A 105,965-nucleotide genomic window follows, 5' to 3' on the forward strand; every position below is an offset into this window, starting at 1 on the left:
TTCATATCACATGCTGTTCACCCACGACATGAAATCTGAGCTCCAAGACTGCACCCCACTTCCTCTGCATAGGAGCTTTCATGGAGTTCCCCAAATTTCTCCCCAGCCTCTGAGAATATGCCTAGTGATTACAGAGGGGAAAAGTGGGGAAAAGGTTTCACTGGTATTTTTTTTTCATCTTTCTCAGTCTCTTGGTGGTCTTAGGTGGAAGAACAGATTTTAATTGTGGGCAAATATATATATTTTTTGAAAATTATTCTTGGGTCAGAGAAGGCCTTGCATACAGCTAATGGTTGATAGGTTTGATCCTCATCACCATTTATGGTCTCTTGAGCCAGGAGTGATCCCTTAGCATAGAGCTAAGAGTAAGTACCACCAGGTGTGGTCCAAAAACAAACCAAAAAATCATTCTTGTTGGGGTAGAGAGATGGTACATGCAGAAGAGGTGCTTGCCTTGCAGTCACTGCTAGGTGTAGCCCCCAAATGACAATAACTCATTCTGGTCTATCACAAAATTCTTAAGTCAGCAATGTGCCCTTTTCTAAATTTGTTCTGGAGAGTTAGAAAATATTATTCATACAGCTCATGTCAAGAAAAATGTAGGGCAAGTTGATTGATGGTGGCAGGCTGGCATCTGAGAGATAATGAAGTAACACTGGATATCCATCTCACCAGCTTATAAAATGGCACAAAACCATATGCTACCAATGATGATAGGGTGGCACAGATCAGTTAGATCAAATTAATTTTTTGCACTTGAAGTGTGGCTGGTCACCACCAAACTGGTTCTTCAGCTCTGTCCAGCAGCTGGTTGTAGATAATGAGATACAAGGACTATCCAAGCAATAGGATCACCTGCACAGCCCCAAGAAGGGGCTGCCCAGCTTTCTATTTTCAGTATCCACTTCCCTCTGGCTCCCAACATGTGGACCACTACTTACACGTGGCTGCACTTAGGCATCTCCCATTGTTTTTTTTTTAATTTTTTAAAATTTTATTGAATCACCATGAGATAGTTACAAGCTTTCATGTTTGGGTTACAATCTCACAGTGATCAAACACCCATCCCTCCACCAGTGCACATTCTCCACCACCAATATCCCGGAGATATTCCCCCTTTCCCACCCTCCCGCTGCCTCCAAGGCAGACAATATTCCCCATACTCTCTCTCTACTTTTGATCTCCCATTGTTGAAACCAGGTTGAGCTTGCTTTATCCAGGAGACCATCCCAACCTTGAGGTTTCTTTTAATGGTACAATTTCCCACACTGAAGCAAAAAATACAAAATCAAATTCTACAGACACATAAAGACACTGGCTCGAAAAGTCCCTGAAATTGGTGATGCTTCTACAGGAGTTAGTTGTTTATTGTTTCTTCTTTGCTAAAGAAAGCAGCCCTGAGCAAGCTGATGACTAAACTGGACCAGCTGGAGAAAACCTGCAGCCCTAGGGATGTTTGCACTACCTTCCTTGCCCTTGTGCTAGGGAGCTAGAAAGTTACTCTTTTAGATGGAAGGTAATATCTAAACATGTGTTAATATGAAACACTGCTATTCTGGAGTAAATAGGATACCACCAGCTTACAGAATTTTGTAAACTCTTGAGCACCCAATCACTGCCGCACCCTTCGGACTGTCTTTACCATCACCACCACCTGCAATGTACCCTAGGGCTGACGGCTGTGTCTGGATTCACATTATAATCTAAATTGCACGATGGATTTTTGGGGTTACTATGAGATGGAGGGAATTTTAATTTCATATTGGTGTAATTTTCTTATCTAATAGTGCTTCTTTTCATTTTAGTGATACTGGATTTTTGTCACTGTACTTTATTATTATTTTTTTTTTGTTTTGGCAGGGGTGGAGGGATTGGGAAGGGGCCTCACAAGAAATATTCAGGGCTCCCAAAGTTGGCGATACTCAGCCAACAGGGCCAGTGGGTCACTGGGAAAGCCCAAGGACACAGAGCAGCTCAGGCACTGTGATGATGGGGACCACCAGAGCTTCAGCTAAAGGGTCAGAAGTGGTACCAGGGAGTGAACCCACACTGATCATCTGCCTTGCATGTGCCCTATGCACTATACTATCCCGTGTACATGTTTGTTTTGTTTTGTGGCCACACCCAGCTGTGCTTAGGGCTTACTCCTGGCTCTGTGCTCAGGAATCACTCTTGGAAGTACTTAGGGGACCAGATGCTGTGCCAGGGATTGACTCAGGGTAAGCTGCATGCAAAGCAAGTGCTTTAACTCTTGTACTATCTCTCCAACCTATATATGTTTCATTTTGGCTTTTCAGTTTTTGGGCCATACCCAGCTATATCCAGGATTACTCCTGGCTTCATACTCAGGGATCACTCCTGGCAGGGCGAAGGGGACAATATGGGATGCTGGGGATTAAGCCCGGGCTGGTTGCATGCAGGGCAAGTTTTATTTTCCAGTGCCAGGGATTGAATTCAAGGCCTTCCACATGCAATGCACTTGCACTTCTGAGATTCATCTCTGGCTTTATATGTTTTAAAAACATAACTTTTAAGCAACCATAATATATCTATATCTACTACCTAGAGCATAATATGTTCACCAGAATCCCCACTGATGGGAGTCCAAAAGTTATATTATTTTACTTATTTTTGAGTCATACTTTTAGGCCACACCCAGAGGTGCTTGGGGGCTATTCCCAACTCAGGGTTACTCCCAACAGTTCTCAAGGAACCATGTGATGCCAGGTATTAAACATGTAAAGTATAAACTCTAGCCTGTTGAACTATCTATCTGGCTCCAAGATTTATCTTCTTTTAAAAGAGGAAACTATTTTTTTTTATTATTTTATTTTATTTTATTTTTTTATTTATTTTTATTTTATTCTTTTTTTTTTTAATTTATTTATTTTTAATTAGAGAATCACCGTGAGGGTACAGTTACAGATTTATACACTTTTGTGCTTATACTTCCCTCATACAAAGTTTGGGAACCCATCCCTTCACCAGTGCCCATTCTCCACCACCCGTAAACCCAGTGTCCCTCCCACCCTCCCCAATCCCATCTCCCCCCCACCCCACCCTGCCACTGTGGCAAGGCATTCCCTTCTGTTTTCTCTCTCTAATTAGCTGTTGTGGTTTGCAATAAAGGTGTTGAGTGGCCGCTGTGCTCAGTCTCTAGCCCTCATTCAGCCCGCAACTCCCTTCCCCCACATGGCCTTCGACTACAATGTAGTTGGTGATCGCTTCTCTGAGTTGACCTTTCCCCGGAACGTGAGGCCAGCCTCGAAGCCATGGGGTCAACCTCCTGGTACTTATTTCTACAGTTCTTGGGTGTTAGTCTCCCACTCTGTTATTCTATATACCATAGATGAGTGCAATCTTTCTATGTCTGTCTCTCTAAAAGAGGAAACTATTTTCCCAACAAATTTTACTCAAACTTTCATGAATTAAGTCTTTTATTGAAAGTTTAATTTCTTAAAAAAATATAAATTAAAAGAAAAGTTTTTTTCTGATTAATAATATATTCTCTTTCAGAAAATTTAGGAAGTACAGAAAAGTACAAAGATGAAAATAAGGATCATCAATAATCCTATCAACTAGAGCTTTACCTTGAAACACTGAACCCTAGCTCACTAAAAACACTAAACTTAGCTCTAGAGCATTTTCTTTTGATGAATTTATGTCATTTTCCACAAAATATAAGAAACATTTGACAAGGGAATAAAGTGAAGTTTCTTACAAAGAAGTTTCCAACTAAACCTCCACTTTCCAAATCCCTAAGTCATAACCATTAGTACATATTACTGAGCATTTATTAAGATAACAATGATGGTAGTGGTGGTGGTGGTGGTGGTAATAATAAAACGAAGAGGGGCAGGGTAACAGGCTTATCTCCAGATTCCCCCCCGACTCCTGATGCTACTAGGGGCAGGATGAGCACTTTTCTTCCGGGCTGAAGGTTTTTCCATTTTAGGAGCTGTAGCAAGGCGGCGAGGGAGAACTTGGGAGGGAATCTGAGGCATGAGGAGAAAAAAAAGAAAAATTCATATATTAATATGAATCCTTCGAGTGGGAGGGTACCAGAGTAGAAGCCAGTTGAAGGGGGAGTGTACAGAAGTGATAAGAGTCACTCCATCCTTCACCCCCGCCCTTCTACTTTTCCTCACCTCCTTCCGGGAGATTTCACCCATGCGAGCATCTGTGTTCCTTCTGGGCAAATTTTCCCCACGAGTCTCATTCCTGTCACACAAATCACAAAATAGGGAAAGGAAAGCTGTTCCTCCCACGGTCTCCCCAATTCTGGACTAAAGAACTATTCTGCAAGTGTCTACCTTTAGGATAAGAACAAACCAGACAGACCTGAGACCAAAGAAGAGGTAACACTAGTGGAATCAGGTATTCTAGATGGCTAAAGCCTAAAATTTTGAATTTGGAGCTGCAAGATGAAGACAGGGGAAACCTGGGGCCAGGAAGTGAACTCAAACTGATGGAGCACAGGCCTAAAACATGCAAGGGAGCTCTGAGTGTGACACCAAATATGGCACATCGCCCCAGCACCTCCCAGTGTAGCCCTGGTAGCCCCTGAGTACACTAAACAAGCAGGCCCACGCCACAAAGCTCAGCATCGCCCGGAGCGGCTTCCTGGACCCCTATAGCACTGCTTGGAAAGGCCCCTACAGAGAGGAGCTAGGAGAAAGAACAGTGGTTAGGGCACCCAACCCAGTTCCATTTTCAGCTCCATATGGTCCCCTACACATGCCAGGTGAAGCCTTGGAGATCCCCCAGTATTGCTAGGTGTGGCCCGGGTAACCCTGGTCCTGCAGGGCCTGAGCAGGAACACATCCTCTGGTCCCTGCAAAGGAGGGAGGGGAGGGATGGAAGGGAGGGGAGGAGAAGAGGAAGGAAGGGAAGGGGGGGCAAACTCCTAAGATAGGAAGACATGAGCTTTTTATTTATTTATTTATTTATTTATTTATTTATTTGCCTTTTGGGTCATACCCAGCAATGCACAGGGGTTACTCCTGGCAGTGCTGGGAATCGAACCCAGGTTGGCCATGTGCAAGGCAAACGCCCTACCCGCTGTGCTATTGCTCCAGCCCCGAGCTTTTTATTTTTAAAGATGAAATAGGTAGCAGAGATAAAAGGAAGGTGGAAAATAGAGATCTCATCATGACTGCATCTACACTCACCCTCCATTTATTCCACAGAAAAAGACAAAAGGTAAGACTCAACATACACAACCACTATCCCCTACTGAGACATTTCCTGGCTCGCAATGTACACTTCACTAGTTAAGTGTCTTACCCACTGTGCTCCAGCCTCTTCAGGTGAAGCAACAGATCCTCAGCAGGCAGTGCCCCCCAACCCCGAGCCTGGTACAATCGGAGCAGTTGAGACACCTCCATCAGCTGCCTTGGGAACGGGAGTTCATCTCCACCTAAGAAGACATATCATGAAGGGTCACCATCCTGTGGCCCCACTGGCATCCCTCACCCCACATTTCCATAGGCATCTAGAAGGGCCTTCAATTCAAGGTACTGGCTCTACACCTTCCCTTTATAGCTCTCCAAAAAAATGTGACCAGCTTACCTTTTTCTGGGGAAACATTGCTGGGACCACTGCCTTGTGAACGGGTTGACTCGTTGGACTCATGGGCTCGGAAAATACTAGATGCCATGGCTAAGGGCACTTTAGTTTTATGAACAGGGGGTGGAAGACGTGGCACTTGAGGGGCTTCCTCCCAAGTTGGGGCGGGCAGAGGACCTAGCAAAAGGAAAAATCAAAGGGACTGGGATACAGCTCATCCAGAGAGGAGTTGCCTTGTATGTATGAGGCATAGGTTCAATCCACAGCACAGTGCCCAAAAGAAGAGAGAGACAACACTAAGAAAATGGGACAGGGAGCCAAGGACACAGCATGGCCTTCATTACACTCCATCACCGCTATCAGAAATGAAAAGTTCCCTGTTAACCACCTTCCATCTTTACCAGGCACAATCCAACCTCCTTGAGAGTTGGTACTCACCAGACTTAGGAGGCAACTGGTCAACAGAAGGGTTCTCACTGTTCTGTGGGACTGTCTCCAGCAGCTGGTGGGAACAAGATAGAAAGGTTCCCTGATGACCAAAAAAATTACTGAGGCATCTGAAGGAAGCAGGGGTGGTAGTGAATTAAGAACCAAGGCCAGCTAATTCAGTTGCAAAATAATTTATAAGATAGGACTTTGACTGAGAAAGAAGCTGAGAATTAGTTCTAAAAGGACAAAGTGTCTAGAGTTCTAGAGTAGAAAGAAGAAAAGAGAAAGAGAAAAGGAAAATAATGAGAACAAGTGGACCCTCTCTTACCTGGTGCAAAAAATGCTTGAGGCCCTCCAGCTGAGGAGGGGGCAGCCCTTGCTTCAGGAAGCCATCCCCATCAGACCCAGGCTCTTCCTCAGGGAATGGCCGCTCTGCTCTATGATCAGGATGGAAGGCCCCAACTGCAGAGGAGAAGGCCCTAGATGTAATATGAGACCGTGCACGCATTGTGTGCATGTGTGTGCATGTGGTGTGTGTGTGTGTGTGTGTGTGAGGCCCCAGGTGTACAGTGCATATCATGCGTGTATTATAGGGAAAGGGAGCTTTTCCACAAATTAACTCACCAAATGCCCAGAATAAAACAAATCTATTAACTATGTAAGGAGGGCATCGTAGCTAGAAGACGATAATCAAAATCTAAAATACCTGGAGAACGCTTGAGCTGTTCCTAACTTAAGAGCTATTGTGACTTAAATGAGGGAGAAATAAGGGCCAAAGACATATCTTAACAAACGGCAGTACAAGTTTGGCAAACAAAAGATGTGGGTTTGGTCCCCAATACCATATGGTCCCACAAGCATCACCAGGAGGGATCCCTGAGCACTGAGCCAGGAGTAGGCCCAGCACTGTCAAGTGTGGCCCTGAAACCAAAAAATGAAAAGAAAACAGGGGCCAGAGAGAGTAGAGCTGGGAATGTGGTATGCCCCGTACCCCATATGCCCCTGCCCGAAGCTCACCAGGAGAGATCCCTAATCACAGAGCCAGGAGTAAGTCCTGAGTACTGCCAGGTATGCCAACCCCCCCCACACCTGCCCCACAAAAGAAACAAAAGAGCTAAAGAGGAGATGGTTGAAAGCAATAGCCCATAACTCCTAAGTGTATGCAGAAGTATATACAAGACCCCTCCCCACCCCTAGGGACCCAGCCCCAGCAGCTGAAAACCTCCAGAATTTAATGGCCACCATGCTCATGGCTGCTCTCCACATGCTCGGGCAGAGCCTCACCCACAAGCAAACATATTCCTGAGGCTGTGCAACAACTCATACCTCATACACCTATACTCCAAGAGTCCCGCACCACATTTGATGGGGTTTAAAGTAGGAGGCAACTAATCTTTTTTTTTTTTTTTCTTTTTGGGTCACACCTGGCAATGCTCAGGGATTGCTCCTGGCTCTGCACTCAGGAATTACTCCTGGCAGTGCTCGGGGGACCATATAGGATGCTGGGAATAGAACCCGGGTTGGCTGCATGCAAGGCAAACGCCCTACCCACTGTGCTATCACTCCAGCCCCCGGAGGCAACCAATTTTAAAGGAAATATTTTTTTTTTCACAGATACATACACACACACACACACATACACACACACACAAGACATATACACAAGACTCAACCTTTAACAACATGTTAGTGATCTCTTTTAGAAGGGTTTAATGACCCCTGGGTGAAATACAACAATCTTCACACTCTTTACTCTAAGGAAACTTTTTTGGAGTATTTTCAGTGGCTTTTCACAACAAACAATGCAAAATAAATTATTTCAGTTCTGCTTTGGGGTAGGGATTGGGGTTCAGGATGTAAAAACCCAAATATGGTGGTGGGAAGGTATAATGGTGGTGGGATTGGTATTCAAATATCAAATGTAATCAAATATTGTGAACTATTTTATAAAATATTTTTTAAAAAGTATATACAGAGGAGAAAGCTAAATAAATATATAAGTACTATTCTAAACCCCTTAAAGAACAAAATCAATACTCTTAATGATGTAGGATTAACAGACATGGCCTGATCTCTTCACCAGAACATACTCTTATTTTTTAACTCATTATTACATAATTTAGAAATATTTAAATGTAATATCTTATTCTTTTTTATTTATTTATTTATTTTTTTTGCTTTTTGGGTCACACCTGGCAATGCACCGGGGTTACTCCTGGCTCTGCACTCAGGAATTACTCCTGCGGTGTTCAGGGGACCATATGGGATGCTGGGGATCGAACCTGGGTCGGCCGCGTGCAAGGCAAATGCCCTACCTGCTGTGCTATCGATCCAGCACCTTATTCTTTAAGTTTTGTAGTGCTAGGGGATCTATTTCAGGGACTCATGAATGCAAGAAATGCGCTCTACCACCCACTCACACCCCCAGTATGCACCCCTTACTCTGAATTCAGCCTGCATACCCCCAGCACACACCCCTTATTCCGAATTTAGCCCGGGTCATCTGTTTGCATCATTCACAGCATTCACCCAAGTCACAGCCTACTAAACTCAGGTAGATACCTCCCCCGAAAATCAGTCAATACAGGGAATGTTTATCAACCCATCATATTGCTTTTCTATAAGCTGGACCTAGAAAACAGACATTATGCTTCAATAAGGTTTTCTGGAATCTTGGCTGGAGTCAATGCTATAACTTGATGTTGGCTTGGCTGGTTAATTCATTCAGATCAAAGTTATAAAAGCAAAAAAAAAAAAAAAAGCCAAAATTCTAGAAATTCTTATGGCAGAATTCAAAGCCCACAGAAACTCACAGTGAGAAGGAAGAGCTACGTCAGCTCCTGAGAGTGACACTGGTCTCAACTGCAGCCCTAGGAAGGTCCAGCTCCATCGCATTTCCATGAGCTCCTATTCCCTTTATTTCTGGTTTCAGGCCTCACCCAACGATGTTCAGGAGCTACTCCTGACTGTGCTGGGGGTCACTGACAGGAGCCTTGGGGATCCTGCAGTACCAGGATGGAATCCAGACCTCCTCTAGGGAAAGCAGGCTCTCCAGCACTCTGAGCTATCTTGCTAGCCCTGTATACCCTGTATTTGTACAACTTAATTAGATTTCTGTTGCTCTCAACTTATGGTCATTGACATCTGGGGAACAAAATGCTCAAGTCACAGAGAGTAAGAAAAAGCCAACTGGAACACCGGAACCACCATGAGTTGTCCCCATTGACCTGAGGATGAGGTGAGATCCGGCTTTGGCTCCAGGGGCTGGAAGGAATGCTGGCCCTGGAAAGGGGGGCCGAGCAGAAGGCTGAGATCTGGGGAAGAGCTGCCGAGAACAGGCTGTGCTCCAGGCTGCTCATCTCTTGCTTCCCGACTCTGCTGCATTACAGGTTTCAGGGCCACTGCCATCTGAGGCACGTTCCAGATCCTCTTCTCGCCCTTCTCTGGTTCCTGAGGCCCAGGGCTGGAAGGCTTGGCAACAGGAACCTAGGCACAAGACAGAAGTGGAAAGAGTCAAATCTCGGTACATTTAAAGAGATAAGAGTACATAAATTTAATAACAAATTAGTACAATTTCTTTAAAAAGGAAATTTGGGGGGCCAGAGCCATAGTACAGTGGGTAGCACATCTGCCTTGCATGTGCCCAATCCAGGTTCGATCCCCAGCATCCCATATGGTCTCCTGAGAACTGCCAGGAGTAATTCCTGAGTGCAGAGCCAGGAGTAACCCCTGAGCACCACCAAATATGGTCCAAACACACACACACATGAAATTTGGTGATCCATATAGTTTTTCCATAAATCAAACTTGTCATTCATAGTTTATCTTTATGCTTTCCACAGGTATATTTTTTGGTACATAAAACCAAATTCTGGGGTGGGAGAAATAGTCTAGAGGGTAAGGTGCTTCCCTTGCATGTAGCAAACTAGGGTTCAATCCCTGGCACCCCATATGGTCCCCCCAAGCCCTGCCAGGAATGAGCCCTGAGCACTGGGTATGGCCCCAAAACAAATAAAACCAAATTCTGATAAGTGCCTATCTAATGAGAGTATAGTATATGTACATTTATCTTTCTTTAGAGGGATTCTGCTCAATATAAAGCATATATTTAATAAATAGTATCTAATGATTTAATAACATACAAATAAAAGCTAATAAGAATATGTTATTTACTGTTATGATACCCAGTGATGCTCAGGGTCCATGCAATGCCAAAGGATCAAACCTAAAGCTTTACCACTTGAACCAGACTCTCTTTTCTTTTTTTCTTTTGTCTCAGGAGACTATCTGGGATGTCAGGGATCAAACCTGGGTTGACCATGTGCAGGGCAAGTGCCCTACTCCTGTACTATCTTTCTGGCCCTCTATAAGAAAAAACTTTTTTTTTGTTTTTGTTTTTGTACCACAGCAGGGAGTGTTCAGGATTTACTCCTGGCTCTGCCTTAAAGAATTACTCCTTCCAGGGCTAAGGGAACCATTTGGGATGTCAGGGATTGAACCTGGGTCAGCTGTGTTCAAAGCAAGCACCCTACCTGCTGTACTGTATCTCCAATCCCCTCTATTAAACTTTAAAATGCATTTTTTAATTTTATAACTTTGTTTCAAGAAATTTTAGATACACTGCACAAAGACATGTATTAATGATGTTAATTATAGCACTCTTAACAGGATCAAAATATATGAAACAATTTTAATGTCCACCAAAAAGCATTTGGTTAAATAAAAAAAAATTATAAAATAGGGCCAGAGTGATATAGTACAGCTGGTAGGGCATTTGCCTTGCATGCAGCTAACCAGGTTTCAATCCCCAGCATCCCATACATTCCCCTGAGCAGTGCCAGGAGTAATTCCTGAGTGTAAAGCCAGGAGTAACCACTGAGCCTCACAGGTGTGGTGTAAAACCACCAACCACCCCAAATTTATACAATGAATACAGAAGACTACTAAGGGTGGGACATTCAAGACATTAGTAATAGTGGTTACATTAATTTAATTTACGGATGAAATTTTTATAATTAAAAGAAGTAGGAGACGCGGGGGCTGGAGTGATAGCACAGCAGGTAGGGCGTTTGCCTTGCACACGGCCAACCCAGGTTCAATTCCCAGCATCCTGTATGGTCCCTCGAGCACCGCCAGGAGTAACTCCTGAGTGCACAAGCCAGGAGTAACCCCTGTGCATTGCCGGGTGTGACCCAAAAAAGCAAACAAAACAAAACAAAACAAAACAAAAAAGTAGGAAATGGGGCTGAAGAGACAGCACAGAGGATAAGACTCATGTCTTGCATGTGGCCAACCCTGGTTTGATCTAAACCACATGGTCCCCAGAGCATCACTGATGGAGGCCTAGAGACTCCCAAGCACTGCTGGGATGGCCTAGATAATCACTGACTGCGGGGCCTAAGCAGTGCCACATCCTTGGGCCCTGACACTGAACCGAACCACTGGCCAACCTGACCAAGAATTACTGGGAAGGACCCCAGGTTCCCTAAGCAAATCTTGGGAGGGCTCCCTGCACCCCACTAGAAAAGAAGTGGGAGAGGTGCACAAGAAGGGTGACGATGAGACACTACCCCATTCCAGGGCAGAACTTAGCAACAGGATTTTTTGCTTATAACATCATAATTCAGTGGTCTATTCAGCAAAATACTCACTACCCCATGGCTCCGGAGAAGAGGAGCCCTAGGTAATGGGACCCATCTGGGTGAGCTATGGGCCCGCAACATATTTATTTTGGTGATGAGACAGTTATTCTTTGATAATGTTTACAGATTTATCTTTTTTCCCCAGTAATGTGGGTCTGAAGAACTGAATTCAGGAGGTCCCTTGGAAGGGAGCTACGTGTCTAAGCCCTATCCGGAGCCCACTGAGCTCCCAGGGCAACACGGACCAGGGGGTGGGGAGGCAGAGTGACCGTGCTCAGCAGCTGGCTGACTTCCTCCCAGTGGGTCTGTAGCATGGCCTGAAGTCGCTCCACCAAATCCACCCGCTGCTCCTCCAGCTGCTGCTGCCCGCTCTGCAGCTCCCGCACTCTCGCATGCTCCCGGGCCAGTCTGAAGAAAAGATACCAGAGGTGAGACATGGCTGGGTGAAAGCAGCCTCTCAGAATGAAATAAGCTGAATATGAAAGAAGCTGGGATCACCTTAAAGGCAGATCTATGTAAGTCCCAGCTTGGAACCTAGGCAAAGGGGAGGACCTGGGGACTGAGAAACCCCCGGTACCTGAGCTCATAGTCCTGTGCCACCTGCTGCTGCCGCTCCTCTCTTTCTGCCATTTCCACCTTGAACTGAGCCAGCTGTGCAGCTAGTTCCTGCTGGTGCTGCCCGTTGAGGTCCTGCAATTGCTTCCTGAGAGGACATAGTAAGAAAAAAGAATTGAACTGAAAAAAGGGACAAAAGTACGTAAGTGAGGAAAGTCAAGTTTGTGTTCACGGGGAAGTGGCCAGGTGGGATCAGAATGAGGCTGATGCGTTAGGATGGGTAATTCAGAGTGGAAACTCTATGTTAAGACAAATGGGGCAGTGACTAATTTTACAAGTGTTTCCAGGAGCCAGAAAGATGGCTCAATGTGCTGAGTGCATGCTTTGCATGCTAGAGGCCAGGTCAGACCTCTGGTTCCCTGAGCACCACCAAAAGTAACCCCTTCCCCTCACCCCACAGCACTGAGCCAAGAGCACCACCTGGTGTGGCCAACAAAACACTACTTCCAGGTCTGGGGCAATAGCACAGGGGTCAGGTCAAAAGCTTTGTGAGCGGAGGACGCCAGTTCCATCCTCAGCAACACAGAGCCCAAGTACTGCCTAGTAACTCCTGGCACGCCAGGGCCCAAGCAGGGCCGCATTCTTAGGCCCTGGCATTGAATCATACTAGCATCGCCATTAGCAGCTCTGAGGGCCCTGAGCACTGCTCAGGAGCAGCCCCCCAGCCCCACCCAACAAAAAGTGTTTCCAGGGCCAGGGAGCTAGATCAAAGGGATCTCATGCCTTACATGCATGAGGCTCTGAAATTCATCCCAACACCTCATGACTCCAAGGACAGCTGGTTATAGCCCTGGTGGCCCCCAGAACTGCCAATGCGTGCCACCCCAAATAAGAAAATTAGACACGTTTAAATAAAGTGTTTTCAGGAAAAAAATAAGTTGGGCAAATGGGTTTGCAAAATGAGACTGGGCTAGAAGGGAGCCTCACCCCACAAGGAGGTAGGGAGAGGGTGTGAGCCACAGATCAGCTATGTGTGTGCACGTCCATAGATCCCAGCCTGCCAGGGAACTGGGGAAGGATATGCCTGTGTCTGGAAGATACTGGCTAAGGACTATTCCCCACAGGGTGGGAATTACCAGTACGCTGGGCCTCTAAGTGTATCTGGAGGCAGCTCTTCTACCTTTGGTCCTGGCTGACAGGATCAAATGTGTCAGAAAATAGTAAAGGAATCTAAGAGACTACAGGCGGGGCATATCCTCTGCAGCCAGGCAGAAGCAGAGTAGCGAGTCCCAGTACCTGTGATGCTCCCTTAGGGAGGCCGCCTGCCGCAGGCTGCTCTCCTGAGCCTGCGCCAGTCGCTCTGTCACCTGCTGCTCCAGCTGCACAGCCAGCTCCGACTCCAGCTGGAGCCTCTGGCTTTCATACCGGGCCTGGGTGTGAAGGAATCAGAAAACAGCTCGACTCATGATTGGGTTCAGAAAATGATGGCGGATATAAAATCAACCAAAATATTCATTTACCCACCCTCCCCCATATATACCTAAAAAATGAAGAAACAAGAATTTTTCTACAAGGAGTAGAAAGAAGTTTCCCTTCTTTAAACCATGAGCTATGTGTGCATAAAATCAAACATCCTTTGGACAAAACAAATAGATTTGTCTTACGCAGCAGGCAGACAAAATAAGTTCTGTGCATCTGAGATAACACACAGCTCTTCCTAAAAACCTGAAACTCAGTACACATTTAATATCAGTGTCCCTTCTGCCCTGAGTAGTCACTCTAGACTTCCTGTCTTCTTTTTCTTGCCTATTTCTTCTTCAGTGAAATATGACTTCCACTTTTAAGGTACGAAAACTAAAATTTTAAATACAATAATGGTGATTTCTTTGTCATTGTCTTACATGATCTCACTGCCAATTCCACCTCCCAAAACCATTTTCCTATATGGCTGCTCCTTATTTCCAGCTACTTACTCTTTTTTCACCCACCCCTAAAGGTAAAAGATTACCCTGAGTCTGTCAGTGCATACACTAACATTCTGGTCACTGATGCATTTACATGTGTTTAATAAACACTGCAATTATTATACAATCCTTAAAAAGTACATGTACTGACATGGAAAATTATCTAATATGTGGTTTTAAAAGGAGGGGGCTGTATGAATGACTTCTAGGCCTAGAATATATACTTAACATGAGGAAGACCCATATTCTATCCAAAGCACCACATGGTCCTCTAGCACTGCAGGGAGTCATCCCTGAGCACCAATCCAGCAGTAACCCACAAGCAGTGCCAGGCAGGGCCCCCTACCCAAAACACAAGACACAACATGAGGGTAGATCAGGGATGTAGTTCAGGGATAGAGCACTTGCCTTGCTTTTGTGAGACCTTGAATTTGACCCACACACTGAAAAAAAAAATCCCCCAAACTAACAAAAGCCCAGGGATGGTTGATGATTCAGTAGCTAAGAACAACTGCTTACTGGTCAATGGCTGGAGGCTTGCTACAAGTACATGGGGAGGGCAAAAGGCAGTTAGTTTAGAGAAGGGACCAGTATGGCAATAGTTAGAAATGATCACTCTGGACAAGAACTGAGTGTTGAAAGTAGGTAAAGGGATATACATGATAGCCTTTCATTATCTGTACTGCAAACCATATTGCAAGAAGAGAGAGAGAGAGAGAGAGTGAGAGAGAGAGCCTGCAATAGAGGTGAAGGGTGGGGGGGTGCGGGGAAGGAGGCATGAAACTGGGGACATTGGTCACAGGAAATGTACACTGGTGTTGGAACATTATATGACTGAAACCCAATCATGAACAACTTTGTAACTGTATCTCACTGTGATTCAATTTAAAAAATTTTTAAATTATAAATAAAAAATAAGAACAACTACTTTGCAAGCATGAGGAGCAGAAATAGTGCATGTGATCAAGTACACACCTACTATGTTTAAGCACTAAATGTGTAACACCGACCCCCCTCCCCTCCACACACACACACATACACACATACACACAAAAGCTAAAAATGTGCAAGCACTGTGCCCAGAAGTGTGACCCTGCCATGCATGCGTGTGAGTTCACAGTGATCCCCAGCAAGCACCACAACTAGAATGAGCAAACCCTGACTAGCACAAAAGAGAGGTGTGCAAATGCCTCAACTAGATATGAGACCCTCAGAGAGCATCACGGTAACTACACGTATGAGCCCTCAACATCACAGCAATAACAGCAGAAAAGGGGAAGGAAATGGCGGTGGGGGACAAACAAAACCTGAGAAGGTGCAGTAAATGCATAGTGTTTGCTTTTTTTAAGTACCAACCCATATTGGAAAAGGTTATCAAAAGATACATGTCAAGTGGCGTGATGAAAAAGCAACCAATGGACTGGAGCGACAGCATAGTGGGTAGGGCGTTTGCCTTGCATACGGCCGACCCGGGTTCGATCCCTCCGTCTCTGTCAGAGAGCCCAGAGAGCTACTTGAGAGTATCCCACCTGACAAACTACCCGTGGCATATTCGATATGCCAAAAACAGTAACAACAAGTCTCACAATGGAGACATTACTGGTGCCACTCAAGCAAATCGATGAACAATGGGACGACAGTGCTACAGTGCTGAGAAATCTACCTTGAGCCATACACAAAGAATTGGTGTCTCCTTTCTTTATCTTTGATATACACCTCAATAGGCAAACTTTGATCACCTAAGTATATATTTTATAGGACTGGAGATATGGCACAGTCGGTTGTCTTGCATCCAACCAATCTGTGTTCAATCCCTGGTATCCCTTATGGTCCCCTGTGCACTGCCAGGAATAATTCCTGAATGCAGAGCTAAGAGTAAGCCCTTAGCACTGCTGGGTGTGCACCCCCCACCCACCCACCAAAAGAAAATGTTCAAAGAATTTAAAAACAACATCCTCTAGGCATTGCCTTGCACAAAAATCCAGGTTTGATCCCAGGCACCCTATATGGTCCCTGAGCCCCGCCAGGAGTTGTCATGAGTTATAGAATCAAAAAAGCCCTGAGCACTAACAGGTAGCACCCCTGCTTCCCCAAGCCCCCCCACCGTCCGCCTCCCCCCCCCACAAAATAGTCTCCCAAAAAACCTTCTCTCAAGTAGAAATCCTCAATGATAAGAGGAGGTGAAGGAAGAAAAAGGATTAGAAACTGTAGAAACTGTAGCAAAATATGAATTATTGACTTATTTGTTGGTTTTTGTGGGGGGGGAGAACGGAGGGAGGTAACTGGGAATTGAACCCAGTTCCCACACACAAAAGACAAGTGCTACTCTACTACTGGGCTACATTACTAGGCCTAAATTGGTGAATATGTATTTTTTGTTCATTTGTTTATTTTTTTTGGGCCACACTGGCAATGCTCAGGGGTTACTCCTGACTCTTCATTCAAGAAATAATTCCTGGATGTGCTTGAAGGACCATATTGGATGCTCAGGATCAAATTTAGATTTGCCAGGTGCAAGGCAAGTGCCCTGCCTATTGTACTATCTCTTTGGCCCCATGGTGGTATTTTTTTATTGTTGTGATTTTAATTTTGTTTTGTCTGGGAGCTACACCCAGTGGTGCTCAGGGCTTACTCCTGGGCTCTGCACTCAGGGATCACTCCTGGAGATGCTCGAAGAATCATGGGTGCCAGGGATCAAACCTAGGCCAGTCACGTGCAAGGCAAGTGCCTTACCCCTCTGTATTATCTTTCCAACCCCAGAACTGGTGAATTCAAACATATTCATATTACTTTATGCAACATTAAAATTAAGATATTTCAAACTAAAATGCTGAGTGGAATGCCCAGCGTCTTATCCGTGTATACCAGTGCTCTACAACAAATTACATTACCAGTTCTTGGTGAGACAATATTTTAAAAGATCATAATCTCAATCTCATGGGGCCAGAGAGACAGTACAGCAGGCACTGCATTTGCCTTGAATTCAGTTGACCTGGATTCGATTTCCAGTACCATATATGTCCCCAGAGACCTGTCACAGTGATCTCTGAGTGCAGAGTAGGAGTAAGCCCCAACCACAGCTGGGTTTGGTCCCTCAAACCAAAAACAATAATAGTAATAAAACAAAAGGCCATGCTCTCTAACTACAAGGCAGTAATTAAATATAAAGCAACAGTAAAACATCATAACAACCCTGTAAGATTGAAAATCTCTTTAGTTTTAAAAGAATTAAACAGGGGGTGAAGAGATAGTACAGCAGGTAGGACGCTTGCCTTGCTTGCAACTGACCCAGGTTCAATCCCCAAAATCCAATATGGCCCATGATCCTCTCCAAGAATGACGCCTGTGTTCAGAGACAGGAATAGCCCTGACCTCTGCTGCTGTGGCCCAAACAAACAAACAAAACAGTAATCCTACAGAGGTCAGGGATGTGTCTTGGTGGTAGACCACCATGTGAAACCATGGGTTTGATCACTAGCACTAAAGGAAAGATAGGAAAAAAATGTTTTTGTTTTATAAAGTTTTTGGGTCACACTTGGCAATGCTCAGGGGATACTCCTGGTTCTGCACTGAGGAATTACTCCTGATGGTGTTTAGAGGGCCTTATGAGATGCTGGGGATCAAACCTGGATCGGGCATGTACAAGTCAAGCACCTTAACAACTATACTCTCTCCAGCCCCCTTATATTTTTAAAACTGAGTATATGGGCCAGGGAGACTGCTCAAAGGGCAGGAGCACATGACTTGCATGCCACAGACCCTGAAATTGACTCTACCTGGTCCCCTGAGCATCACTGGGTTTATCCAGAATGCCTTGCAAATGCAGCATTTCTGAGCCCAAAGCAGCATTGCATTGCCAGGCCCACGCATTGAATCGGTGGTCAGTTCACCAAGTCTTGTCAAAAGTGCCTCCTGAGGATCCTAAACTTTGCTTAGAAGTTCTCCGCCCCCCGAAAAAAAAAAAAAACCACAAATATTTAGAATCAAATAATAAGGAAAATATAACATAGTAAGTTATAGGATGCACTTAAAGTAGTACTTACAGAGAAGTTTAGAAAAGACAATTGAAAATAAGCAAGCATCCACCTAAAGAAATTAAAAAACATATCTAAAAGCACAGAATTGGGGCTGGAGCGATAGCACAGCGGGTAGGGCGTTTGCCTTGCACGCGGCCGACCCGGGTTCGAATCCCAGCATCCCATATGGTCCCCTGAGCACGGCCAGGGGTGATTCCTGAGTGCACAGTAACCCCTGTGCCCCTGTGCATCGCCAGGTGTGACCCAAAAAGCAAAAAAAATATATAATAAAAAAATAAAAGCACAGAATTGTACACAACCAAAAATTATGTACCTGTGGAAAAACTCCTTCAGAAATAAAGAATAAATTAAGACAGTCCCAAGATAAAAAGCTAAGAACATTCATGCTTAGAATTGCCCTAAAAGAAATGCTAAAAGGATGAAATGAAACTAGACAGTAACTCAAAGCCAACAGAAGCAGAAAGAACATTTGGTGTGACCCCCCAAAAACAAAACAACAACAACAACAACAAAAACAAACAACTTTAGAGCCAAGAATGTGGCTCAGTGGTAGAACCCAACCCATCAAATGAGTAAGACTCAAAGTTCCATTTGGGACCTCAAGCCCCATAAATAAAAAAAATTTTAAAAGCCAAATATAACAGACCCACATCCCACAGCTGCCGCCATGTCAGCAACAGCCCAGATCCACAGCTTCACTACTAATCTCGAAGATGCCAGCCAAGCTGCAAAAATTCATGGGTATATAGGTCTTCTGCCTGAAAACTTGGCTGCCCCTGCCCTGCTGCACCCACACCCTACAGCCACCACCTCCACATGCAAACAGCCCAAGTTCACTGTTTCACATCTAATCTCAGCAGCCCCCCACGGCCCCTATACAGCCAGAAGCCCAGGCAGCCACACCCACACCCATGGCCACAGCCATGTAAACTCATCCACCCAGTTCTACAGATACTAGAGTTGACACCTCCAAATCCCACAAATTAGATGGGAAAGCAGCACAGAAGCCAACTAAGCTCAATAAATGAAAACAATAGTGTTGAAGGAGCAACTAGCAACAGCTCAGTAAACCTTCAGATAATGAGTATTTAATGACCCCCATGGAAAGACCGGACAATTTTCACAAATTTTCTTCTACTTAAGTTTTTTTTCAATAATTCTATTAGCCATTCTGTCACAACAAGCAATATAAAATAAATTATTTTGTGCCTGCTAAGGGGGCAGACTTGGAGGATGGTGGAAAACTGGGGACAACTGTGGAGGAAAGGTCACACTGGTAATGGGATTGGTGTTGGAACACTGAATACCTGAAACAACTGTAAACGACTTTGTAAACCACAGTGTTGGGGGGGGGGAGCCAAAGATAATAGAAACAAAATCTCCTTCCAGATGAGTCTCAAAAAAAGAAAAAAAGAAAACTTTAAAAATACACAGGAGGGGGGCTGGAGTGATAGCACAGCGGGTAGGGCGTTTGCCTTGCACGCGGCCGACCCGGGTTCGATTCCCAGCATCCCATATGGTCCCCTGAGCACCGCCAGGGCTAATTCCTGAGTGCAGAGCCAGGAGTGACCCTTGTGCATCGCCAGGTGTGACCCAAAAAGCAAAAAAAAAAAAAAAAAAAAAAAAGAAAGATAAAAATACACAGGAGGATTGCTCCAGGCTTGGAAGCCAGCCTCACATGCTGGGGTTGAAAAGGCAGCTGGGATAGAGAAGGGACCACCGAGTAAATGATGCTGGGAAGGCTTGCTTGGGATGGGGGATGTGTGCTGACAGTAGACTATGGACCAAACATGATGGCCACTTAGTAACAGTATTGCAAACCGTAACACCCAAAAGGAGAGAGAAAGAGGGAATGTGCCTGCAACAGAGGCAGAGGGAGGGAGGGGCTGGGGGTGGCAGGAAGGCAACTGGTGGAGGGATGGGTACTCAATCATTGTATGACTGAAATGCAATCACAAAAGTTTAAGTTGGAAAAAAAATTTTTTTAATTAAAAAAAAAAACACAATGGAGGGACCAGAATGATAATACAGCCTGTAGGCCATTTGCCTTGCTCATAGCTGACCCAGATTCAATTCCTGGGACCCCATATGGTCCCCTGAGCACTGCCAGAGCCAGGAGTGATCCCTGAGCATGGTTGGGAGTGGCAAAAGAAATAAATAAAGTTAAGAAAATACAACGGCCAGGAATATAGTACAGGCAGTAAGGAACTTGCTTTGTATGTGGCTGCTTTAGCCAACACTGGTTTGCTACCCAGCACTATGTACAGTTCCCCTGACCACTGCCTGGAATGATTCTTGAGCACAGAGCCAGGAATAGTGCTTGGACACCACCAAGAATAGGCTATAAGTCCCCCTAAATAATAATAAAACCACACAGAAACGCCGCTCTCCGCACAGACGTGACCCTGAGCAGCTGCACACAAATTGCTCCTCCGTTCCTAAACGCCCATGATCCCAGAGGCCTACTAACTACTTTCAGCACCCCTTGGCTTCTTGCAGAAATGCCTCTAGACTGTGAACTAAGCTACAGCCCCATGCCGCCCCAGGAGGGGAAAGGTTTTTTCTTACTTGGCCTTTCCTTTTGGCGGCGGTGTGGCAACCGCCACCTTATAAGGTCCACTAAACAGAGGTACAAGCTTGCAGTGATGAGACTTCTGGCAGAAATTTCTCTGGACTTAATTACTAAAACACCAGAAATCCAAACAGCAGCCGCGCGACCTCATATGCTCTTCATTCTCAACAATGGAAAACATATTAAGGTCTGATTGTTGGGGGAAAATTCCAAATAATAATAGCAAGTTTTCTGTTGAAATATTGAATGTAATCAAAGTAAAGAGAAAGTAAAGTAAAAATCATCAGCCACACACAGGCAGGGGTGGGAGGGTGGGGGGAAGGGGGATGGAATGGGAGGTATACTAGAGTTTTGGTGGTGGAACATGTGCACTGGTGAAGGGTGTTTGATCATTGTATGACTGAGACTTAAACCTGAAAGCTTTGTAACTTTTCTCATGGTGATTCAATAAAAAAAAAAATTAAAATAAATTTAAAAAGGGGTTGGAGCGATAGTACAGCGGGTAGGGCGTTTGCCTTGCATGCGGCCGACACAGGTTCGATTCCCAGCGTCCCATATGGTCCCCCAAGCACCGCCAGGGGTAATTCCTGAGTGCAGAGCCAGGAGTAACCCCTGAGTATCGCCGGGTGTGACCCAAAAAGCAAAAATAAATAAATAAATAAATAAATAAATTTTAAAAATAAATTAAAAATTAAGAACTACACAGAAAGGGGCCAGAGTTACAATACAGTGAATAGGGCATTTGCCTTGCCTACAGTTGACCCAGGCTTAATCCCTGACATCTCACATGGTCCTCAAACCCCAATGAGTACAGTGCCAGGAGTAACCCCTCAGTACTACCAGGTATGGCCCCAAAACTAAAACCCAAACAACAATAACAACAAACTACACAGAAAGGGGCTGGAGAAATAGTAAAGAGGTTAGGGCACTTGCCTTGTATGCAGTCAATGCTGGTTCAATCCCTGGCACTGCATGGTCCCTCAAATACTGCTAGAATAACTCTCAAGCCAGGAGTAGCCCTGAGCACTACCAGATATGGCCTAACCTTGACAGCCCCCCGCAGCCCCAAACTGGGGGCTAGAAAAACAGTACAGGGATAAAATGCTTGCCTTGCATGTGGCAAATTTGGTTCAATCCATGGTACCAACCATAACCAAGAATGATTCCCTAAACACAAAGCTGTGAGTAGCCCTGAGCATTGCTAGGCATGGCACAAAATCAAAATCCAAAAAACCAAAACCCTAAAATTTAAATAAAGTAAAAAGAAGGGGCTGGAATGATGACAGCACAGCAGGTAGGTCATTTGCCTTGCATGCTACTAACCTGGGTTTGAACCCCAGCATCCCATATGGTTCCCGAACACTGCCAGGAGTAATTCCTGAGTGCAGAGCCAGGAGTAACCCCTGCACATCGCCGGATGTGACCCCCCCTTTCCAAAAAGAAGGAAAAGAAAAGGAATAGAAAAGTGGGGCTGGTGTCATAGTACAGTAGATAGGGTATTTGCCTTGCATGAGGCCAGCCCAAGTTTGACCCCTGGCATCCCATATGGTCCCCCAAGTAGGCAAGACTAATTTTTGAATGCAGAGCCAGGACTAACCCCTAAGCACCACTTGAATGTGGCCCCTGTCCTACTCCAAAACAAGAATAGCGATGAACCAAATTTGTACCACAAAAATATCAACGAAACACTTTTCTATATATTCCATGAGAAATTAAGGAACAAAAACATATTAAAACGTGCAGAAAAATCCATGTTATTTTGGCTTTCATTAGCAAGTTTTTTTGAGGGGTCACACCCAGAAGTGCCCAGGGTCTATTCCTGATTCTGTGCCTGGGGACCATGAAGCACCAGGGATCAAAGTCAGGTTTCCTGCATGTAGAGTGCGCTCAGCCTGCCCAGCTAAGCAATCTGGCTCCATTGGTAATTATTTTAAGCAGAAATGTTACTCCAAACCTACTTCTCAGGAAAGAAACCTCAAGAACCACTTCCTGACCTGTAACAAGCTCATTTCCAGCTGCAGGGAATCTCTCTCGCTCCGGGCTGCGTCCAACTCCCCTTCCAATTGCCGCACCTCAGACTGAACCAATACCAGCTGCTGCTGTGCCTCTCGGGCTGTCTGGGCCTCCCTTTGGATGGTTCCCTAAGAAAGGAAAATCAAATAATCACAAACGTTATTTCCTGCCTCTGGCTGCCTTTATTTCCCAATTCATCCTCCCAAACCCTAAAACCCAAGTTTCCTCTTCTTCACATTTTTTTCATTTTTTTTTTTCTTTTTGGGTCACACCCAGCAATGCTCAGGGGTTACTCCTGGCTCTGCACTCAAGAATTACTCCTGGCAGCATATGGGATGCTGGGAATCAAACCCAGGTCAGCCGCATGCAAGGCAAATGCCCTACCCACTGTACTATCACTCCAGCCCCTCCTCTTCTTCACATTTGTCCTATTTCCTCATATCTGTTTCATCTCACTCGTTAGTATGTATTTGGTGCCACCAGCCCTTCCCTCTATACCTTCAGTTCTTTCTCTCACACATAGTTCTTCACTCTCTACCCCAGATTCTGATATCCCATCCATCCCATCCTTGAATTATTTTGTCCTTTTGTTCCCTATTCCCTGTCACTTTTACCTTCTCCCTTTCCAACTGATTCTGATATTCTTCCTGTAGTGCTTGGTAGCGCTCCTTAAGCTGTTGCTCTTGCTGGGCCCAGGCCTGCCGTTCTTGTTCTAGGGCAACCTGAAGTGTCTCCAATTGTCGCTTTTCACTGAGTTGCCCTGCCCGGGCCTCATCAAGTTCTTCTTGCAAGGTCCGGCACCGCTGTTGTTCTAGCTCCAAGTTCAGAGTCAGAGCTTGCCTTTCTTCTTCCTACAGACCCAAGAGAAAATTAAGGTCCTCAGCATCCCCAAAGAGAACAAGAATTTGTCTCCTCACCCCTATGTCAACAAAAAATTATGTTTGTTAAAAAATACAATAGTTGGAGCCAAAGTGATAGTACAGCAGGTAAAGTGTTTGCCTTGCATGTGGCTAACCTAGATACGATCCCTGGCACCACATATGGTCCCATCAGCCTGCCAGGAGTGACCCCTTGATCACAGAGCTAGGAGTAAGCCCTGAACGCCACTGGGCGTGACCCAAAAACAAACAAACAAAAATATAATAGCTCAAGTCCAGAGAGATAGTACAAAGGTGAAGGTGCCTGTTTAGCACGCAACTGTGGCTAGCACCGAGGCTGAAAATCTCAGTACCACATATGGTCCCCTGAACACAGAACTATGTGTGCAGCCCCTGTGCACAGAGCTAGGAGTGTCCCCATACCGCTAGGTATGGAACCAAAAACAAATCTGTGAGATTATAAATAGTAGGTAAGATAGGTTCAAATCTTGGTCTTAATCCAGCTCTGTTAACTACTCTGTGTTCTTGAGAAGTCATCCTTATCTACAAAGTATTAGAGACAATAGGGCTTATGAAAAATAAGTAAAAATCAGGGGTCAGGGATGCAGTAAAGTGGTGTGGTCAATATGCCCAGCTGTGTGAGGCCCTGGGTTTGATCTCTAACACCACACTGACTCCAAGTTCAGTCCTCGTGATCCCTACAGCACCACCAGATACAGCCCTGGTAGCCCTCCTAGCACTATAGTACCATGACTGGAACACCACAGATCCCATAACAGTTAAAAATATCTCCAAGGGTGGGCTGGAGCGATAGCACAGTGGGTAGGGCATTTGCCTTGCACTCGACCGACCCGAGTTCAATTCCCAGCATCCCTTATGGTCACCCGAGCACCGCCAGGGGTAGTTCCTGAGTACAAAACCAGGAGCAACTCCTGAACTCCTGAGCATCACTGGGTGTGACCAAAAAGCAAAATATATATATATATATATACATATATCTATCTATCTATCTATATCTATATCTATATCTATATCTATATATATATATATATCTCCAAGGGAAAGAGGAGTGCCTGCCACAGAGGTAGGATGAATAGGATGAAGAGAGGGAGGCAGGAGGGAAACTGGAGACATTGGTGGTGGGAAAATATACACTGTGAAAGGATGAGTGACAGAACACTGTATGACTGAAACCCAATCAGGAACAACTTTGTAACTGTGTATCTCACGGTGATTCAATAATAAATAAATAAATAAATAAATAAGGAGACAGTGCTTGCTCCAGTCAACAGTAATCAATAAAAACTCTCTTTTTACTGATTACAAAAAAAAAAAGAAGAGAAGGGGCTGGAGCAATAGCAATAGCACAGCGGGTAGGGCATTTGTCTTACATGCGGCCGACCCAGGTTCAATTCCCAGCATCCCATATGGTCCCCTGAGCACCGCCAGAGGTAATTCCGGAGTGCAGACCCAGGAGTGACCCAAAAAGCAAAAAAAAAAAAAAAAAAGAAGAAGAAGAAGAGAAAAAGCACAGCACATTCCTTCAAACATGTTTTACATGTTCTCTAAAAGAGAAGATGAAAAAAAAAAATCTCCCTCAGAAGTATATATAAAGCATCTGGCACAGTGTCTGGCGCTTAGTAAGTACAACACACTATGATAACTATCACCATCATCAAGAGAAATTTGAGAGACTAGAAAATTCAGCCTATAATAATGTATTAGCCAGTGAGCAACCACGGTCACTATTAGAAGTAGACGACTAAGAGAATACCTGCCTATGCACATGTAGAAAGCATGTCTCATGCATGCAACCTGGCTACTTGTCATCATCTTGTCATTTCTGCAATAAGAAACCTCAGTGAGTCTCATCCCAAACCATTTATTTATTTATTCATTTTTGGGTTTAGGGTCATACCTGGTCGTGCTCATGGCTCACTCCTGGTTCTGTACTCAGGATTCACCCTGACGGAGCTTGGGGGACCATATGGGATGTCAGGGATCAAACTCAGGTTGGCCACTTACAAGGAAGGAAAATACCTTCCTGTTGCATTCCCATCCCACACACACCCCCATTTTATTTATTTATTTATTTATGTTTGGTTTTTGGGGTTTTTTAAGCTATGCTCTAGAACAGACTTCCAAACTTAACTCCCAATGTTATCCAGAAAAATTCTCAAAATATTTAGGCTTCACAATCCCGCGATATCTTTACTCAATCCAGTCCTCTGGGTATGGTTCCCAGTAATCTATATTTTAAAATAATTTCCCAGGTGATTCTAATGAGGGATATAACTGGCAGTCTTTTGAATGTACTTGGCGGTGGAGTCCCACATGGCCCCTCTTCCCCTTTTTAAAGTATCTAGTAAGGAACACACAGGGAAACACTGCCCTGGTATAAGTTATGTATAAGCTCTCACAATTCACAAGAGCCCATGGCCCTCTAGCAGGAATCAACAGCCTCCAGGGAAATTAGCTCAGCCAACATTCTCACCAGTGTCTCCTTCTCCCTTCGCTGCAGTCTCGCACCTTCCTGCTCACGATTCAGGGCCTCCATGGCCTCAGAAAGACTTTGTTCTAGGCGGGTTATTGTCTTTGAGAGAGAGGAAAACATAGAACACAGGACATGAAGGGAATTTCTCTATACTACATTTCAAAAGCATTAATAATATCATCTTTAAAAGTAACAGTTGGGGCTGGAGTGATGGTACATTTGCCTTGCATGCGGCCAACCTGGATTCAATCCCCAGTGTCCCATATCGTCCCCCAAGTACCACCAGGAATAATTCCTGAGTGCAGAGCCAGGAGTAACTCCTGAGGATTGCTGGGTGTGGCCCAAATAGAAAAAAAAAGTAATAGTTAACTAAATGACCGGGATGTCCAAGAGAGGACTATATGATGTGAGGATGGCTGGAAAGATAAATTGGACAGCAGAAATAAACCAGTGAAAGAAGAAATAGAAGAGAAGACTTGTCAGAACAGCTACTGCAAGACTGAGGTCAATCTATAGGAAACTCCAGTCTCTTTCCATGAAGGAATCTGGGGCTGGAGCAATAGCACAGCGGGTAGGGCGTTTGCCTTGCACGCGGCCGACCCAGGTTCTAATCCCAGCATCCCATATGGTCACCTGAGCACCGCCAGGAGTGATTCCTGAGTGCAGAGCCAGGAGTAATCCCTGTGCATCACCAGGTGTGACCCAAAAAAAAAAAATCCATGAAGGAATCTGTGACCTAAGTTCTATAGCCACACAGTCCAGGGTGCCCACCTCCTGCTGCTTGCTTCTGGTGAGTTCTGCTGACTGGCGTTCTTCCTGGAGTCCCCGAAGCACCTCGGTCCGCTCAGCTTCATGTCTGTTCCAGCCCTCCACGACTCGGGCTAGGGTCTCAGGATAGAAATGGCAGATAGAGTTGAGAAATAACTTTCTGTCCTCCTTCCCTCTGCCAGCAGGGGCTGGGTCAACAACTATCTTCTCCAGTTAGTCAGTAAACCCACCCCTTGCACAAAGAAACAATGGTTGGGCAGCTCTTATTTATTAATCCTTAGTGCCTGCCACCATAGAAAAACCATCCCACATTACATTCTTCTACTCTGACACCTTGTCCAGTTGTTCAATCATAATATCTTTCTTGTGGTCAGCAGTCACAGCCACCGCCAACTGCTGCTGGAGCTCTAGTACCCGGGCCTGCAGGCTCTGGATATGGCGTTCACAATGCTGAAAAGAAGATATAAGAGGATGGGCTTGAAACCATTAATATGCCCAAATAACCAACTTTTTCATCTCCTGTAGGAGAAATGAGCTAAAGATAGGGAAATAGGTCCCAAGGAAAGAACAGGTTTAGGGCTGGAACAATAGTACAGTTGGCAGGGTGTTTGCCTTACACGCAGTCAATCCAGGTTCGATCCCTGGCACCACATATTGTTTCCCAAGCCCCTGCCAGGAATGATCGCAGAACACAGAGTAAGAAGTAATCCCTGAGAACCACTGGGTAAGAACCAAAAACAGAGAGAGATAGAGAAAGAGAGAGAGAGAGAGAGGAGAGAGAGAGAGAGAGAGAGAGAGAGAGAGAGAGAGAGAGAGAGAGAGAGAGAGAGAGAGAGAGAGAGAGAGAGAGAGAGAGAGAGAGAGAGAGAGAGAACAGGTTGATGCCGCTGGACCCCACACCAGGCTGTTTCATTTGAGGCACCCAGGAGGGGGACGGATGAGACCCCTCCCTGTCTCAAGGGACCCAGCCCCAGCAGCCAAAAAAACCTCCAAAACTCAACTGCCACCATGCACACAACCACTCTCCACTGCTCAAATGAGCCTCACCAATGAGTGAATCTATTCCTGGACAACTCATACCTCACACCACCCATACTCCAAGAGTACCACACCACATTTGATGGGGTTTAAAGTAGGAGACAACCAGTCTTAGAGGAAAATATTTTTTCCTCTAAGGCTTAACCTTTAACAACATGTGAGTCATCTCTTATAGAAGGGCTTAATGGCCCCTGGGTGAAATACAATAATCTTCACACTCTTCCCTCTAAGCAAACTTTTTTGGAGCATTCTCAGCAGTTTTCCATAGCAAACAATACAAAATAAATTATTTCAGTTCTGCTTTGGGGAAGGAAATATCCCCAAAGGATGGAAATATCCGAAATATGGTGGTGGGAAGGTGTAATGGTGGTGGGATTGGTGTTCGAATATTAAACATAATCAAACATTGTGAACTACTTTATAAAATTAAAAAAGAATTTAAAAAAAAAGGTTCAGAGAGGGAGAATTAGGAATTCTGGAGTAAGAACTCTGAGATCCAAGACCTCCACCTCCTCAAGAAATAAGGGCTCAGCTTCCAGCTTCTTCCCTCTCCCAGATATCCAGAGAAAAATTGCCAAAATTTTATTGGCAGAGATGCAGCAGCCCACAGTGAAAAGAGTAAAAAGTTACTTTCATTCTTGATAAATTTATTGGGCACAATAACTAAATACAGCAAAGTCGAAAATTATCAAGAGAGAAAAAGAGAGAAAAGAACCAATGATTTTGACTTTTCTTCCAACTTGTCCCTTTCTGCCCTGTCAAACATTAAGGCTGAGGCTACATTATTTATAAAAGCTATAAAGGCTTTTAACAAGTCAGGAAATGTCATTGTTTATTGACCAAACACTAGTGTTTATTGTTAGGTGCATTCTAAACCTTAGGGAGAGAGTGTTGGACAAGACAAGGTATGACCTTCATGGAAGTTAGATTTTAAAAGGAAGAATCAAACAAGATATGTGGTGATAAATTACTCAAAAGAGAAGAACACCTGGAGGGGAGGTATGTCATTTCAGAAAGGATGGCTTCCCTAAACACTCATTTTAACAATGTCTCAGCTCAACCTTCTATGCAGTACTTAACCTTCAGCCCTCTTTTGAAAAGGGAAAGTCACCCCTGTCAGTACTTACCCTAAGAGATGCTTAGGGCTCCCACATACAAGTCTTTGAGCCATCTTCCTTGCAAAGGCTGCCTCAGGGATTCCTCCCCTTCCTCCCTTCCCTCTTCCTTCCTTCCCTCCATCTTCCCATTCTTCTTCCCTCTTTTCCTTCCCTCCTTCCATCCTTTCTCTCCCTCCTTCCCTTCCTTCCTTCCCTCCTTCCTTCCTTCTCCCATCCCTTCCTCCCTCCATCCTACCCTTTTTCCTTCCTCCCTCCTTCCCTCCTTCCCTTCTCCCTTCCTCCCTCCTTCCCTCTCTCCCTCCTTCTCACTCTCCCTTCCTTCCCTTTTCCCTTCATCCTTTCCTTCCTCCTTCCTTTTCTCCCACCCTCCCTCCTTCCCTTCCTTCCTTCTTCCCTTCCTCTCTCCTTCCCTCCCTCCTTCCCTCCTTCCTTCTTCCCTCCCTCTCTCCTTCCCTCCCTCCTTTCTTCCTTCTTTCCTTCCAGCTTACTCCTGGCTCTGCACTCAGGGATCCTGGCACTGCATAGGGGATCATCTTCAGTATTTGAAACCAAACCTGAGTTGGCTGTGTGCAATGCAAACACCTTACTTGCTATACTAGCCAATCAATCTGGCCCCCTCGGCCTTCTTCTTCTTCATCTTTTTTTTTTTTTGGTCCCTAAAGTTTTTTAAATTGAATCACTGTGAAACACACAAAAACTTCTTCATGATTCAGTTACACAATGTTCCAACACCTGTCCCTTCACCAGTGTACATTTTCCGCTACCAACATCCTCAGTTTCCTTCCCAACAACCCCCTCAACTTGCTTCTATGGCACATACTTTTTCTCTCTGTTCACTCTTTTCTATCGCCCTCCCTCACCCCCCCCCCACACACTTTTTCTTTTAGGCATTGTGGGTTGCAATACAGTTACTGAAAGGTTAACATGCATATCACTTTACCTTTCAGCACCCAGTTCTTGTCCAGAGTGATCATTTCCAACTGTCATTGTCATTGTGGTCCCTTCTCTGTATTAACTGAACTGTTCCTTCCCACCCTGCCTGTCTTATTTCTAATTCTGTCTGCTTCAAAAGGAAGCCTTTGTAGCTTACCTTGCGACGAGTATGCTCTGAATCCAGTGCATCTCTCAGGCCCTGAAAATCTGGAGGATTGAGTTGGGGCCCTGGCCGAAGGCTGGTGTATCGAGGAAATAACTCCTCCAAGGCTTGAGATGAACTGGATGGAGATAAGTCTTGCAGAGGCCGGGTGCTGAGCACATCAGGTAGAAAACATTAGGGATCGGAGGACCTTTGAGATCCAGTAGTGTAACTGTGTTACTTTATAGCCAAGGAAATGAAAACTCCAAAAGGGCAAAATATATGTCCTATATATGCCATAAAGCTCGGTAGTGACAGAGACACAAATAGCACACAGGCTGATGATTCACCCTATTGTGCTTCCCCCAGCAGAAAGTCTCAGCAGAACAAGCCAACTAGAGGTCGGGAGAAAGTCAGGAACTAGGCAGCAGATGTTCGTGTTCCCAAAGGATTACAAGGTAGAAGACAGGAGAGAAAAATAAACGCACACACACACACACACACATAATTTAAAGGCACCAGGATGAAGGGGCTGGAGCAACAGCACAGCAGGTAGGGTGTTTGCCTTGCACACGACTGACCCGGACTCAATTCCCAGCATCCCACATGGTCCCCTGAGCACCGCCAGGAGTGATTCCTGAGTGCAAAGCCAGGAGTAACCCCTGAGCATTGCCGGGTGTGACCCAAAAAGAAAAAAAAAAAAAAAAAGAGGCACCAGGAGAAGGAGAAGGCTTAAGTGCTGGGGCGCATGCCTTTTGTGTGCAAGGCCTAGTTTGATGGCTGGCATTGGTTGCCCCACCTCTTACCCTACCCAGCATTACTGGCTGAGGCCATGGTGAATCCCAACACCGCTGAGCCCGACCTCATCACCCAGCCCAAGTATGAAGCATCCAGCCTGGTTAGTCAGATATCAGCCAGTCCCCTAAACACTGCTTAGGAGGTTCCCTTCCCTATAAAGAAACACTGAAAGCTAAGTGACACGTGTCTTGGGTTCTTAAGAGGTACAAAAGCAATAAAAGGAAAATTCAAAACAGACCACTTTCCTTTCTATTAAGCAAGCAACCAGGAGACCCCCGATGAGAACTCACTTAAGTAAAGTGGCTGTGCTGTCACTCTCAAAGGAGTCCTCTTCCCGTCTTTCGGAACCTGCCTCTGTGGTAAGGGGAACTCCTGTAGGCAGCCAGAGGAATCCCAAATGCAGGGTTAGAAAAAGATAGGAACAGGAACCATGTGAAGAATAGAGAAAAGAGACTTTGTTTCCTTGTTTTGTTTTAGGTGCCAGGAATTGAACCCAGGACCTCACACATTGGTACAAGGCATATAATCAATCACTAAGCTACATTCCAGCCCCAGGGGCTTTCCATTCCACTTACCCACGCCTAAGGCCCCTTTCCCAAAGACCTTCCTCCTGAAAAATCATCTCAGAGGTGTAACATTGCCCCTCAACATGCACACACTTCCTCCCTACACTTTCTCCTAAAACTGAAATCTAGGTTCTCCCTTGCAGGAAAGGGATTTACTCACGATAGGCTGTATCACGTGAGGTTTGGAGGATGCTCTGGAGTTGACCCCGAACACTTTCCATCTCAAAGATATGCTTGGAACCATCCTGAAAAAAAGTGACACAGAGGGTCAGAGAGAGTACAGTGGGTGAAGCACCTGCCTTGCACATGGCTGACCCATGTTTGATCTCTAGCACACCTTGAGCTCAAGTGATCCCTGAGCCCAGAGCCATGAGTAAGCCCTGAGCACTTCTAGGTGTGACCTCAACACCCCATCTCACCCCAACCCCTAAAAAAAGAGAAAAAAACCCACAAATATGATGCAACCTGCTCTACATAAAGATGTGTGTATAAATATATATATGTATATATATATCACTTATTTCCAGAGCACATCATATCCAGAGTACTTTTTTGTAAAACCCACCCCCATCCCACCTTGGAGTACTCTTAAAACCCAAGAATTTCTATTTGCAGGGATGGAGGAGCGACAGTACAGTGGGTAGGGCATTTGCCTTACATATGGCCAGCCCAGGTTCAATCCCTGGCATCCCATATGATTCCCCCAAGCATTGCGACAGTAATTCCTGAGCACAGAGCCAGGAGTAACCCCTTAGCATCGCTGGGTTGGTGCAAGGCATATAATCAATCACTAAACTACAAAAACAGTAGCCCCAAACCAAAAACCAATAAAGAATTCTTACTTGCTAGTACCTAAGAAAGCAAGAAAAACAGAACTGATGCAGTAAAATTTAGAAACGAATGTGTACAGAAGTCAAATGGTTAGTACAATTGCATAAAGTGGGTGGGCTGAGACAAGAGTGGAAGGAATTCTTGACAGCCAGAGAGCACATACATTATCTAAAGATAATGAAGCCCATAGCTATCTATTTTTCAAACTCCAGAAAACCTAACCAGTTTGCATCTTTTCTATCCAATATTAATACCTATTTTCTCTGTAAAATGTACAGTTTATTTCACTGTTTCATAATCATTACTAAAACCTCAAACTGTACGATCAGAACTTGAGCTAGAATGATTTTAGATATTTTGCTGCAAGTCGTGATCTATTCTACTTTCCCCTTGGGAAAAAGAAACCTTATCTTCACTCCCAAATCTCAAAGCACAGCAGCTCATAGTGCAGGTGTTTTTGACCAGAAAACAAAACAAAAAACTGGCAAGCTACACAATTTTCCACATTATGATATCCAGGCCACTCTCTCCCTCATAAACATTTGTTCCCAGAAATAAGCATGACTGACTCTAGTCAAAAGGAATCTGAAATCTAACAAGAGGAGTTCAGGTTTCATAAAACTTTTGTTTTTTATTTTGGGGCCACAGTCAGCAATGCTCAGGGCTATTTTTATTTGGGGGCCATATCTGGCAGATCTCATGGCTTACGCCTGTTTCTTTGCTCAGGATCTGGGGAACCATATGTGGTACCAGATATCAAACCTGGGTCAGCTTCAGTGCAAGGCCAGTATCTTGACATCTCTGTGGCCCATAGAAAGCATTTTTTAAGCACTCCACCCAGGACCCTATAGTACCCAAGACACACCTCCCTCACCTTTTTCTTCAAGTTGTTTTCCAATCCAACTGACAAGTTATGACTGAGCTCTTGGGCCAAGCCATCTAATGCCTCATTAAGAGGTGGAGAGGTGGAAGATAAATACAGCTGGGCTCGGGCTGTGGCTTCTGCCTGGCGATTTAGATGCAAAGAAGCATAGAGCTGGGAGGTCACCTCAGAAGACACTTGGTTCAGCCCACGGATGTCTGATGAGTTGCTCAGATCCTCTGCCCGCAAAGGTGAACTGGGATTGGTAGCTGATGTCGCCATGAACACAGGGAAGTGACAACTGCAGATCGCAGAGCTGGGAACCGGTTCTGCTTTAGGAGCACTCAGGGGCGCAAATACATAGAGTGGGAAAATCTGGGAGAAAGGAGGAAGATGCCAAGCCAGGGATCCTTGATGAACATAGGTTGGAAGGATTTCTGGTTAGAGGAAAGTATCCAGCTGTTCCAGAGGCCATGGGAGAGGGCAAAAGCATCTCTTTCCAGAGATCTGGAACTGTGGAAAAGGAGGGTACAGAGAACAGGGAGACCAAAGAATAGGGTTCACAAAAAAAAGAAGAGTAGGGTTCAATGACCTACTGCATTTCCCGCGAAAGCTGCAGAATCAGATCAACTTTGGTGCGGCGTCCTCGGGTTAACTAAGCTCTGAGTTTCTCACACCCAGAATACGCACTGTGAAACGGAATCAAGTCCAGTGGGGACCCAATTTCCGTCTAGCTGTCTTATTTGCCCCTCGATCATCTCAGAGGCAGGAACCTCACACTCCCCACCTCCCCACACCCTCTCTGCCCACACCCGCCCTATCCAGGGTCAACTAGCCAGCATACCCCCTCCCATTCCTCCTGTCAAGAAAATCATAGCAAGGCTTCCTAGAGTCCTTCCCTAAGACCCCCCCAAAGAAACTGAGCAAAAACTGAATCACGCCCACAGGCGTCCCTGAAAGACGCCGCTCTCAAGCGCTGCCTGACATCCTCTCCCCGACCACCCACTTTCGACTACTCTGCAGCAACTTAGATACCGCGGGTCCGGGAAGACCAAAGACCACCAGGGTCCCGGGATCTCCCAGACACTCAAAACCGTTGGCCGCCTCCCGCCCACAGCCGCAGCCCCGCCTCGCTCGTTTTAATGACGTCACAGCCTGGAGACGGACTTGAAGGGAGTCCACTTTAGGCCCTGGAAGCCCGGTCGCGCATGCGCGGCCCCGGCAGCCATGGATTGGCTGAGGAGGGTATTGGGGAGGGGTTATCGCCTTGCTACTGCAGTGGGAGGACCCGCTGGGCTTCGCTTCGCGGAAAACGGAAGTTATCTAGTGAAGGGTGCAAGGAGCAGTTCCGGTGAGTCCCGGGGAGGAAGGGGTCCCGCCTGTTTGAAGGGACCTGGCAGAGACAACTGAAGCTCAAGTGTGAGCGGTCCCGGAGCGAGGCTCACACACATTGCCCTGCAGATGACTGTCCACAACCTGTACCTGTTTGATCGGAATGGAGTGTGCCTGCATTACAGCGAGTGGCATCGCAAGAAGCAAGCGGGGATCCCCAAAGAGGAGGTGACAAGAGGGCCCCGCGCAAACCGGACGACCTCCATCTCCAAACGCTTATAGTGCCGTCTTGCCCCTTCTCCCCAAACCCCGATTCCTTCCCATTCTTGCCCTCCTTAAACATCTTAAGAGCTAACAATGGCCCTCTCCCCCCAGGAATACAAGCTGATGTACGGAATGCTCTTCTCTATCCGCTCCTTTGTCAGCAAGATGTCCCCGCTAGACATGTACGCGGATTTTGGGGTGTGGCTTGAGGGAAAGAGGGCTAAAACCTTGGGAATCTGGGGGTCGGGGGAAGCTTTCTTGAATGGAAGGATTGTCGGTCTCCAGAGACGGAGGCCTGAGCAACATGCTGGAACTAGCAGGAACTGGTTGGTGATGGGAGTTCTAAAGCTAAAGAGGTTGGGGGCGCGGGGGGGGGGGGGAGCAAATTGAGAAGTTGGTTTCTTTCTCGACCAGCAGGTACAAATATGTTTAGAGAAAGGATTAGAAGTATCTCGTAGGGAGAGATTCTGCTCCCATTACTTTAACATCCTCCTCATCTCTACAGGAAGGACGGCTTCCTTGCTTTCCAAACTAGCCGTTACAAACTCCATTACTACGAGACACCTACTGGGATCAAGGTTGTCATGAATACTGACTTGGGCGTGGGACCTATCCGAGATGTACTGCACCATATCTACAGTGCGGTCAGTACCAGCCCCTAAGGCCTCTCCCCAAAATCTCTTTAACAGCATGGCTCCCTAGAGCCCCAGCTTCTTCACTATCCTTCTTCACTATCCTTCCCTAATCCTACAACATTGAAGGTAGCATTTGCCCAGGCACGCTTTTGGTCCTGTTTAAAGAAGCTGTTTAAATCAGCTTCTCAGGAAGCGTTTGCCATTCAGCCTTTGGGCTTTGTGCATTCACCCACCCCTGAAGTTATACTAGGTTTGAAAGTGAAAACAAAAAGTGACCAATGCAGGGGCTGGGGCAATAGCACAGCGGGTAGGGCGTTTGCCTTGCACCCGGCCGGCCCGGGTTCGAATCCCAGCATCCCATATGGTCCCCTGAGCACCGCCAGGGGTAATTCCTGAGTGCAAAGCCAGGAGTAACCCCTGTGCATCGCCAGGCGTGACCCAAAAAAAAAAAAAAAGCAAAAAAAAAAAAAAAAAGTGACCAATGCAGACCCAAGAGAGATAGAACAGAGGCTAAGGTACTTGCCTTTTATGCTGCCAAGTTGGGTTTGATCCCTGGCATCCCATGTACCCCGTATATCCCATATCCCAAGCCCTGCCAGGAGTGATTCCTGAGCAGACCCAAGTACAGCCAAAAAAAAAAAAAAAAAAAAAGCATGTGTTCAAAGCTAGGCTCTAACACCTTCCTTCTCCATAGCTGTATGTGGAGCTGGTGGTGAAGAATCCACTCTGCCCATTGGGCCAAACTGTGCAAAGTGAGCTCTTCCGCTCCCGGCTGGATTCCTACATCCGCTCGCTACCCTTCTTCTCCGCCCGGCCTGGCTGAGGGAAGCAGCCTCCCCCATCCCTCAAGAGGCTTTTCCTAACATATGCCACCAAGGGACTCCACTGCCAACCCTTGTATCTCAAAGCCCCTGGAAGCCATCGGCCTTCAACAGAAAGCAGCCTGTGGTGTGACCTTCCTGATGACAGGAGGACCAAGCCCTTTCTCCAGTTTTATCCCCTCCCTAAGTGCAAGATGTACAAAATAATAAACTGTTTGTCACCCTCTGTATCCTGAGCATTTCACTATGGTGGGTAGGGTCCAGCCCCACCCTAGGTGGGAACCAGGGTAACCACAACCCTTGAGTTACAAAGACACGTGGATTTCTCAGAGCGACATTAAAGGGTGCATAATTTCTTCCTCGGGATGTGGGAACCTCTCCATCCAGCACTTTCTGGACTCTATAGCACAATGCATCAACCCATCCCTCCTCCCAAGTCATGATAGTAAAACATGTTTTCAGATTTTACCAACGCCCCCTGCGGGATAAAATCGCCCCGACTGGGACTCGGTAGGCTAAATGAAGACCTGGCTGCAGTGGGTCCCAGAAGACAGGAGAACCACCCTCTGGGTCCACTCACCGGGCGCTGAAGAATGAGGCCGGGGAGTCTTCTGCGGCAGGGCTTCTGCACTTGAGTGGCAGGTTGGCGGGGAGGCGGCTTTTATGCAGATAAGGGGGCGGTGCCTGTATGTTGATGAGCTGGGCCGATGCCGGAGCTACTGCCTAGCGGTCTCGCTGCGGTTCGGCTTTAGTGGTATCTCTCGTCCGCCCCCTTCGGTCCGGAGTCCCGACCCTCCAAAGATCGCTCTCGACCTTCCCTTTCCCCCATTTCTCCCGCCTCCCAGCACCTGTGTCTGGATATCCGACTGTCTTCACTCGCCGCGCACCCCCGCCCGCGTCTCCCTCCCGCCTCCAACCCCGCGACCTCCTGCAGTCCGCCCCCGCGGCCCATCCTGCCAGTCGGCTCCCGCCGCAGCCTTCTCAGCCTTGCCGCGCGCTGGGCCCGCGCCCCCGCGGCCCCGGGAGTCTGTCCTCGGACTCCCCTGTTCCCTCCTCCTCCCGCACGCACCCGCACCCTGCAGAGCCCCTTCCCCACCCTGGCCCGCCGACATGCAGGTGTCCATCGCATGCACCGAGCAGAACCTTCGCAGCCGGAGCAGTGAGGACCGACTGTGTGGAACCCGGCCGGGTCCTGGGGGCGGCAATGGTGGGCCGGCCGGCGGGGGTCACGGAAATCCTCCAGGAGGAGGAGGGTCCGGCCCCAAGGTCCGGGCCGCTCAGGTTCCCCGGCCCCCGGCGCCTGCTGGGGCCCTCCGAGAGAGCACCGGCCGAGGCACTGGCATGAAATACAGGTATGGGGGTGGCCGGACAGCCTGCCCCATCTACTCCCCTTTCCTGACCCGAGACTTCCTGGGATGACGCTAGAACCCCCTTAAAGTTCGCTAAAAAAAATTTGGGTTCATTTCACCTCTTCCCTTCACGATTCTCCCTTAGCTGGTCCCTCTCTGTGGTCGCTGCAGTCGTGATAGAATCAGGTTTATGGAGGTTTAATGTGTGCAGCCAGACCCTCCACCCCGGGATATTCCTAAACTCCCCTCCCCTCCTGATTCCCTGGAAGGCCCTGGATATTTGGCTCGGCTCCACCCCCCGCCGCGACCCTTCCCCACCCCTTTAGGTGGAGTGCCCTTGGGTCAGTGTCCAGCGAAGGAAATCTCTTATGTCCTGCTCAGGGTGCCTGACCCAGATAGTGTCACTACCTGCCCCACTGGCCAGGTCTCCTGCCGTCTTTCTTAGGGGGGTGAAGTTGGACCACGTTTCTTAGCTCTGTGCTGAGGAACAGGGCTAGACGGAGAAAATGGACTAAGTCGCAGAGAACATCTGGGTTTTCATAACTCACAGTGCAGGGGAGGGAGTGGGAGTATGAGGGCGTGGCGGGGAGGAGGAGGGGACTCTACCTGGAATTGAGCAGAGATCACTGATCTAACCTGATTTTGTCACCTGAAGAATCCAAGCCCCTTCTTGCTTAGTAGCTCCGTCTTGCGAAGCTTGGCCAACTGACTTCCTTGCCAGGTGCCTTGGAAGAAGGGAACTAATCTGGTTCAGACTTTATAACCCAAAAAGAGCTGAGGGAGTGGGGTGGGTAGAGGAGGGACCAGCCTTTTCTGTCATGAACCTTCCCAGGTTTCCTGCCTGTCTTTATTGGAGACCCATCTGCTGAGCCTATCTGAGGAATTTTGCCTGCCTGAGTGCTTGGATTTGACATGGTTTATCTTTCTGCTCTGGTGTCTGCCCTCTAGCATAGTGCTCTGAGAGTCTGATTTCCAAGTTTTATCATAATCACACCGAGAGTCATAATCTTTCAAGCCCCCAACTTCACACATTACAGAAATGACTGAAATACAAACAAGATCACAGCCAGACGTAACATAAATCACGCAGCACATTTCAGTGTGATAGGAAGGGAGGCATTGAACAGTGGCTCCAGAGAAAGTCTTTTGTTTGTTCACTTTATCCTAAGAGCATAGTACTACCCAATTCTGTAGGCCCAACTAGATCATTTCTTTAGATGGAAACACCCGGAGGCATCTCAGCTTGAAGGAGAGGAATTGGGGGTTGATAATCTATGTCCTTCCCTTTCTGCTACTTCTGTATTCTGCAGGAACCTAGGGAAGTCTGGTCTTCGGGTATCCTGCCTTGGCCTAGGTGAGTTAGAAATAAAAAGAATTAAGAGGTTGGGTGTTCTTTCATGGCCTGCCTCCCATAGCGCTCATGTGCCTGGCTTCTCTTTTTCAGGTACCTGGGTCACGTTTGGTTCTCAGATCTCGGATGAGGTATAAATGATGGGATCTGTGGGCAGAATGAAGGGGTCTGAGGGAACTAGAAAAGGGATGGAATGGATAGAGATTTTAGATAACCCATGGTGAACCTGAGTAGAATATAGAAAGGGGAGAAAAAAATGGAAACCAGGGCTGAGATATAATGGGCTAGCCTGCAGTGAGGCTGGTAATCGAGGGGCCAGTGGTTGATTTTCAGCTTTTTCTCTCACTTCCCTAGGTAGCAGAGGATGTGCTGACAGTAGCTTACGAGCATGGTGTAAACCTGTTTGACACGGCCGAAGTATATGCAGCAGGACAGTAAGCACTGGAGTAAAAGAGCTGTTATACTTGGAAAGCTGAGAGAATATCAGGGCTTCTTGTTTTACCTCTAGATAATCCTGTAAATTCTGTTTTGTTTGGGGGGGTTTATACACACACACACACACACACACACATATGTATATATGCGGGCTAGAGCGATAGCATAGCGGGTAAGGCGTTTGTCTTGCACGCGGCCGACCCGGATTTGATTCCTCTGCCCCTCTCGGAGAGCCTGGCAAGCTACCGAGATTATCTCGATCATATGGCAGAGCCTGGCAAGCTACCCGTGGCATATTTGATATGCCAAAAACAGTAACAACAAGTCTCACAATGGAGACATTACTGGTGCCAGCTCGAGCAAATCAATGAGCAATGGGGTGACAGATATATATATATATGTATATATGTATGTATGTGTATATATATACATATATATATATATGGTTTGGGGGCTACACCTGGCATTGCTCAGGGGTTAACTCCTGACCCTGCACTCAGGAAGGGGAACTTATGGGATGCTGGGGGTCAAACTTGGGTTGGCTACATGTCCAAGGCATGCACCCTATCCATTGTACTATCTCTGTAGTCCAACAACCCTGTAATTTCTGGGAAAACCTTCAACCTATTAGCCAATCCACAAATTCCAAGCATTATGGGAATTGTAGTTTCAATATAAGCCCCCCTTCCAAAAGGTATACTGTGAAGTCAAATTAGAATAAAACGAACAGATGTATCCTAGATATCATTTATGTGCAACTATGTGAGGATTACAGAGTTGACTTTTCAAACATACTGCATGACACCGCACCCATGGTTTCACAGTGGAATTAGTTAAAACCTGAAGTGAATTACCCCTGCCTTTCACTCTTCCAACTCTTCCATTCATCTTTAACACTTGACCCAAACATCAGCTCCTCAAAAAGCATTTGTCCAGAGGTCACAAGTCCTCTGTGCTCCCAGAGATCTCTATACTGCCTTCTGACACACGGTTCATTAATTACTGGGTTTTGTGGCCATATTTTCTGCTTGGCTGGAAAATCCTCCTTCCTTGGAACATATTTTGCTTTTCCCCATGCCACATCTTCTCTGTGTAAATAACTACAGAGCCTACTATAGATTAGGCATTACTTGTGAGGTGTCATAAACATGCTCTTGAAAAGCTCAGTCTAAGTGGTTAAACCGAGAATAGTGTAGAAAAAAAGAGCTGAGAAATATGGCCAGGACTGACTATAGACTATGTCATCAGAGAACATTTTCCATAAAATCAGGCAGAATCTAAGCTAAATTTGGGAGGCTAGGAGGACTTTGAAGTTTCCAAAAACAGGGAGAATCAATACAAATAGTCAGAATCAGACAAGGAAATATTCCTGTTTCCACTCCCCTCATCTTGTTCTATCCCTTCAGCACCCAGAAAAGAACTTGTACATAGTTGATGCATAATTGGTATGTTGAATTTTTCATGAAAATTATACAACTATACCCTTTGTTCTGGGATGGGGTGCAGGTGATGGTTTATACTCTACAAGACAGGAAATTAATTAACAGGAAATTAATTCAGGGAGAAAGTGGGGAATAAAAGGAGGAACTAAACTACCTTGTGGGTGTCAATGCTTCTTTGTTGTCTTTCTTCCAGGGCTGAAAGAACTCTAGGCAATATCCTCAAAAGCAAAGGTTGGAGGTAAGACTGTGTTTAGGGGGGTTTCTGGAGACAGCCATCCAAAAATCCTTTGTATTGGTTCTGCCATTACTCTCTTTTCCCAGGAGATCAAGCTATGTTATCACCACCAAGATTTTTTGGGGAGGACAGTAAGTAATTTCCATGCTATAGTACATGGGGTAGGGATGAGGACAGCCATCCCCACATCTGTCATTTCAGCTTTTCATCCTACATATGAGGACTTGTTTGGTCACTCCTCCACCCAGCACTGGGCCTGCCCTCAGCACCCATCTTTTATCACTTCTCATTTTTCAATTGACCTTTTCCTACAGGGCAGAAACTGAACGAGGCTTGAGCCGTAAACACATCATTGAGGGTGAGAGCTGAGACTGGGAACCTGAAGTGGCTGGGTGTGAAAGCCAGAGGAGTTGAGAACATCCTCTGAAGTTCTGAGTTAGAAGATCTGGGATTTGGGGAGCATGGCAAGTGGGGGTGGGGCGCTGATCTGAAATTTTTAGAAAACTGAAGCTGAGGTGCTTTCTTTCTTCTCCCCAACCCTATCTTAGGCTTGCGAGGATCCTTAGAACGCCTCCAACTAGGATATGTGGACATTGTCTTCGCCAATCGTTTAGACCCCAACAGTCCCATGGAGGGTAAAAACAGCACCCCAACCCCAATAGTCATTCAGAATTCAGCACCTTCCTTACCCTTCAAGGAGGAAGCCAGTGCTCACCCAGGGGTGTTCCAAGCTGCACAGTAGAGATTCAAACCCTAGGACTTGGACAGGATGGGGTGGGGGTGGGGTGGAAGCACAAATACTAGCTCCTCTGGCCTTGTAAGATGCCTGGGGTCTGATGGGACAGGCAGATCTGGAGCACTGGATTCGAAGGGTCTGACAGTGAGGCACTCCTTCTCCCATGTGCCTAGAGATTGTTCGAGCCATGACCTATGTCATCAACCAGGGCCTGGCCCTATACTGGGGGACATCCCGATGGGGAGCTGCAGAAATCATGGTGAGTGTGCCACCCTACTTTCCTCTGTCCTACCATTGGTTCTCATTTTTTCCATGATCACTCCAAACCCTGCTTTACTGGGGGAGAGGTGAGGAAGAAACTGAAAGGAGTGTTCTGACCCCATCTCTTCCCCACACCAACACAGGAGGCTTACTCCATGGCCAGGCAGTTCAATCTGATTCCTCCCGTGTGTGAGCAAGCTGACCACCATCTGTTTCAGAGAGAAAAGGTGGAAATGCATCTGCCAGAGCTCTACCACAAGATTGGTTCGCAGCCTCCACATGCCCATCTTTCCTTCAGCCTCTCCATCACCTAGATCCTTTCCCCCATGTACAATTCTTTCATTCTTAGGTGTTGGTTCAGTCACCTGGTCTCCAGTGGCCTGTGGCCTGATCACTAGCAAATATGATGGACGAGTCCCAGATACTTGCAAAGCCACCATCAAGGTGAGAGATTTAGAAGCCCTGGATAGCAGAACTGGGCTGTTTGGGCTACTGGGGTGTGAGGTGGGGTAAGGGGATTTTGCTCATTCTCTCCGGCCTCTAGGGTTACCAGTGGCTCAAGGAAAAGGTGCAGAGTGAGGATGGAAAGAAGCAACAAGCCAAAGTTATGGACCTTCTCCCCATGGCTCACCAGCTAGGCTGCACTGTGGCCCAGCTTGCTATTGGTAAGACTGCTCCCGGGCCTCATACTAGATGGTCCCCCAGGAGACCCCTCTTTCTCAGAGACACTCCTGAAAGCCTGCTAACTTGCCCCCATCAGTCCTCTTTCTCTCCTCTCCTGCTCCCAGCCTGGTGTCTCCGCAGCGAGGGAGTCAGCTCAGTCTTGCTGGGGGTGTCCAGTGCCGAGCAGCTGATAGAACACCTGGGCGCCCTGCAGGTGAGCTGGGGAGAGAGAGCACATCTCTTTGCCATTCCCCAGGAGACAAGTCCCCAATGCCGACACAGAATGGGCTTGATAGGATTACCAACTCCAGGGCCCTTACTTTGCCCCTGAGAGGTCCACAACAGTGACTGTCTGCCATTTGGCCTCCCGGGGCTGCTCCTTTGTCCCGGAGCCTCAAACCCGGCGTGTGCTGCGCTCTCCATCACCCCCTTCCCAGGTGCTGAGCCAGCTGACCCCGCAGACGGTGATGGAGATCGACGGGCTTCTGGGAAACAAACCGCATTCCAAAAAATAGTCCGTGGGGGCGCAGGGACCCAAACCCGTAGCGGCGGCACCCCTGAAGAACCGAGACCCGCTTTCCCACGGCCACCTCCTGCCCGCTCCGGATCCTCCAGCAGCGCCGGAGCCCGGGACGGCCCCGCCTGCCAACGAGTCCCGGCTTCGAGTAGCGACGCGCATGAACAAAGCCATATCCTCTCGCAGTGGGGCTGGAAAGAAAAAGTAGTCCTTCGCCCCGGCGGCGTTTTCCTAGGCCTTCTTGCTATTCCGGGCATGAGCTACTGGGCCGCACTTCTCTGCCACCTGGTCTCGCTCCCTTCTTCCTTTCCTCAATCGCCAAGGCCCAGAGAAAAAAATTCAAGAAACATGCTGGGAACCTCCAAAGTAGAACCTTGAAATATCAAGGGATCATAAGCTAATAAGTGAGTTATGAGGTCTTATGGGACAAAAGAAATGGGGCTTGGAAGTTTTTCCGTACAAAGGAAGCCAGGCTGGTCCTGGCGGGAAGTTAAATGATTCTTTTTCGGAAACCAGGACCCTGCCTCCCAGCCAGGAGGTGGAGGGCGGTTGAAACTCCATCTAGTGTTAATATTTTGTTCTGCTGAGAGTTCTGCCACAGCCTTGAGGAAGGTGGAAGGGAGTCTATTGGCAGTCAGTGTAATCCTTGGAAAGCAAAGTTGGCTGTGCTTCACACAAATAGTGACATGGTCATAGCACATGTGGATGGGGCTATGTGGAAATGTCTGAGGGGTAGATTTTTGAGCCTCCAGTAAATTTCCTCCCTGGCAGTAGAGGCCTGCATTCTTCCTCCTGGCAATAATCTTAAAGCAATAACGATTGCCCCTGCTCTGTAAGACTTCAGATGGAACTGTAAATAAAATCTCAGCTTGATCCTCACTCACCTGTGTCTGACTGAAGGCATTGGGAGGTTAGGATCTAAGTATCTCAGTCTGGCTCATGTATGTACCAGCATTCTCTCCATACTCACTTCAGTAACCCACGCGCAAACATCTCAAGCCCCAGTTTTCTTCCTTCCATCAGTAGCCATATTCCTGAGAACCCAGAGATGTGGCTTTATAGTTTGTTGCTACTCCCTCTGATACTTGTCCTTTCATTGCTTTTAAAGTTATATTGGTTGTACTCTCTTTAAACTTAATTACTTCCCTGTTACCTGATGCCCACCACACATATAAGGAATTATCTGGATGGTTTTCTTGTGACTGAGGGGGAGGGACTTTTCTAAGTTTGAGGTTTCCGGGGAGGACAGATAAAGTGAAAATAGATGAGATGATAGAGAAAGGATTTGTTTTATTCTATTTATTTATTGGGGGGATTTTCTTTTTGGTGGGGGGAGCATACTTGGTGATTCTCAGATATTACTCCTGACTATGCACTCAGGAATTGCTCCTGGAGGTGCTCTGGGGATAGGATGCCAGGAATCAAACCAGGTTGGCTTCGTTCAAGGCAACCACCCTACCCACTGTACTAGCTCTCCAGCCCCAAAAGGAATTATTTTAAAACAAATGAAAGATGTGATGTCAGGGTGGTAGAGTGGAAAATTAAACAGTTATGTCAGATACTGCACTTTATTCTTCCCCAAAGTATTAATTTTCCAAGGACAGGAAGTGGGTGGAAAGTTACAACCTTTAAAGATCACAAGACAGAGAAGGATGAGCTCTGCTTTTCTTAAAATACAACCTCACCATTTTCCTTCTCTCTATTCTCATCCTTTCTTGGTCCTGAAACGGAGAACAGAGTAAAACTGTTTTCCAAAAGAGAATAGTCAGCAGTATGCCATTTACTGGATTAGCAACCAACCGGATAAACTAATGAATACTTACATCCACTCCTATCATCTCCCACTCATTTTGTAAGACTGTGGAGGAAACAAAGAGGTAAAATGTATGACTAAATTATGATTAGTTATTCTGTAACAAACATAAAAAACTTATAAATTTAAAATAGGACTCTTTAAATCAGTGCAAAAAATAACAAAAAATAATGCACTTATTTTAATGGTGCTGCCCCATTGCTCAAAACACTAAAAAAAATCTCTTAGAATTACTTTCAGAGGCAACTTAGAAACCTTTTTTGGGCTGGGTAGGGCACTTGCCTTGCATGCAGCAGACCTGTGCTCCATCCCTGGCACCCCATATGGTCCCCTACCCCACCAGGAATGACCCCTTGAGTGAAGAGAAGTAAACCCTGAGCACCACTGGCTCAAAAACCACACACACACAAACCAAAAACCATTGCTTATTGTCACATTTATTCATCTTTGTTCATTAATTTTAAGAAGTGGGCTGATTGTATGCTTTGCATATGGGAGGACTAGATTCAATCTTTTCTTTTTCTAAGAATGAAGGAAACTTGTTTAATGATTTTGAAGAGTTGGTTGAAGGGAATAATGGACCCCAAGGGTGAAGGTCAGCTCAGGGTTAAGACAAGTCCAGGTGGGGCTGGAGTGATAGCACAGCAGGTAGGGCATTTGCCTTGCATGCGGCCTACCCGGGTTCAATTCCTAGCATCCCATATGGTCCCCCAAGCACCACCAGGGGTAATTCCTGAGAGCATGAGCCAGGGGTAATCCCTGTGCATCACTGGATGTGACCCCAAAAGCAAAGGAAAAAAAAAAAGACAAGTCCAGGAGATCCAGCCTGTCCCACAACAGCCCGGGGATATCCGGAACTGTCCACACTACAGAGTGAGGTTGTGTCCCCTCTGACCCTAGCCATTCCCAAATTTACACATAGGCATCGCAGTCCAACTCAGCAAAACCCTCTGGGAGTTAGGAATCCATCGTGACCAGGGAGTCAGCATTCTGCAGTCATGGAACATGAGCTGGAGGAAATGACCAGTACTGGTAATAATGACCCTCTGCAGGGTGAGAAACTAGCGAGGCAGGCAGGTCCCCATAAGTGAGCCTTCACTCCACAGCCATATGGAGTAGTCCCTGAACACTACCATGTGTGACCCAAACCCCTTCCCAACCAAAAATTGTAAAGTATTGATCAGTCAGGGATATAGTTCAGATTACTTATATATTGATTACTAATAGGGTTATAGCACAAAAACACAAAGGCGAACAAGCTTCTGGACCTTACATATGGAAGAGACAAAGCACTCCAAACTCAGAGGAAAATATGTAGTGTTAGCAAAGTCACATCGGGTATTTGACATGGCAAGGTTGCACTGAAGTGACAATGAGTTTCTGTATCTAGGCGAAAGCTAGGTAGGGTAGAAGAGCTAGGGGAATAGCATACTCAAAATCCTTGTACCAGAAAGAGTGCAAATTAAAAGCCTCAGAGTACCTAGCTGAAGCAGACAGGTGAGACATGGGTGGTTTCAGAACACACTGGAATGACTAGGGCATTTTAGAACAGTATCTTTCTCCTATGGACAGTAGGAAACACTCTAGTTTATTGATTTTTTTTTTTTTTTTTTGCTTTTTGGATCACACCCAGCGATGTTCAGGGGTTACTCCTGGCTCTGCACTCAGAAATTACTCCTAGCAGTGTTGGGGGACCATATGGGATGCTGGGAATCTAACCCAGGTCTGGCACGTGCAAGGCAAACGCCCTACCTGCTGTGCTACCTCTCTGGGCCCTAATTTGCTATTCTATCCCCACCTAAATCTAGTGACTTGAAACAAATTTTTCTTTTTAGGGTTTTGGGTCACATCCAGCTGTCTCACTTATCTAGCTTTGCTCCTACCATCAGGGCTTACTCCTGGCTCAGGGATCACTTCTGGTAGGGTTGAGGGACCATAAGGGGTGCCAGGGATGGAGCACAGGTTAGCCATATGCAAGGCAGGTGCCTTGCCCCCTCGGCTATCTCTCCAGCCCTGAAACAATTTTGTTGTTGTTTTTGGGCCAAATCTGGCATTGCTCAGGGGTTACTCCTGACTCTGCAATCAGGATTATTCCTGGTGATGCTCGGGGGACCATATAGGATGCCAGAGATTAAACCCCGGTCAGTAGTATGCAAGGCAAACACCTAACCAGTTGTACTATCTCCCTGCCCCCCCACCCCGAAACAAATATTTTCCCCATGATTCTGTAAACTGGGTGGGGGTTTCCTGTTTCAACCTGTTCTCATGAATGTAAATTAATAAAGCAGAACAAATTAACAAAGCAGGACAATCTAGGATGGCATCACTGGTATGTTTGGTTCTTAGTGCAGGCCGCAGGCCAGTAAATTCCCTTACATGGTGGTCCCAGGGCAGTGTTCCAAAAGGACAAAGACAGAAGCTACAAGGCCTTTGAAGGACAAGAATCTAGAACTCACACATTAGTCATGCCACATTAACCCAAGTCATAGGGTTTCCAGATTCAAAGCAGAGAAGGCTAGAGAGACAATAAAGCAAGTAAGGCACTTGTATGCAGCTGACCCAGGTTTGATTCCTGACATTCCATATGATCCCCTGAGAACTACCAGGATTGATAGTTGAGCACAGAACTAGGAGAGAGCTTTTATCACAGCCAGGTGTGGCCCCAAAACAAAACGAAAACCAATCAAAGCACAGGGAAAAGATCCTGATACTTTCTTTTATTCTTTCCCTTCCCTATATTGTGTGATGACTGAAGGTTGCATACTTATTGTGGTGCCAGGGATCACAATGGTGGTGCCAGGGACTGCACTTGGTAATGTGGGGTGATGAGGGAAGGCAGGCAAGACATATCTCTGAGCCACAGCCCTGGACCCTAGACCCAAATTATTTTGTTTCTGGGCCACACCAATCAGTGCTCTGGGATCATTATCTGCAGAGCATGGGTGACCATGTAGTGGCAAGAATCCAACCCAGGGCTCTAGCCTTCTTACCCTCTCCTAGCTCTCTTCCCCGGCCTTATTGTTTTTAATTGTATCTCCCCTATTCTCCCTCTGTTGGTATTTTTGTGACAACAGGAGTCCCACATAAGCTTAGTTGTGAAGTGGTACATCAGGTTGTATTGCTGACCTATTTGACCATGGTGCTTCCTGGTTGTGGTTCTTGCACATCTTTTAGTTGTCATGCTTGTCCTGGGTTGTATCCTTGTGAAGCCTGAAACTGCTTGTTTCAGAGCTGCTAGGCACAAACAGCAGAGCTGCCAGGATCATGCTCAACACACACAGGAAAGACCAGGGACCAAACTCACAGCTTCATGTTTGCAAGGCAGATGCTCTATCCAGAGTTATCTCCCAGCTCCCCTATGACTCCAGTATTTATAGGAGAAGCATCAACATCATATTGCATAGGAACTTGAGACTATCAAGTATCACTGCATTAAGTTATTTAAAATGGGAATGGTAAGTAGAATATGGTTGGATTTGGAAGAGTGCAGAGAGAAGACTGTAGAAAGTCAGAATATCTTTGCACAGGCTGGTTAAGATGCTTCCACAATAGTGTTTCTCAACCCTCCTCCAATCATGGCGCCCTTCCAGCTTTCTTTCCTTCCTGTGCCTCCACCCCTACTGGTTGAACACCTACTTTCATGCCATGGCTCCTCATTTATGCATTTTTCACCTGTTGCCCATTTGGAATATCCTGGGTGGGGCTGGTGGGATTCACATGGCCCCCAGTTGAGAAACGTGGTTCTACTAGAACCTAAGCAAGAAATGACTGCAGCTTGGACTAGGGTGATGATGTGCTAGAGATGAAGAAAAATCGGTAAATCAGAGTAATATTTAGGAGGCATAATAACTTGAGACTGGTGATAAGTTGGTATGAGAAGATAAGAGGAGGAGACCTAGGATCATATCTAGGATCTGGAGTTGGGTAAAGAAAAAGAAAAGAAACACTTAAATGCACATTTGTTCAGGTAGATCATGTTGTTTGGCTTCTTGAAGATAAATAATTGAGTTGAACAAGAACCTTGAAAGTTGGGTCTTGGGCTTGGAAGCCTTGACTAGCAAACATTTTGGTAGTGTTTATATAATCAGAGATGCCCTAAAAGATTCAACACCATGGGAAAACATATAAATATGAGATCTCTCAACACTTTTCCAAAGGCAAGATTATTAAAAAGGTGCTGAATTATGCAGCATCAAAGGAATTAGCTTTCTCAAGTGAGCATGAAAATAATACAACACAGACTCATTGGGGCTAGAGAAATGTATGGAGGGTTAAAACATGTGTTTTGCATAAAGTCTGGCCATGTTAAATCCCCAGCGCCACTGAGTACAGAGCCAGAAGTATGCTCTGAATAGACTGGTGTAGCTCAGTGATGTAACCCCCCAAGAAAAAGATTACAAATTCTTTGCTTAGAAAGAATGACATGCCTTTGACCAGGGATGTGGCTTAAATGGTAGAGCACAAACCCAAGCACTGCCTGGTGTGGTCCTCATAACAACAGTGACAAAATTTAACAAATAAAAAGAGAATTATATGTTAAACAAATAATGATTGTACACCTTATAAAACTTACCCTGTAAAGTTTTAAAGACACTTAAAAAGCAATATTAACATGTGATTGTTTACTATAATCTACAAATTATATGGTCATGACATGTATTGACCAAGAAAGTGAGTGCTGAAATGCTGGGTACTGAGAGGTTTATTGAACACAGTATAGCCTGGGTAGACAGGATAATAAAAATATTATATTCACCTGATGTTTACAACATTCTAAGCATCTTGCATATAAAAGTTCATTCAATCCTGTTATTATCCACGTTGTATAGATGAGGAAACCAAAGTCTGGGAAGCTGCTCAAAATGTTCCAATTAGTACATGGTGGTGGATTTGAACTCAAGCCAGTTGGCTTTAATCTGTGCTATGAACCGCCACAACAGAACCTGGCCTGCAGGTCCAGGAAAAGAGGCAGAAGGCAGCTGGGGCTAGGTGTGGTCTAATGAGGGAATGTGGGCTGAGTATTAGATCCTGTTTACCTGTGGGGGAAGTCAGACCCCTGAGTCAGAATTCATGCTGGGCTGCTTTGCTGAAATCATCATGATGTGTGGGTGTCCGGGCCTGGCCATTCCTGAAGCAAAGGATTCCCAACATACCTAAAGCCACGGTTCTTGGGATCTAGGTCTCTCCTTAGGCTGAGATGCCAGCAGGAGTTGTGCAGTTGGAGAGAACAAATATGTATTATAGTAAGGAGAACTGAGGAAAGAATGAGTCACTGCTAGACATCATTAGTTCCAATGTCAAGACCTCCCACGAAAGCTTGGGCAGAAGGAGCGTCTTCACTGGGGTTGTGAAATGAAGTGCTGAAGCAATGGGAGCGTGGGAACACCTGCTCCAGAGGCTGAGGGCAGGGGAGCAGAAAGAGACCTGGGGATTTGTACACAGTAGAAGCAAGGCGTGTTACTTTGAGTTAAAGGACGAAGAAAGGTGTGGAGGAACCACGGGGTGGTTTGCCTCCCACGGCCCAGATCCTAGTATCACTTGGGCCACCTCCCTAGCTTTGCCATCGCTAACATTCCAGGCCTCCCGCCTCCACCGCCTCCACGCATGCCATAAAAGGGAGCGGCCCGGTCACGTTCTGACCACTGTCAGACGTCTCAAGGGGCGGGGGCTCTCTGTTAAAAGGGGCAAGAAAGCGCGGCGCGAGCCCCAAAAGCCGACCCACGCCACGAGGAGGATTAGCAGCTCTTTTACTCTGAGCGACGCCCCGCCGCCGCAACCGGACCATGCAGATCCTGATGAGGGTGCCCTCTCTTCCCGAGCGGGACGAGCTGGACTGCAATATCTGCTACCTGCCCTTCAACCTCGAGGGCCGCGCGCCCCGCCGCCTGCCCGGCACGGCGCGCGCCCGCTGCGGTCACACGCTCTGCACCGCTTGTCTGCGCGAGCTGGCGGCGCGCGGCGACGGCTCCGGGGCGGCCGCGCGCGTGGTGCGCCTGCGCCGCGTCGTCACGTGCCCCTTCTGCCGCGCGCCCACCCCGCTCCCGCGCGGCGGGGTCGCGGACCTCGCGATCGACCCCGACGTCTGGTCGCGGTTGGAGAAAAAGGCGCCGGCCGCCAGCGATGCCGCCGAGGCGGGGAGCGACGATGCCCCCGACGGCAGCGACGCGGCGGCGACACCCAGGAGCGCGGGCTGGCGCGCGCTGCGGCGGGTCTGGGGCGCCCTGCAGGCCTCCTCGAGGCGGTGGCGCCGGCCGCTGCCCTGCCACGGTGAGGAGCGGCCACCCACGGTCAGGGCGGGGGCGGGAGCGGCGCCCGGGAAGGCAGGGCGCGACGCTTTCATCCCCTTTCCCGATCTTTTTTTCCCCTAGTGCTGTACTGTCCGGAGATCAAGGACTTGGCTCACATGACCCGCTGCACGCTGTGATGGAGGACCCGGGAAGCTAAAGGCCCAAGGAAGGTGGGAGCTGCGGTCCTGGACGTAGATGCCAGATGCCAGAACTACCCCCTCACAGCATGCATTGACACTGATGAGGGAGTTGAGCCAAGGGCAGGAGAAAATGGCAGGAAGGTTGTTGATGTTAAGTTAGGGAGACTCCTAGGCGACTTCTCCCCCCAATCTACTGACTGTGCCAGACTTCTGAATTCACTTCTTACACTCCATCCCGGAGTGGCCAAGAATGTTTGAAACACACTATGTTCCCATGGGAAGATGGCAGACTTTCCGTAGCTGTGATTTTGGCTTTTGTCCAGGGCAGCTCTGTGTGGGAGCAATAGCAATTCTGTGTCCGTGCCTTTATTTATTTTTTTTTAATAGATGGAAAGGGTAGTTTTCATGTGTTAACTTCATTTTTCTAGCATGTGCTGAGCTGGCTGAAAAAAGTGTTATTATCCTCTCGGTACAGGTATACTTACCTTTCCCCCTAACCCAGTACTATGTTTCTAAAACTATTGCAAGTCTTCTTTTTCTTATGAGGGCATTTATGAGGCATCATCAAGATTTAAAAGGTGGGGCTGGAGCCATAGCACAGTGGGTAGGGAGTTCGCCATGCAAATGGCCAACCCAGATTCGATTTCCAGCATCCCAGCACTGCCAGGAGTAATTCCTGAGTGCAGAGCCAGGAGTAACCCCTGAGCATTGCTGGGTGTGGTCCAAAACGCAAAAACAAAAGAATAAGAGGTAAAGGGACCAAACAATTGTAGGCCTTAAAGTACTTATCTTTCTGTTTTGTAATATTTGGGAGCAGAGGGTTGGGCCACGCTTAGCGGTGCTCAGGGGTTACTCCTAACTCTCTACTCAGGGATCACTCCTGATGGGCTTAGGGGACCATATACAGTACGAGGGGTTGAACCCAGTTGACCACAAGCCCTACCTGCTGTACTATTACTCCAGCCCCCTTAAACTTTTAAATTTTTGTTTATTTTTTGGTTTTTGGACCATACCTGGTGGTGCTCAGGAGACTGTATGAGGTGTTGAGTATCAAACCAGGGTCAGCCATGTGCAAGGCAAGTGCCTTAACCCTTATACCATCTCTCTAGCCCTCAGAGGTTCTAAACTTTTGATATCTTGGGTGATCTTTACATCACAGGAACATACTATTGAAAAAATTACACAATTTTAAACTTGTGTTCCATAATCAGAAGTCAGGTATTTTATGCCATGGTTTCCATTGTTAAATCCTCTAAATGTCTTACATTAGTATAGTTATAATCAGGGACTAGCAGCAGCAGTATCACTGGGAACTTATTGGAATGCAGGATTTCAGAAACTGACTTGAGTCTCTTGATCAGAATTTGTATTTTAACAAGAATCCCAGATGGCGTGTTCACATAGAAAAAAAAAAAAGCTGAGCGACAGTACAGGAGTTAAGTCACCCCTGAGCATCACTGGATATATGGCCCAAAAATCCAAAAGAAAAGAAATCAAGCATTGTTTCAGGTCCTAGACTCTAGGTCATTACCATGTCTTGGTGGGATACAGATGATAAGGGGCCAGGGTGATGACTCAAAGGACCAAAGCACATACTTGACATGCTGGAGCCTCAGGCTGTTCCCAGGTACTCATAGTCCCAAGCACAGCTGAGGGTACCTCATCTGTCAAAATGCCACTTGCAGTACAGAAGATAAGATGTTTGCCTTGCACACAGCCATCTAAGGTTTGATCCGTGGTATCACATATGCCCCCAAGCCCTGCCAAGGCTCAGAGTGGAACAGCTACAAGGTGCTGTAATCCCAGAGCATAGCGATAGGAGTAGGTCTTGAGCACCACCACATGTGACCTCTCCCACCCTTCCAAAGAAAGACAGTTGGTATAAATCAGTGTTTCTCAATCTTTTCAGACTGTGACCCACTTTCAGTCTTTCTTGTTTCCTTCCGGTGGATGCCCCATCCTAACTGTGGGCTCCCTAATCATGGCTGTGGCCACTCATTTGTGGAATTTTCACCTGGGGGCCCCCAGTTGAGAAACTGGAATAAATGATGAACCTTATCAAAGGTTCTAAAGTAATATTCTGTTACTGAAGAAATCTAAATTCTTTGTATTTTCCTGTTTATTGTATTGCATTTTCCTGAGTCAAAAGTGTGAACTTTTAAGTCTAAACTTCAGGCTTTATAATCAGTGTTTTGGCATTTTTCTCTCTGACTTGAATGTTTCTTCGTTTGAGGGTTCTTCCTCAGCATTCTACCCAGCGTGGACCCTTTCCTCACCAGGGCTGTATGGCAGTTTCCATTGCTTTTTATTCTCGTGTTGTAAATATCCTTCATTAAAATGTAAACTGTATGAGAACAATGACTAATGAATGGCTGCTATTTACAGAGCCAGTGCTATTGTACAGTATTTATTCAATAAATTTTTTAATCTTTTCTTAATTTGTCTCAAATTAAGTTCTGGTGTCTCTCATCCATAGAGCTCTGCTTGTGAGCAATATATCTCAAGTGTCTGACACTTCAGATCTTTGGCAGCCTGTGCAGATATGACCTCAGCCCCATGAGGGAAAAAAAAAAAAAAAAAAAAGCCTGTGTCCTACACTCTTGGAACTGAACCCATGGGGCTATAGTGACCTCTACTGACTCCTAGGGGGACTGAGCAATTTGTAGTTTGAAAGGACCAAAGGGTAAGTGGAAAGCAATTTTGAATCTCATCAGTTGTCTCTCCCACTTCCCTTCTGTTCAATGAGCCATGCTGTCTCTCTGATTTCAGCCTTGGGCCCAGCTAGGGATCCCGCGGTTCACCAGCCTTCTCTACACTGAGCTTTACACACAGGGGTTGGGAGAGCCTTGGAGGTTTAGTAGTTGACCCAAGAAATAAGAATAAGGAAAAGTCACAAGATTTTTAAAAGAGAAAAAATGGGTACTATGAAATGACAGAAAGCAATACCCTTTCTTATCTCCCCCCCGCCCCCCAAATAAAGAATTCCCCTACTCAAAAAAAAAAAACCAACAACACACGGAAAGGAAAGTATAATTTATATGTACAACCAATAAACCTGATACAGAAGAGGGGATTGGGACAGACCAGGAATGGGTGTAAAGAGACCAGGAAGGGGGCAGCAAGAAAGTGAAGGGGCAGTGAAGAGGAAGTGGGGGGTTCGCCATGCAAACTGCCACTCTCCTGGCCCCTCCTGGAGAGGACCGTGTGCCCGTCTCTCTCCAATCTGCCCTCCACTGTTTTGCTCTGGTCCCAAAGACAAGGTAGTCTCCCCCCTCCCCCCGCCAATAGGCCCCCCGTCCCCCCACCCCCCCACCCCCCGCCTGAACCACTCATATTCAGTCCTTATCCTGGCCTTCAGGATGGAAGGTAGAAGTCTTCCAAGAACCTGAGCTCCAGAACTAGGGGAGTCCACAATTGGCCTGTTGTTGCCTCCCACTCTTTCTAGGTTATTTCAGTCCCTAGGACAGATTGGGAGGGCTCCTCTTTGGCTTGAGGGAATATCACTCAATATCCTTGGGGGTTGGGGGGGTTATCCTTGTTCCCCAGGGAGGGGGAAATTCCCAACACAAGATGCCAGTACGAAGGAGGTAACAGCCAGTGAATGGCGCCTTTATTCTTAGGCAGAACAGCAATTGACTCCCTCCCTTGTAGCTGCTCCACTCTATTTGGGGAGAGGTAGGGGAAGAAACATGCAGCCACCCCTCCTCTTCCCTTCCTCCCCCTCCCAGGACTCACTTCATTCCTCTCTAAAGTCCCCCTTCTCTCTTCGGAGTTCTTTTTCCCCACCAAAGTTTCTGAAGGCCAAGCAAGGCTAATACCCCACTTCTGCAGGAGATGAAGCTTACATTGCAGGAATAAAGACTGGGGAGGCTTCACCTCATTCCTCCCCACAACCGTTTATTAGGAAGCTGTGTACGTTTGGCGGCAGGGGACAAAGGGACTTGGAAGGCCCTGCTATAACCACCTCCCTATTCAGACCTCTTCTCACCGACACTGCCTTCAAAGCATGGTGGGAAAGGTACAGGGGAGTGAACAAAGACAACAGGCCCTTCTTGAAGAGAAGAGTTGTAGAGGGGTACAGGGGCTACTAGCCCAGTGGTGGCCCAAGGGGTGGGGAAGGTGGAGGATTGGCAGCAGGCGTCAGAGCCTGAGCTGGGGGTCGGCCTCGGGGACGCGGCCTGGCTGAAGAGCAGGCATGGGATCCAGTCAGTCGTCTATACAGATCACCTCCCCGGTTCGGGGCTCCTTCCGATCCAGCCCGTCTGACACCAATGCCCCCACCATTTCCTTCTCCTTCTTCACCAGCACTGGAGGGCCGTTGGTGGCGGCTGTTTAGGAAGGGAGTAAGGAAGGATCAATCCCTACTTCGGTCCCAACGATTGCTTTCTGGCTATAAAATAGGTCATTTCATGCTGCTTCCAAGTTTCCAGGGTATGAGAGAGAAGTTAGTGAGATTTCTCTCACTGTGATCCTCTCCCTGAGATTACCCCCGTGTTGCCCCCATGGAATATGATGAATACACATTCCAACTCTCACTATATGCCACCCCCCCCTTCTGATTTCCTTTAAGTAAAATGTAGGCTTGGGATAGCGATACCACATGACAGAGTCAATGAGGTCTTGGATGAGATTTCTAATGATGGGAATGGAAATGGAATTAAAGGGATTGGAGGATCAGGGAACTAGCTCTAAGGGCTCTCATACTTTGCATGTGGAAGTCCCAGGTTCAACGAACCCAGCACCACAAGATCCCCTGAGCACCACCAGATATGACCTAAATACTTAGCTGGAGTAGCCACCGTGCACTTCCAGGTGTGGCCCAGATACTTAAAAAAAGAAAAAAAAAATAGAGGAAACCAAAAAAGGGAAGGGAAGAACAAAGCCCAGGCAATTTCACCTCACAAAACACGGGCTACTTCCAAGGAAATGTGATGGGCTGAAGCAGTAAAGCAGTAAAAGGGTAGCTGAGCATGGATGAAACTTGGAAAAGGAGGAATGGGAGCATAAGGAGCAGGAAGCCACCAGCTGACCTGTTATGAAGGACCCTGCAGGCATCTGGCTGTAATTGGCGCCTGCGGCGGCCAGGGCCCCTACGGATGCGGCACTGAAGACTGCCCCGTACCCCGGAGGTGTGGCGTAGGGACCCGGGGGGAAGGCCTGGAACAGAAAAGTAAGTGGAAGTCAGAGAATCTATAGCCTCTGAGAGTTAAGGAAGCTGTACGGGAGATATTATGGGCTGAACTTAAGAACTACTAAGGGAGGTAACATACAGGCAAGGGAGACTCAAGCGTGGTGTGTTCGAGCAAGTTGTTTTCCATATTGTATAGGATGCTGATGGACGTGTTTGTATGTGTGTAGGAGTTCCAATAGGGAAAACAAGTTAGGGGGAAAGAGGGTTACCGGTGTGGGGTGAGGCTCCGTGCCCTTGCTGGCCAGCCGGCTGAGAATGCTGCGCTCGGACATCTGAAGGCGGGCTGCGATGGGGGGTATTCGGGACAGCGTGGCTGGCAGGCGGGTCACGTCTGCCTTCATGTCGCTCAGCAACTCCTCCAGCTGGTTCAGAACTGGGGCCCGGGCCACGGAGAAAGAAGGGCAAGAGAAAGATGGAAAGGGAAAGATGGAGCCAGGAAAAGAGATGAAGAATCAGATACAGTCAGAGAAGGAAAGAGAACAGTGCCAAAGAACCAGAGACCAAGAAAATGACAGAAGCAGACAGAAAAAGAGAGTAATTTAGGAAAAGTGGTAAGTAGGAGGTAAAGAGGCAGAGAGGCCAGATTACCAGAGGACAGACAGAAATAAAGGAAGAGGAACGTGGAGAAAAGGGAAATGGGGAAGACATTGGAAAACATGGGGGCAGGGAGTTGTCAGAACATCCCATACTGGAAGACTGAGGTTTGGGGGTTGGGGACAATGGGGAGGAAATAGTAAGGAGGTATGGGAAGTGGTAAGTGGTGTCAAAGATCTAAAGAATTAAGATTTTAATATCTAAGGATGGGGGTTAAAGGTTGGCATTACAAATATAAGGAATTACAATAGGAATCAAAGGGGCTAGGAATCAGTCACTATATCAGGTAGGATTAACTGGTTAGAGAACTTTGGAATTGAATCTAATATTATTAGGGTAAGAGGGTGTGGGAGGAAGGGTGGAAGGTCCAAGGGAAATTTCATGGGAGAGGTTCAGAGCATGGGATGGAGGTAGTTACTGCCTCATGAGGTGAATGAAAATATAAGGGAATGTGATTTGTAGGGTTGGGGGTAAAGAATTTTGTAGGCTATAAATAGGTCAGGCCCCAGAAAGAGTGCTATTAGCAATATGGCAAAATGTTTAGTGTAACATTCTACCCAATAAAGGGTACGTGGCAGTCTCAAAAATCTGGGGAGGGGCAGGTCCCTCAATGTCAATGTGAAGACTTTCAGGCATAGATGGGACTGGCTGCACAAGTTCTAGAGGCTAAAAACCAAGTGATGCCATATGCAAGGGTGGGGTTAGAGGTTGGAGGGGGGTGGTTCAGAGGGTAAAAGGGTCACAGGGGTGGGTAGATTTTAAGGGGTGCGGGGTGAAGACTTACGCAGCGTTGTGGGCCCTCCCCCGCGCGGGGCCGCCGCGGCCCTTACCCTTGTGCAGGACAGCGTTGGCCGGCTTGTTCCCCGCCAGCGACTCCTTGGAGAGGTGCTGGTGGCTCTCGGCCAGGCACTCGGCCTCGGCGAAGCGGGCATGGAGGGCCATGGCGGGGTGTGCCGGCTCCTGTGATAGGTTCAGGTAGGCCGCCCGCCGCAGCTGCTCCTCAATCACCAGCGCCTGCTCCAGGAGCTGAGAGCATGGAGAAGTAAATGCAGAAGGAGCGGTCAGCAGCAGTCGAGTGGATGGTGGGGGGACTACTGGCAGTTATGGAGTACCACACTGTCCTCACTGCTAATTTACAACCATCCTGGCTTCATAAAAAAAACTGCTACAAGCCCAGTATCAAACCCCAAACTTACCCCAAACTAGACCACAATGCCAACCACAAGGCTAAGCTCCCACCCTGGCCTCAACCCTCATCCCAACTGTGGAGGCGGTAACCTTCTTAGAGTCCAGGAACATTTGGTTTAACTTCTCATCCAACCTCCGCTCCAGTAATATTCCTTTCTGCCTCATCCTCACCTTGAATCTCCGGGCCAGAAACTTATTTTTCATCTCCAGAAAGTTCCCTTTATTGGCTTCAGTTTTAAATGGTTCATTGATAATGGCAAACTGAGCATCATTCTGGATGTCTTGCCACCGTGCATAGCCATGGCTGTAGATATACAAGGAGACCATCAAGGAACATACAAGGCCGGGTTGGGGCTATGAACTCTTCTATCTTTTGACCTGATCACTCCGAAGTGTGGCACAGGGGCCAGGGTGATAGCTGAAAGAGCTGGAGCACATGTCTGGCATGTAGAGGGCCAATGGGTTCAGTACCCAGCACCACACAGCATCCGTAGCACTGCTAGGTGTGTCGTGGTGGCACTCAAACCACTGGTGGAGGATAACTCCCACTAACAAGAAAGCACCAAATATGGCACTCTACCCCTTCCCTGGTTTTGGACTGGTCTCTGTAGTTCCCTTCTCTCCAAATTCTTTCCCTCCCATACCCAGCACTGCTCCCATCCCCTCCCACCTTGCATTTGAATCAAAGGATACAGGACAATCCCAGCCAAAAGCCAATAATCATGTCGTCGATGCCAGATTTCATTAAGTTTCCCCGAGGAAATAGCTGCCCGTTCTTCGTTCTGCCACAGTGTATGAAGCTCTGAAGAGAGAACAGTAGGTGAATGAGGAATCAGGAGTTTGCTGACCACATTCAGTCCAAGAAAGAAGTTTAGATCAGGGTATTCAATAGTGGTAGAAGACGAAGGTCTTCATAAAATGAATTTAAGTAAAGGCCAGATTAGGGGTTAAGAGTAAAATTAGTGGGGGCTAGAGCAAAAGCACAGTGGGTAGGGCATTTGCCTTGCACGCAGCCGACCTGGGTTTGATTCCCAGCATCCCATATGGTCCCCCAAGCACCACCAGAAATAATTCCTAAGTGCATGGGCCAGGAAGTGACCCCTGTGCATCATCGGGTGTGACCCAAAAAGCCAAAAAAAAAAAAAAGTAAAATTAGTTACAAATAATGTACAAGTTAGAATTAAGAATAAAGTGGAAATTAAATTTGGAATCAGGAGAATACCTAAGTTCGTCTGAGAACAAGATGAGGAACAGCATGCTTATTCATTAGAAGCTTTAATCGAAATTAAGGGCAAAAGAAAGCCTCAGGCAAAGTAACAAGCCCATGAAACTAGCAAATACCAGCGAAGAAAAATGGTAATGAGGTGCCCCACCTGTGAAACCACCATCTGCAATATTGAACATGAACCGCGGCTTTTCTGACTTCTCTTCCCGTCTCCCATTGGACCGTGGCTCGTCACGAGGAGGCCCAGGTCGAAGCTCCCTGTCCCCTTTGATATCTTCTGCTAGGACAGACAGGGCAGCGCTCACAGACCTTGGTAATCCTCTTCCAGATCCCAGTACTATTCCCTGTATTACACTGGCTCTTGGAATAACTACCCGGGATCCAGGCATTTGGTCCCCCAGACTCTGCCTCCCCTAATTCCCTCTGGTAGATAGATGTCCAGTCCTTCCACCCATTACCTCTCTTGCCCAAACCCCGTTTTCCCCTCGGTCTCTCCCTGTGTTCCTGTCCATCCAACAGCTTCTCCTCCCCCCTTGCTCTTGACGTTGACACAGTGGCTGTTGGAGAGGGTAGGGGATTGAAGGGAAGATGTAATCCTCATCCCCTCACCCCAGAAGAGGGAGCCCCAAGGATAAAGCCCTCATCACACATGGACTCACCTGACTTGTCTCTGTCCCCCTGGTACCCAAGTTCAGGCTCTATGTCTCCAGGCAACCCTGGAACCTCATCTTCTTGCGGTGTCTTCCTTGGTTCCAGCCGCTCCCCAAGGGATGGGGTTGGGCTAGGGGCATCAGTCTGGAAGAAGACAGCAGAATCAGGATAAACTGGAGGCTCCCAGGCACACCTGCCTCCAATACCCTTTGCTTCCTTTAGGGAAGCTAGCAGTTGCCACTTACCTCTGTCTCCATCTTTTCCCCAGTTTTGCTATTTTTCTCTGAATTTTCCTCCTGGTTTTCCACTTCGTCCTTCTCAAGAGGTGTCCTTATGCCATCTCCTTTCTCACTTGGAGCCGGAGTTGCTAAGGAGAAAGGCAGAGTAAAGAAGGCATAAATTTTTCCAGCCTGATTCGAATTCTCTGTAACTGCTAGAATCTGGTCCCATCTGTCTCTCCCACCATCCTGACCCGATTACCAGGTTTAGAGGTACAAGGACTATTTGCAGCAGAAGCCTCTGGTGTGGTGGGAGATGTTTTGGTAGGAGAGGAGGCTCTGGAGGAGCGCTTAGAGTCTGCACTGGGATCAGGCATCAACTCAGGCATGGACCAGCGCCCATTGATGTGCTCAAACTCCTGTACCTGAGGTGGGTGGGGGAGTTGTAGGGACAAGAATCAGCTCCAGACACTGGGCACACAGGAAGCTCCAATTCCTGATTCATTCTACACCAATCTGAGCTCAGAACTCAGGATACAAGATATAGGAAGGACAGCACTGGCAACCTAACAATCTGGGTGAGGGAGGGAAAGACTGATACCTTCTTCTTGACAAGAGACATGACTCCAATCCGGGTCAACACTTGCTGACGACTCAGTCCCTCACGAGGAACCCCATCTGCAAAGGTTTCAGAGCCATCTGCCCCAGGCTCACAGAGATGGCGCATGAACAAAGACACATAGGCCCTAAGGAGTATGGAATGGGAAGGGGGTTAGAAGAGCTTTAGAAAGATCACAGAGCACTCATGGGGGTCGGGGCAATAGGAATTACTTCACCTTTGAGTTTTAAAACTCTCCGAGTGCCTCTAGTACTCCTCCCTGCTCTAAATCTCACATTATCAGTCCTACAAATCTTAACGCCCTGATCAGTTTATCTCTTTATATTCCACCATCTCCTTGGCTTGGCTATTTTGTTCTTAGGCCCCATCAGTCAGATTTTCATCCCTTCCATCAGCTCCTCTGCCAGGTAATCATGGGAAAGTAAATGTATGGCAAGGATAGCCCAGGTGGGGCTTATTTCTTGACCACCCCTCCTATTTGGCAGGAAACCCTGCCTTTGCTCTAGGCTCGTCTGAGGGGAGGTGGAACAGACTGAGCCCACCCCCCAGGAAATCGAGCCATACAGTGGCTCAGAGCGTGATGATCAGCTGAGTAAGATTACATCATATGGGGCCAAGAGGAAGAGAGAAATAGCCAAGGTCTCAGTCTTTCATTCAACTGGGCCTTGTTTCACCCACACTCACTTGAATTCTTTTTCGGTCTTGCCCCTCAAGTCCCGCACCAGCCACTGAGTGGTGAAGGCATCCTGTGGTGGCATACCCCAGCGCATCACAGCATTGAGGAACGCCTTCCGCTGACGCGTATTAAATCCCAATACCTATGATGAAGACAGCGAGGGAAAGGACAATGAATGTCGAGGAGCTTATTTCTTGCTCCTTTCAATGCTCAGGGACTCAGCCCCAACTTTCAGCTGTCTGTACTTCAGTCTGTCTGTGGGGAACTTGGGGATCTGGGCTCAGCTCTCACCTCAATGTTGCCCCCAACTCGAGCCAGCAGTGGAGGCAGGGGCTTATCCTTTTCATTCCGGAGCTGCCTCTTTGACTGGCGACGCCCTAGGGAGTGTCACCCTGGTTAGCAGACTTACCCAAAAGACTGAAATATCTTTCGATCTTTCCCAGCATCCCCTTCCCACAAGATAGAGGGCACAGGGAAGGCTTATATCATGTCTGGGATCTCCCAAATTTTCTGCCAAGCACTATCAGTATTACTAATTCGGTAGACCTAAAAGAATCAATTTATACTAAAGGACTGGTATGGTTCATCAATATTACTGATGAGACTATAGAATGATGTAAGCTTTCTTGATCTTTCACCCACAGACATTCAGCTTGTATGGCTAAATACTTCAAGTTTTAATGGTGGGGGTGCAGAAGATATCTTAAAGAGCTGGTGTGCAGGCCAAGTTTGAACCTGGCCAAGTTCAATCCTTGGCATCACTATGGTCTGTTGAGCATTGCCAAGAGCAATCCCCAAGAAAAGAGCCAGAGGTAGCCCTTCAGTGTGGCACAAAAAAAAAAAAAAAAAACAAAAATCAAACAAACAAATCAAAAAAAACCCCAAACAAACAAACAAAAAAACACCTAACTTTAAGAGTGAAAGAGACTGTGGACATTTCTTCTCTTTTTCCCTTATCTGCTACCTATAGCATTTCTATAGTAAATCATTTGGTTTTATAAAGCCAGTAAACCCTTAAAGGACATTGAAAAGGCTGGAGAGTTGTATAGGGGTTAAGATACATGCCTTGAATGTGGCTGACCCCAGTTCAATTCCCAGCACCATATGGCCTAGACTCCCAAGAATCATCAGTTGCAGCCTTAGAGGGCCCTGAGTGCCAACAATGTGCCGGGATAACCCCTGGCACCAGAGTGCCTGAGCAGCATCACACCCTCAGGCCCTGTGATAGAAGGTAAGGAAAACAGATGCCACCTTCTGGACGTTCATCGAAGTCTTCATCCTCCTCCTCGGAGCCCACTGAGTATTCTGACTGGTTATCTATGAGAGAAAGGACTCACAGTGAATGATGACTCTGTAGACGGGAAGCCCGTGACAGAGCTCTTCCTGCCTGATGTGTCCCCTCAGAGATGGCTGCACCTTTAGTCTTGTCTTCATCCTCCCTGGAATGCTGGATAACTGCCTATAATCTAATTTTTGTTCACTTATCACCTTTCTTGTCCCTGGTCACCCCCTGACACCTGCATACTAAGCTAGGGTCCCTGGGTATGTACATGATCCTCTGCAATCAAGAACATGCTCAAACTACCTGAAAAAACTAATGCTACAACGAGCTCACAGTGACCTTTCCTCATCTTTCTCTCAGCAGGGAAGGCACGCCCTCTGAGCCTCTTTCTCTCTCAGGTTCCCAGCCTCCAAGCTTCTCTTCTACACTCTCCCTTTCACATTTCCTCCATGTGGGGTGGTCCTTACCTTGGTCTTCCTGAGCAGCATCATTATAGTTAACCTGCTTTCGAACCCTCTTGCCTTTGCCGAGATTCCGGGCTAGGTCTTCCTGCTGTTGTTCATAATGATGCCTAAGCAATTTCTCCCAGTAGTCAGGATCCACATTCTCCTCCTGCTTGATGATCTCTCGTTCAATTTCCTCAATCTGAAAAGCAGCAAAATAAGCACTGCTGACTCTCCCTTCACCCAGTCCTTCCACAAACAAAATCCCTAGTCCTGTTCTCAGATCCATGAAGTCTCATTACTTCTACATCTCAAACACTGTGTAACATTTTTGGACATTGCAGTTCCTTACCTCATACCTGCAAATGCTTCTCCTCCTTCTCATTTCCTTCTTTTCTAAACCTCTCCGCTAATGCCCTCTGCACCATCCCTCCTGCTCTAATTCAGAAGTTACCCTTTCATGCTTATTGTGTTTTCTGTTTTTTTTTTCTTTTTGGGTCACACCCGGCAACGCTCAGGGGTTACTCCTGGCTCTGCACTCAGGAATTACTCCTATCAGTGCTTGGGGGACCATATGGGATGCTGGGCATTGAACCCAGGTCAGCCACATGCAAGGCAAATGCCCTATCCGCTGTACTATTGCTCCAGCCCCTTATTCCATTTTCTGTACCTAAATTTTTCTCTAGAGTCTTATCTCTCCCATTAGATTGATTTTTTTTTTTTGGAGGGGGATATGACAGGGTGCCCACACCTGGTAGTGATGAGGGATTATTCCTGGCATTGTTTTCAGGGATTACCGCTACTAGGGGACGGGGGGGGGGGGACCATTTGGAGTGCCCAGGATAGAACCTAGGTCAGCCGCATGCAAGGCAAATGCCCTCCCAACCCACTGTACTATTTCTCCGGCTCCTTAAGATGTTTTTTGAGATCCCCTACTGCTCTTTGCTGGACACTATGGTAAGAGATCAGATAAGAAACCAGTGGAGGAGACTACTCCTATTGTGATGTTCAGTAAATGATACTTGACAGACAGCCTGACCCCAGCCTCTCACCTTATCTTCTTCCCGCACCACATACTGTGCCACCTTGAAAGAGCTGAGATACTCATTCATATTCTGAACGTCAGTGTCCTCAGTTGCATCCTGGTTTCGGTCCAATAGCCGAGCGATGGCCTCATTGTCATAGTGAATCACACTGCTATCCTCCTCCTTATTATCTCCTGGGAGAGACAGGCCATAAGAGAGAACTTATTTCTAACCAGCACCTTGGGCAGAACTTTCAGAAAGTCAGCAGAAAAGTTTTCTTTTCACTGGAGTTCGAGAAGGTGATTTCCCTAGGAGTCTATGTTAGAACATTGTTATTTTCAACCCTAAAGAAGAAAAGAGGCATCCTTTCTCTAAGATGCCAACCTTTCTCTATGGTATTTCCCAACCTTTTTCCAACCATGCCCCCCCACCCAACAACTCTTGTTTCCTTCTTATGTCTGATCTGCTGGCCTCCTAATCTTGTGCTGTGCCTCCCCACATTTATGCAATTTTCACCTGTACTCCCTTCAGATATCATGGAGAGGGGGTTGTGTATGGCCCCTGGTTTAGATATGCTGCTCAAAGAACAGCATAGCTTTTCTTCAGAGGGTTTTAAAAAAGGGGTGCTCAGGAGAGAAAGCCTATTTTCAGGGAGCTGCAGAAAAGATTCTCACCCTCATTTTCATCCTTAAACAATTCCTCAGTGCCAAATTTGAGAATGTCATCCAGCTCCTGCTTGGACATGGAGCCTGCCTTGGAGCCCAGCCCAGGCCGCACCACCAAATGTGTTAGCATCATTTTTCTCTTGGCCACCTGGGTGATTCGCTCTTCTACTGATGCACGAGTCACAAACCGGTAAATCATCACCTTGTTGGCCTGACCAATCCGATGAGCACGGCTGAAGGCCTGGAGAGGTGGGAGACAGTGGCAGTGGCCAGAAGAGATGCTCCCCACAAGCCCAGGAAAGGAGTCTGTCAAGGGAGCATTTCTACCTGCCACCCCCCAAAAAGGTTCATTTCTGAATCCAGAAGAGTTGACACCCTCTTCCAAGAACACATATCTCCTTGCTACATAGTTAGCTAAGAGATTCCAAGAGGCAAGTTCCCACCTGGATGTCATTATGGGGGTTCCAGTCAGAATCGAAAATGATGACAGTGTCGGCAGTGGCCAGGTTGATGCCCAGGCCCCCAGCTCGGGTGGATAGGAGGAAGCAGAATTGTTGGGCTCCAGGAGCTAGGAGGTGAGAACTGGGTAAGGCTTTTCTTGTACAAAGCAGTTTTGTACATCTAGAACATCCTGCTCCTAGATGTTCTCTAACTATAAGCAACCATGTCCCCAACTAAAAACCCCAAGGGGCTAATATCCTCCCAGACCAGCCCCCTTCCCATGTCAGAAACACAGGCATAGATTTTCTCAGGCCTTCCCACCCAGCAGGTGTTGAGGTCTTGTCCCTTCTCACCATTGAACCTATCAATGGCTTCTTGCCTCAGGGCACCAGTGATGCCACCATCAATCCGTTCATATTTGTAGCCTTCGTAGTCTAAAAAGTCTTCCAGCAAGTCTAACATTTTGGTCATCTAGAGCAAAAGAAAAGGGAGTTCAGAGTAATGAGGCAACAGAATTAATCCTTTCTATGCGATCCCTTTAGTCTAACTCAGTCCTAACTCTAGTATCCCTGACCTTATGTTCCCATCACCCAGTTTCTCCACATTCCTGCATACTCATAATTTATAGTTATTTCTCCTGAGTCAGGGAGATAGCTCAATGAGCTTGTGTGCATGCTTTGCATGCTGAATGCTCAGGTTTGATCCTTCACATCACATTGTCCTCTGGTACTGTTAAGAGGAATCCCTGAGTAAAGAGTCAAGAGTAACCCCTACTCTTATGGATGTGACTCAAAAGCAAACAAAAAAAGTGGAAGGGAAGGTTACATCCTCCTATAAATCCCCCAGAAAATTCATACAAAATATTTAAAAAAAAAATTTCAGGGATTAGAGAAATAGTACAGTGGGTGGCGTTTTTGCCTTGCATGCCAGGTTCAATCACTGGCACATATATGGTCTCCCAAGAATGCCAGGAGTGATACCTGAACACACAGTCAAGACTAAGTCCTGAGCACAGCCAGCTGTGGCCCCAGAACAAAACAAAATAAAAATTCTTTAGGGGCCAGAGAGATAGCACAATGAGAAGGCACTTGCCTTGCATGCAGTCAGCTCAGGTTTAATTCATGGTACCCCATTTGGTCCCTTTATAAATTGCTGCCAGGACTGATCCCTGAGTATGGGACAAGAGCTAGGAATAAGTCCCGAGCACTTCTGGATGCAGCCTAAAACCCTCCATGGCAAAAATTTTAGGGCCATACAGTATAGCAGGTAAGGTGCTTGACTTGTATGCAGGAACCTAGACTGATCCTTGTACCACATATGGTTCCACGAGCACTGCCAGGATTGATCCTTAAGCATAGAACCTGGAGCACTTGCTGGATATGGCCCAAAAAAGCAAAAAGATGGTTTTAAGGTCTAGAGAGATAGTTTGTTCATGTACATGCTTTGTATGTATGAGGCCCAGGTTTGACACCGGACAACACATAGTATCGAGCACCCCTGGGAGCAACCAAGTGGGGAGTAGTCCCTGAGCACTGCCAAATGTAGTCCAAACATTTCCCCTCCTCCAAAAATAAAAAATTTATAAGATCAGGTAATGCTTTGTGGTGAGAAGCACACACACTGTGTGTGCAGGAACCAAAGTTCTACCCTTGGCACCATGTAGCCACACCTAGCATTGCTGGGTATAGCCCTAGAGGCCCCTAAGCATTGCCAGGGCTGCCTATGGCCCCTAGCTCCAGAGGTTCAAGCACCAAACCCTATGGTCCAGTGAGCAGTGTACTGCTAGGAGTGGATCCTGGAACTCTGAGCACTCTTTGGGAGGTCCAAAACCTAAAATAAGTTTAACTATTTTTTGTTAATCATATAATGATGATCTTCAAACATTTTAATATTACCCTGCGACTACCTTAAACTATACTGCTAAGTACTTCATCCCAGCATAGGGTGTGTAATTTCTTTTTCCTTATTTTATGGGGCTCTCTCTTCCTCTCTCTGGAGGATCATATTTTCATCTTAGAATTAGTACCCTTCCTCAATAAGGTGATTTTACTTCACATGTGCACACATAAATCTACTACTAAACCATTTGTTGTTCTCCAAGAATGGAAAAATTTAATACCTACCACCATCATTTCTCAAATTAATTATATGTGCATTTTTCTGGAAAGTAGACTCAAAACTATCATCCATGGCCATTTTCAAATAGTCTGTGCTCCCTCCTGTCCTCAGTAAGACTAAGAAATGGTACAGCCCCAGAGACCTCCTTGAGAAGGCAGGGAACTTGCCTTCACCCTTCTCCCCAGTCAGTTTAAAAGTTGGACCACAACTTTCGACAGACTCAATTAAGAGCCTGGGTCAGGTCTAGAGATTTAATACAGGGCTTAAGGTGAAGCCTTCCATGTGCTAGACTCAAGCTTGTGTCTGATCTCTGGCACCACACGGCTTCCAACAGCCTAGTATAGCCCTAGAAGTCCCTACGCACTGCTTCAAAGGTTTTTTAAAAAAGGAAAAAGAACAAGGGCAAGAGGCCAAGTTGAGTTAAATATATCAGAAATTCTTTTTTGGGGTTTGTTTTGGAGCCATACCTGGCAGTGCTCAGGGTCTATTACTGGCTCTGCACTCAGCAAATATTCCTGGTGGTGCTTGGGAGGCCATATGTGATGCCAGGGATTGAGCCTGGGTTGGCTTTGTGCAAGGCAAGCTTCCTATCTACTGTATTATCACTCCAGCCCCAGTATATCAGAAATTCCTCAGGGTATAATCTCCTAGTTTCTCATGGCGTGAAAGCCACAGAATGGTAAGGGATTAGGCTGATAATGAAAAAGAGCTACAGGGTTGGGTCACCTGTGAGAAGATGAGCACTCTGTGTCCTTGCTCCTTCAGCTTCCGCAACATTTTCTGCAGCAGCATAAGTTTCCCAGATGCCTTAATAAGTGCTCCACCCTCATAAGCCCCACTGGGGAGTTTTGGGGACTCCTGAAGAGAAGAGAGGGAGGAGAGGGTCAGTAAATGTGTTCTTGTATGTTTAATATGCCTAGAGAACTGGAAACTCAAATCCAGCCTCCCTGTCTCTGAAATTCCTGCTCCTTTCCCATCCCCAGTCCCTGCTCTCCTAGCCCATCTCCATCCTTGTGCTCAGCATCTCCAATTTTCAGTGAGCCAGACATTAAATCAGTTCTCAGTTCTCTGTATCTACCATAGCAGCCACAGGAAAGAGGTATGGGTGGTTGCAGCACTTCTTAAGATCCATCATGATGTTAAGCAGTGACACTTGGTTCCCGCCGCCTCGTGAATTCAAGGCTTCAAAATTTCGAGTCAGGATATATTTGTAGTATTTCCTGATGATCAGGGAATAGACATAGAAGAGACACAGTAAAGGAAGCAATTATGGTGCTGCAACTCTTCTAAAGCTACCACCAAATCCCCAAGCCCTCTCCTGGGAAGTCTGCCTTGCTTCTTACTTCTGCATGGGGCTCAGCTCCACTCGAACTATGAGCTCTGTCTTGGCTGGCATATTCTTAAAGACATCAGCCTTAAGCCTCCGTAGCATATGTGGCCCCAGCAAATCATGCAGTTTCTTAATCTGGTCCTCTTTGGATATATCAGCAAACTCCTCCAGGAAGCCCTCCAGGTTGCTAGTAGGGAAGAGATAAGGAAATGAACAGGATGTCAGGATTTTGGTCCCTGGTTTCAGGCTCTATTTTTCACTTCAGATTAATTCCCTACCCACTTGTTTTCCAGCCCCTTTTCCTTTCATCTATGCAGACTACCCTAAGTGAGCCACTTACTTAAATCTCTCTGGGGTGAGGAAGTTCAGTAAGTGGAAGAGCTCCTCCAGATTATTCTGTAATGGAGTTCCTGTCAGCAGCAATTTATGATCTATCTTGTAGCCATTGAGAACCCTGAAAAACTACAAAATGGGGCAAGGAAAGGCAAGAGAAAAGGCCCATCAGTGCTAAGTTGATCCATGGTATTGACTTTCCCTGTATCCAGCAGTCAGTCCCTCCAAGATCAGAGGCCTCGAACCCTTAGCCCTCTCCCTCTCCCGACATGAATGGCTCCCCCAGAGGTTCCCAAGCACCCTGCCTCCCATATTACAGAAAGTCCCCAAGCATTTTTAGGACAAGGGCAAGTAGGGGTGCATAATGTTATATTTCTGAGGTCCGAGGTCTGGTCCACTCACCTTGGACTGGTTGTTCTTGAGCCGATGGGCCTCATCCACCACGAGGCAGGCCCAGCGGATGGAGCCAAGTGCAGCCTGATCGATGGTGATCAGTTCATACGATGTCAGGAGAACATGGAATTTCACCTGTGCCTCCCTCTGCCAATACAACCACTGCCCATTGGCTGCTACCCAACACCAAACACCTATGCCTCCAGCCCCGATTGTTTACCCAAATGCTCTGCAGTGACCCCCCAAAGAGATCCACTTATCTAGTCCTTTAAAACTTTGATTCTGGGGCTGGAGCGATAGCACAGCGGGTAGGGCGTTTGCCTTGCACACGGCCGACCCGGGTTCGATTCCCAGCATCCCATATGGTCCCCTAAGCACTGCCAGGAGTAATTCCTGAGTGCAGAGCCAGGAGTAACCGCTGTGCATTGCCGGGTGTGACCCAAAAACAAAACGAAATAAAACAAAAAAACTTTGATTCTAAGCTAAACATGGCCCCCAAATTTCTACAACAAATCTAATATGAAGTGATTCATGTGTTCTCATTGGAGAACCTGCTACATCTCCAGCACTGAATTGCAAATGTGCATGAACAGGTGGAGAAAAGAGACAATTCTGAATGGGGAATGAAGGAACTGAAATCCTACATGGCAAAGAAATGACAGACTTGAAGGTTTAGAGGATGAAGAGAAACTTACCTTCATCTTAAAAGCTTTCTTGCCACCTTTGATGGCATTGTCCTCAAATGAAAACTCATTCTCACGAATGATGGCCCGACTGTCCTTGTCACCGGTGTATGTTACCACATAGAACTTGGGTGCCCACATCTGGAACTCCCGTTCCCAATTAATGATGGTAGAGAGTGGCGCACTCACCAGGAAAGGACCCTTTGTGTGGCCCTGGGAATTGAGTGTAGGGAGACCATTAGTTTAGGGCTCATCATTGTATATCCTATCCTCCACCTCCCCTCATCCCTTCCTCCACCACTCCCACCTTCCCCATCTCAGGCTGTCCCCCTCAGGGGCCCTAGAATCCAGCACCTCCTTATAGAGTGAGTAGAGGAAGACGATGGTTTGTATGGTCTTGCCCAGCCCCATCTCATCAGCCAGAATGGTGTCTGTGCCCTGAGCCCATGAGAAGCGTAGCCAGTTCAGCCCTTCCAGCTGGTACATGTGCAGTGTGCCTCCAGTGGCTGTGATAAAGCGAGGCTGAGTCTCGTATTTCACTGTTGGCTATAGAGTCAAGAAGTCAGAAAGTTCAAGGAAATGACCAGCTGCTCCTGTTGTCTTGGTCCCCTCTTCCCCACTCCCGGGCACTGATAAACTCCATCAATATAAGAATTATAATTTCCTCTTCTGTAGCCCAAACTTATGAAGGTTCTAACGTCAATCTCTTCTGCTTATTCCATAAACAAATATACAACAAGGACCGGAGAGATAGTACAGGGGGTAAGACGTTTGCCTTGCATGTGGCCAACCTGGTTTGGATCCCCTGCACCACATGTGGTGCCCCCAGGATCACCAGAAGTGACCAGGAATATCCCAGGAATACAGGGCCAGGAATATCCCTGAGCACAGCTGGGAGGGGGCAAAACCTTCTCCTAGGCCCCCACTGACCCAACAAAAATAACAACAATAATAACAACAACAAAAAACCAACAGCACTATGGAAAAAGATAACTGGTAGAGGAGCATCATCTCCTGCTGCTGTCTCACTCCCCTGACACAACTCCTAGGCACTGTGGGGGCCAATCTGATATTGAAGGAGAAGGGCTGGAGTTACTCAAAGAGGCTGTTAAAAGTCTAAAATTTCTGTCAGCAGTCCCCCAAGAAATCTTCAATCACTAGGGCCCCAGAAATGGAAGGAAGTAAGAGAACTTACATCATTAGTAGGAGAAGTTGGAGGCCCATCACACTGAAGTTCCTTCTTCTTCTTCTTATACTTACGGGGTTGGGCAGGGTCCTCCCCCATAATTAATTCTCTGTGAAGAGTTGGTCTGAGTGAAGTCTGGTTTTGGGGGACCTCTACACCCACTCTTTTCACCCACTCCAGATCTATCCTCTAATTTCCATATTCTAGATTTTTCTCTCATTTCTTCTCTCCCAACTTCACATTAATTCCCACCTTGGGTTATCTCAGGGAACCAACCCTTCCCCCTCATGTGTATCCTCTATCCCACTACTCAGGTTAAATTTTCCTTCTGCTACCAGTAAAGCCTCTTTACCATCCCTTACTCCAAACCACCCAGACCAGAATCCCATTGCCCTTAATTCTCGATCACTTCTATCCCTGCTGTACCTCACTTCATGCTGGGGGTCTAAGTTTCGATGCCCTTTAACCCACTGTTTCTCAACAGGAGTCCACATGCCCTCACCACACTCTGGTCCCCAGAATATCCCAAGTGGCCACAGGTGAAAATCATGCAAATGACGGGGAGAGGGGAGGCATAGCATGAGACTAGGGAGACAACCAGTAGAACAAAGGGGTCACAGAAAGGAAATAAAGTTGAAAGGGCAAACAAGCTATGAAAAGAGACTGAGAAACACTGCTCTAGCCCATGGCCAGACCCCTCACCGGTGTCTCCAGTAGCTCTGTTTATGGTCTTCATATTCAGGGATGTTCATCTCATCTTCTTCCCAGGTGGACTGATCATACGGCAAGTCCCTCCATTTCACTAGATAGTGGTAATTCCCCTTTTTATCCACACTGCAGAGCAGAAGGAAAAGTGAAGCAAACAAATACCCTCCCTCAAGAAAAATTATTCTATTTTTATGTGACTCACATACTACTGGGGAAGACAATAATGAAATAGAAAAAATAAATATATAGCCTAATGTCAGTTGGTAATATGCACTATGATGGAAGAAACACTAAAAACACTGGTCTGGGTGAATCATGTTTTGTTTTCATGCCTTGATCCTCAGACTCACATATTAATTTTTGTACTAAGGATAAGAAGAAGCATGATAAAAGAAGTGGTATTAAATTACTTTCCCTCCTGGTTTCTCTCATCCCCGTTGAGGAAACAAGGTTAGAAAGGTGGGGACTACATCAAGAGATACTCTGATTTGATCTATCTGGTAAATCAACAAATATGGGGACATAGTTCATAAAAAATGTGACACAGCCCAGACAGAACTTCCCACTGACCAAAGATTCACCTGTGGTTGATGATACGGTGGACAGTCATCCATTCTGGCTTGATGCCAAAACGATAGTACTTCTCCTCCATCTCTGCATAGTGAGGATCTTTCACCTTGCGCTTGTCGCTCTTCCCATCATCCTCACCAGATCCATAGTCCAGGGGTGGAGGTTCATCCATGTCGTTCTTCCGTTGGTAGTTCCGATACATTACCAAATGGAAGATTTCCAGCTGATGAGGCAAAGATGCTCACAATGTTCACAAACGACAAGAGAGGAGGGGGAAAGGCCAGAAGGAGAATAGCATAGGAAAGGGGGCTATGATACAAAAGCTGGATGAAATAAACAGTAAATTAAAACAAAAGCAGGAGTATGAATAAAAGAGTCAGAAGACAGAGTTTGGGTGGGGATATAATTAGCAAAAGGAGGCGATGTATAGGTCTATGAAGATTGGGGATATTGGGAAAATGTGGGAAAAGACAGATTAAAAAAGAGAAAGAAGGTGTGAAGGAAGGCTTTGTTATATTCTACGGGAAGAAATTTAATCCAAATTGAGACTAAGGAAGGCACATATGGCAACTAAGGACAAGGTAGGGTCTGAACCAGAAAACTGAAAAAAAAAAAAAAAAAGGAAAACAAAAGGCAGAAAACCAGATAATTTTTCTGCTAAGGGAAAAGAAGAATGGAGTGAATGGGGTCACAGGAGAGAAAGACACTTGTACCTGAAGTTCCTTGGCCCAGGAGCAGTGCCAGTAGGATAATCCTACCCACTTGACAAAGAATTCTCTCTCTGATCTGCCTTGAAGAGGACGGGGTGTCGGGGCATCTGGATTTCCATCCGCTTGTTGGTTAGCAGGCACGGCTACGGGTGGTTCACCCCACCGCCAATGTAGGATCTTCTGCACACGACCTTTCAGCACAGGGCACTTTGGGAAGGACACATACAAAGAAAGAAAGAGGCAGAGAGAGTCCATCATTGGAGCAGGGGAAGATTCCACAAGGGAATCAAAGGCATGGGGAAAGAAAGAGAAAGAAAGAGCTGGGCATTTGGGCATGAGAGATAAGGAAGAGAGTCAGAGTTGATAGTAAACACTGAGAGATGGGTACACTCACTGTGCATCGGGGACAAAGCCATTCACCGTTGGGGATGTCAGGCAGGGGTGGGTTCAGACAATGTATGTGGTAGGAAGAGATGCAAGCATCACAGCACAGAAGCTCCCCACCATCCTTGCACACACGGCAGTACTCCATATGGTCATCCTCTTCCTCCTTCTCCCCTTCTTCTTCTCCCTCCTCTTCATATTCTTCTTCTTCCTCCTTAGCCTCCCATTGTACCCCCTCTTTCTCCTGGAAGATCAAGTTCAGACATAGAGATGGAAGAGAGAGGAAAAAAGAGATTAGAATATTGGATACCTACATGCTAAAAGTGCAGAGAGGACTTGTGGAGGCTAAAACAAGAAAGTTGTTTCCAGAAAATGTTGATTTGAGGAGGCAAAAGGATAGCTGAGAGGAATTAACTAGGACTGTGGCACTTGTTCTAACATTACTAAGAAGCCCAAACACATGAGGAAAGGAAAACAACAACTCAATCCAAAAACAGACAAGTAGGTCTCTGAGGTCTCAACGATGCTGGCATGGGGGTACTCACACAGTGGGGGCAGCTCCATTTGCCTTCAGGAGCCCGGTCAAGCTCAGGATCAAGGCAGACGAGATGGTAGGCACGAGGGCAGGTATCACACAGAATAATTTCCCCACCCTGCTGGCACACCTCACAATAGTCCTGATGATCCGTCTCGTAGCCATCAACCTCCTCCTCCCCGGCCACTGCAGGACAGGCCAGAACTGTTATAAACCCCAATAGAGATAAAGAGAACAGAAACAGAAAGAGGGATAAAGAGATAAGAGAGAAAGAAGGGTTGAAAAAGAAGCCAATATTGAAATAAGAAAGTCAACTAAGGCATAAGTAAGGCAGCAGACAGATAGGATTACCCAGAGCGAACACTACTTACCCTTTTTTTTCTTCCTTCCTGGCCGGCCTCTTTTTAGTTTCTTGGTGCGGACAGGGCCATCAGGCCGGCCTGAGGCACTGTGGACACTGCCACTGTCCAGGTCTGATTCCTCAGCCTCTGGTTCGGGGCCCTCGTCACTCTGCAAGATATACTGCCCATAACCCCATGGCTGTCAGGGAGGCCAACTTGATCCAGTCCCCTCCCAGATCTTTGGCTCCTGCTCCAGATACTCAGGGATCCATATCTGAACCCCAGCCCTGACCCCCAGCCCTACCCCAGGTGCTTACTGGACAAAGAAGTACCACCCACCGAGCCTCCCTTCTTCCTCTTGCCACCCAACAGCCCTAGTTTGATTTTGAGTGGTGCCATTTTCTTTCCCCGAAGCTTCTTGCGGCCATCAGGAACTCGGGGGTTCTTACTCCTCCTCTTATGGCCTGGACCTGGATAAGAAGAGATATGGGGAGAAAAGGCAGAGGTTACATGATAGCCTAGAAAAATAGGAGGTCAGAAACTGGACTCTTCTATGTGGACTATGGTTTTACGGAAAATATTTCTCCTTATAACAATCAGGGCTGAGAAGACAAAAAAAGTTCTAAGACTATAATTTGAAAATATGGTTTGAAGGATAGTGTTACAGTTGTTGGATGGTTTCTTACCTTTGCCTTCTTTGGTTTTGGCTCTTCGGATGGGTGGGGGCTGGATATCAGCAGCTGGGGGTGGTGGAAGGGTAGGGGGTCCGGAAGGTGCTATGGGGGTGGTTGATGACACAGCAGCTGACACCTGCTCAGCTACAGCTGCAGCCGCTGCTGCTGCTGCTGCTGCCACAGCAGCTGCTGACCCCTTGAAAGGGTTATTGGCGCTGAACTCTCTCCATTTGGCCCCAAGGATAGTCATCATCTTAGACATTGGGATCTTAGGATTCTTCTTAGCAATTAGGGGCCTGTAAACATAGAAGCAGAAGACTCAGACCCTTCCCACCTGGTCTAGGAATACAGCCATATGTCTTCATCAATTAAGAATATACAAAGGCTGGGATTCCTCGGTGGTGAAAATATGTCATAAAATCAATTTTTTAAAAAAAATTAATTCTTAACAGGATTTTAAAAAAAAGAAAAAAGGGTCTGGAGAGATAATACAACAGATAGGGTGTTTGTCTTGCTCGTCCCTGTCCCGAGTTTGGTCCCAAGCATCACCAGAGTAACTCCTGAGTGCAAAGCCACTGACAGTGTGGACCAAAAACAAGAAAAAATAAAGAAAGAAAAGAAAGGAAGGAAGGAAGGGAGGGAGGGAGGGAGGGAGGAAGGAAGGAAAAAAGGAAGGAAGGAAGGAAAGGAAGGAAGGAGGGAGGGCAGGCTGAAGAGACAGTACAACAGGAGTAAGGAGCTTGCCATACACGTCACTGACACTCGTTTATGCCAGGTAACGCATGTGGCATGTGGCACTGCCAGGGGAGGTGCTCTGAACACAGAGCCAGGAGTAAGTCCTGAACACAGCTGGGTGTAGTCCAATAAAACAGAAAAAAAAAAAAGTAGAAAAAAGTAAAAAGTAGAATTTAAATGAAAAGAAAATTATCAATAAAAGCACTTTACTTTGAACACTATTGTATATTTTATAAAATATTTTCAGATATATTTTACTTTTGTGGGTTCACTCCTGGCAATACTTGGAGAGCTGAGTGGTGACAGGAATCAAATTCAGGACCCCCCATGTGCAAGTGCTCTATTACTGAGCCACATCCCCAGCCCATTATATCTTTCATCCTCACAGTAACACTAAGTTACTATGAGCTTCTGTGGTTTTTCTGTAAAGTTCCATGAATCCTGAAGTATCCCATCAAGTATAATCTGGCCATGCTGGATCTACACTATGGTGAAGTGTTAAGCTCTTATGAGGACATGACTCGCCACAAGTTGACAAAAGCACTGTACTTCACAGGGAGATGCAAGATAACTGACTGACATCCTGGTGTTGAAAACTCCTTGGGTGCTAGGCATTCAGGGAGTTAGATTAAATCTGGGACTAGAACCAGACTTTACAGTTATTATCCCATCAAATCTCCCATGGAATATACAGTACAACTATTCCTACTTTACAAATGAGGAAATAAAAAATTAGATAAGTAATCTGTGGGGCCAGGGAGAGACCTCAATGGACTGGAGTATGTGCTTTACATGCAGGAGCCCCAGGTTTGATCCCTGACACAGCAAGATCCCCAATCATTGCGGGGAGCAGCCCCTGAGTTTTGAGCCAGGAGAAGCCCCATAGAACTGCTGTGTGTCTCAAAATTAAAAAAAAAAAATAAGAAGGAGGAGGAGGAGAAGGAGAAGGAGAAGGAGAAGGAGAAGGAGAAGGAGAAGGAGAAGGAGAAGGAGAAGGAGAAGGAGAAGGAGAAGGAGAAGGAGGAGGAGGAAGAGGAGGAGGAGGAGGAGGAGGAGGAGGAGGAGGAGGAGGAGGAAGAGAATTAGAAGAAAAGAAGAAAAGAGGAAGAAAAGGAGGAGAAGAAGGGAAAAGGGAGAAGGGGAAGGAGGAGGAGGAGGAGGAGAAGGAAAAGAAGAGGGAGGAAAAGGAAGAAGAGGAGGAAAAGGAAGAAGAGGAGGAAGAGGAGGAGGAGGAGATGAAGAAGGAGGAGGAAGAGGAGAAGGAGAAGAAGATGACAACGATGACGACAACAACTTGCATAAGATAACATCAAGGACTAGGACCACAGCAAACTGCTTCCAGAGCTACTGAACTGCTGGTACTCTCCAAAAATCACTCAAAATTAAGAGCATTCTCCATTCTTACTAGAGTCCTAATGAAGGAACAGAGTACCTAATAATCAGGCAAAAGAAATTCTGGAACACTACTGTTATCTCTCAATTCCAATCTAGAGAGAAGTTACATAGGAGATAATAAAACTGTTAGAGCAGGGTGGCCATTAGTCCTGACTCTATTCTATCACCAGAGTTTTCTAACCTAGCACTGGAATTACGGCAACCATGTACTCCTCAGCAGAGGGCCCCTGACTGGGGCCCATGAATCCTTAGGAGTCCAGGAATTCCTTGCTTGCATTCTAAAGTTACAGGTGGAATATTGTGTTTCTGTGCTGTGAATTTCCCTGGAGAATGGTTTATTAGCCTTCAGCAGATTCCAGGGGGTCCAGGGCCTTCCCCAAATTAGAAGTGTTTGTTCCTAAAGACATTCCAGTTCTGTCGCACCTCATGAACTGGCTAAAGGCTTTATAGTTGGTGAGCGTGTGGTAATCCTCCTCAGAGAAAACATGTTCCACATCCTCCAGTCCCCAGGTCAGAAGCAGAGTTGCTGATGACTTCTGTTCGACCTGCTGGGAGAGACAAAGTTTCAGTGCTAGGTTACTTTGATAGGCCTTACCCTAAGCCCACCACTAAGCCTCTGTCTATTCATCCACTTCCCTGGGATTCTAGAATCCTGAATTCCCCAGCAATTTTAGCATCCTGAATTTCCTAGCATTCTGAATTCCCACGTCCCCACTCCTTATAAGTGACAGATGAGCTATTTAGCATCACTACCTTGGAAATCTCCCTCTTACACCTGTCTTTAATACTGGCTTCCATAATTCCTTAATAACTATATTCACCTTTTTGATTTTGTTTTCTTGGGTGTTGTGGCTTTTTTTTTTCTGTTTTGGGGCCACATCCACCAGTGCTTGGAGCTTACTCCTAGCTCTGTGCTCAGGAGTTCCTCCTGGCTATGCTAAGGAGACCACATGGGGTGCCAGGGATCAAACCCATGTCAAGCACGTGTCAGGCAGGTGCCTTACCCAACCGTACTCTGTCTCTGGCCCTTCTACTCACCTTTTGCCCCACATCTCCCTCCCCTTTTTTCCGCCGCTTTGTCTTCTTCTCCTTTTTCTCTCGGTGCTTCCGTCTCCGTTTTCGACCTGGTCCAGTTCCATATTCACTGCTTCCACTTTCAGACTTCTCCCGGTATTCATCTCGCTCAGAGCCAAATTCCTCTTCACTGTCCTAAGGGAAGAAATGAGAGCAGCATTTCTTCAGTTCTACCAAGTTCCAGGAATTGTTCTTAGCTTCTAAGAACAGTATCTCTTTTAAAGTTCATAATATCTTGTGTGGAAGTAACTAATCTATTTTATTATAATATTTTTTTAACAGACAGGCAACCTGAGGCACAAAGTACTAAATAAATTGCTCAAGAAGACAGACTGCTTGGGGTCTGAATTCATGCAGTCTATTACAAAGCTTTCAACAGCTTCTCTTTGCCACCAAGGCAAGACATGTAAGCAATTGGGCTTGTAGGCAACTCTTCACTAAGATATGGTAAAGTCCCAGATCTATAAGATACAGGTCAGCAGAAAAGGGGAGAGGAATCAGGCATTCCTGACTCCAGAACTCCCCTGAAATAAGGCCCAGAGAAAATTTAAGTCCTTGGAAATCAATCTCTAGAACCTTGCTGCAAAGACAGGAGTCCTTGACACTTACAAGTTTCTTGCGTTTTCGGGGTTTTCCTGGCTTGTTTTCCTTCTGCTTCCTGGGTCCTCGTTTTCTCTTCTTCACACCCAATGTTGAAGGTAGCAGCCGAATATCATCCTTATCTTTGGAACAAAGAGCACCAAAAAACCCTAAGCCTCTAGGCTCCCAGTCTCTGGGGCTTCTCCACACTTCCTTGATCCTCGAATCCCACTCTCTAGGAACTCCAGCATTAACTTCTCCAAACCTTGCCCTGTCTCCCTTCACTGGATACAAACAGACTATACAGAGTACTCTGGGATGCTCTGATTCTGAATGGGAGGTCATGGGTAAGAAGAGAAGAACAGCCAAACCACTCCCTTTTCTTCCCTCTTACTAACAAGGAACCAGGCTCTAGGCTGTGGGCTCTGACTGTGACAGGTCCTTTCAGTCCCCGCCAGGACTCCTCCTGCCTTCCCCCTCACTTAGCCAGCTGGCATCATGCCCAGGAACTAGGGAAGCCATGCCCAGCTGCTGGCCTGGCCTGACCCCAGCACTTTGAGTGGGGAGACACAAGTTGGCAGCTCCCTAAGCCAGATGCTGAGAAGAGAGAGCCAAAGGTGGACACCTGGGTTCTTACATGTTCACCCAGGGGTCCTGACATCCTTTTTTGACAAAGAGGGAGACCTCTATGTTTTCTCAGATAATCACCAAGTCTCTTTTCACCCTGGAGGAAGAGAAATGCCAGTGGCTATTTTCACTTCATGCCCACAGATCAGTGTCTAGCTCAGTCGTTACAAACAAGGTCTCCATAAATACCTCCACATTTCTCCTCCCCCCAAGTTGCCTGTAATCTTCCAATCTAGCTCCATCTCCTGCTCCTTTTGAGTACTCAAAGGTTTTGTACTTTGTCTTCATCTCACCATTCTTCTCCGGTATAATCCTAGACATTCTGATCCATTCATAGGTAAGTAACACGGGGGATAGAAGCACAGACACATACCCATACTCAGTCTCAAATTCACCCACATACCCACACGTACTTCTGAGCATAAATCCGGAGAACCCGTACCTGCTTTCAGCAGGGCTAGGTCTCGGACCTTCACCCAGATAGAGAAGCTGGAGCTAGTTCTTCCCTGATGTTCTCCCACCCCATTCTCCATGACTCCTGCCAATCTGTCCAGGCTTGGAGAACAATTTGGAGATTTTCTTCATTTAGAGGAAGATGATGATGCCATAGACTAGAGGCCCTGTTCGGTCTCCCTCCCCCAGCCCTTGACTAACCAGCCAGACCTGTCTTGTTCAGGCAAAGGCTGCTGTACAGAGGGGAAAGGCCGGGCTTGGCCCAGCCCCTTGCTCTAGGATACACAATCCTTCCTCCCTCAAGAGCCAAGGGAAAATTAGCCACAATTAACACCTGAGGCCTTGGTTTCTTTTGCCTCCAAATCCTGGCACACTCTCTCCCATCCTATGTCCTCTCTGCAGGAAGAAACTGAGGTTTGAGGTGGGAGCTTCGTAGAGTAAGCAGGTGATGTGAAAACAGAACAGGGGCAGTAACTGGAAGTCTGGAAAACTAGTGCCCCAGCAGCTAGGGCTCCCTAAACGCCCGGGTTCTTCAGTTAGTATGAGCGTGGAGGGGCTGGAGCGATGGCAGTGGGTAGGGTAAACACGAGTGGGTAGGGTAGCCTTGCACGAGGCTGACCTGGGTTCGATTCCCAGCATCCCATATATGTTCCCCTGAGCACTGCCAGGAGTTAATTCCTGAGTGCACGAGCCAGGAGTAACCCCTGTGCATCGCTGGATGTGACCCTCAAAAGAAAAAAAAAAAAAAAAAACAACGTGGAAACTGCAGCTGCTGGGGCAGTGGCAAGGGCAGGCTAGCCCAGGCTAGCTGCTAAGGCTAGGTCATGCCAGCAGCTAAGGAGCAGCAGAAGTTCAGGAACCTCGCAAAGGCTTCGGTTCCCTCTCAAACCCTGTAGAAGTTCCCAAAAGCGGCGGAGTGGGAGAGGCAAGGTAGAATGGCGAGAGGGGAAGGCAGGGCAATAAAGCAAATCCAAGTTCCAACCTCGGTCTCAGCAACCACTCAGCGCTGGCCGGCCTCTCCCACAGCGCCTGCAGGCGGAGCGGGAGGAGGGCGGGCGCTGGGCCCGCGAACCCCAGAGCGGGCGGAGCCGCCACAGCGCCTCGCCTCCCGCCCGCCCGCTGCCTCCTAATCTCACCATCAATCTCTCACACATATATTTATTTTTTCTCAAATTCCCCTCCCTCCCCACAACGAACCTCCATAATAGGTCTGCTGCACATGCGTATTGCACGCAGGGGGTGGGTTTGTATGTTCAGACCTTTTGCAAAGAAACTACCAGAATTTTCCGCACCACCCACAATCATTCCCCACCCCCACCTCCAAGGAATCACATCTATATATTATGTTATATTATTTCTCCATCCTTGCCAGAAGGGGGAGGGAGGAGAAATGAGATTTGGGCTTCCTGCTTCCCTTCCCCCATCAACACGAGTGCTATTATTTTAAACCAATGTAAGGAGACTCCAGAGGGGGGACGGGGAGGGGGGGGGAATTAGTGTGGGGCAAGAATGTGAAACAAAATGGTGAGAATCAAAACAGAAGGAAAAACAATAGAAGTCTGTAATGCACACAAATTCAAGGCGGAGGGAGGGAAGCCTGAGAGGAGGGTTGTTTTGCCGCACTTAGGGAAAGAGATAAAGAAGAGACTAAAAATATTTTTTCAAAAGTTTTACCTCAGAAAGTCATCTGAGGGGGTGTATCTGGGTCACTCAACTGACTTGCAGGGCTGACAGGGAGATAAAATTGCAATGGGAAAGAGGAGGTAGGCATTAAATTCAGACAGAAAATTAAACAAAAAGCGGTTGGTGTCCTTTTCATCTATGCAAAGAAGAACAGGGGGTAGAGAGGGAGTTTTGACACACAAAGACCTCCGATTTTTTTTTTTTTGCTCCTCTCCCTCACAAACCCAAATTGCAAATCAAAATACCCAAGCGGGCCACATTCCAAATTCGGAACACAAATGGGAGACAACTCCAATCTCCTAAACTGACTTCCTTTCTTTTTGTTAGCACCTCTGCAGTTTTCCAAGCAATTCCCTCCCCATAATTCTTTATTGATTTTCCCTAGTGGTTCTGGAGACAACTTTGAAAACTTTCCCCTTTGTTAAGCAACGTGTGTGTGTGGGGGGGGGGGGGAGAGGGAAAGGGCGGTGAGGGGAGGGAGGCATCTAGGAGGAGGACTTCATCAGATTTGCATCCTCACCCCCAATTTAAAAAATTCCTGTACCCCCTCAAAGATGGTCTCGATGGGACAGGAACATTTGCCCCATGAGCCACACAGTAAGAGTTTTCCAAAGCAGACTGCTAGACGTTTGGACCTGCGTGCATTTGTGCAGCAGCAGACCCAGGGGTCTGGGGTGTGGAGGTTCCTTTTCCCCCTCTCTCCGGAGGTGCCAACACCCTAAGATGCTCACACATCCTAAGGGAAGCTGGAAATAACTTCACTAGGTCTGCGTGGGGCCACTGCCAGACCCCTGAAGCCAGCTGGCACCTTCAGCACTCACTGAACTGCCCAGAGTGCCCACTGACTTACGGGGGGGGGGGGGCGCGCAGAAGGGGGGGTCTGTGGGGAGCTCACACCCCCCAACGTAGAGGGTGTGAGTGATTTCAGCTCGAGTGACAGTGACTGGCAGCCACGTGAGAGTCACAGCTGGGCCACCTCATACTGGGGGTACGGAAGGGGGGGGGACATTTGACACAAAAAAGCACGGAGCAGGGGATGAGGAGTGGGGGAGCACCTGGTTCCCCACACTCCACTCACACTGCCCGGTCTCCCTCTTGGCTCTGGCTGGGAGGCCAGAGGTTAGGAGGCACACGGAAGTGGTCGGTCTGCGCGGAGTGTGGCCACCACCTGCTCCCAGACATCAGCCAACACATTCCCACGACCCTCTCCCCAAGTACCACCGCACGTCCCTGTGAGTTGGCGAGCACTGGGGGACACCGCCCGAGGTGGGGGGGGGGGGCGTCCAACGGACACCGCGATTCCCTTGCCACCCCCTCCTCCCTTCACTCCTAAGAGGAGGAGGTCGGGGCCGCGGTGGGCGCCACACACCCCAACCCCACCCGGCCTGGAGCCTGAGGGGTGCCCGAGCGGCCGCCCCTCCCCCACGCCCCCTCCCCCCACGCCGCCGTCCCGCAGCCGGGGTCCCGACGGTCCCTCGCTCGGCCAGGGAGGGGGCCCTGGCGGGGCCGCGGCCGTTTCCTGCCTACCCCCTCCCCGCCGAGGGTGAAAAAAAAAACACCCTCCTCCTCCTCCTCCCCCGAAAGCCGCGACCGAGTGGCCGGGTCCGCGCGCGCAGCTCGGCGGCGGCGGGGGAGGGGTGCGGGGGAGGGGAGGAGGCCTGGCCCCGCGGCCGCCGCCCGCCCGGACCGCTCGGACCGCTCGGACCGCCGGCGCCCCGCGCCCCGGACTCGCCTCGGCTCGGCCGCGCGGTGGGTGCCTGGCCCCCGCCCCGCCTCGCGCGCCCGCGGCTCCGGCTCGGGCTGGGGGGGCCGTCGGGGGGGGGGCCGCTTACCTGGCGGCGGGGGCGGCGGCGGCGGGGGCAGCGGGGGCGGCGGCGGCGGCGGCGGGAAGAGGTGGCAGCCCGGGGGGCTGTGGCGGTCGCGGCCCCTGTCGTGGCCCGGCCCGCGCCCAAGGATTCCCTCGTCGTCCTCCTCGTAGTCCTCGTCGGCCGCCTCCACCTCCTCCTCCTCCTCGTCGCCCTCTTCTTCCTCCTCTTCTTCCTCCTCCGACACCACCATCTCCTCCTCCTCCTCCTCCTCGTCCCTCAGAGGGGAAGCCATCCTGTGGCTCTGGCCCCCCCACCACCCCCCCACCCACCGCCCGCCCGCCTCCCCCACCGCTACCACCACCACCTCCTCCTCCTCCTCCTCCTCCTCCTCCTCCTCTTCGGCGGCGGCGTCCTCCTCCTCCTCCTCCTCCTCCTTACCGCCTCCCCCAGCCCCCCAAACCCCTGGGCCACCCCCCTCCCAAACCCCCACCCTCGGGGCCGCTGTCTGAGGAGGGGGGCAGAAATCACCCCCCAAAATTTTCTTGGATAAAAATTGAGGAGGGACTCCCCCCTCCTTCCTCCCAAGAGAACAAGAAAGGGGGATTGAAAATATGTGAGTGTGTGTGTGCGCGCGCGCGCGCGTGTGTGTATGTATATATGTGTGTATATGTGTGTGTATATATGTGTGTATATATATATAAGTTTTCCACTTTTCTCAATCCCCCTTTCCGTTGCTTTAAATATATTTAAATTCTGAGGGGGGCGCTCAGAAATATTTCTCAGAACTGAGGCACTAAGATGGCCGCCTTGAAATTATTTTTGAAACAACCCCCCCCTTCAGCACCGCCACCCCTTCCATGAAGAAAGGGAGAGAGGGGGGGAAATCCCCTTTTAAAACCAAAATGGCTGGCTTAATATTTCAGTTTTCACCCCCATCCTCTTCCCTGTTACACCTCCACCTCCAGCCCTCTACCCAGAAACCCACAAATTTCTCCCTTTTTTCATAACTGATTAGTGCACAGATTAATATTTTTCTTGTGTACTGTGTGTGCGTGCGCGTGCGTGTGTGTGTGTGTCTGTGTGTCTGTGCGCGCGCGCACACGCACTTATTGGGGGGGCATGAAGGGTTTCTACATAAAACAAAAATGGCTGCTGTGACTAACTTCCCCCCCCTTGTAAAAAATACTTGGAGGGGGGCATTAATCAGTACTCATGCTCAGTCTGACATCAGCATAAATTGTTAAAGGTTAGCTAGTTAGATACTAGTCCAACTAGATATTTTTTTCTTTTCTTTACTAGTCTCTTCCTCCCCACCTCCCTTCTCTCTTAAAGAAAAGCTTTTTTTTTTTTCCCCTGAATATTTCAGAAGGGAGTGGTTTGATGTGAAGGTTTTCTTTTTTTCCCCTTCAGGCATTGAAAAGGAAAAAAATATATGTTTATATATAACTGTTTCAGCATACCTCATTGAAGACAAAATGCTTTTAATTGTGTACATATCTTTTAAGTGAAAAGCGGTGTTGGATTTTTTTTTTTAAAGAAGTGATAGAAATCATAGTGACTTTGGGGGGAGAGATATGAATAGATACGATGATTGAATTTTTTCAAAGGAGTCCATGTTTGATTCTCCCCTTTGCCCAGCCTTTCAGTGATTCATAATTATAAATTTTATCTTCACTCTTTTCCTTTTGTTCACTCTCCCCTCTCCCAATTACTTGATTGTAATATTCATCTTCTATGAGAAATTAAAAAGTAAAAAAACATTTTTAGAAAGGAAGCCAAAGTCTGAAGATTATGAAATTCTCTTCTCTCCAGTCTTAATATATTTCCTTTCCTCCATGATCTCCAATATTGATAAAGTGGAAAAAACTGAGGTAATGTGAAAAAGAAAAGTAACTGGAACTTCTGAGAAAAAAAAGTTAGGGGATTGTATTCTTGCATTTTTATCTAACTGACCCGTGATTTCCCACACACCAGTGTTTATCTGCAAGTAGTTTCAGGAATCAGATGGAAGGTTTAAAAGAAGTCCAAAAGTAACTTTCTCATCCAGTGATCTGATCAGTGAACTTAGAAAATAAAACTTTCCAATTGAGCAAAGCAAGGAAAGGAAGGAGGGTGATTAGATCAGCCCTAGCCTTTTCCTTGTCACACTTTCCTTACTCTAGTTCCTTCCCATTCTTTGATCTCGCTTTGCCCTTTTCTTCCCATCCTGTGCCTGTGGAATGATTTTCCTCACAGGTTATTTCTCTGCCCGTTTAGTATAGCTGCTGGCCCATCCAGCAGCCCCTGCAATAGAGGAGCACCTTGAGCCAGGGGTAAGTAGGCACAACTAGAAGGTTTTTAGTGATGAAGTACTATGCAAATTTTTGTTTTGATGACTACAAAGTTTTCATTGATGTCCCATCTCCTACACCAATTTACTTTATTGAGCATTTATGTCCATCAATTTCTCAACCTGTACTTTGGAATTCTCTTGCCTCTGCTACTTTATTTTCCTTTAGTGAGTCTCACCCCATGTCTCTTACATTTTATTTTGTTATGTCTCTTTCTCAGTGTCTCTGTACTTGTCTCTCTGGATATTTCCTTCTTTGTACATGTATCTTTATTTTTCACTGAAATTTTATTTTCCATTTGGCTTAGGCTTTACCAATTCCAAATGACTTTTCATCTCTGCTTATTTCTGACCTTTGGGCTCTCTGTGTGTGCTTCTTCCTCTCTGTGTCCATGACTCCCCGTTCTTTCTGATCTCTCAGTTGGTCTCTGGCAAGATTGTCCCCAGAGTGTCATGTTCACCACAGTCTCTTCCTCTATGCCCTCTCTCTGTGGAACACTTTTGATTGCCTACATATGCTGCAGGTGCGGGTGGCCAAAGGTGGTTGTGTGCATCCCTGTATAAACATTCATCATTCTCTTGAGAGAGCTTTACATATGGCTTTGCTAATTTTCCTGCTTCTCCCTCTTGCCCAACTCTCCTTCTGTCTGCCTGGCCTCTCTTTTCTCCCTGCTGACCTCTTGATTTTTTCCTCTCCCATCCTTGTTTCTGCCTGCCTCTCTACCTGCTTACTCCTATTATGGTGTCTGCCTGCTTGCTTGTCTGCTCCTCCCTGACTGGCTGGCAGCCTTTTTCTCTCTGGTTGTCTGTCTGCTTTTCTGGCAGTTTGCCCACCACTCTCTCTAACCATCTGTCTCTCCGCCTGCCTGTCTCTATCACTTTTTTTAGCCTTCATCTCTTGGTTTGTGTCCCTTCTGGCCCTGCCATGGTTCTCTGTTTTGAATTGCCCCCTCTACTTGTTCCTTCTATTTATTTCTCTGAAGTTCCTAATTTTTCCTTAACTCCCTCTTATGTCTGGTTTTCTGTCTACCCTGCTTGCTTGCTCTGTCCCACTTCTCAATGTTCGTATCTTTTAGTCTCTTTATTATCAGTCTTATCTCCTTTCACATCTCAGTGGTGAAGGTGTCACTATCTAAACCTCTGAGTGACCCTTTTACCCCCAAAAGCCTTAGTGTGATACTGGAGAGATAGCGCAAAGGATTGAGTACTTGCTTTGAATGCACGAGGTCCAAAGGATCCCAACACTTAACAGTTCTTGAGCCCATCCAGAACAACCCCATTACCACCTCCAGGATAGAGTTGGGAGTATCCCTGAGCACCTACAAATGTGACCCCCGAAAAATTGAATCCCTTTTTTTTGTCACCTTTCCATATCTCCTGCATTTTTTCATTGCTTCCTTCCACTTTAGTTGTATTTTTTTTTTTTTGCTTTTTGGGTCACACCCGGTGATGCACAGGGGTTACTCCTGGCTCATGCACTCAGGAATTACTCCTGGCGGTGCTCAGGGGACCATATGGAATGCTGGGAATCGAACCCAGGTCGGCTGCGTGTAAGGCAAACGCCTTACCCGCTGTGCTAATTTAGTTGTATCTTTTTCTTGTCTTCTTGTCTCTTGGTTTTCCTGCTACAGTCTTTTTGCCATTTTCCCAGTCTTTCCTTGGTGTCCTTTTTTTTTTTTTTGTCTACCAAGGCTCTTGCTGTTCGCCTCTTTTCTTTCTTTTATTTTTCTTTTAAACAGATAGTATATAGCACAAAATTTTTGAAACACAAATAATCTGAGAAGTGTAATCTCTCTTCATTAACTCTTTCCTAATCCCTTAGTTTCTCTCCTCTCCTCTATTTTACATTTCTTAGTTGTTCCAGAGAGGAGTCTACCCCTGTGTAAGTCTACTTGCTTTTTGCTGTACTTAAGTTGTCCTGATGACAGCACACCTTTGCTGGTCTCTTCATCACTGAACTGCATATTAATTAAGAAAAGACATGAAGACACTAGGCAGACCTAACAATGAAATATACATATAGGTTCAGTTAATATGTAGAGATTGTTAGTAAGTTGAGCTTAAATGCACATAGAGTAGATGGAGAATTGCTCTACATTTCCCTCAGTCTTTATGAATTCCTTAGAATCTGTGACTCTAGATCCTTTAAGATTCAGCAGCACCGTTAGGCTGTTAGCCTAGGTTTATCCAAGAAGATTGTCTTCCTTGTAGTTTAAAAAACTTTGCTTATTAACTTTTCTTCCTTTTCATTCTTGGCTTTTCTCACATGCCATCTTAGAGTTCCTCGAAGGAAACAAAGACATACTACTATCTGTGTGTCTTCAGAAAGATGATGGGTAAACTTATTTATACACAATACACTTTTCTTTCATTTCTGCTTTTTTATTGCCCCATTCCTCCTATCTTTCCTCTTAACTATCTGACTTGGTTCCATTCTAGCTTCTCTTATTGATTAGCCATTTTTTCCCCTGTCCTGTTTGATTGGTTTGCATCCTCCATCACTCCATCTTGAATTCTTGAATTCTCTTGAATTCAAGAATGTCTCTTGAATTCTCCCTTTCTATCTGCAATAATGTATATGGTAGCACTTTATAAATTATAAAGCAGTGTATACATAGTATAAAACTCTTATTTATCTCATTTCTTTCCTTATTGTCTGCCTACCTTCTCTCTTTACTCTTTTTTCTATTTATCTGTCTGCATTCCTCTTGATAATCTTGCTTGCCTCTTGTCAGTCATTCTCCTTTCTCTCCTTGACAGCTGTCTGTTCTTCTGCTATTCTTCTTTTTTTTTGTTCAAATCTGTGGCTTTCCGTGTCTACTCAAGTTCCTCTGTATTTCTTTTACTTGTCTGTTTTCTCTGTTCTTATGCCTTTTATCTATGGCTGTATGTCTCCCTGTCTCTAAGCTGCTCGTCTCTCTCCCTGTCAATTTTAATGTGAACAGCACTCTGCCTTTTTTCTTTTTGTCCTCCAAAATATAAAAACAAAATATTAAAATACTTAATATATTTAAATAAAATTGAGCAAATCAATGAACAAGGAGATGACAGTGATACAGTGATTAAATACCATATGACTGGTAGAGGAGGATGTATTTGGTGTTTAATTGGGAAGATTATTAAGGTGAGAACAGGGAACTTGGTCATGCAGCTAGCAAGTGCAAGCCAGAAGCCCTTTTTCTACCTCACTGAAAAAAGGAGTTAAGAAAAATACTGTAAGGAACAAAAACTTAGTTTTTTTTTATATAAGTAAAAGCTGTAAATCCTTTCTCCAGATAAAAGCTACATATATGAAATGTTTTTATGATATTATGAATCTGCTAAGGTATGTAAGGTAAAGCCCTAATGTAAGGACCAGTAAGAGTGACTGATAGAGCACAGATACATTATTCATATAACAAGCAGACAAAAGAACTTAAAAAGAGAACACTTTTAAATCTTATGGTTTTTGTTTTTGTTTATTGGTCACACCTAGTGGTGCTCATGGCTCCTGGCAGGACTCGGGGCACCCCATGGGATGCTAGGGAATGAACTTGGTCAGCTATATACAAGGCAAGAACCCTGCCCCCACTATACTATCTCTCCAGCCTTGAAATCTATTATACTAGGAAATATTAAAGCGATTTCTATGTGTTTTTTGAAATATGTAGGTTATTAATAGTAATAAAAAGTTTATAAATGCTAGAGTATTCAAGATCTAATCGTGAAATTTTACAGGTGAAGGTCATCTAAACCAGTGATTCTCAGATGGTTAATTATCGTTGCAACTTGTCTTTCTTAGGAAAGTCTGACTTTTGTTCTGAAACTATATAATACGTATACACACATATGTAAATTATCAAATTGAGATATGTTCGTATGGAATGTCTGTAATACATTTAGAGAGAGAAAAGAGATTTTTGGTTTGGGGCCATAGAACAGTGCTCTATTCTGGCAGTGCTCAGGATATTGTATGCCAGGGATCGAATCCAGATTTGCTATGTGCAAGGCAAACACCTTACTCACCATACTATCTCTCTAACCACAAGAAAAGACTTTTTTACTTCTGGGTTTGGTTTGGTTTTGATTTGTGTTGTTTTATTTTGGGGGGACCTCCCAGTGGTGGGGCCCTGGGTTCACTCCTGATGATTCATGGCCAGAATTTTGAATACTAGGGCCTGAGGGTACAATGCTATTTAGGCTCTATGGTGCCAAGAACCACCAGGGCCAACCTGAAGTGCTTGGGATCTACCAGGAGTGTATCCCAAGATGCTGGAACCTCTGGAGCTACATCCAATGAAGCTTGGGGGCTATACGGTGCTGGAGATTCAAACGGGACAGGAATGTGCAAGGCATGCAGCACCCTAACCCAGTACTATATCCTGGAGTCCCTTTTATAGTTCTATACAGTTTGAAAATTTTTCATTGTATGTGTTCACTTTTTATAGTTATAAAACAGTTATCTTTTACTAAATAAAGGTAGTGTATCAATAGGTTTGGGTTTTGTGTTTACTTCAGACACGGGGAGATGGGGACAAGGGTAGGGTAGAGACTGTTCCCTGCTCAATGTTTGGGAATCGTTCCTGGTGGTGCCCAAAGATTGAATCAGCCTCCCACATGCAAATCATGTGCTCAACCTCTTGAACTATCTCTGGCCTGGCTTTTACTAATTGTTTTTACATAGTACAGTAACAGTTCAACAAGGTGGTACTGAAAAAATAATACTGTGGGCAGGGAACTTGTCTTGCTTCTCACCAACTCGATTCCTGGCACCACATATGGTCTCCTGAGCACTACTAGGAGTGGATCCCTGATCACAAAGCCAGGACTGTTGACTGAGCACAGCTGGGTGTGACCCCAAATCGCCCTCCCACTGCCAAAAAAAGTCAACAGGTCCATGTTAATCAATAGCAATTATGTAGCATTATATTGGTTATTGACATATAAAAGCCTGTATCTACTGCTATAATCTAAATTCTTGAATCATGAAGATATTTTAGTTCTTCACAAATCATGTTTATGATAATTTGCCATAAATAACAGACACATATACAATTACGTGCATACTATTTTTCTATATGCACTGGACTGGAGCGATAGCACAGCGTGTAGGGCATTTACCTTCCACGCGGCTTACCCGGGTTCGATTCCTCCGTCCCTCTCAGAGAGCCCGGCAAGCTACTGAGAGTATCCCACCCATACGGCAGAGCCTGGCAAGCTACCCGTGGCATGTTTGATATGCCAAAAACAGTAACAAGTCTCACAATGGAGCCGTTACTGGTGCCCACTCGAGCAAATAGATGAACAATGGGATTACAGTGCTACAGTGCTACTATTTTTCTTTAAGTCAATTTGCATAAATGTCCCTTAAAAAGTAAATTTTAAAAAAAAGTAAATTTTAGGAGCTTGTGCTATGGCTCAGTAGTAAGAGTTTGTGCCTCACATTTATGTATCAGGCTCTAGGCTTAATGCCACAAAAAGTTTACTAAAACAAAACAAACAAAACAAAGACCAGAGAGATAGCTCAAAGGGCTAGAGTAAATTCCTTAGATCCTGAGCTTGACCCTAGGTTGAATATCACTGGGGGTTGTCTCCTGGGGCTCCTGAGCACTGTTCAGGGGCATCCACCCCACCAAAAAAAGTTAAAAGTAATTTTTATACTACTAAGAAATATTCATAAATCTTTGATTTACTAGTTTATACTAATTTGTTTCCAAATATATTTATTTAAAATTAGACCTTATCGGGCTGGAGCGATAGCACAGCGGGTAGGGCGTTTGCCTTGCACGCGGCCGACCCGGGTTCGAATCCCAGCATCCCATATGGTCCCCTGAGCACCGCCAGGAGTAATTCCTGAGTGTAGAACCAGGAGTAACCCCTGTGCATCGCCAGGTGTGACCCAAAAAGAAAAAAAAAAAAAATAATAAAAAAATAAAATTAGACCTTATGGGACATAAAAATAGGACAGCAGCTAGGGTTGCACATGGCTTGAAAGATAGTGCAGTGGGTAGGATTGCACAACCTTGCATTTGGTTGACCTGGGTTGATCCCAGTATCCCAACCCATATAGTCCCCCGAACCCTCCAGGAGTGATTCTTGAGTACAGAGCCAGGAGTAACCCCTGAGTACCTCTGCCTGTGTCCCCAAAACAAAATAAATAAATCCTATTTATATATTTACATAAAAATATATAAATCCTATATAACTGGTAGCAAAGATCCCTATGCTACCAGTTATATAGGTATCATATTATTGGAAACATTACTTAAGTTTTTTGTTTTTTTTTTTGTTTTTTTTTTTTTTTTTTTTTTTTGCTTTTTGGGTCACACCCAGCGATGCTCAGGGGTTACTCCTGGCGGTGCTTGGGGGACCATATGGGATGCCGGGGATCAAACCTGGGTCGGCCACGTGCAAGGCAAACGCCCTACCCGCTGTGCTATCGCTCCGGCCCCACATTACTTAAGTTTTGTGGGTACAGAAATTTAGGCCCAGATGTTGAAATTTAGGCCCAGATGTTGAAAGGATTGTGTTAAGTTGTTAGAGACAAAACCAGGAATTGAACATGTATCTTCTAATTTCTAGTCTGGGTTCTTTCTACTCTATATTATATTATTTCTAAGTCAATGGAATGACTTGGGGTTTGGGTTTTTTCTTTGGTGAGGGGTGGGGACCATACCTGATGGTGCTCAGGTCATACTCTTTTTTCAGGGATCATTCCTGGCAGGGCTTGGTCAGGACCATAAGTGGTAGCAGGGATCAAACTTGGGTTGACCACGTGCAAGGCAAGTGCCAGTTTTTACCATGCTGGGAACTAAATACAGGGCCTCACATGCAAAGCAAGCAGTGAGCTTCATCTGTTGCCCTATCTGGGATTTAAATTAACTAATTAGGGAATCAGAGAGGTAGCACAAAGCTGAGTATATGCTTTGTGTGTGGAAGACCTGAGTTCAAGTCTTAGCATTGGTGGAGGCAACCCATAAAGACAGTAATAGGTAATCACAGAATAGAAACTGTTTTTCAATGTGAATCTTTTAAAGCAACTTGAAAATGTGTTAGTCACCAAGGCTTAGCTTGGTGGAAGGAAGAGGAGGTCTGGCATAAACACTCAAAAACTTCAATAATAATATGGGTATTGGTGAGCTGGAGAGAGAGTAAAATGGTTAAGGCACTTGCCTAGCATGCATCTGTGGCTGGGACCCTGGTTCGTTATATCCCCACCCAAAATCTGTAATTTCAAATTGCACTGTTCAGGAATTTTTAAAAAATGACTCTCCCCAATTCAGGAATTTTAATACATTTTTAATTTGTACAGTATTATTTAACTTCAGAATATTTTCATCACAAAAATGGAATTCCAGGGGGCTGGAGTGATAGCCCAGTTGGTAGGGCGTTTGCATTGCAACCCAGGTTCGATTCTCAGCATCCCATATGGTCCCCTGAGCACCGCCAGGAGTGATTCCTGAGAGCAAGCCAGGAGTATCTCCTGTGCATTGCCAGGTGTGACCCAAAAAGAAAAAAAAAATATTCCAAATCCCTGTGCAATCATTCCCCATTCTTTGTATATGGTTCCCCAAGCCCTATAGGGTGTGGCCCCTGAGCACTCTTGGTGTGGCCCAAAAACCATAAGAACAATAATAATATGGACAGTAAACTGGTAAATAGCTCAATGGTCGTATTTAATAGCATATGTTTTGTATGCAAGATTCCTAGTTTTAGCTTTCAATACCATAAGGTATCCAAGAACCACTAGGAACAACCCCCAAACACAGCCTGGAGTAGCCCCCAAGCACTGCCAGGTGTGGCCAAAAATAATAACTATTAACAGTATGGATAGTGATGGTTTTGTGGGCTGCAAAATTTAAGAATTGAAGGGGCTGGAGCAATAGCACAGCGGGTATGGTGTTTGTCTTGCACGAGGCCGACCTGGGTTCAATTCCCAGCATCCCATATGGTCCCCTGAGTACCGCCAGGGGTGATTCCTGAGCGCAGAGCCAGGAGTAATCCCTGTGCTTTGCCGGGTGTGACTCAAAAAGAAAAAAAAAAATTAAGAATTGAAAAGAGAGATCTTGAAATAGGGAGGAGGGGAGTTCAGAGAAAAACTTTCATATATGATTATATTTGAAGTAAGTTTCAAAAGATAAGTAGGCTCTGTAAAGTATAGAGGAGGAAGAATGGCAGACTAGACCTCAGTTGGCAAGAGTGGTAAGTTCATGGAATAAATTGTTACAGAGGCTGGAGAAACAGTACAGAGGATAGGACACTTGTCTTGCACATGGATGATTCTTGAAAACATGCTAAATGAAAGGTAGAAAAGACCATATGTTGTGTAGTTCCATGTATATAAAATGTCCAAAATATAGTAATTTATAGAGGTAAGAAATAGATTAGTCATTGACAAGGACTGTGGGGAGAAGATGGTGAATGACTGCATAGGGATTTGGAATCCCATTTTTGTGATGAAAATATTTGGAGTTAAGTAATACTGTACAACATTGAAAATGTATTAAAAATTCCTGAATTGGGGACAGAGAGATACAGTAATTTTTTTTAATTTACTGAACTGTGCAATTTAAAATTACAGATTTGGGGTGGGGATGTAAATCAGCAGTAAAGCACTTACTTTGTGTGTGTGAGAAGATAAGTTCAATCTCCAGTATCATAAAATAATATAAAATAGCAGATTTTATAGTATATGGATTAGATGTCTTTTTTTCTAAGTGAAAATTGAGAAAAGCATTTGGCAGTTATTTCACTTTTAAAGCTAGTTTTGTTCACAGTATGGTTATTCCCACTTAAAACAAAAACAAAAAAAAGGAATAAAACATAGTAAGGGAGCAACAAATGGCCAAAGCTTGTTCTATAGAACTAAGCTTACCTAGTTGTTGTTGGGGATGGGGGACATCCTTTGAACTTCAGTGGAGGGAAGTGGATGCTCTGGTAGTGGGCGTAGTGTTGGGATGATGTATACATGAAAGTATCATTAATAGTATTGTGAATCATGGTATCACTGTCACTGTCACTGTCATCCCATTGCTCATCGATTTGCTCAAGCAGACACCAGTAATGTCTCCTGCTAAAAATCATGGTACCTCAATAAAAATGGGAAAAATGAAAATAAAAAACAAAGATAGTTTTGTTACAGAAGATAGCAATTAAAGATTACATTAAAATGTTAAATAAGGAGGAGCTGAAGAGATAGTACAGTAGGTAGGGCACTTGCCTTACACCCATCAATCCCCGAAATCCCATATGGTCCATTGAGCTGGCTGGGAATGATCCCTGAGCACATAGCGAGAAGTAAGCCCTGAGCATCACTGAGTATGGCATCAAAACCAAAACTAATAATAAAGTGTTAATATAAAGGGCTTAGGATGTGGCTAAAGTGGTAGCACAAATAAAATTGCATATGCAACACCCCAGGTTCAATCTCTAGCAACTTATGGTTCCCCCAAGAATTTTCAGGTGTGGTCCTGGTGGTTTCTAAGAATATTACCCAACAGCAACAATAATAGTGATTATACAAATAATAGGGAACCATAAAGATAGCTTCCTGGCTTGTGTGCAAGCTTTGAATGTTGGAACTCCTAGTTCAGTCCCCATCACTTCATGGTTCTCTGAGTACCACAGGGAGGGACCCAGAGTTAGAAGTAGCTTCTGAGGGGGCTGGATTAATAGAACAGCAGGTGGGGTATTTGCCTTGCACATGGCCAACCTAGCTTCAATCCCTTATACCCCATATGAGCATTGCCAGGAGTAATCCCTGAGTTCAAAGCCAGAAGTAATCCCTGAGCATCACTAAATATGACCAAAAAAAAAAAAAAAAAAAGTAGTCTCTGAGCACAGCCAAATGTGGCCCAAAACAGAGAGAGAGGTTGCTGCCTGTGACTTTTTGTTTGTTTGTTTGTTTTTTGGGTCACACCTGGCGATGCTCAGGAATTACTCCTGGCTCTGCACTCAGGAGTTACTCCTGGCGGTGCTCGGGGGCCATATGGGATGCTGGGAATCGAACCCAGGTTGGCCGAGTACAAAGCAAACACCCTACCCGCTGTGCTATCACTCCAGCCCCTGCCTGTGACTTCTTAACTAGAAACCTTTCATCTCCATCCTATTTCTGTCTCCCACTTTTAGACTTATTTCTTCTGAAATATTAAATCCAAGCCCTCTATCTTGGCTACATTCCTCTATTTTCCACCTCCTTTACCTGGACTCAGGAGCACTCTAATCAGCTATCTTGTGTTCATCTTCTCTATGCAACTTTGATTCCATAATCTATCATTTCTACCTCCTGCCAGTTTCTCATTGCCCTCTTCTAACCCCTAACCTTGGATTGATCCGGCTGTTTCCAGCTGTCTTTATACCCGGATGCAAAGTGCCTAAAGAACATGCAGTGGCCTTTAAGATCAGTGTCTCTACTCAGAAACTTTTTTGTTTGTTTTCTTTCTTACATCTTATATTCCAGTAGAAAATCCTATCTTACATTTACATATGATAACTCCTTTGAAATACTGATGCTAAATCTATATATTTAACTATATTTGTCTTTTTCTGCTTCCCTCCTGTTATAGCTGAAGCTAATCCCTCTACTTGGGCTGTGTAATCCCCACCCTCCCACCTTCTCAGGAACTAAATGGTTTTCCAGTGATTCCTAACTCTCCATTACCTATCATTTTAGTTGCTTTTTCCCAGTTACATTTAAAGGTACTTAAACCTTGCTGACTTTAGGGACTGGAAAGATAATATAGGAGTTAAAGAGCTTATCTTGCATTAGGGGGCTGACCTGATTAGGTCCTCAGCACCCACATATGGTCCCCCAAGCACTTCCAGGAGTGACCCTTAAGCACAGAGCCACAGTAAACCCTGAATACCACCTCTAGGTGTGGTCCCCAGCACCCAAATATTCCTAACTTTAGAAAAGATCTGTGGAACCCTTGCCACCACCCTATCTCCATCTGCCCGTTCACAGCCATGCTTCTTGAATTTACTGTACATACTTTCCATTTTCCATCCCTCTGCCCCCCATCTCCATCCTGCCAGTGATTCAGTGAAATGGACTTCACTGAATCACTAAGAATCACCTAGTTACTAAATTTAGAGACTATTTTTTCAGTTCTTTTTTTCTTTTTTCTTTTTGGGTCACACCCAGCAATGCTCAGGGGTTACTCCTGGCTCATGCACTCAGGAATTACTCCTGGCGGTGCTCAGGGGACCATATGGAATGCTGGGGATCGGACCAGGGTCAGCCGCATGCAAGGCAAACGCCCTACCCGCTATGCTATCACTCCAGCCCCTATTTTTCAGTTCTTAATTGACCAGAAGGGTCTGAATAAACTTTTGCATTTCTTCTTAACCTCAAACCTGCTCAGACTTCAATTGTTGCCTTTTAGCTAAATCTATTTCCTTTCTTGTTCTTCATTAAGTAAATAAAGGGACTTTCTTAAGAAGACGATATCAAAACCAAATCATTGTTTATTTTCTCCCAGTTTCTTTTAGACCTACCTACTTTGATTGACCATTATGGAAAGATATAATGCTTCTATTAAAAATGGCAAAATCAAACATTTTGACATTTCCTTTCAGAAGTTTCATTGTTTTTGTTACTGGCCCATAACCCTCAAGAAATACCTTACTTTCCATCAAAATTTCCAGTTATTTCAGAATTACCCTAATACTTTTACCAACACTAATCCCAAATTGGCTTCCTCCAGGCCCTCTGCTTGCTCTTGAGCCCTTTCACCTTCTGGCTCACTGGACAATAAGAGTTGTTTTAATCTCAGACTAAGTTGGATATTAGTAAATTAAACTAACATTTTAAATTATTTTACTTAGGGGCTGGAGTGATATTACAGTGAGGGGGGTATGTGCCTTGCGGCTGACCTGGGTTCGATCCCCGGCATCCGTATGGTCCCCTGAACAATGCCAGGGGTAATTCCTGAGTGCAGAGTCAAGAGTAACCCCTGAGCATCACAGGATGTGACCCAAAAAGCCAAAAAAAAATGTATTTAAAAAATACTTTTAAAATAATCTAAAATAGGCACTGTATCATTGTCGTCCTGTTGTTCATCAATTTGCTCGAGTGGGCACCAGTAACGACTCCATTGTGAGACTTGTTACTGTTTTTGGCATATCAGATATGCCATGGGTAGCTTGCCAGGCTCTGCCGTGGAGGCGGGATACTCTCGGTAGCTTGCCGGGCTATCCAAAAGGGATGGAGGAATCGAACCCAGGTTGGCCGCATGCAAGGCAAACGCCCTACCTGCTGTGCTATCGCTCCAGCCCATCTAAAATAGGAAGTAATGAAATTAAATAATGAAATTATTCACTTTTTTAAATAAAAAGTTGGGCTTTTGGTCTCGGTAGCACTAAGTTATAGCCACTTAACTAGGAGTGGCCCTGGGTGAGCTACTAATCCCTAAGTCTCATCTCCCTCAGTTTTTTCCCCCCTGGTTTTTGGTGGGGTCAGGCTATACCTGTGGTGCCTGGGGCCACTTGAAGTGACCCTTGGTGGGGGACTCTGCTGTGCTGGGAAACCCAGGGGCTCTGCATGCAAAATGTGCTCACCAGCTCCCTGAGTGACCTCCGTGGCCCTGTCTTCATCCTTTGGTTTCTTTGGAAACCCAGCGGTACTCAGGAATTACTCCTAGCTCACTCAGTAATACTCGTGGTGGGCTCAGGGGACCATATAGGATGCTGGGGATTGTATCCTGGTCAGCTGCTTGCAAGACAAGTGCCCTACCTGCTGTGCTGTCTGGCTTCTCATTTTCATCCTTAAAACAGGATGCCTTTCTCACATGGCTATAGTAGTGGGGTTGTTGTAGTGAGTTGTTTTTGTTTTGGGGTCACATCTGGTGGTGCTCAGGGGTTACTCCTGACTTGTGCTCAGGGACTATATGGGATACTGGGGATTGAACACTGCTTGGCTGCCTATAAGGCAAACGCCCTACCCACTGTCTTGTCACTCGGGCCCTGATAGTGAGGATTTATGGAGTTAACTAAAAACATATGCTAATGCACATGCTTTGCATGTGGGATACCCAGATTTGGTCCCTGAGCAGTGTTAGCAGTGACCCCTGAGATACATGCCAGAAATAGTCTCTGAGCACCATAGAGTGCGGCCAAAACCAAAAAAATTAGTAAAAAAATAAATAATAAAAGTGACCATAAAGTACTTATTATTCTAAACAACCAAGTGTACTTAACAGATTAATCATCAAAGATGATTTCATTGTGAGAAGATTCATAGCCTGAGTTGGTTGCTTGGGGGCTATACCCCCAAGTAATGCGCGAGCACTACTTCCCACTCTGTGCTCAGTAGTGGCTCCTGTTGCTGCTGCTGTCTGAGGATTGAACCTGGGTCTTTTGCATGCAAAGTATGCACTCAATCCTTTGAGCTATCTCTCTATCCCGAGTTATTTATAGCACCTGCAACTAAATGAGCAAAGGGCTAACTTTAGTTATTATTGCTTTCATTAGTTGGTCCCATTTCCTTGCTCTCTCCATGATTTATATAAATATATTCAAAGCTGGTATAATATGAAACAAATCACATTTAACTGGACTCAGTTCTTCTAATGGAAGAACAAAGTGCTGTTAGAGGAAATCTTAGTCATAAATATGGTCTAATTTTCTAATCATGACAGCTGCTACTTAGATGCTGAATAATGCCAATCTCAGGATTTCTCAAGGGATCTCAAGTTATTATTCAGTAGTGCCTTGTGAGAAATAATACAGGGGTTAAGGCACTTGGTTGACAAGTGACCAACCCAGATGATCTCTGGAACCCCATATGGTCCCCCTAAATCCACCAGGAGTGACCTCTGAGCACCTCTGGGTATCAACCAATACCCCCCCCCAAAAAAAAAAAACAGGCCAGAAACTTGGGTGTAATCCTTAACTTCTCTATCTACCACTGCTACTGAATTATTAGTTTGTTCTGTTGGCCCTCACTTCAGTTCATCTTTTTTTAGTCTACTGCAGTCTGATCTGGTTCCAGTTATCATCTCTTTCTCGGAGTTACTGCGTACTACACCACTTTCTTTCCTTCCTCTAATCCATTCTCTAGATATTGTGTCAATCACACTTTTAAAATGTAAATTTGGGGAACAGAGCTATAGCACAGTAATTCCTAGCATAACATGTGGTCCCCTGCACCCCACCAGGAGTGATCCCTGAACACTACCATGTGTATGTGTGTGTGTGGGGGGGATAATTTATATGTGTGTGTGTGTGTGTGTGTGTGTACAAATTCCAATACCTCCCTCCCTGTTTTGAACATGTATCTCTGTCTCTCTGTCTCTCTGCCCTCATATTTCTCTCTATAAAACTATTTCATTTCACTAAAAAGTAAAATGCCAGTTTGAGGCCCCTGGGAATGAAACAGTGACAGAAGAACCTGCCTTGCAAGTGTGAGGCTGCAAGTCTGATCCCCAGTACACATCCACATGAGCGCACTGCAATCCTGGCAGCTATTCTGTTTGGGACCCCCAGGTGCACAACAGAACGCGAGGTCTCAGGCCCACTGTGTCAGATATATGCAAGCATTACAACTAAAGAGTGTGATCTTCTGTGAGTACCACACTGGAAATATATGAGTACTGTAGGCAGGAGTGCAATCCTTGGTAAGCATGGATGTGAACACTAAAGTGACTCAACTAAAGGAATTGAGACCCCCAGGTAACCCTGGACATCACAAAAATGAAGGAAAAGGGGAAATAGAATTGAAAGATAAAATAAGTGGGGGCTGAAGTGCTAATACAGAGGTAGGGCTTTTGCCTTGCACACAGCCAAACCGAGTTTGATCCCCGGCATCCCATATGGTCCCTCAAGTACTGCCAGGAATTATTCCTGAGTGCAGAGCCAGGAGTAACACCTAACTGTCACCAGGTGTGACCCCAAAATAAAAATAAAGCATTAAAAATTTACACAAATAAATACTTATTTTATAATTTAATTCTCCATACAAAATCACTAAATCCTGACTTATGCACTTAAAAAATGGTATATTTTGGCCAGCAACAAAGTCATCACTGTGCTAGTGGGCAACAAGATTTATCTCGCTGGAAGGAGAGGCACCGAGTAGAAGAATTCACAAGCTCAGAAAATGTACTGCTTGGTGACCTCAGCCAAAAATTCTGACAGCATGGAGAAACTTTCTTGACTTGGCATGTCGCCTCATCAGTGAAGCTAGGCAGAACACTTGTGAAAAATGTCTTCTCTCCCTTACCTGGAGCAGGGAAAAGCATCAGCTATTTGACTTGCTACTTCAGTTGGAGATAGGCAAGGAGGAGCAGAAGGGAACAGTAGCTGCCCTACTTGACTCTGAATTGCTGTGGAAGATTGGTGATTACCGGTGGCTTCACTCTCAGACCTCCTGTCTCCTGTATGGAAGACTCAAGGTCTTGTCCACGGACCAGCATTAGCAGAACAAGTACCTGTCTCACCCTTTTGCAGTCTGGAATTGGAGCCAAGAGAACATTGCACTTGGCACTTCATGATCTCCAAAGCATGTTGCTTTTAAGAAAAAAAAAAAAACAGCAAATAAAAGCACATTCCTTGAAGGTCAGTGGGAACTATACCATAGCGATCCCCCCTCCACCTTGGTGCAGGGGGATGGGGATTATAGGACTTCTGGGTTTCTGGTTTTCTTGTCTACCAGATCATCCAAAACTGGGAAGGTCAAGGACTGTGTTTCTGGTCTATGTTGATGTCTTTACATGGAGATTTTCAAAAGCATTATTTCTCTTGTCCACAGGCACTTATGAGAACTGGGATGTGAAAAATAAAATGAGACCCATGGGGGAAAAATAATAATAAAATGGCAAATTTGGGGGACAGAGTAATAATATAGTAGGTAGGGCTTGCATACTGAATGTAATCCTCACACCCCTTTTGGTCCCCCGAGCACTACCAAGTGTAATTTCTGGTCACAAAGACAAGAGTTACCCTTGAGCATTGCTGGGTGTGCCCTCCTAGCTACACTAAACATTTTAATTATAATAATGATGTTCAGGACACCCTAACAGGGTGTGATAAAATATTTGATTTAATTGAAGGGATTTCAAGAACTCCAAGAAAGTAACAGTTAAGCTGAAACTATAAACTAGTTGGCCACATGGTGAGTAGAAGGGTAAAGTGTTACATGCTGAAGTGTAGGCTGTGAGGGGCCAGATATTACAGCTGGTAGGGCATTTGCCTTGCACAGTGTAGCCAGGTTCAAACCCATATGGCACCCTATATGGTCCCCTGAGCACTGTCAGGAGTAATTTCTGGATGCAGAGATGAGTAACCCCTGAGCATTGCTGGGTGTGCCCCCCACCCCCAATCACCACCACCAAAAAAAGAGCAGTCTGTCAGAAGATCTTTAAAGAAAGGAGGCTGGTGGTCTCAGAAATTGAAAGGTCATTGAGGAAAGACAAGCATGCTGAAGCCAAATCAGGAAAGGCTGTTTAGATGATGGTGAGGATGTCCTACTACTTCATAGTGGGTATCCTTCAAGACTTTAAATAGAGGAATTTTAAATATTTCCTGTGGCTGCTATGTTTAAGTGGAAGCAGATAATTGAGAGGCTCCTGTGGTTTACTGAATGTCCTACTATAAGTTCTTAGGTGGAAGAGATTGTGCCTTATTAAACAAGAACCAACTTGACACATAACAGGTGTATTATACTAATAAATTGAGTATTGCATAGTATTGCATAGTGATGCTATGATTCTAACTTAGATTTTCAAGATAGGTTCACCCACACCCACACTCACACAATCCTAGACCATCTTTCCACCTCTCTTTCTATATTGGGCAGGATCTCCTTCCATTGTTCTCAAGTGCATCTGTAGCAGAATGCATTTTTCAGAATGGCCACAATGTATATCATATCCAAGGTGCTATTACTACAGTGACAACAAAGTGTAACTTTGACATTTCCCACTAAGAAGTGAGGTCTAGTTCTCTCCCCTTGTTTTTGAGGCAGTTACAAAAGCTGAGGCAACTTTCTCCTGGGTCTCTAGAGGTTTTGGGTTTTATTATTTACTTGGGGGAAGGGGGCACACCTGGCTGTACTTGGGAGTCTACTTCACTTGGTGCTTGGGGCCATGTGATGCTGGAGACCAAACCCAACCTCTCACATGCAAGGCATGTGCTCAGTAAATTGAGTCATTTTGCCAGCCCCAGGCTACTTGCTTTTGGAACCATGTCATTTGATGAGCCCCATGTGGAAAAGAACCAATAGCTGGCTTCAACTTGCCAGAGATGAATGAGCCACTTTGGAAATAAATACTCCAACTCCAAACAATTCACCCTTTAATGGGGGTCAGATAGTACAGTGGGTACACAGGTAGTACATTTGCCTTGCTCACAGCTGATGTGATCATCGACACTCCTTATGGTCCCCTGAAGCCCTCTATTAGTGATCCCTGAGCGCAGAGCCAGGAGTAAGCCTTGAGCACAACTGGTTGTGGCCCTCAAAAAAGTTTACCCTATTGACATATCTCACTGAACCCTGCCCAAATTACAAATACACTAGCAAAATTAATAATTGTATTTTCATTTTGGGTTTTTCATTTCAGGGGGAACCTTCCAAGTAGTGTTCAAGGGGTCCAGGGACCTCACTCAGCCAACAAACAGATCTGGTGGTCCAATGAAGTGATGGCACTTAAGGGACTATGTGGGGTACTGGAATTAAAGCCAAGTTGGGTGCATGAAACTTAACCACTCTATTGTCTTCAAATTGTCTTCAAATTCCATTAATGGTTGCTTTGAGTCACTTATATTTTGGGATGGTTTGTTAAGCAGATCTTCACCGTCTAGGAAGGTGTTGCAATTCAGTGGTTAAGTTCTTAAGCCTATGACAATCTTGGTGAAAAGCCCATCTCCATTAGTTAACTAGTCATATGACCTTTGGCAAATTCCTTTATCTCCTTGTGCTTCAGGGTTGTTGTTGTTTTTTTCCCCAGTATAAACAAGAACAGTACTGTGCATTGTGGGGATTAATGCAAGTTCTGCAAATAAATTAATCTTAGGCAAGCCTTGACCATCCTCATGTGATTCTGTTCCTTTGTCTTTTGGGGGTCCATATCTGATAGTGTTCAAGGACTACTACCAGCATTGCTCTGGGATTATCTTGGTGGTACTGGAGACCATGTGATGCTGACCCAACTTCAAGCTATTTCCTAACTCACACAGTACTTTTAATATGTGTGAATGTATTTGTGTGTACACATAATAGTAGCTCTTAATACTCCCTGAAATGATCTTGTCAACTTCTTTACTGTTCATCCCATCAAAGTGTACGTTCCAATAATGCAGGAACATTACCTCCTTATTCACTGATATTTCCTCAGTATCTGGAATAGTTTCAGGCACAAAGTGCCTAACAATTAAGTCTGTTCATGAATGGATGAATAATACTTTCACATTACTTGTGGAGACGTCATTAGTTGCTACCCAATTTTCATTTATTTTCCATAGTAGTGGAGGTCTTTATTGTAGATGTCAATATAAAAGACTGTCCCAGACTACCTTGAAGTGGAAGGTCATTTTCTAATGTATTTTCTATCACTAAGACATAAGCAGAAATCTAAGGGTATCTGGAAAATTTTTTGCTTTGATGTGGGCATGGCTCTTTTTTTCCATCCCCTTTCCTTCTTCTTAACCATAATACAGGCTAAAAATAGAACCACTGGGGAGGTGAAAAACATGAGGGCAAAAATATGGCGACAGAGCTGCCTGATACACCGATAACCTATGTAATGAATTCATTACACCACAGGCCCTTTTGTTCTTTTCTTTGTAGTTAAGCCCAGCAATCAAATTCCTATTACTTGGAGTCAAATACATTCTCAACTGATGGTATGGTAGATTAATATTTATAAATCTAGGCTGTTGATTAAGAACAAGTCTGATATTTTCTGTCTTATTACTTGGTAAGAAGATGGGAAGAATTTATCAACACAGGTACAGGGGTAAAGTGTTTATGTTGGATATTAACCCAAAGTGTTTTAAAACGACTTCATCAAAGAATTGCCCCTTTTCCTCCCCCCAGAGAAGCTTACAGTGCTCTTGTGAGCACCTCTGAGTTTATCTTTAACCTTTCCTTTGTGTTTTACCTCTCATTGTGACAATTCCCCCAGTCAGTCTTGGTTACTTATATGCCAAAACTTTCTGGTAACTCAATTCTGTATTTGTAGTGAGTTACCTACCTGCTTTTCTATTTCCCCTGGGGCCTTTTTCATATTTTGCCATAGAGCAATGTTCTTTGCTTAAACACAGAAAAACCATTAATGCTGCTCCTAATATTTGGGAATTGATTGACTCTGAAATATATCTACTCCTGGGCATCCATTATAATTACTTGAATCAGGCTTCAGTTGCCATAGTTCCTAACCAGAGGTCCCGCAGTGGGACTTGGATGGACCTAGGGTGAGTGGCAAAGCTACCCTGGCATCGAAATGGGACAGTCTAGAAAGCATAAAAGCATGATTTTAATGCAAATTGTTAAGAGACAGGACCTCCATGGGAAAGCTGAACTGGCCTGCGAACTTAGTCTGGGATTTACAGTAAAAGCCTTGCTTGCTCTCAGGGCCCAGTGGACTGAGTTTTGGAACCTCTATCTCTTACTGTGTTTATCCAAATAACTGCAA

At 46.1% G+C, this 105,965-nt stretch overlaps 5 protein-coding genes and 1 non-coding gene across 17 annotated transcripts; 3 read left to right on the forward strand and 3 right to left on the reverse strand.

Annotated features, from left to right (window-relative positions):
• Positions 1-3,419: 3,419 nt before the first annotated feature.
• On the reverse strand, positions 3,420-36,973 carry CNTROB (centrobin, centriole duplication and spindle assembly protein). 7 transcript variants are annotated; one of them, XM_055130468.1, is made up of 20 exons: positions 36,841-36,973; positions 33,221-33,721; positions 31,676-31,760; positions 31,240-31,321; positions 30,167-30,323; positions 27,254-27,370; positions 26,924-27,040; positions 26,153-26,251; positions 23,395-23,631; positions 22,762-22,908; positions 13,491-13,624; positions 12,217-12,342; positions 11,885-12,047; positions 9,225-9,483; positions 6,326-6,459; positions 6,007-6,070; positions 5,572-5,745; positions 5,287-5,419; positions 4,149-4,221; positions 3,420-3,995 (listed from the first exon to the last, which is right to left on the reverse strand). In XM_055130468.1, the coding sequence occupies exons 2-20, from the start codon at positions 33,488-33,490 to the stop codon at positions 3,870-3,872; spliced, it is 2,697 nt and encodes an 898-aa protein (XP_054986443.1). In that variant the 5' UTR covers positions 33,491-33,721; positions 36,841-36,973; the 3' UTR covers positions 3,420-3,869. The 7 variants fall into 7 exon arrangements, with proteins under 7 accessions (XP_054986443.1, XP_054986444.1, XP_054986448.1 ...); XM_055130469.1 differs by lacking the exon at positions 36,841-36,973 and adding an exon at positions 34,244-34,336; XM_055130473.1 differs by lacking the exon at positions 33,221-33,721 and having other exon boundaries at positions 36,841-36,865.
• On the forward strand, positions 34,469-36,488 carry TRAPPC1 (trafficking protein particle complex subunit 1). Its single transcript, XM_004605193.2, has 5 exons — positions 34,469-34,559; positions 34,670-34,768; positions 34,916-34,986; positions 35,310-35,448; positions 36,134-36,488. Exons 2-5 carry the CDS (start codon positions 34,670-34,672, stop codon positions 36,260-36,262), a joined length of 438 nt encoding a protein of 145 aa, XP_004605250.1. The 5' UTR covers positions 34,469-34,559; the 3' UTR covers positions 36,263-36,488.
• KCNAB3 (potassium voltage-gated channel subfamily A regulatory beta subunit 3) lies at positions 36,907-44,128 on the forward strand. Its single transcript, XM_004604850.2, has 14 exons — positions 36,907-37,612; positions 38,920-38,963; positions 39,054-39,091; positions 39,315-39,394; positions 41,031-41,075; positions 41,159-41,203; positions 41,387-41,430; positions 41,621-41,707; positions 41,982-42,067; positions 42,213-42,333; positions 42,419-42,513; positions 42,614-42,734; positions 42,858-42,946; positions 43,170-44,128. Exons 1-14 carry the CDS (start codon positions 36,924-36,926, stop codon positions 43,245-43,247), a joined length of 1,662 nt encoding a protein of 553 aa, XP_004604907.2. The 5' UTR covers positions 36,907-36,923; the 3' UTR covers positions 43,248-44,128.
• A 6,717-nt stretch (positions 44,129-50,845) lies between these two features.
• RNF227 (ring finger protein 227) lies at positions 50,846-53,936 on the forward strand. Its single transcript, XM_055131656.1, has 2 exons — positions 50,846-51,329; positions 51,431-53,936. Exons 1-2 carry the CDS (start codon positions 50,846-50,848, stop codon positions 51,484-51,486), a joined length of 540 nt encoding a protein of 179 aa, XP_054987631.1. The 3' UTR covers positions 51,487-53,936.
• A 571-nt stretch (positions 53,937-54,507) lies between these two features.
• Positions 54,508-84,347, reverse strand: CHD3 (chromodomain helicase DNA binding protein 3). Of its 6 annotated transcripts, none has more exons than XM_055133365.1 (39): positions 84,051-84,347; positions 79,486-79,598; positions 78,841-79,011; positions 78,226-78,347; positions 75,685-75,968; positions 75,338-75,468; positions 75,029-75,179; positions 74,668-74,861; positions 74,133-74,366; positions 73,742-73,945; positions 73,040-73,251; positions 72,453-72,584; positions 71,760-71,859; positions 70,919-71,110; positions 70,577-70,777; positions 69,891-70,028; positions 69,496-69,617; positions 69,169-69,342; positions 68,904-69,045; positions 68,552-68,683; positions 66,061-66,178; positions 65,710-65,834; positions 65,276-65,507; positions 64,629-64,795; positions 63,601-63,778; positions 63,103-63,168; positions 62,143-62,228; positions 61,860-61,993; positions 61,158-61,302; positions 60,819-60,981; positions 60,584-60,705; positions 60,347-60,482; positions 59,836-59,964; positions 59,156-59,264; positions 58,634-58,766; positions 58,059-58,300; positions 56,890-57,053; positions 56,520-56,646; positions 54,508-55,817 (listed from the first exon to the last, which is right to left on the reverse strand). In XM_055133365.1, exons 1-39 carry the CDS (start codon positions 84,316-84,318, stop codon positions 55,577-55,579), a joined length of 6,234 nt encoding a protein of 2,077 aa, XP_054989340.1. In that variant the 5' UTR covers positions 84,319-84,347; the 3' UTR covers positions 54,508-55,576. The 6 variants fall into 6 exon arrangements, with proteins under 6 accessions (XP_054989340.1, XP_054989341.1, XP_054989342.1 ...); XM_055133366.1 differs by having other exon boundaries at positions 75,029-75,167; positions 78,226-78,350; XM_055133367.1 differs by having other exon boundaries at positions 74,668-74,843; positions 78,226-78,350.
• LOC129404070 (small Cajal body-specific RNA 21) lies at positions 61,599-61,736 on the reverse strand. Its single transcript, XR_008629668.1, has one exon. It is a non-coding gene; the product is annotated as a small Cajal body-specific RNA 21 (non-coding RNA).
• Positions 84,348-105,965: the final 21,618 nt, after the last annotated feature.

This window comes from Sorex araneus, chromosome 3 (assembly GCF_027595985.1).
Source record: "Sorex araneus isolate mSorAra2 chromosome 3, mSorAra2.pri, whole genome shotgun sequence".
Lineage (NCBI taxonomy): Eukaryota > Metazoa > Chordata > Mammalia > Eulipotyphla > Soricidae > Sorex > Sorex araneus.

Bases quoted from the DNA above. Each gene is read 5' to 3' on its own strand.
- CNTROB (XM_055130468.1), bottom strand. From the start codon at position 33,490: ATGGCGACATCAGCTACCAATCCCAGTTCACCTTTGCGGGCAGAGGAT. The intron at 27,371-30,166 runs GTAAGCTACAAA...TCTTCTTTTCAG, and splicing joins CAGAGCATACTCGTCGCAAG to CATTGTGAACGCCATATCCA. The intron at 9,484-11,884 runs GTCCGTGTTGCC...TCTTGTGCCTAG, and splicing joins CTCTGCCTCCCCACCCCCTG to GTTCCTGTTGCCAAGCCTTC.
- TRAPPC1 (XM_004605193.2), top strand. From the start codon at position 34,670: ATGACTGTCCACAACCTGTACCTGTTTGATCGGAATGGAGTGTGCCTG. The intron at 34,769-34,915 runs GTGACAAGAGGG...CTCTCCCCCCAG, and splicing joins CGGGGATCCCCAAAGAGGAG to GAATACAAGCTGATGTACGG. The intron at 34,987-35,309 runs GTACGCGGATTT...TCATCTCTACAG, and splicing joins AAGATGTCCCCGCTAGACAT to GAAGGACGGCTTCCTTGCTT.
- KCNAB3 (XM_004604850.2), top strand. From the start codon at position 36,924: ATGCAGATAAGGGGGCGGTGCCTGTATGTTGATGAGCTGGGCCGATGC. The intron at 37,613-38,919 runs GTATGGGGGTGG...TGTATTCTGCAG, and splicing joins GGCACTGGCATGAAATACAG to GAACCTAGGGAAGTCTGGTC. The intron at 39,395-41,030 runs GTAAGCACTGGA...TCTTTCTTCCAG, and splicing joins GAAGTATATGCAGCAGGACA to GGCTGAAAGAACTCTAGGCA.
- RNF227 (XM_055131656.1), top strand. From the start codon at position 50,846: ATGCAGATCCTGATGAGGGTGCCCTCTCTTCCCGAGCGGGACGAGCTG. The intron at 51,330-51,430 runs GTGAGGAGCGGC...TTTTTCCCCTAG, and splicing joins CCGGCCGCTGCCCTGCCACG to TGCTGTACTGTCCGGAGATC.
- CHD3 (XM_055133364.1), bottom strand. From the start codon at position 84,318: ATGGCTTCCCCTCTGAGGGACGAGGAGGAGGAGGAGGAGGAGATGGTG. The intron at 78,351-78,840 runs GTGAGTAGAAGG...TGTCTCTCCCAG, and splicing joins AGGGAGATGTGGGGCAAAAG to CAGGTCGAACAGAAGTCATC. The intron at 57,054-58,058 runs GTAAGTCTTCAC...CCCGGGCCCCAG, and splicing joins GGGAGGGCCCACAACGCTGC to TTCTGAACCAGCTGGAGGAG.